This window comes from Leucoraja erinacea, chromosome 5, assembly GCF_028641065.1.
Source record: "Leucoraja erinacea ecotype New England chromosome 5, Leri_hhj_1, whole genome shotgun sequence".
Taxonomy (NCBI): domain Eukaryota; kingdom Metazoa; phylum Chordata; class Chondrichthyes; order Rajiformes; family Rajidae; genus Leucoraja; species Leucoraja erinaceus.
Genome location: NC_073381.1, coordinates 48,668,307 through 48,787,277, shown reverse-complemented (window position 1 = coordinate 48,787,277; position 118,971 = coordinate 48,668,307). Strand labels below are relative to the sequence as shown.

The 118,971-nt window shown below is 41.9% G+C and overlaps 1 protein-coding gene and 1 long non-coding RNA gene across 3 annotated transcripts; both read left to right on the top strand.

Moving 5' to 3' along the window:
- Positions 1 to 4,627: 4,627 nt before the first annotated feature.
- Positions 4,628 to 5,422, top strand: LOC129697214 (uncharacterized). Its single transcript, XR_008723470.1, has 2 exons — positions 4,628 to 4,763; positions 5,145 to 5,422. It is a non-coding gene; the product is annotated as an uncharacterized LOC129697214 (long non-coding RNA).
- A 16,749-nt stretch (positions 5,423 to 22,171) lies between these two features.
- Positions 22,172 to 107,030, top strand: LOC129697213 (macoilin-like). Of its 2 annotated transcripts, XM_055635546.1 has the most exons (12): positions 22,199 to 22,335; positions 23,002 to 23,082; positions 70,378 to 70,519; positions 74,295 to 74,421; positions 83,819 to 83,942; positions 87,564 to 87,742; positions 88,925 to 89,381; positions 94,838 to 94,996; positions 95,124 to 95,306; positions 96,354 to 96,474; positions 100,247 to 100,421; positions 103,324 to 107,030. In XM_055635546.1, exons 2-12 carry the CDS (start codon positions 23,054 to 23,056, stop codon positions 103,521 to 103,523), a joined length of 1,896 nt encoding a protein of 631 aa, XP_055491521.1. In that variant the 5' UTR covers positions 22,199 to 22,335; positions 23,002 to 23,053; the 3' UTR covers positions 103,524 to 107,030. The 2 variants fall into 2 exon arrangements, with proteins under 2 accessions (XP_055491520.1, XP_055491521.1); XM_055635545.1 differs by lacking the exon at positions 23,002 to 23,082 and having other exon boundaries at positions 22,172 to 22,335.
- Positions 107,031 to 118,971: the final 11,941 nt, after the last annotated feature.

The window sequence follows — 118,971 nt, the reverse complement described above, 5'->3', positions numbered from 1 at the left end:
AACTCTCCTGCTGTTGGTGGGTGAAGTGTCAAAAGAAAGGTCTAGAATAAACAGAGGACATAGATAGAGGTGAAAGAACAAGTGTTGTAGATCCTGTGGTTGTGGTAATGTACCATCAGGCCATGAGTGGTTGGTGAGGAGAGATAAGTGGATCAGTAGTCATGAAGGCAGTCATCTCTTTGAAATACTGATAGTGGAGGGAGGGAAAACATGTGTCGGCTGATGGAATCTTGCTGGAGCTGGTGGGATGAAAGGGGAGAATCAAGGGAATTCAACTCTTTTTTTTCACTCTAGTCTTTATTATGCTCAAATAAAATACAAATATAATGACGAAACATACAACAATGCAGTGAAACGTACAACAGTGTAGCGGGGGATTCAGTTTACAATTAATGATGCAGTATACAGAACTATTTTCTTATTAATACATTTTCAAATAACTTACATTATTGTCAATAAAATGATACAGTATTGATGTCATTATTTCTGTACCTAATCCATTTTTCCCATTTTCTGTTAAACTCGTCTTCTTTCACTCTTAGAAAATATGTCATTTTCTCCATGACAAATATTTCCTGTACTATGTCTAACCATTGTGTAAGTCTGGGTGTGTCCGCTGCAAACCAGTTTCTTGTAATGGCCTTTCTGCCAGCTGTGAGTAGGATTTTAACCAAGTAATGATCTTCCTTCATCACCACTGTAGTTATATTACCCAAGTATAAAATGGAACACTTCTTGGAGACTCTATATCCTAATACCTCCTTTAATTCTGAATTCACTTTGTCTCAAAATGGTTCTATTTTTGAGCAACTCCAGAAGATATGTGCATGATTTGCGTCTGTTTGGCCACATTGCCTACAGCATGTTTACTGCCTTAGAATTTGCTTGCTTTTTATGTTAGGCGTAATAAAGAAACAAATTAAATGTTTCCAATTAAATTCTCTCCATTTTTGTGAATTAGTGGATGTCTGTAGTGTTACACACATATAATGCCATTCTTCTTCTGAGATTCTGATGTTCAATTCCTTTTCCCACTTACATTTTACATAAAATGTAGTTTTAGCTTGACATTCCATTAAACTATGGTAAAGTTTAGAAATAATCCTTGATGTTTTTGATGATACGCATCACTTCTACCACTGGATTCTTTTCTTCTACTGCCTCCATTTTAACTTTTTTATTGTAATAATCTCTCAGTTGGAGGTATCTAAACAGGTCTTGGTTCCGAAGTGCAAATCTTTCCTTCAAATCTTGAAAACTTCTTAAGTAGTTACTTTTCAGTAACGGTACAAAATGCAGTAATTCCTTTTTTCATCCACTCTTTAAATGTTGAGTCATACATCCCTGGTTTAAATTCACTATCCAAAGGTATACATCTTAAAACGTTTTGTCCTTTATTCAGTTTAAGTTGTCTGGTAAGAGTGAACCAGGTTTCTAAAGTAAATATCGTTATTGGATCGATTATACTCCTGATATGTCCTGGAAGCGCTTTTTCTCCCAAGAGTTTCTGCATAGAAATATATCATAACATTTGGAAGTGCCATTCCACCTTTGTCCTTTGGCAACTGGAGTGTAGTATATCAAACTCTGGTCTTCTTTCCTCCCCAAATAAATCTAGATATTAATTTATCCCATTCCGTGAATTGTTTTAATGGTACCTCTATTTGCAGAGATTGAAACAAGTACAATAGCCTTGGCAAAATATTCATTTTCAACACATTTATCTTACTACTAAAATCCATTGGGTAGGTGGACCATCTTTCTATATCCTTTCTTATGTTTTGGTTGATGTGATTATAATTGGCCCAATACAACATTGATATATTTTTTGTTATATGTACCCCTAGGTATTTGATTGATTTTGAATCCCATTTAATATTATACTTTTGCTTTTCTTCTAGAGGAGCACAATTAAATAGGAGGGTTTGAGTTTTTGAAATATTCACTTTTTATCCTGCATAAAAATTACATTTTCTATGATCCCCATCATCCTTGGAAAGGTGGTGTTTACTTCCGTGAGATACATCATTAAGTCATCTGCAAAAAGGCCAATTTTATGTTCTCTGTCTTATAGTTACTCCCCTCAGTTCCCTATCTTGACGAATCGCTTGAGCCAATGGTTCAATATATATAGCAAACAGGGTAGGGCTAAGACAACATCCCTGTCTCGTTCCTCTTCCTAACACAACTCTCTCAGTTAAGGACCCATTCACCTTTACTCTTGCAGTAGGTTGCTGGTAAATTGCTTTAATAACTTGAATTGAATCTTCGGTAAAACCAAATCTTTCTAGCGTTTGATATAAGAATTCCCAATTAACCCTATCGAAAGCATTTTCCGCATCTAGGCTTATCAGGGCAGCGCGAGCGTACTTTCCTTTTGAATCGTGTATTATATGTAGGGTTCTTCTAATACTGTCCTGTATTTGTCTGCCTATTTAAAAACCAGTCTGGTCTTCATCAATTAAATCTGGCATGAACTTTTCAAATCGTTTGGAGATAATTGAAGATAATTTATAGTCCACATTTAGAATTGATATCAGTCTGTAGTTGGTACAATTTTCCTTGTCTTTGTTCTCTTTGGGGATTAATATTATAATTGTCTCTTTCCATGATGGGGGTGTCTTGCCTTCTTTGATAATCTAGTTAAAGGTTCTCAGAAGAAGTGGGTTCAGCTCATTCCGAAATATTTTATACCATTCTATAGGGAAACTGTCGCTGCTTGGGGCCTTGTTTGTTTTCATCCTACCAATTGTTTTCTCTATCTCCTCCAGTGATATTTCTGCTGTGATTATTTTATTTTGTGTCTCTCCAATACAGGGCAGATCTATTGTACTTTAAAAATGTCATTGATTCCCCATCTACTGTAGAGGCTTGTGTATATAATTATTTATAATATTCCTGGAAGATATATTCTATTATTTTGGATCATTCTTCAATTTCGGTGTACAGGGGTCCTTAATTTTGTGTATGGTGTTGTCAGCCTGTTGTTTGCGTAGCAAGTATTTTAGTGGATTTAAGGCCTAGCTCATAATGTGCCTGTTTAACAAATCTTGCTTTTTTCTCCACTTCTTGACCCAATATTTCATCCATTTGTCCCCTCAAATCTTCTATTTGTTTATGATCTCTGGTCCTTATTATTTTTGTACTTCTGTTCTAAATCTTTCCGGTCTGATATCAACTTATTATATGTTTTCATTCTGGCCTTTTTAATATGTGATGCCCTAGATATTAACCTACCTCGTATTACAGCCTTCAATGAGTCCCATAGTATGGATGGGTCCACCTCCCCATTGTCATTCTCCTCTAGATAAGTTTTGATTTTCAATTTAATATCATTGTTATTTTATCATTCAATATTCCAACATTTAATCGCCACACGGTGTTTTCCTTCTACTGTCCATTTGAATTGTTAAGTATATGGCATTATGGTCTGATACATCTGCCACACCAATTCTACAATCCCTTACCCTATTACAGTCTTCTTTCTGCATTAAGAAATAGTCTATTCTGGAGTAAAGTGAGTGTGGTATTGAGTAATGTGTATAGTCTCTTTCTAGAGGGTGAAAATGCCTCCAGACATGAAGAAAATCAAATTCTTCACAGGTAGTGTTTAGTAGTTGTGTTAACTGGTTCTTATTCTTTTTACTTGTCGTATCAAGCCTATGATTCAGTGACGTGCAGGGAGGTCAATGGCTGGGGAGGCACTGGCTAGTATCAGTGGCCCGGCCCTCCCTGTGTTGATCACCGTGACTCCCCGAGGGGAGAGAGGTGTGGAGCCATGGCTGGGAGGGAGGGAGAGTGAAGAGAAAGGAGAGTGGGAGAAGGGAGAGAGAGAGAAGGGAGAGAGGAGAGAGAGAGAGAGGGAGAGAGAGAAGGAGAGAGAGAGAGAGGGAGAGAGAGAGAGAGAGAGAGAGAGAGAGAGAGAGAAGGAGAGAGAGAGAGAGGGAGGGAGAGAGAGAGAGAGAGAGAGAGAGAGAGAGAGAGAGAGAGAGAGAGAGAGAGAGGAGAGAGAGAGAGAGAGAGAGAGGGGGAGGGAGAGAGAGAGAGAGAGAGAGAAGGGAGAGAGAGAGAGAGAGGGAGAGAGAGAGAGAGAGAGAGAGAGAGAGAGAGAGAAAGAGAGAGAGAAGAGAGAGAGAGAGAGAGAAGGGAGAGAGAGGGAGAGAAGGGAGAGAGGAACGATGGCGCATTATAACCTTAAGCCGTCCAATTCTGACTGCCGCTGAGCCCCCCATCGCACCATTGCACCCTTCACGGCAGCCCAGTGATGTCTCGGCTCTGAATGATTTCAGCTAACCAGTAACACTAAGAGCAGCCTGGGTCACCGCGCTTCCCGACTTGAATCTGAGCTTGAAAAATCTCGTGATGGGTTGATGTGTCCTGCGGATCATATTTTGGAGACTCCTTACAAGAACAAAAACAAAAATGTACAGAAGTACAAAAATTGATGACTTTATTATTGTGATAAGTGTAGATCTATTTAAAAAAAATCTAATAACTTTCTATTGTACCTTGCCAATGCTTCTCAATGCAGTGCTGCGCCACCGCTGCTAACGTGGAGGGAGAGCGAGGCAGCGTCAATTACATGGGCTGAGACTACATAATTGATGCTCGCTCTTCCTCCACTGGGCTCAAGACAAGCCCCCTTGTGAGACAAATGTGATCGCTGCCTCCCCTGGAGCTTTTTCATTGCAGTTTTATGATGAGACCAGCGAGCGCAAATTTAATATCTTTATATGTGAAATACGTTACCTGGACTATGGAAGGTGAGGATATGTAATGAAGGGGTTTACACACATTACATTTGTGATATACATAGAGATAGTAACAGGCACCCGCTTATTGCCCGTGCTCCATTCAGTTTCTGAGCGGTTGCGCAATTAGAGGGGAGGCTCAGCTCGTTGCTGCCTCCCTTCTCATCTCTCCCTGTATTTGCAGCAGAGCTGCGCTCATTTAGCGATTTTGACTAAAATGGCTGATAGATATGTTGGAAAATAATTTTTTACAGCTGATGGTGTGAGGAAAAGTTCAATTCTGGTGGCACGTGAAAACAAATGAGTGCATGGAGGTCATATGAGACCCAGACGTTGAATTTCACCTCCAATGCATTCAGTTCCTATTTTAACTCTATATGTTTTTGTCTTTAGATCATCAGGATAAGGAAATGAGGGAGAGATCAATAACATGGGACTTTACTTGCTCTTTGCATTCCGTGCACTTCCAACAGGCTTTGGAGGGCAAAGGAAGTTCCCGTTTACAAGAAGAGGGAAGTATATTGTGATCTTGGATCATGGAGGAGCAGATTCCAACACCATTTCCCACCATTGATATGTACACAAAGTAACTAAAACCACCTTCCAGTAAATCTCAGCAGATTGTAAGGTGTTCAGTAGCATGGTTAAATCATTAAACATGATTATATTTATTTGTAGTTTATGGATCATTAGTGGCCTGTTATAATCACTATTTTGTGGAATTTAAAAATTTAAAAAAAGTCTCAGCATTTAAGTTTCTGCAGTGTGTAAATTGTACAATTGGTCAGTGTAGTTTTTGTTGTAGTTTTAGAGATACAGAACGGAAACAGGCACTTTGTCCCATCAAGTCCGCGCCGACCAGCAATCCCTGCACAATAACACGGTCTACACATCAGGGACAATTTACAATTTTACTAAGCCAATTAATTTACAAATCTGTACATCTATGAAGGGAACCGGAGCTCCTGGGAAAACACACACACAGGTAATGGGGAGAATGTATAAACTCTGTACAAACAGCAGGATCGAACCCGTGTCTCTGGCACTGTAAGGCAGCAACTCTACTACTGCACCACCATGCCGCCCCATATAGATCTGTATCTGTGGCCCATATTGGTGCCTGTGAGATTGGTAGAAAACGAGATGAAGTCCTGCAAAGAGATTTCTGGAGTTAAATACTAGGTTAAACAATAGGACCTCTAGGGTTGTAATCTCAGGATTATTACATGCCATGGGCTGGTGAGGCAAGAAATAGAAATATAGTGCAGTTCTTTACCTGACTAAGGAGCTGGTGCAGGAGGGAGGATTTCAGATATAAAGAACTTCGATCTCCTCTCCAGGGCAAGTACCAAAGGAATGGGTGGTATTTGAACTAGAGTGGAACCAGTATGAGAAGTCTGTAAGTTCTACTCAAGAGGGTTTAAACTAGAGTAGCAAGGGGTTGGGAACCAGAGCAGCAGGTCAACAGGTGGAAGGAGTAATGGGATGGTAGAAGTTATGACTATCAGGACAAAAGGAAGATAGACACAAAATGCTGGAGTAACTGAATGGGATAGGCAGCATTTCTGGAGAGAAAGAATGGATGACGTTTTGGGTCAAGACCCTTCCTCAGATTGAGAGTCAGTGGAGAGGGACACATAGAGATATGGAAGGGTAAGGTGTGAAAACAAGAGATCAAAGGGGGACTAAGATCAAGGAAACTGTACAATGGATCATTGTCAGCTGAGAATGGTAGAACAATCTCATGGCAGAAAACTGATGCAACACGTAAATGTTTTAATATCAAGATCAGTGATAAAAATATAGACTTTTAGATATTAAAATCAAGTAAAATTGGGTTAGTGCAGGAAAGTGATGTTGAGGAAAAATATTAAACACAATCTTAATGAATGGTAGAGCAATCACAAGGGTCCAAATGATCTCCTCTGGTTTCTTTTTCTTATCATCTTAGGCTCTTTCTGCAGTCAAACAAGTTTTCTTGTCCTATATGTAGCGTCTCATTCTTTCATAATTTAACTGGTTACACAAATAATAAGACAACCACTTATGTGCTGCATTCTAAATGTACTTTTAATTTCCTGCCACAGGGAGCTAAAGGTCACAGTTTAAGGATACGAGGGAAGTCTTTTAGGACCGAGATGAGAAAATCATTTATTACACAGAGAGTGGTAGTTGAGGCCAGTTCATTGGCTATATTTAAGAGGGAGTTAGATGTAGCCCTTGCGGCTAAAGGGATCAGGGGGTATGGAGAGAAGGCAGGGATGGGATACTGAGTTGGACGATCAGCCATGATCATATCGAATGGCGGTGCAGGCTCGAAGGGCCGAATGGCCTACTCCTGCACCTATTTTCTATGTTTCTATGAATAAGCATGTATTAGATAGCAGTAAGAAAGCTCATGAAAATAACATTTTAAAATATTTCTTTGAACACAAAAAACATGGTTCACGTTGCAGCAACAAAATGCTACACAATTACTATATGCCCCAATACATTTCTAAATAATGCTGAAATATTTAGAATAAAACATGTGGAATAATAAAAAATTGCATATCCTTTGTGTAGCATCAAATTAAATGTTCCTTGTTAGCATTTATGCTCTACGAATATTCAATCTTAAATTGGTGTTTTCAATGTAATTAGATTGGTTTTGTGATATTTAACTTCCCTGGGAATAGACCGAGCCACCCAAATTACAACTTAGGTCAGGGAAAGGGCATCTACATTCCCTATCTTTCGACTTGATTTTATCAGAGATTGCTGTCACCAGTTGTTTCCTAAGGGGGATTATTATCTCCAGTATGGTCTGGTTGTACAATGCGCTGATCATCACAATAATAATTATCTTTACATTAAGTAACCACTGCACCATCTTTGTAAAAGGCTGGGAAATCTTTGTATCTCTGCCTTTTTTTTGGATTATCAACTATTATTGCATTTGCTAGTAATTGCTTAGCAATTAGAGCGTGTTGTGCCACATTTCTATAGAATAGAATAGAATAGAATAGAATAGAATGCTATTTATTGTCATTCAAACCTAGGTTTGAACGAAATGTCATTTCTACAGTTTTTTTACATTACAAAACAATCCAAGACCCACACTTAACACAGTTTACATAAACATCCATCACAGTGAGTCTCCAACATCTCCTCACTGTGATGGAAGGCAAAGTCTTTATCTCTTCCCTTTGTTCCTTCTCCCGTGGTCCAGCAGTCCAGCTGCAGTGTCGAGGCGAACTGGGGCTCTGATGTTAAAGCCCCCGGCGGGCGATGGTAAGTTCTGAGGCTGTTTAAGCCACGCCGGGCGATGTTAGGCCCCGACTCCATGTCCTTAAACCCGCGATACCAGTGGGAGAAGTCGCTGTTGCGGAGCTCGGAAAAGCGGTCTCCCACCAAGGACCTGCGAGCTCCCGATGTTCCCGTCCACCGGGTCTGCGGCCGGTGCCTCCAAACTCCAAAAGTCGGGTCGCAGCCGCACGCCACCACAGCTCTTCCCGCTCCGAAGTTGGCCAGCTCCACGATGTCAGTTCCGCTGGCTCTGCAACTGGAGCCCCCAGGTTAGTCCCGGCCGGAGGTCACCGCCGGCTCCACTATGTTAGGCCCAACGACATCCAAGACCCAACAGGGAATAGTCGGGTCCCCGCACAGGGAAGAGATATCCAAGCTGGAAGTGCCTTGACTCCCATTCTGGCCAGAGTCATAATGTCATACAGCACAGAAACGGGCTCTTCAACCCAACTCACCTTTGCTAACTGTTCCATCTGAAGAATGGTCTTGAAGGATTTGAAGTCCAAAGAAAGGTCTCGATCTGAAATGACACCTATCCATGTTCTTCAGGATTGCTTCCTGATCTGCTGAATTACTCCAGCACTTTGTGTCCTATTGCCCCCATCTGAACGAATCTAATTTGCCTGCATTTTGTCCATACCCCACCAAACTGTTCCTAATTATATACCTGTCATCCACAGCATGGTGGACATGTGTACCAGCCCATGAAAGGAAGGCATCAGTTAGCTGCCTGATACATTTCTGCACAGCCTATTGCAAAATTATTGGTAGATGACTGGTAGGATGGTGGAATAATACTAGTGTGGAAATCAAGGCCAACAGCCACAGATATTGCTGTTCCACGTCCCCCAGATTTGATGGGCGTTATATCCCGTTTAATAGTTTTACCTGCAATGATCTGCCATCACTGAGAGAATTTTCTCAAGCTCCTGAAACATTGAGAGTCCTGCACATTAAAGATTCTAATCTCCTGCTCTGAAGCCAGTGTGTAGGATAGCAGCTTCTACAAACTATTCCTACCACAGGAGCCCCCTTCTCTTATACAACTGCATGCTGGATGTGCAGCAGTTTGATACTGTCCTGGAGATATCCCTCTGCTCCAGGCTTACACCTGCTCTGGAACTTGTCTAATTGCTGCACGTTCAGCACCCATGTCTTGCTGGAAACCTGCCAATTGCATTTATCAGCAAGTACGCAGCTGTAAATTTGAACGGTAATGGTAGTGTTAAACCTCCTGAACTTACCTCCAAAGTTTGCAGGGAGAAACAACAGAATTCCTGTGAAAATAATCTTTCACAGAGCCACACACAGAGAGCAGCCATGAAGCTGCTCTATCTATATATTGTGGGAACATATTGTAAATTCATTGGTCCCTATCGATCTTCTCTCTGATTCATTTACAGAGTACTTGGGAAAACTATAAGCCTTGAGTTAACTCCCACAATTGCAGATGTTCTAAATGGGTGATTACACTTTCAAATTACTAACCTATCTCTCCCATGGAGCTTTCCTATATTTCCTGATTTTCAACTGTGTGTTTATGTTTAGTCTGGGAGTCAGCTAGTTTGCCTCTTTGGCAGGTAACTGACTGGTTTGGCAGGATTATGGCATCACACCTGATTAAAAAAATCCCATTCTCAGGGGTTAAAATCCTCTCCCCATATGTACTTTATGTTGTTGATCCTTTTACGTGCTTTTCGTTGATGTGCTGTTCAATACAGGAGAAGTACAGATCGTGCAGAAAATGTGAGTGGGCTGGGACTGAAAGTCTTTATCACATTAAACAGAGATCTTGTTTCTGTTTCAAAGTAGGAAGTAAAGTCACACCCTCTTATTTGAAGATTAAAAAGGACACATGAGTGTTTTTCAGACTTTGGAGTGAACAAGGAAAGACTAATTTGTGTGTTAACAAATTTATGTAAACTCTTTGTCAAAATATGTCCTGTAGTTCCGCATATCCTTTGATAATGTCAGATAAACAATTAGTTGCAATGTTCATGCTCTCTAAGAGCACCACAAATACACATAAGACGTCTTTGCTCTGGTATTTTATTTCATTCTTCAAATGTTTAAATTATAATGTTTTATTCTTAATTGTTTACTGTATATTGTGTTGTTACTTGCGAGCAAAGCACCAAGGCAAATTCCTTGTATGTATACATACTTGGCTAATAAAATGTATTCAATTCAAATTAATTCTTTTAACATTTAGTTTTCCACTCAATATTTTCAGATCATTTTTTCCCCGCAAATTACTCACTTTAACAAAAAAAAAACACGATAAACAGTAGAATTAAACTTCAGTGGAGAGCTAAAACAGATTTCATAAAGTAAGCAGAAAACCTCAATTTAATAAAATAGAGTACAAGAACAAGAGACTGTAGATGCTGGGATCTTGATCAAAAAACAAACTGCTGGAGCGACATGAACGGGTGAGGCAGCATCCATGACAGAAAATGGACAGACAATGTTTTGGGTTGGAGACCATCCTCAAAGCAGGGCCCCTCAAACCTGCTTTACCTTTCAATTTGATCACGGCTGATCTGTCCCACCTCTTGTCTCCTTTTCAATGCCTGATTCCCAAAGCTCTCAATTCCCTGATCATTTAAAAATGTTTTTGACTTCTTTAAATACCCGCTACAACCCTCTGGGCTTGAGAATTCCAGAAATTTGCCATCTTTTGCAAGAACTTTCTGTCCACATCAGTATAAAAATGATCACTTCCTTATATCAGTAACTATGTTCCTTGTTCAAGATTCTCTCTGTACCTCAGTACATGTGACAATAATAAACTAAACTGTATTATGCACTGGAGACCAGAGATATTTATTTCTTCGGAAGTAACATGGTGTGATAAAGGCATTAGTTATATTATAAATTATTACTAATACTAATTGAACACCACAGCAAAGAGGAGAGTGAACACTTGTTGGTTGCAGTTGATCTGCTCAAAGGAATTGCAAGCAGAAGAAAATAAATGTGGGAAGATATGATATTGGAATTGTGTGATGTGAAAAGCGGCAACCGGTGAAATATTAAAGAAAGAATATTGCTCAGAAATACACAGTAGGTTAGGCTGCATCAGTGAAGAGAAAAAAAACTGAAATAAGATTATAGTTTGCAACCTTCCATTAGAACTGTCCAGCCAGGTAATGGTTGTTGAGCTCATGATTTGGGTTTTTTGGAACAATGTTAAGAGGTTAAAGTCTGTAAAATCGTTGTGAGATCGGATGGAGAATCAAAATGACAGGTAACTGGAAGGTTGGGTGGCTTGAACAAAGCTGTTCTGCAAAGTGATCACCTAATCAGCACTTGCTTTCTTATTGTGGGCATCGTATATAGTAAATACCTTGGAAGAAATAAAAGTGAATATTTGCTTCATGTCCAAGCACTTTTTTGGTCCTTAAATAATGATAAAAGGAAGAGGTAAAAGGACAGGGTTATGTCTGAAGAATGGTCTCAACCCGAAACGTCACCTATTCCTTTTCTCCGGAGATGATGTCTGTCCCGCTGAGTTACTCCACCGTTTTGTGTCTATCTTCTGTGTAATTCAGCATCTGCAGTTCCTTCCAACATTCAGGGTTAGGTATCTGAGTTTGCTGCTGACACTAAAGCAGGTATGCGGGCATGCTGCAAAGAGGTTATTTGGACACTGCAATAGGACAGAGATAGAAAAAAAAGATACAAAGTGCTGGAGTAACTCAGCAGGTCAGGCAACATCCCTGGAGAACATGGATATGTGTCTATGAGTCTGGACCCTTCTTCAGACATATATAGGTTGAGTGAGTGGGCAAAAACTTAGCAAATGGAGTTTAGAGCAGTAAAATATGAATTCATTCACTTCAGTAGAAAGAGTTAAAATGGGATACTCAAATAATCAAACACTTTTTCATCAGATTAATGGGATGTTTGTCATATCAAGAGCTTAGAAACTCACTTGTGTATTCATAAACCTTGTTGCAAAGCAACATGTTGAAACCTGGCAAGAAATGACGAGGGTAGCAATAAACGTATTTTTTCCATGTCTGCCACCCAATCCTAGGGTGCACCAAACTGTCATTCAAATCTCAGAATTTCCCCATTTACTAGCTATGTACTAGCTATGTACATGGCTATTCTATGTACTAGCTATTCTATCATGAAGCTTTTTGAACCTCACTATGATTCAAATGACCACATGAAAGTAGTTAGATTTTGCTGAACACTTTGATGCTCAAATTGTGGAGTGGTGGGATGTTTGACACTTCAACAAAGAAAACCTTTCATTTCAAAGAGCAATTTTAGCAAACGTGTTGAAGTGTATAAGTGCAGCACTGTAATACCACCTGCTGGTGATTCTCTTCTACTGCGAGATGGATGGAACAGAGACTAAATCTTTAATTTGTTTGTGTAGCCCATACGGATGCAGAATGGATGCTAAAAACTGTGCAAGTTTAGATATTCTTTAGATCTAATTTTATCAGTTTTGAATTTTCTGTCAGTTGTATATCATGATATTGGGTCTATTTTGTATTTTTCTGACCACACCAGATCCCTGATTTTACTTTAATTACAATGAATAACATAAATCATAAATATTGTGATATATGGATATATCTTAATTTCTAATGTGCACTCTCAACTTTGAAAAAGCATGACAGATGAAAAGGTAATTTGGTCTGCCGTAGCTTGTCTTGTGGGATGCTCTAACAATGGTGAAGCCAGTATTGTTTCCTCAAGGAAATTATGGCCTTGACCCCACTCACATAGAAACAGCAACATTTTTATAAACTGTTTGGATACCTCCATCACCCTTAGACTGTTAGTTGAAGATTACTTTAAATGATCAAATGTATTCCTTTTCCAAAAAAGGTTGATTTCTTTGCAGTGACGCATAAAGAACTCAGACTTTTAAATGATTGTGGATTCCATCTATTAGAACCAGGATCCTTTTTAATGAAGCCCTACAATAACATGTGAACATTTCATTGCCAAATCTGAAACTCTGTCTGCAGTCCCATTACTCCCGTCTCCATAATGTGCTAACAACTTCAACATATGGGCTGGAGTGCACATGGAAACGTCAATTGATAATGCTATTTGCCAACACTTCCTCCTGATAATGCAGCTTCCAATGATTTGTGTAGGAAAGAACTGCAGATACTGGATTAAATCGAAGATAGACACAAAATACTGGAGTAACTCAGCGGGACAGGCAGCACCTCTGGAGAGAAGGAATGGGTGACGATTTGGGTCGAGACCCTTCTTCGGACCCTGATTTCAGACCAATGATTTGTGTACACAATAAGGCAAGTAACTTGTATTATGTAAAGCAAGAAAATGTACAAGTGCGTCTGGTTCTGTGCATGTGCTATTATCATGCCCACCTTAGACATCACTTGTGAGACATGGACAGTGTACAGCAGACATAGCCAGCAGCTTAACCACATCTCTGTGACTTGTCTGTGCAGAATACTTCACGTCAAGTGGCAAAACAAGATCCAGACACACAGGTGTTGTTCCAAACAAACCTCCCCAGCATTTATACATTGTTGAAAGAATCACAGATCAAGTGGGCAGAACATGTCAGAAAGACGTCTGACGACAGAACACCAAAGGAGCTGTTTTATGGAGAGCTGACTGACAGCAGAGGATCATGTTACGGACAGAAAAAGTGATTCAATCAATCAATCAATCAATCAATCAATCAATCAATCAATCAATCAATCAATCAATCAATCAATCAATCGATCAGTTTTATTCGTCACTTGAACTTTAAGTGCAAGTGAAATTAATTTGCCAGCAGCGGAACAATAAAAAAAGAACACACAAAAACACAATAAAAATTTAACACAAACATCCACCACAGCATTCATCACTGTGGTGGAAGGCACAAAAATTGGCCAGTCTTCCTCCATTTCCCCCGTGGTTGGGATCTCAATCTTCCACAGTCGCCGCTGTGGGCGTCCAGATGTTCAGACAAGGTAAGTCCAGATAAGTCTTGAATTGGTGCCTCCCCACCGGAGACCGCGGCTTTAAGTTGGTGTAGGCCGCAGGCTGGAGGTTGAAGATCTAAAGTCCCCGCTGCGTTGTAGCCAGAAGCACCGCAGACTGCAGGGCCGGCGGTCGGAGCTCCTCTCCAGGGGTCCCCGGCGAGGGACCCCACTCAGGATGGTAAGTCCCCGCCGCGCCTGCAGTAGAAGTTGGCCTCAGGCCGGCGGTCGGAACTCTTCTCCTCCAGGGTCCCCAACGAGGGGTCAGCCGGAGCTCTGCAGACCGCGGCTTCAGGCTGCCACCGGCGAAGGCTCGCACGCTCCGCAACGAGAATCCACGATGCGCCCGCAGCTGAAGCCTCGGGCGCGTCTCCGAAAAAGGCCGCACCGATCCTCGATGTTAGGCCACGGGGGAGGCGACATGGAAAAAGTCGCCTCTCTGTGCAGGAGGCGACTGAAGCAGTTTCCCCCTAACCTCCCCACACCACCCCCCACACAAGACACACCGGGAAACATTAAAAACACACATTAAGACACACTAAAAAAACAAAAAAAGTAGAAAGAACTAACACGCTGCTGGCAGGGCTGCCGGCTTGCAGCGCCCCCACCGACCTGAATTTCTTAGAACATCCACGAAGAGTTTCAACATTGACACATAGCCATGGGACAGAACAAACACTGTATTGCCTTGTCTGCTGCACCTGCATGAAAAGTAGTGTTTGTTCACATGAGGAAGCTAGAATGGAGGAAGCAAAGAGGAAGAGAGAATCACAAATATCAAGAACTACTGATATTACAGCTTCGCTGCACGTCTGTCACCTGTGTGAAAGAAACACTCAAGTGGTCTAATCAGTCACCTCTGTATACACTGTAACATTATAGATATCCTGGTTTTACTCAAAAATAAGTAATGAACAAAAACGAAGTATATATAACAAATCATATCACCTATTTATTTGTCTGAAGAAGGGTTTTGGCTCGAAACGTTGCCTATTTCCTTCGCTCCATAGATGCTGCTGCACCCGCTGAGTTTTTCCAGCTTTTTTGTGTACCTTCACCTATTTATTTAGTTGGTTCTTCTACCCACAATATAATTGGTGGTTAATCCATAATCCATGGTTGCCAGTAAGCATGTCAGTTTGCAGTATTCAGGTACTGAAATATCCTCATTCCTCTATGTATTCTACTTATCAACTGATATTGTTTAATTTATGTTAATGATAATGTGTGAAGCTATTCAGGCAAACATGCCTTACATTTCCAACCGTTTTGGAAAGTAATCTACAACTCAAAGATAATTTGTACTCACACCTATTATACCAGTGCCACGTATTTAACAGCTATAGTCATATGTATTAACGTTACATAACTGCTACTGATCCTTATTAATTACCATGGCACTTCTCCTTGATCATCCTGCGGTGGAGGTTTTTGAGAGGAAAGCTACGATAATTGGAGTTGATAAATGATATTTCCTCTTTATCAGAACATACATTTTTCCATGCACATCCTTTAGACTCCTACGTCTCACTTTACATAAGCTCCAACTTATTCCAAGCTGTACTGTAAGTATCTTACCCTGCACTAAGTCATGCTCACTGATCACTGTGTTCTTAAGGGATCCCATTTTTCAGCACATTCATTTTAGCCACTGTATCGTTATCTTCAAATCTCTTCATCGCACATTGCTACTGTAATTTCCTGCAGGCCCATTTTGTTCTACATATCCTCAAGGTTGGCATAGTCAGCAATAGGAGCAGGCAGAACCTCTTCTAGCTTGAAGACACTACAACATTGAAGGAAGTAATCTTGGGCCATTGAGATTGAACCAGCTCATAAAATAATCCCATCGCTCACTAATTTTCCCTGTAACCTTTACTTCCTAAATAATGCCCCATCCCCCCGCCACCACCCACCATTCTCCCTTCCATCTACATGCAAGGAGCAATTTACACTGGCCTGTTAAGCAACTAAACTGTGCTGGAGTAAATCAGCGGGTCAGGCATAATATCTGGAGCATTCTCCAGAGATGATGCCTGAGCCGCTGAGTTAGTACAGCACTTTGTAGCTTTTTTGTAAACCAGCACCTGCATGGTTTTAGATGTGGGATGAAACCAGAGCACCTGGGTGAACCCCACATGGTCACAGGGAGAACAGACAAATTCCACACAGAGGGCACAGGAGTTTGGGATTGAATCTCGGTAAGTGGAGCTATGAGGCAGCATCTCCATTAGCTGTTCAAGAAGGAACTGCAGATGCTGGAACATCGAAGGTAGACAAAAGTGCTGGAGAAACTCAGAGTGTGCGGCAGCATCTATGGAGCAAAGGAAATAGGCAACGTTTCGGGCCTAAACCCTTCTTCAGACTTTTGTCTATCTCCATTAGCTGGGCCACTCTGCTGCCTGTGATTTTACTGCCAACCACAGATATAGGGTAGCAAAATGAATGTCTATTCCATACAGAGGCCTCGATAGAAAGTGGGAGGGGACAAGTGCATGTCGGTTAATGTGCAGATAGCTATTAATGACTATGATATAGTTGGGATCACGGAGACATGGCTCCAGGGTGACCAAGGCTGGGAGCTGAACATCCAGGGATATTCAATATTCAGGAGGGATAGAGAGAAAGGAAAAGGAGGTGGGTAGAGAGGGGATTAATGCAATGGAAAGGAAGGACATTAGTTTGGAGGATGTGGAATCAGTATGGGTAGAGCTGCGAAACACTAAGGGGCAGAAAACGCTGGTGGGTGTTGTGTACAGGCCACCTAACAGTAGTAGTGAAGTTGGAAATGTATCAAACAGGAAATTAGAAATGCGTGCGACAAAGGCAAAACAGTTATAATGGGTGACTTCAATCTACATATAGATTGGGTGAATCAAATTGGCAGGGGTGCTGAGGAAGAGGATTTCTTGGAATGTATGCGGGATAGTTATCTAAATCAACATGTAGAGGAACCAACGAGAGAGCAGGCTATTTTAGACTGGGTATTGAGTAATGAGGAAGGGTTAGTTAGCAATCTTGTTGTACGTGCCCCCTTGGGCAAGAGTGACCATAATATGGTTGAGTTCTTCATTAGGATGGAGAGTGACATTGTTAATTCAGAAACAATGGTTCTGAACTTAAAGAAAGGTAACTTTGAGGGTATGAGACGTGAATTGGCCAAGATTGACTGGCAATTAATTCTAAAAGGGTTGACGGTGGATATGCAATGGAAGACATTTAAAGACTGCATGGATGAACTACAAAAATTGTTCATCCCAGTTTGGCAAAAGAATAAATCAGGGAAGGTAGTGCATCCGTGGATAACAAGGGAAATCAGGGATAGTATCAAAGCGAAGGATGATGCGTACAAATTAGCCAGACAAAGCAGCATACCGGAGAACTGGGAGAAATTCAAAGACCAGCAGAGGAGGACAAAGGGCTTAATTAGGAAAGGAAAAATAGATTATGAAAGAAAACTGGCAGGGAACATAAAAACTGACTGCAAAAGTTTTTATAGATATGTGAAAAGAAAGAGATTAGTTAAAACAAATGTAGGTCCCTTGCAGTCAGAAACAGGTGAGTTGATCATGGGGAACAAGGATATGGCGGACCAATTGAATAACTACTTTGGTTCCGTCTTCACTAAGGAAGACATAAATAATTTGCCGGAAATAGCAGGGGACCGCGGGTCAAAGGAGTTGGAGGAATTGAATGAAATCCAGGTTAGCCGGGAAGTGGTGTTGGGTAAATTGAATGGATTAAAGGCCGATAAATCCCCAGGGCCAGATAGGCTGCATCCCAGAGTACTTAAGGAAGTAGCTCCAGAAATAGTGGATGCATTAGTAATAATCTTTCAAAACTCTTTAGATTCTGGAGTAGTTCCTGAAGATTGGCGGGTAGCAAACGTAACCCCACTTTTTAAGAAGGGAGGGAGAGAGAAAATGGGGAATTACAGACCAGTTAGTCTAACATCGGTAGTGGGGAAACTGCTAGAGTCAGTTATTAAAGATGGGATAGCAGCACATTTGGAAAGTGGTGAAATCATTGGATAAAGTCAGCATGGATTTACGAAAGGTAAATCATGTCTGACGAATCTTATAGAATTTTTCGAGGATGTAACTAGTAGCGTGGATAGGGGAGAACCAGTGGATGTGGTGTATCTGGACTTCCAGAAGGCTTTCGACAAGGTCCCACACAAGAGATTAGTATACAAACTTAAAGTACACGGCCTTGGGGGTTCAGTATTGATGTGGATAGAGAACTGGCTGGCAAACAGGAAGCAAAGAGTAGGAGTAAACGGGTCCTTTTCACAATGGCAGGCCGTGACTAGTGGGGTACTGCAAGGCTCAGTGCTGGGACCGCAGCAGCTATTTACAATATATATTAATGATCTGGATGAGGGAATTGAAGGCAATATCTCCAAGTTTGCGGATGACACTCTAAGCTGGGGGGCAGTGTTAGCTGTGAGGAGGATGCTAGGAGACTGCAAGGTGACTTGGATAGGCTGGGTGAGTGGGCAAATGTTTGGCAGATGCAGTATAATGTGGATAAATGTGAGGTTATCCATTTTGTTGGCAAAAACAGGAAAGCAGACTATTATCTAAATGGTGGCCGACTAGGAAAAGGGGAGATGCAGCGAGACCTGGGTGTCATGGTACACCAGTCATTGAAAGTAGGCATGCAGGTGCAGCAGGCAGTGAAGAAAGAGAATGGTATGTTAGCTTTCATAGCAAAAGGATTTGAGTATAGGAGCAGGGAGGTTCTACTGCAGTTGTACAGGGTCTTGGTGGGACCACACCTGGAGTATTGCGTACAGTTTTGGTCTCCAAATCTGAGGAAGGACATTATTGCCATAGAGGGAGTGCAGAGAAGGTTCACCAGACTGATTCCTGGGATGTCAGGACTGTCTTATGAAGAAAGACTGGATAGACTAGGTTTATACTCTCTAGAATTTAGGAGATTGAGAGGGGATCTTATAGAAACTTACAAAATTCTTAAGGGGTTGGACAGGCTAGATGCAGGAAGATTGCTCCCGATGTTGGGGAAGTCCAGGACAAGGGGTCACAGCTTAAGGATAAGGGGGAAATCCTTTAAAACCGAGATGAGAAGAACTTTTTTCACACAGAGGGTGGTGAATCTCTGGAACTCTCTGCCGCAGAGGGTAGTCGAGGCCAGTTCATTGGCTATATTTAAGAGGGAGTTAGATGTGGCCCTCATGGCTAAGGGGATCAGAGGGTATGGAGAGAAGGCAGGTATGGGATACTGAGTTGGATGATCAGCCATGATCATATTGAATGGCGGTGCAGGCTCAAAGGGCCGAATGGCCTACTCCTGCACCTAATTTCTATGTTTCTATGTTTCTATGTAAGTCTGTGACTGAATCAGAAATGAAAGTAAGCTGTAAGACACAAGGAACTGAACATGCTAGTTTATAAATAAAAAGACACATAGTCCTGCAGTATCTCAATGGGTCAGGCAGTATCCCTGGAGGATATGACTTTGTGACATTTCTGACCATTCTTCCGACTGCCCACAGATACGGCTTGCCCTGTCAAATTATTCCAGCATTTCCTGTTTATATTCATTGAACTAGTGAGTATCTCATTCATGATTAATCTGCTGACTCCACAAAGGTCGACATCCCTCAATAAAATGTGTACTGATTACAGAGGTCCTTACAAAGTAAAACTATATTTATCCTTCTCAATATACTACTGAACTCAAGCAAAGGAACCTTCCCTTGATTCAAACTCAGTGTCATTTGAAGCAGGGTGAGTGGTTTTGTAGATTCTATGTGAATGAGCAAGCAAATGGTTTATGGAATATGTTGAAAGAAGGCTCAGAACAAACAAAATTGAACAAATTTTAACAAATGATTGCCTCCTTTATACAGGTCCACAGTTAAACTGCATCTTAAATATGGGTATGTCTGCTCTTATTACCGATCCTGTATGCCTGCCTTAGGATTTTTTATGTATTACCTATTCAAATGTCTGTTTGCATTCCTCTTAAACATAGAAATACTATCTGTTTCCACCACCTCATCTGGTAGCATTTTCAAGATATTAACCACCTTTTGTGTGTAAGAAAAACGTACCCCTAAATTCCAAAAGGGATAAGGGGTTACTGCAAAAAAGAGGTGCTTCTTCTTGAATATGGTGTGCACAGCCTAAAGTTGTAAGACAACTTGTTCTGTTTGATCTTCTGTTTGTGCACGCCAGGTTGATTGCATTCGTCGAAACAGGGTGGACCACGTGAAGGTTGCAATCTCCCACCCAAAAGCGGTGCTGAGGTAACGGATCAGTTTCATCTTGCTGAAAGACAGAGCTGGCACAAGCGCCTGAATGGCCCATTCCTGTTACTGTTTCTTATGTTCTTATATCCATTTTTCTCCCATTGCTACAATAACTCTCCATGAGCAGTTACAGAGCTGTCATCCTGTTTACTCGACTGGATATTACAGAATGGAACCTCACTGTGGTTAGCATATTACAGAATACAACTCATGCAGTGAGTAATCCAGAGCTCGTTCAAAATTGTGCCTTCTAAATTTGTTTTGGTTCTCCATTTTTCATTGAGTAGAATCATAGAATCATTTTGATGCGGATGAAGGCCATTTGTACTATAAGTTTCATGCCAATTCTTCTCCATCTGATCATGTCATTCCCATTCCAGGCTCACTCTCCCTCACACTGCAAACTATTTTTTGTTGATGAGAGTCAAAAAACTTCAGAAACTAGACATCTGGAATTAATAAAAAGAGAATATTGGATACGCTCAGCAGCTCAGGCAGCATCTGTAATCAAACACAGTTCTGACAAAGGTTTGTAGTCTTGAAACATTAACTGTTTCTCTTTCCACAGGTGCTGCCTGACCTGCTGAGTTTTATTTTTATTATTTCAGATTTTAGTATTAGCTTTTAAAATAGATTTTCATTTGACATGCTTAAAATTATATTTAGAAACAAGGAATATTTAGAAAAGAGAACACAAAGTGTTAGGGTAACTCAACGGGTCTGGCAGCATCTCCAGAGATGTGTGTTTTCTCAATGATATTAGGTTTGTAAATGTGTAAAAAATTGAAGATTTCAAAACAGAGCAATAATAGACTAATTGTCTAATTTGCGGTGGGGGATAGATCTGAGGCGTTGTCCTAATAAATATAGAGAAATATATAATAGCATTTTACAGTATATAGTGTATGAAAAACAAACCACAATCCTTACAAAATAGAGGAAAGGAGAGGTAGACATATAGACGTGGAGCAGATGAATTGGTCTGATTGCAAGCAAAAGCTTAAAGATGAGAAAGATTCTGTGTTTGGTCTATCTCACAGTTTCAGTCAGCAGGCTTATTTTGGAGGAAATAAGATTAAAGAAAAAGAGAAATAGGAATAGAGCAGTTAGTCTCAGGAACAGTTATGGCATTAGTGCCGACTAAATGGCCTCCCATCCCTAATTCCAATGGCTCTACAAATCTAGACTTAAACTTGTTTGGTATCTGCTCTTCCATTGTTCTTTAACAAACCTTTCAATATCCTAGGATACTGATTTATTCTTTAATACTTGCAGATCAAAATTACTTAGGCTTTCTAAAGCAATGTAGTAGCACAATCCCGGATACAGGTTGTCCTGATGGATCAAATCACTCAATTCATATTTTATCGTTCTTTTCTTTTCATTGGACTTTGACTTTGCATGTTGCAGAAATCGATCATACATCAGCACACAATAATTCCCACTGCTGAGTTTGAAGATGCCCACTATTCATTCCACAATTACAAACACATTACAGCCCACGATGGATTATGCTCGGTATATGCACCGTGCCTATGCTAAAAAAAAAAAAAGGACACATATGGTCCCATTGTCCAACAGTCATTAACGATTGCATCTGTATTGTGGGAATTCGCCTGCGCCGATCACAGTGTACAGCATGCTTGTTTTTTTCTCTCTCCCTACAAACGAACATGAGCTTTAGCTGACTGGGTTTTAAAATTTAAAGAATACGGGTGAATAGAGGGGTCGGAATATAAGATCGGAGCACCTTTTGCACAAACAACTTGAGGTTGGATGCAGCTTAAATCCACACACATGGTGATGCCAGGCTGGGGTAAGTTTGGGGGGGGGGGGGGGGGGGGGGGGGGCTGCGTGTGCGTCGGGGGCATCGGGGCGGGTTTTAGGCATCAATATCTTTGTATCTGAATCCCTTGGCGAGGTTATGTTTTCACTGCTTGTGGCGCGATATTTATTTACAAACGTAGCCAGCACACCGGTCGAGGTTGGTGGGGATGATTCGAGGTTGGAGAGGCAGCAATTTGGCGGCAGCCGGCGTCTGTGCGAGGTAAGGCTTGCGATGGTCGCTCTTTGTGTTGCCGCGCTGTTCGGGCTTATTGTTTAAACGGCAGCAGCGAGAACGCTGGCTCCACATCCAGTCGCCGCGGCAGCCAAGGGAACTCTGACTTTCCCTCTCGCTGCATTAGGGGTGGATGTCGAGCGGCTCCAAAGCATTATTTTATATAGAAACAAATGAATATATTAATCAGTATATTATCCTTGAAATGGTAGGGAGCAGAAGTTCTCTCCACCTGCTTGAGTGGGATACTATCACGACAGGTTCATTCAGCAAGCGGCGCTGTCCCATTCAGACCTTCAAATGCTCTCCTCTTTGTCTGACTGATTCCTTTAGGACGGCCGTTTGGGATGTCTCATGCTGTCTCTGATATTATTAAGACATCAGCTCTGTCTCTTCCGTTTAGCTGCACGTTAGCTGAGACCGAGGGTCCCGGACTGGTCCCTCGGCGCAATGAAGTCTCCAACCTCTTCCTCAGTGAACGGGATGGGGGTCTGGGTTCGACAGCCAGAGCTCCGCCAGATGCAGAGATTTGCATGTTGTCTGCCAAACACCAGCGCAACATCCCAGTCTCCGTACTGTTGTTATTTTCATTAAAACCATGGTCCACTTCGAAACGGCCAATCAGTAACATTGCTCATTCTTAAATGATTCCAGATTTTCTATCCATTGACTATGAACGGTCGATTAACCTGCTGCGTGACAGAGAATGAGTTGGTACACAGAAAAGATGGGAAGGTAGGAGTAAACGCGAGGAACAAAGAGAGTACATTATCCATCAATGCAATGTCGATTGGTAAAGTTTCCCTCCAGTTTGGGGATAGGTACATTGCTAAACCAATGTGCCAGAAACCATATCATGCCATCAACCATTTGAATTGTAATATTATCTCTGAATTTCATTTCATAGGTATATTTTGAGCACGTGATGTTGACAATTACACAACAGGACATATTTGCAATGGAACGTACTAGTTGTCAGGGAAACAGTAAACCAGTAAATGGGAGAAATCGTTTACTGTCATTAAGTATGGGTTTTTATTAGAATTTTTCTGATAAAATCACATCCTAATTATCTCTTACTGATGGGAAAGTATCTAGGATAAACTCAATGTGAAAATCAAAATCAGTGCAGTGTAATTAGAGTTTAATCAAGATATTTGTAATATCTAATGACCGAGCAGCAGTCGAGAGAGATTAATGTTGTCATTAATGGTTGTCACAAATGAATAATGTGCACTGATTATGTACATTTTATGAAAATCCAGGATGCAGAAACATCTTGTAATTTCTCAGAGTGGCGGGATCTTCTGTCCTCGATTTGCAAGGTAGAGAAGTTACAGATAATTAACAATAAAGTGCTTTACGGCCTATGAACTACTTCTGAAATATTTCAATGGCAATAGTGAGATGAATGCAGAATGAGTGGGTTTTAGAGATGTTGGTTAAAGAAATGTTTCATCTGGGCACCAGGAGATCTCTCTTTGGAAATGTCTCTCTGGATCAACTTTCATTGGAAAGTTAATTGAGCTGCAAGACTGCCCATGTCCTATTTCCTACCAGTTCCAGTATGGCTAACAATTCCCGGGGTTCTTGACTGGGTGAAAATTATGCAAGGTTTGTTTTATATTTTCATCTGTGTTCATCTCCTCCATGGACTCTTCCTTCTCTATCTTCCACTCCTCCAAAATAGATGAACTTCTCTGATTCTGGCCACTTGACCAACTCCAAATGTAATCCCTTCACTGCAAAACCCTTAAGGGCCTGTCCCACTTGGGCAACATTTTCGGCGACAGCCTGAAAAGAGGTTGCCGCGGGGTGATGTATGTAATGATGCATGGTGTCTCCTTGCCGCCACTGGATTTTGGAATGTTCAAAATCTTTCCGCGACACCTGCGTGTCTTATCATGTCGTGCGCCCTGTCGCACGCTGATGTAGGCTGTCCTGTGGGTGACGTCCAGTGACACATGGTGATGCAAGGTCATGACCTCGGCTAATTCATTTTGCGACAGCCTGTGTCATCAACGTCATCATGCGTCTTCATGCATCATCATACATCATCATGCGTCAACCTGTTGTCCTCAGATGTCGTAGACAGTGACGCAGCCTGTCGTATCTTGCCGTATCGTGTCACGGGTGGACGTATGTTGACTTCGGCTATCATTGTTTGACGTCTGTGGTCACAGGATGTCGTAGACGCTGTCGTATGCTGTCGCTGTTGAGGTCCTGAAAATGTTGATGTCGGCTGACGCAGATTGTCACAGCTTGACGTCAACTGTGTCGTAGTCTGTCGTAGATTGTCATAAAATTTGACGTTTTTTCGGCGACTGCTGGCGTGAGTCACTGACACCCGCAGTTGCCAAAATAAAATCGCAAAGTGGGACAGGCCCTTTAAACTCTCAAATTTCCTTTCTAAATCTCTTTGCTCCTGGACTTCTCTTTCTTTTTTAAGCCATTACTTCAAGCCTTCTCTTTTAGCTCTGTTTTTTCTCATCCAACCCAATAATTTCTTTAGGGCTCAGATGTCTTGCTCGTTTTGATACGTTAAAATTGCTGAGTTAATAAAAGTCTTGTGAGCGCAAGAAACATGTTTATGTAAAATGTTGATTAAATACATGCCTATGACATTGCTCATTTTTTTGTCAGAGGATGTATTAGGAATAAGGTTATCCGCAAAGAAGTTTGACTGGAAATGCTTGTGTCTGCTCTCGATGTCCACCTCACCTGCCTCATTATTATCTTACATTAATGCTTTCACAGTTGCTTTTAATTTATGGCCCGCAATCAATCATTACCATCTGTATAAAATCAATGGTAATAGTAAATAACATTTGATAATTAATGACAAATTTGAACACGGAATTAAATGCAAATTATTTAAAAGTCAATGTAAAAATACACAGAATACAAATTATATAAATATACGTCATGAATATGTATGCTCCTGCTCTGCACTGAAACATCTTAGTTTACCAGTGTACTGCTCAACAATTTCCTTTTGTTTTAAATTTATAAACTGTAGGATTGTATGGTTTCTCATTCTTAGTAATAAAATTGTAAACACTTTACCATGAATTGCCCTGGGGCATATTACAATGTTAAGGGTGCTTCATTAACAATGATGTAATGGGACTCGATATACCCATCCTTCTCGTTGTTACCATCTGTAGTAATGATTGATTCTGTACATTATTTCACATTTCAGATTCTCTCTGAAATTTAGATGTTATTCTCTTGGGGTTGGCTTTTGACTGGGGCAGCCAGCTGGGTTTTGTTGTAATACAGAATCTGAGCCTGACAAAAGATACCAATCATGATTGAAATTGGGAGTAGGTTTCTTGGCAGATTCCTTGGGTATTATTTTGTGACAACTGGAGGGCAACACATTAGTATTAGAACCGTGGGCCAAACATAAAGGATCTCTGAATCATGTATTCACTTGCCTAGTGCAAGTAATTGAGCCCACAGTGGAAAATGATACTTGTTCGTGATTAAATGACTTTGCCCAAGTTTCTTCTCATAATGATCCATCCTTCAAATTAAATGAAGAGCCAATTTAATCATACAGACTGGTGCATAACTAGATTATCCATTTGGCTTTTGATTCATGCTTGAAAGATAATGGTCAACTATTCTGTGTAGGAAAGAACCGCAAATACTGGAGTAACTCAGCGCATTAGGCGGCATCTCTGGAGAGAAGGAATGGGTGACGTTTCGGGTCGAGAACCTTCTTCAAACTGAAGACCCTTCTTCAGACTGAGATACTGATACTGAGATACTGCCTGACCCACTGAGTCACTCCAGCATTTTGTGTCTGGACAAATATTCTCGTCTTGAAAATATCTTGGCACAGAGTCATACATCATACTGACAAAGCGCCCATCTAAGCTAGTCTCATTTGCCTGTGTTTGACCCATATCCCTCGGAACCTTTCCTGCTGATGTATCTGTCCAAATGTCTTTTAAATATTGTAAAGGAGTTAAGTCTGGCACACTATAACTTTACTGAGTCTTTAATAAAGGCACATGTCAAACACGTCCCAGTACTGACTGCATCTAGTCTTCAGGCGTACTGGAACCAAGGGAGGAGCAAGGGGAAGATATCACAGTTATACTGAGATGACTGGGCATGGTTAGTGGTATTGAGGTAGTTACATTATAGGTTGCATGCATAAACCATCTACATCCTTTCCCTTAGAAATCTAAAATTGAAGTTATAACAGTGGCAGTGTGATTATACAACACATGCAAATTTAAACGAAATCACCGTAGCGGACAGGAGGTTTGACAACCCGACCCGAGCGTGTGCGTATAGCACCATCACCCTCCCCACCAGATAGAAGAGGAGGCGGAGCAGTAGCAGCCGGGAAGGAGAAAGTCGGCGGAGACCCAACCGGGAATGCGGGAGGTGACCCAACCGGCACGGGTGATCCAGGAGGAGGAGACGGGGGAGAAGGAGGAGAAGGAGAGCGGGCAGGGGAGGAGATCATCTGCCCGAAACCAGGAAGCGCAGAGGGAGGAGAACGCGGCAAGCGAACTGACCGGGGCATGCAGGGAGCTGTGGGGTAATTAGTAATGACAGGCTTGAAACACAACGGAGGAGCGTAGGGATCCGCAGGAGGAGGCTGAGGCTCGTTAACGGCCAACAGGTGCTGGCGGCTCCGGCGGTAGACAGTTCCATCAAAGTCCACCAGGTAAGATCTCGGGGAAGTCGTCCACACCAACAACGGTTGCGAGTCGGGAGAATCCGGTGGCTGTCTGCATGCGGACGACTTGGCCAGGCAGTAGTGTTGAGAGCGGGCGGCAGGACTTGTCGTGGGAGCGGCGCTGTACCTCATGATTGTGAGCAATCCGTTGCTGGATGGCGGCGGGCTGGAGGACCTTGGGCACCAGGGATTGTTGGGCAATCGGCATCAGTGGGCGAAGCACGCGGGACATCAGACGCTGGGCAGGGGATCGCATGGTAGGGTCCCGTGAGATGTTGCGAAGGTTGAGTAGACCCAGGTAGAAGTCATCATTGGAGAGACGAGACTGCTCGAGCAAATTCTTGGCACTGCGGACAGCTCGCTCGGCCAGGCCGTTGCTCTGCGGGTATTCAGGGCTGCTGGTATAGTGAGTGAAGTTCCACTTCACAGCGAAAGCCTGGAATTCTGCACTGGTGAATTGACGGCCGTTGTCGGTCTGCAAGCGGACCGGGGACCCAAAGGTAGCAAAGTGTCGGCGCAGCTTACTGATAACCATTTCAGAGGTGATAGCAGGGAGAAGGTCCACTTCGAACCAGTTGGAGTATGAATCAACCAACACCAGGTAGTGCTTGCCTCGCCATTCGAATATGTCAGCAGCCAGCGAGGTCCAGGGCATGGCAGGCGCAGGCTGCTGCAGAAGTGGCTGGCGCTGCTGATGTGGGGCAAGAGTGTTGCAATCAGGACAGGAGGCTACTCGGGCTTTAATGTACTTGGCCATGCCGGGCCAATAGTATTGTTCTTGGGCATGTGAGACGGTGGCATCGGCTCCGGGATGCCCCATGTGGGCAGCGTTGTAGTACAAGTCGTATAGGGAGGCAGGGACGACCACCTTGTGACCCTTGATGATGATGCCGTCCCGGAGCACAAGCTCGTCGCGGACCAGAAAGAAAGGGTGGGCACCCGCAGGCAGCGAGGTGCGTTTGCTGGGCCACCCCCGCTGGATGACAGCTGCGAGCTGTTGCAGGTCGGGGTCGTTGGCGGTGTGCTCAACCAGGCACTGCAGCTGCTTAGAGGGAACAAAGTTGACATTGAGTACCTGCAGATCCTCCTGCTTGTAGGGGTGCCTGTCACAGGAGGAGCGGGGGGCCCGGGACAGCGCGTCGGCCACATGCATCTCGGTGCCCCTCTTGTACACGATCAGAAAGTCGAACCGCTGGAGCTGTAGCATCATGCGCTGGAGTCTGGCTGGAGCGATGTGGATAGGCTTATTGAGGATGGTCACCAAGGGTTGATGATCCGTCTCGACGGTGAACCTGGTACCGAAAAGGAAGTCCTTGAACTTGGAGCAGGCGAATACAACCGCAAGAAGCTCCTTCTCGATTTGTGCATATCGCTGCTCAGTGTCTGTCATGGTACGCGAGGCATAAGAAATGGGCTGCAGCGAGCCGTCATCATGGAGTTGCAGGCAGGCAGCACCGAGTCCGAAGCGGGAAGCATCACACGTAACTACAATCGGACGTTGCAGATCGAAAAACTTGAGAGTCGGTGTGCTGATCAGCTTTGTTTTGAGAAGGTCGAAAGCCTGCTGGTGTTGGGGAAACCAGGACCAGGCAATGTCTTTTTTCGTCAGTTGCCTCAGGGGTGCGCTCAACTCGCTGAGGTCGGGGATGAACTTTCCCAAATAGTTGACCATGCCCAGGAAACGCTGCAGGCTGGTCACGTCGGTCGGGGCAGGCAGCTCGGAGATAGCGTTGGTCTTCTGCGGATCAGGTTTCAGCCCGTGGGCTGTGAAGATGTGGCCAACATAGGGTACCTCAGCTACACGGAACTTGCACTTTGACAGGTTGAGTTTTAAGTTGATCTGGCGAGCGCGGTCTAGAATCCGTCGGAGGTTGTGGTCGTGCTCAGCAGCATCTTTCCCATAAACCAGGATGTCATCCACGATAATGGCACACGGCAGGCCGGCAAAAATTGCTCCATGGAGCATTGAAACACTTCGCTAGCAGAGTTGATGCCGAATGGCATCCGCAAAAATTTGAATCTTCCGAAGGGGGTGCCAAAAGTGGTTAAGTCTGAGGAGTGTTTGTCTAGAGGTATTTGCCAGAATGAGCTCCTGGCATCAAGGACAGAAAACACCGTGGCCTGACCGACCTGGGCAGCAACATCTTCTACAGTCCTCATGGGGTAATGAGGACGTCTTATTGCCAGATTTAAGTCTTTGGGGTTGATACACACCCGTATCTCGTTCTTACCCTTCTTCATGGTGGCGACCATGGTGGAGACCCACTCGGTGGGTTCGCTGACAGCTTCAAGCACTCCCATGTCAACCATGTTCTTCAGCATGGCTTCGACCTTGCCCTTCATGGCAAACGACACCCTGTGTGGAGTACGGACCACTGGTACAACCGACGGGTCAGTTGCGATCTTGTATACAAGGGGCAGCTTACCCAGTTCATCATCGAAGAGGTCAGGGTACTCGGAGAGTGGATTCAACATCACCCGCACTTCGTGGACAGTACGGTCAAAGGACACCAGCCCCAGATCCTGACAGGCCTGATTGCTCAACAGAGTCACACAGTCGCAGTCAAGAATGAAAAACGACAGGTCACGGGAAGATTTCTTCAGCACACAGTGGAAGGTGGCCCTCCCCACAGGTTTTAGCTCCTCTCCCCCATAAGCACGCAATATGGAGCGATCAGCAGTTAACAGCTCATTATTTCTTATCTTCCTGAACAGGGATGTTGACATAACATTCACCTTCGCCCCCGTGTCCAGCTTAGCAGTGAAGGATTTGTTGTTGACAGTGACAAGCACAGAAGGATCGGGGAGGCGAGATTGATTATGAAGGAGAGAATAAACACTGGCATCTCCCATGGAAATACTGGGCTCAGAGTCGAGGGCAGTGTCGACAGAAGACTGGGAACCGAATTCGTTATCAACTTGTTGAAGGTTGTTTAAAACTTGTCTGGGAGCTGGAGGAACGTTCCCACGGGAGCGACAGGCAGCTGAGAAATGGTTCATCTTCTTACAGAAATTACAAGCTTTACCAAATTCTGGGCACTGCGACTGCATAGTGTGGACATAATTACAGTTGGGGCACTTCTTGACAAGCGGGAGCCGAGCGGCATAAGTCAGCCGCGGTGCAGGGCGAACGTTGTCTTGCTTGCGACGGGGCATAGCAACACCAGTCAGATTAATAGCCCGATTGTCAGATCCCCTCTGCCCATGTAGCGGGGCAACCACCTCAGCTATTCGGCATGCATGCATAGCCTCAGTCAGGGTGAGATCCAGTCTTCGCAGTAGCTCCGCTCGTAGCTTCTGATCTAGCATGTCGGTGACCAAAATATCTCTGGTGAGCTGGTCATGCATGTTCTCGAAACGGCACCGCTGAGCAAGGTAGCGCAGGTCAGCGATAAAACATTCAACAGGTTCATCAGGCTGCTGTTTCCTTGTAAAGAATCTAGCCCGCTCCAATATACGGTTGGAGGGCAAGTCACAAATCTCCGCAAACTTGCGTAAGAGACATACCGAGTCGTTGGCAGATTCAGCCGGCTCGACGACCTGGTCGTTGTCATCCAGGACCGCTGGATTGTAAGTGAAAGCCTGAGCACGCTTCATAGCATCGGGACCGACAAGGTTCAGCAGGAGTGAGGCTTTGACCGCATCAGGGTCGTTTCGGTGCACGATGTTGATGAAGTGGTTGTAGTCCATCACGAAAGTAGCCCATTGCTCCGCAATGTCAGCGTCAAAGACAAGGGGAGAGGGCTTGCGGCACGAGAATGCCATGGTGAACGGGGAATTAAACACTAGTAAAACTAGGAGCAAATAAAACCCGATAAACAGGAGGCGCGCGTTTAACTTACTGACACCATGTAAAGGACTTAAGTCTGACACACTGTAACTTTACTGAGTCTTTACTTAATAAAAGCACATGTCAAACACGTCCCAGTACTGACTGCATCTAGTCTTCAGGCGTACTGGAACCAAGGGAGGAGCAAGGGGAAGATATCACAGTGATACTGAGATGACTAAGGCGTGGTTAGTGGTATAGAGGTAGCTACATTATAGGTTGCATGCATAAACCATCTACAAATATTATTATTGTACCTGCCTCATTCTCACTTCTTCTTGCTGTTCATTCCATATGCGTATCACTCTGTGATTAAAAAAATGCCCTTCAGGTTCTTATTAAGTCTTTCTCCTCTCTTCCTTAAACCTAAATCTTCTAATTATTGATTCATTAGGAACACAGGGGGCACGAAACTGTATGCATTCTCCCTATCTATGCCCCTCAGGATTTTATACATATCTATAAGATCACCCCTCTGTTAACTACACTCCAACACATAAAGTCCTTGCCTGCCCAATCTTCAGGATTCAATCTTCAGAATATTTTTCTGCACTCATTCCAACTTAATGGCAACTTTCCCATGGCAGGGTCACTGAAGCTGAACACAAAACTCCAAGTGCAGCTTTTATGTTCTGCGAGGATATAGTGTACCACTATAGAACTTATGTTCTCTGTATTATAAACCTCAGGTCCTTATCTCAAGAAGTTTTATATTGTCACAGTACAAAAAATGAACTCATTTTAGGAGCCTGCATTGGTGCCACCTCCTGCACTAATACAACCACTCACTTCCATCCGGCATTCACCTGGACCATTCCCGACATCTCCCTCCCATTTCTGGACCTCACTATCTCCATCGCAGGTAGCAGACTACTGACCGACATCTACTATAAACCCACTGACTCCCATGGCTATCTGGACTACACTTCTTCCCACCCTGCTTCCTATACGGACTCTATCCCCTACTCCCAAAACCTCCGTCAATGCCGCATCTGCACCCAGGATGAGGTGTCCCAAACCAGGGCATCGGAGATGTCCTCTCTTCGACTATAGATGAGGTTCTCACCAGGATCTCTTCTATACCCCGTAACTCAGCTCTCACTCCCCATTCGCAACAAGGGCAGAGTCCCCCTTGTCCTCACCTTCCACCCTACCAGCCGTCACCTACAACAGATAATCCTCCGACATTTTCGCCACCTCCAATGGAATCCCACCACTGGCCACTATCTTCCCATCTCCTCCCCTGTCTGCTTTCCGCAGAGACAGTTCCCTCCATAACTCCCTGGTCAATTCATCCCTTCCCACCCAAACCACCCCCTCTCCGGGCACTTTCCCTGGCAACCGCAAGAAATGCTACACTTGTCGCTTTACCTCCCCCCCTGACTCCATTCAAGGACCCAAGCAGTCTTTCCAGGTGCGGCAAAGGTTCACTGCACCTCCTCCAACCTCATCTATTGCATCCGCTGCTCTAGGTGCCAGCTGCTCTACATCGGTGAGACCAAGCGTGGGCTTGGTGATCGCTTCGCCAAACACTTCCGCTCGGTTCCCAATAACCACCTTAATCAGCCGGTGGCTCAGCACTTCAACTCCCCCTACCATTCCGAATCGGACCTTTCTGTCCTGGGCTTCCTCCATGACCAGAGTGAGGACGACCGTAAATTGGAGGAGCAGCACCTCATATTTTGCTTGGGCAGTTTGCACCCCAGTGGTATGAACATTGACTTCTCTAATTTCAGGAGGTCCTTACTTTCTCTTCCCCCTCTAAGCTCTCCCTCAGCCCTCTGGCTCCACCTCTTCCTTTCTTCTTCCCGCCCCCACCACCCCCACATCAGTCTGAAGAACAGTCATGTAGATGGCTAGTGCATGTGCCTTTAACATAGTGACCTCACCACCTCTAACCACTCCCCCTATTAGGTGTATAATTGCATGCTCCCACCCTTGTCTCTCTCTCTCTAGCTCCGGTGACAGACCACGTACAGCTAGAGCAGTAGCCCTTGTGAACATAATCCAATATTTGACCTTTCTGTCCTGAGCCTCCTCCATGGCCAGAGTAAGGTCACACCGTAAATTGGAGGAGCAGCACCTCATATTTTGCTTGGGTAGTTTACACCCCAACGGTATGAACATTGACTTCTCCAATTTCAGGTAAGCTCTGCGGATCGCCTATTTTAAATCTGCCCCTCTCCTTCCCAGCTCTCCCACAGCCCACTGTGTCCAGTGCCCAGAGCCAGTTCTTCTTCCCGCCCCCACCACCCCCACAGCAGTCTGAAGAACAGTCACCTATTCCTTTGCTCCATAGATGCTGCTTTACCCACTGAGTTTCTCCAACATTTTTATCTACCTTCGATTTTTCCAGCATTTTCAGTTCCTTCTTAAACATTTTTTGGCTAATATTTTTTATTTGACTGTAAATTATGATTCTTCCTTTCCACGAGAACTATATATTATATATATTATAGGTAATACAGTAATTCCTTGCTAGCAATTATTGGTTTTGTTTACTTTGATTTGCATTGCCCGTCATGATTCTAATAAGGAGTAGTTGTTGCTTAGATTAATTTAACCAGCGGTCTGACATAATGGGATAAACAATGTATACATTGAGATTTCCTGTTTCCCTTTAAAAAAAATTTGATGTAGAACTATTAAAGCAAAGGTATAATGTATAAGGAACACTTCTGTTTTGGGTGCTTATTCAATATGATTTGAGATTACACTGTGGAAAACCATTGTGGAAAAGGTTTTTTTAACAAAAATGTCTCCATTGCCATTTCAGCCAAAGCATAATTGTTTTAACATAAACAAGTTAATCTATTAAAGTTATGGGTAAATGAATTTAATGAGCAACATTAAGTATGTGCTTGATAATAACATATGGAATGATTTTACTTAATTTGTGCTTCTGCTAATTTGTCACTTTTATAGTTCTTAGCTTCTACAACCACATGGGGAAGAGCATAAGGGATGTAGGAATATTCTTAAGAAGGAAATTAGCTGGGCAAAAAGGGGACACGAGATATCCTTAGCAGACTGGATAAAAGAGAATTGCAATAGATTCTACAAGAGTAAGTAAGTAAGTAGGGAGAGACTCCTATTACCTCACTGCACCAGAGACCCAGGTTTGATCCTGTCAAGTCAAGTCAAGTCAAGTTTATTCGTCACATACACATACGAGATGTGCAGTGAAATGAAAAGTGGCAATGCTCGCGGACTTTGTGCAAAAAGACAAACAAACAACCAAACAAACTACAAACAGAATGTAACAGAATCACATATTCTTTTTCATATTAAATATTGTGGGCGGAAGGAAAAATTGAAAAAAAACAGCAATTTTAAGAAAAAGCAGTAGAGTGGTACAGCAAATTTAGTCCCTGGTGAGATAGGAGTTTACAGTCCTAATGCCCTCTGGGAAGAAGCTTCTTCTCAACCTCTCCATTCTCACAGTATGGCAACGGAGGCGTTTGCCTGACTGTAGCAGCTGGAACAGTCCGCTGCACGGGTGGAATGGGTTGCACCTACTGATGTATAGTTCCTGCAGGGGGGGCGAGTGAAGTTCCCATAGTGCGTTCGGCCGAACGCACTACTCTCTGCAGAGTCTGTGTGAAGTTTGCACATTCTCCCTATGACCGCATGGGTTTCCTCCAGGTGTTTCAGTTTCCTCCCACATCTCAAAGACGTGTGGGTTTGCACGTTAATTGGCCTCTGTAAATTGTCCCTGGATTGTAGGGAGTGGATGTGAAAGTGGGTTAGCATAGAACTAGTGCAAATGGGTGATCGATGTTTGGCGTGGATTTGGTGGGCCAAAGTGACTGTTTCCATGGTGTATCTCTAAACTAAACTAAACCCAGCCTATTCAGTCTCACCTCATAACTGAAACATTCCATCCTCAGCAATATTCTGATGAATATCCTTTACATTTTCTCCAGTGCGCTCATGTCCTTCCTCTAGCGTGGAACGAGAACTGCACATCATACTCTAGCTGTGGCCTAACCAAAGTTATCTAAAGTTGTACGATGGTGCCCATGCTCATTCTACGCCCGTCACTAATAAAGCACAGCTCACATCTTTTCTTAGACCAAAGGAAACTAACCAGGGACCTGATGGAGGTACAGTATATAAAATTAAGGGCATAGAAATTCCACATAACACCGATGTCTAGGATCAGAGAGCCTAGGTTTAAGAAGAGGATTAACTTTTTAACAGTATCTGAATAAACACTTGAATGCCAAAGGCACTGTTGGCTATGGACAAAGTCCCAGCAAATGGAATTAGTATAGATGCGTACTCAATGATCAATATGGACATGATGGGCCAAATGACCTGTTTTTGTGCTGTATGACTACATGAGACAATTAGAAAAATGTGACATTATTCAATTCACTAGAAATAACAGTAAATGTGAACTTTAAAATGTTGATATCCTATTAAATGTTGGCATATAGAGATATCTGGGAATATTGGTCCATAAACTGTAGGATGTTAATGTCAAGTCATCAATTGTAGGATGTTATTTCCAAATGCACCAGGCAAATTAGAAGACAACTAGTATACTTGCCTTTATTGTAAGAGATTTGGAATATAAGGGTAAAGGTGTCAGACTCAAATTCTGATGAAATCTCTGCATTTAAGGAAGAATAGAATTGCCTTGGAAGCAGAGCAGTGAAGAGTCACTCGACTTATTGTCCATGAGGGAAGATTTTGCAAAATGTGATCCTGTTGAAACATGATTGTGAGATGGTTTATGAGAGCCTGTTTCCTTTGCCTCGTGATTTGTGGTTTGAGGACCATCGAATAAAAGGTCAATCATTTTGGGCTGAGATAACACAGAGGATAACACATGAATCTTAAAATGTTCTCCCCAGCTGGCTGCGAATGTTTGGCCAGTAAATATATTCAAGGTTAAGATTAATAGATTTTGATGCTATGGAATATGAGTGACAGAGAAAGGGTGAGAAAGAGTACAAGGTCAAGGATAGCAATGATCTTATTGAGTGGTGGTACAGACTCAAGAGGCCATGGCGGCCATATCCTGTTTCATATGTTCTTAGAGTAATGCTTAGAATGCTTAAAAGGTCATCACAGCAAGCCGCAAAGGAATTCACATTAGATATTCTGTGTCCTGAAAGACAAGCAGCAATTCATAGCTGATTAGGATGATTATTGATTAAGTTCAGACATTCTCCACGCAATATCATACCTCATGTATTTACATGCACAGAACACAGGGATGGGTTAGCCATGAGCCCAATCACGTTGAGGATTGAGAAACTTGATTTTGTATCTGAGTAAAGGTACATTTTAACCTACTTCAAATACCGGCGCAAATCACAATTAGTCTTCTTGCTCTTTGCCCATCTTATATTACTGAACCCATTAGGGTTTTGATTGCAGGATTAAATGGAGACAAAAAGAGCAAATCAAATACCAACTGCTTACTGAATGCTAAAACGAGCAGGCTGACCAGTTATCACTTATACACAGTAATGATGACAATTTGAATTATTTAAGAGATAATTCTCTTCGATTCATCACAAAGGGTCAATTTAGTCTCAAGACAATAACAAAGAAAGAGAGAGTCATAGAATCGGTGTGAAAATCTTACCTCTCAGATCTACTTCACTGGTACCCCCTCTCACTTTAAACCTATGCCCTCTATTTTTAGGCTCCCCCACCCTCAGAAAAAGACTTTATTGACCTAATCCATGACCCATATAATGTTGTAGACCAACAGTATCACCTCGCAGGTAGACAACAAATGCTGGAGAAACTCAGCAGGTGAGGCAGCAACTATGGAGAGAAGGAGTTGGCGACGTTTCGAGAAAGGAAGTAGGAGGAGACGGTAGGACTTGTGGGAGAACTGGGAAGGGGAGAGGAAGGAGGGAGAGAGCAAGGGCTATCTGAAATTAGAGAAGTCAATGTTCATACCGCTAGGGTGTAAACTACCCAAGCAAAATATGAGGTGCTGTTCCTCCAATTTACGCTGGGCCTCACTCTGGCAATGGAGCATTTTTTGTCTCTCGACCCGAAACGTCGCCAATTCCTTCCCTCCATAGATGCTGCCTCACCCGCTGAGTTTCTCCAGCATTTTTTGTCTACCTTCGATTTTTCCAGCATCTGCAATTCTTTCTTAAACAGTATCACCTCCTAGCTTCCTAAGCTCTTGTGAGAACAAACCAGCCCATCCAATCTCTCCTTGTAACTAAAGCCCTTTATTCCAGGCAACATCCTGCTAATTTATATTGCACTCTTTCTAAAGCTACACATCCTTCCTGTGGTGTGGCAACCAGAACCATCCACCAACACCGTACACAATACTTCAAGTGTGGCCCATCTACAGTTTTCTGCAGCTGCAACATGACATTCCAACTCTTACGCACAGTGCCTCTGCCTATGAAGGTACGCATTTTGAATCCATTCTCCACTATCTTATCCTCCCCTGTCATCATTTCCAGGGAGCTATGAACTTGCATCCCAAATCTGCCTGTACATTAACACTCCCCACTCATCATCCATCATTCCCATCTCCTCACCTTTGGTTACATGTCCCTTTCCCCACAGCCATGGTGAGGCCAAATGGAAACTGGAAGAACAACACCTAATATTTCACTTGGGTAGCCTGCAACCTAATGGTATTGAATTTTCCAATTTCAAGTAAATCACTTACCCTGTATTCCTTTCCCACTTCCAATAGTGCACACCAGTACTCTCTTGCTTTGTTCTTCCTTCCATTTTTCATTCGCCCATCACCCAAACATATGCACCAGATTTTCTTTGCCCTGGTCCATCCATCCTACGCCTTGCCCCATCTGATGCTGTAGTTTCAAAGTTATAGGGCAGTACAGTGTGGAAACAGGCTCTTTGGCCCACCTTGTCCCTGCTGACCAATTAGATATATTGGGCTCATTTCATCTGCGTGCATTGGCCCCCTAGCTCTCTAAAGCCTTTCTATCCATTTATCAGTCCATCTCTGTATTATCTCTCCCTTATCTGGTACTATCCTATTTCTGTTTCTTCCTCCTTCCCTCCCAGCACCATCTGCTCATTTATTTTTCCTTTTTTTAAAAATCTATTTCAATTCCATATTCCCCGCTCCCCCACCTGGATCCAGCTCACCTGATTCCACTTTGTTGTACCTCTCCCTTTCATCTCTTTATCCTGGTTATCTCCCCTTTACATTCTTCTACAGCACAACACTGCTGCAGGATCACAACCTAAAATGTTGACCATCCCTTTACCTCTACCATTGATGCCTGACCCACTGAGTTCCACTAACGGATTGTTTCTTTCAAGATTCCAGCATCTGCAATCTTGTGTGTAAGAAAGAACTGCAGATGCTGATTTAAACCAAAGATAAACACTGAAAGCTGGAGTAACTCAGCAGGACAGGCAGAATCTCCAGAGTTACTCCAGCTTTTATCTATCTGCAGTCTTTTGTGTGCCAGCACCCCAAGGGCACTGCCATTTACTGAATATGCCCCATTAATGTTTGACGTCCCATAGTGCACCATTAAGAATAAGGGGTAGGCCATTTAGGACTGAGATGAGGACAAACTTTTTCAGCCAGAGGGTTGTGACCTGTGGAATTCTTGCCACAGAGGCAGTGAAGGCCAATTCACCAGATGTATTCAAGAGAGTGTTAGAGAGAGCTCTTAGGGCTAACAGAATCAAGGGATATGGGGAGAAAGCAGGACCAGGGTACTGATTCTGGGTGATCAGCCTTGATCAATTTGAATGGCGGTGCTGGCTCGAAGGGCCGAATGGTCTACTCCTGCATCTACTTTCTATGTTTCTATCTCACACTTTTCTGGATTAAGTTTGACCTTCCACTGCCCCACCCAACCTTCCAACTGTAGATGTTGCTCGCCATCCTTTCGCAGCATTCTTCACTATTTACCTTTGCTGCTCAGCAATTTTTGTGTCATCAGCAAACTTTTTAATTTGTCCAACTACATTCTCATTCAAGTCATTTGTTTATGACAAAAAAACAATGGTCCCAGCTGCCAGGCGTGGTGGTGGAGGCAGAAACTATTTTGGCATTTAAGAGACTTGTAGTTAGTTAGGCAGGAAATGGAGGGATGGATGATGTTCAGGCAGATGAGATTAGTTTATTTTAGCATCTTGTTCAGCACACACATTGTGGGATGAAGAACCTGTTCCTGTGATTTACTGTTCCATGTAATGCAAAGCAGATAAGGATAACATAAAAGCAAAAGTGAAGAATTATCATAATGTGAGTATCAGAAAAATACAGAGAAAAATGAATGAATTAAAAAGGACTGGAAAGGAGGCAATTGGTAAATCATAACAATTCTTCCAGTACTCTGGACATATTGTGCCCTCCATAATGTTTGGGACAAAGACCCATTATTTATTTATATTATTTGCCTCTGTACTCCACAATTTGAGATTTGTAATAGAAAAAAAAATCACATGTGGTTAAAGCACACATTGTCAGATTTTAATAAGGGATATTTTTATACATTTTGGTTTCACCATGTAGAATTTACAGCTGTGTTTATACATAGTCCCCCCATTTTAATGCACCATAACGTTTGGGACACAGGGCTTTACAGGTATTTGTAATTGCTCAGGTGTGTTTAAATGCCTCCTCAATGCAGGTATGAGAGCTCTCAGCACCTTGTATTTCCTCCATTCTTTCCATCACCTTTGGAAACTTTTATTGCTGTTTATTAACATGAGGACCAAAGTTGTGCCAATGAAAGTCAAATAATCCATTATGAGACTGAGAAATAAGAATAAAACCATTAGAGACATCAGCCAAATCTTAGACTTACCAAAATCAACTGTTTGGAACATCATTACGAAAAAACTGCTGGTGAGTTTACTAATCGCAAATGGACTGGCAGGCCAGGGAAAGACCTCCACAGCTGATGACAGAAGAATTCTCTCTATAGTATAGAAAAATCTAAAGTACGATAAAGGAGTCGGGCTTTGGGAAGTCAAGGACAAGCTTTATAAAACAAAAAATAAATCAAAACCAAGAGCAGTGTTGCTGAGCCCAGAGTAAATTCCTTTCTAACCCCTCAGTCACATGCCTCTAGCCCCTCAGTCACGTGCCTCTTATCACATGGTGAACGAGGATTCGATTAACCAGTGGCCCGACCACCAGATGGTGCCACACGACCCCCCCCCCCAGAACCAGAGGAACAAAAACAAGCAGGCGGACGAATGCAACCGCCTGATCTCGCAACCACAGGATCCGCATTCGAACACCCCACAGGCACAGGCGACAGGGGCTGATGCCCCCGACGGCGAGGCTGAGACAACTGTACTGGCTCGTCAATGTCCACATGAGCAGGCTTAAGATACACCACTGATACAATCCCAGGCTTTCTGCCCACATCTAACACAAAAGACGAAATGCCGTGCTGCAACACCCGGAATGGACCTTCATACGGGCGTTGCAACAGCGTATGATGAGCATCCCGATGCTGGAACACATATGGGCAGTCCTAGAGGGCAGACGGAACATAGGAGAAAACAACGCTGTGTCGGGATGTTGGAACAGGAGAAAGCGTGCCCACCTGCTCCTGAAGATGCAACAGCACAGAGGAGGGCGACTCCTGCTGCTCCTGCGCAGCCGGAATGAAATCGCCAGGAATCGTAAGTGGAATACCGTTCACTAATTCAGCAGAGGATGTAGCCAGATCCTCCTTGGGGACAGTATGAATTCCCAACAACACCTACGGTAACTCATCGACCCAATCCGAACCTGTGAGCCGTGCTTTCAAAGCATCCTTGAGACGGCGGTGGAAACGCTCAACCAACCCATTGGATTGCGGATGGAAGGCCATGGTGTGATGCAGCTGAGCCCCCAACAGCCAGGCCATGGCAGACCACAACTCAGAGGTGAACTGTGCACCCCTGTCAGATGAAATGTCCACTGGCACTCCAAAACGACCGATCCAATGAGTGGCGAAGGCACGATTAACCAGTGGCCCGACCACCAGGTGCTACAAATCCCCAAACACCTGTCCGACAGATCAGAAACACTCTTCAGGTGGTGTGGATTTGTCAATGTCCACTGTCCACAGAAGACTTCATGAACATAAATACAGAGGCTACACTGCAAGATATAAACCACTGGTTAGCCGCAAAAATACGATGGCCAGGCTACAGTTTGCCAAGAAATATTTAAAAGAGCAATCACAGTTTTTGAAAAAGGTCTTGTGGCGGATAACAAAGATGAACTTATATCAGAGTGATGGCAAGAGCAAAGTATGGAGTAGAGAAGGAACTGCCCAAGGCCTGGGCATGTATGGCTGTTGAAGGTACTGGCTCACTTCATTGATGAATCAACTGCTGATGATAGTAGCATAATGAATTCTGAAATGTACAGACACATCCTAACTGCTCAAGTTCAAACAAATGCCTTAAAACTCAATGGCCGGTTGTTCATTCTACAGCAAGACACTGATCCCAAACATGCTGCTAAAGCAACAAAGGAGTTTTTCAAAGCTATAAAAATGGGCAATTCTTGAGTGGCCAAGCCATCACCTGATCTGAACCCAATTGAGCATGCCTTTTATATGCTGAAGAGAAAACAGAATGGGACTAGCCCCCAAAACAAGCATAAGCTAAAGATGGCTGCAATACAGGCCTGGCAGAGCATCACCAGAGAAGACACCCAGCAACTGGTGATGTCCATGAATCACAGACTTCAAGCAGTCATTGCATGCCAAGGATATGCAACAAAGTATTAAACATGACTACTTTCATTTATATGACATTGCTGTGTCCCAAACATTATGGTGCCCTGAAATGGGGGGACTATGTATAAACACTGCTGTAATTTCTACATGGTGAAACCAAAATTAACAAAAAATGACCTTTATTAAAATCTGATAATGTGTGCTTTAACCACATGTGATTTTTTTCTATTACAAATCTCAAATTGTGGATTACAGAGGCAAATAAATAAACGATGGGTCTGTCCCAAACATTATGGAGGGCACTTTAGGTTCTGCCGGGGACAGTGGATTTCTCCCCAGTTTCCTAATAGGGTCTGTCTGTCTAGGTGAAGCGCCTTCCACAAGTGGCTGCATTCAATGTTCAACCTCATTGACCCACAGTTCCAGACCGAGTGCTTACCTGGTGGATCGGCAAAACCTTTAACATTTAACCTTGAGAATACATTGAAAACCACAACTCAACAGGTAGCATGTACTGTATAGACCATTGTGCAGTAACTACAAATTACCTGCTGGGTATGATGAATACATTGTCCTGCCTATGATGTAAGGAGATAGATTATTGATTCTTATAGCTAATTTAGTTTCATTTAGTTTAGTGTAGTTTAGTTTAGTTTAGAGATGCAGTGTAGAATCAGGCCCTTCGGCCCAACAGGTCCGTGCCAACCAGCGATCCCCGCACATTAACATTATCATATACCCACTAATGACAATGTTTACATTTACCAAGCCAATTAACCTACAAACCTGTACGTCTTTGGAGTGTGGGAGGAAACTGAAGATCTCGGAGAAAACCCATGCAGGTCACGGGGAAACTCCATACAGACATCACACGTAGTCGGGATCGGACCCGGGTCTCCGGTGCTGCATTATCTGTAATGCAGTTACTCCACCTTTCATGGTGGCGCAGCGGTAGTTAATTGAATACTCCGTAGAATTTTCGATTAAGATTTTGACACCAACATCATTTTAACTTAAAACTTAATTTGAAGTAATTTAGCTTAACATAAGAAAGGTTTGAAACATTTTTACTTTTAAATGGTAATTGATTTCTACTTTCCTATCTGTGAATGAAATGTAGAATCGAAGAACAATAATGAATTTAGGCATGTGTCTGCAGGGTTGTTAATTGCTGCATTCATTTTGTTGCTTGCCTTTGGGTGAACAAAAAATCTCATCAAACATTCACAATGCAACCAGCCGGGTATCAGCAGTTATCAAAATGTTGCTTTTACCGTAGCTTTGAGGTAATTAAAGAGGGCTTTGTGCTCATGTCTGAACGAGTGATTCTCCCGATTAAATGGGCTGCCTGATAATTTAAAGGTTATTGTGAGCATTGCATTCACAAGGAGGTGCATAATAGTTTACACAATGTTTAATCTTAACTGTGCCTTAAAAAAATTATAACATGAATTACAGACCATGAAACATTTTATACAATAATTTCAACACCTGTTTTGCTTCGGCTCAATTCCATTATGTCTATGCCCAGCGAGACAGGTTTATTGCTGTATTAAGGATCAATATGATGATTTTAGATCCTGTTAAAGTCTGCATGTATTACTTAAATATGAAGCAGATTGTGTATGGTGCAGGAACTAAAATTTGTTTCACAGCCAGATCCCTGAAAGTGGCAACAAAGTAGATGGAGTGGCAAAGAAAACATGTGGTATGCTTGCCGTCATTGGTTAGGACATTGAACATAAGGGTCAGGAAGACATATTGTTGTGACTGTACAAAACATTGATTGGGCCACATTTGGAGTATGATGTGCAATTCTGTTTGCTCTATTATAGGAGGGATATGGAAACTTTGGAAAGGGTGCAGAAGTTTCTCAGAATGCTGCCTGGATTAGATATAAGGACAGATTGGACAAACTTGGATTGTTTTCTCTGGAGCATCAGAGGTTGAAAGGAATACTGACAAAAGTATATCAAATTATGAGTGATATTGATTGGGGAAATGGTCAGAACCTTTTTCCCCAGAAGGAAATGTCAAAGATTAGAGGACAGAGCTTTTAGGGCAGAGGGGAAAATTGAAAGGAGATTGGTGGAATAAATCAGAGGGTGGTAGTGAAAGGTTATTGTTTAGATTGGAGGCCTGTGACCAGTGATATGGCACAGGGATCATCTGTATTATTAGGTATGTGGCATATGTTTGAGGTGTACGTATGTTTGTCATCTACATTAATGATTTGGATGATAATGTTCTTTAATACTGCGAGTAAATTTGTGAATGTTATGAAAGCTGATGCTGTCGTGGACATGAGGAGGATTATCTAAAATTATAACAGGATATATATGAATTGGGGAAGAGCCAAGGAATGGAAAATGGAATTTTACTTGGACAAGCATGAGGTGTTACATTTTGATTAGTTAAAGCAGGGTGAGACCTACACTGCAAATGATAGGACACTGGTGAGTGTTGTAGAACAGAAAGACAGGTACATAGTTCCATGAAAGTGGAGACATAGGATGAAGTGGTGTGAAGAAGATGTTTGGCACACTTGCCCTCATCAGTCAGAGCACTGAGTCTAGGTTTGGATGTTATGCTGCAACTGTACAAGTTGTTGGTGTGACTACACTTGGAATACTGTGTGCAGTCCAAGTCGCTCACCTATAGAAAGGATAGATTGTTGCTGGAAAAGGTGCAGAAAAGATTTGTGAGGATGCTCCCAAAATTGGAGGGCTTGAGTTATAGAGATAGGTTTGATAAGCTGGGATTTTTATCCCTGGAGCATAGGAAGTTGTGGAATGAATCTATAGAGGTATATAAAATCAAGAGAAGCATGGATAAGATGGATGGTCACACATTTTCCTCGGCTAGGGGATTCTAAAAATTGAGGCCACTGATTTAGGGTGAGAGCAATGGGTTTAAAAGGGATCTGAAGGGCAACTTGCCCACACAGAGGCCGATAATACATGGAACAAGCTCCTCGAGGAAACTGTAGAGGCAGGTACAATGCAATGTTTAAAAGACATTTGAACAGCTACAATGATAAATATGGTTCAGAGGGATATGGGCCAAATACAGGCAGACGCGACTAGGATAGATAGAGAGAGGATGGAAAGAAGAATAACAATATATAAGGTGAGATATATTTATTTTGAAGAACAGCAAACCAAGAGACCTTTTAAATGGAAATAAACCAGTAAACATTTATGTTTTTGATCTGGAAATATTGTACATAAAATGTGAAAAACTAACTGCAGGTGCAGTAATTAGGAAAGCTGGCTGTAGGTTGGGGTTTTCTTGCAAGGAGTTTAAGGTACGAGAGTGAGGAAATCGTGTTGTACCTTTGGAGGGCTTTGTGCTGTTTTGATCCCTCTCCTTAATGGAAGTTAGGAGACTCATGGGATAATGTGAGAGTCAATGCATGATCCCTGTGCAGTGCATATCCCTATTGAGATAAAGCAGCAAGAACAATACACATTGGATGGCAAGGGAAATAAATATATCATTCCTAATTCCAGAGAGAGCTTACTAGCCTGGGAGGAACAGCAAGAATATGTGTCTCACAATTTAAGATTGTCTAGTAGGCGTCCTAAAGATAGAGAATAGCAATTTTGTGGAAGGGGAATGTGCAGGCGGTGGTTGGCATGTAATGTGGAGCAGTGAGGAACACATCTGCTGGCTCTACAGTAAGGTACACATCTGGCACCAGGGCAGTCACTTCACTCATGTAAAGCAGCTGCAGTATCATAAAACAAATATTTTCTTTTGTCTAATAGCATAGAGGAATTTTGTTTTATTCTTGAGGAACTTCCTTCACACCATTTACTAAATGGAATGTTGTCCAGGTGCTATTGATGGTTTATAAATAATGAAGTTAGTAAAAACTACATGGTGTGACGTAAACTCTGTATTTGTTTTCTTCTTTATAATTAAGTGCTGTCTTTGCTTTTATAGGACTGGATCAGCGTCTATGCCACGTGTAGAGTTAAAAAAAACCTATAAAGGGCCTGTCCCATGAGCATGCGACTCCATGCGGCAAGCGCGACCTAACGTGATCGCTTGAGCCATACGGCCTCGCGGGGCCGGTCCCACTTCGATTGCCGGAGCCGTATAGAGTTGTGCGGAGCTGGTCCCGGCATCTCGCGAGGCTCCGAAAAACTGGCCGTGTTCAAAAATTCTGCGCGGCAACGGCCTTGACGCCGTACGCACCGCCTCGACGGGCATATGCAGCGTCTCGACGCCGGACGCACATCTTGACGCCATACGTCACGCTCGTACTTCCCGCGGACTTCTCTTGAACTTCACGTCACTCACTCAACCTCCGCGCAGCCCCCGCTTCCGGTTTGGTCGCGCTTGCCGCATGCAGGTCGCATGCTCATGGGACAGGCCCTTAAGGCTATCTAAATATTAAATGTGGAAACTTACATTCACATTTGCTATCAGTGCTATCTTGCTAAATGGGTTTCTGGTGCAGTGTCCCTTACATTTGAATGATTAAAGGGACCTGAGGGGCAACCTTTTCACACCTTTCAGATGGTGGTGGGTCTATGGAATTGGTTACCAGATGAAGCTGTCATGGCAGGTATAATTTCAACATTTAAAATCCATTCATCAGGTACAATGGAAAGTTTAGAGCAATAAGGGTCAAGTGCAAGTAAATAGGACTAGCTTAGGTGGACATCTTGGTCAACATTGATGAGTTGGGCCGAAGGGCCTGTTTGCATGCTATACGATTCTATAAACAGTAGCAGGAGTGGGCCACATGGCCCCTCAAATATGTGCCATCGTTGATTAAGGTCATGGCAGACCCGAGTTCAACTCCACTTTGTGCTCTACTCACATAATGCTCGATTCCCTGTAATTCAAAACATCTAATTATCTCAGCCTTGTATATACACTACATAATTACATTTCATATGGATTGTTACGAAATGCTATCTTTGGATAAATGAGCAACTTAATTCAATAATGTCAATGAGAACCTTTTTATATTAATTATGCAGTGCAATATGAATAAGAGCCATTAGGATGAAGGCTATGACGTTGCTGGTGGATTTATTCAGTGAGATATACATAAATGTGCATAAGCTTTAAATGGGTTACCTTTTCCAGAAAATGTTGCTTTCAGCCAGTATAGTCAGAACAACTGTTCATGTTGTATTCCGATCAAGTGTAGGCTTATAATAACAGTTAAAATGCATGAAGCACTCGAGCACTGGAACATGACCTCTAATGTGGAGACTGGCACAAATTAAACCTGGCAAGAAAGGTACTCGGATGTTGGAAAGACTGGTATATTAAGAACGAGAAAAGTAAATCCAGCAAAATGAGAAAAGTTTGGCATTATTGATGACCCCAATCACTAATTGTGGCCAAGTTTAAATGGCTTAATGGAAAGCCTGAGGGAAAGATAAAAAAAAAGGACATGGTGATAAAAAAGATCATACGAATGAAACATGGACAAACACTTCATATATTTTCTGTGTCCTGGAAAGATAATGCGGAAATCTATTGGATGGGATGTTCCATCTCAATGCATTGCAAGGAGTTGAAGGGTTTTTGCCCGAGACTTGAATCCCAGCTTTTCCGTCTCCATTAACCTCAAAGGTGTCAAAGGTCTTTTATTGTCACATGTACCAATTAATATGTGAATTACCATAAGGCCATACGGAAAAAAAAGCAACAAACACACAACTACAAAAAGTTAACACAAACATCCACCACAGCGGATTCCCCACATTTCTCACTGTGATGGAAAGCAAAAAAGTCCAACCTTCTTCCTCTTTATTCTCCCGCAGTCGGGGCAGTCGAACCATCCATAGGGGCGATCGAAGCTTCCGCAGCCAGCAGTCAAAGCTCCTGTGTCAGGGCAATCGAAACTCCCGCGTCGGGGCGAACAAAACTCCCATGTCGGGGTGGTCAAACCTCCCACGGCTTGGAGTTCCCAAAGTCGGTCTTTGACCAGAGACCACGGGCTCCGTGATGTTAAGTCCGCAAGCACCCACGGTTGGAGCTCTGAGGTCGACTCCTGGCAAAGGGATCGCGGGCTCCACGATGTTAATGTCCCATAGGTTCCCCGTGGTGGAGCTCTCAAAATTGGTCTCTACCCAAGGCCGGCAACTCTGTGATGTTAGGCCGTAGTGCGGACGTAGATATGATACGGAAATAAATCGCATCTCCGTCGAAGTAAGAGATTCGAAAAAGTTTCCCCCAATGCCCCCCCCCCCCCCTCAAAACCCCACATGAAACAAGCTAAAGAACACTAAAAACATACATTTAACAAATACAATTAAAACACAAAGAAGGAAAGGACAGACAGACTGTTGGCGAGACAGCCATTGCTGGCGCCACCCGGTGGATCTCCAACCTCCAGTCTTGCATGGAAATGGCATTTCCAAAACTGGGCAAGATACTTTCCAAGCTGTGCTTTTCAGATCTTTCACTGTGCTGTTGGTGGTCTGACTGCTACACTCTGGAATAATGTATTTTTCAAGGAAGCACCTTAGATATTTCTATTGCCATATATTTGTGTTGCTAATTGATGGATATACATCGGGGAGGCTAGTGTGGAAACCTCTCCACTCTTCTTTGAAATAATTTCATACATTACCTGGGTGTAGACAGAGCCTGCAACAGAAGGCACTCCCTTGGTACTGCATTAAAGCATCAGCCTAGATTTCTGTGTTCAAGTCAGAGGACCCAAAGGGTCATTGGACATAGAAACATAGAAACATAGAAATTAGGTGCAGGAGTAGGCCATTCGGCCTTTCGAACCTGCACCGCCATTCAATATGATCATGGCTGATCATCCAACTCAGTATCCCGTACCCGCCTTCTCTCCATACCCTCTGATCCCCTTAGCCACAAGGACCACATCTAACTCCCTCTTAAATATAGCCAATGAACTGGCCTCAACTACTCTGTGGTGGAGAGTTCCAGAGATTCACCACTCTCTGTGTGAAAAAAGTTTTTCTCATCTCGGTTTTAAAGGATTTCCCCCTTATCCTTAAGCTGTGACCCCTTGTTCTGGACTTCCCCAACATCGGGAATAATCTTCCTGCATCTAGCCTGTCCAACCCCTTTAGAATTTTGTAAGTTTCTATAAGATCCCCTCTCAATCTCCTAAATTCTAGATAGTATATAAACCAAGTCTATCCAGTCTTTCTTCATAAGACAGTCCTGACATCACAGGAATCAGTCTGGTGAACCTTCTCTGCACTCCCTCTATGGCAATAATGTCCTTCCTCAGATTTGGAGACCAAAACTGTACGCAATACTCCAGGTGTGGTCTTACCAAGACCCTGTACAACTGCAGTAGAACCTCCCTGCTCCTATACTCAAATCCTTTTGCTATGAACCCAACGCCTTGTGACAGTGGGGGCTGAAGGGCAGGGGGATGAATCTATGGTGAGATGGGGAGAGAATCAATGGCTCATAACTTCTTGCTGACAGAATATAAAAAATGAAAATGATTTGGGTCCAGTTTTAAGCAGCTTCCACTAGTCTCATACAGGACCTCTGCTTTTACTGTTCTCTGAAAAATGTGCCAAGTGTACGCCTGGAACAGTGATTGTTCAACGTACCCTACAAAGAGGCAGGCATAGCTGGGGCCCATAGCTACGCCTTGGATTTGTGAGAAGTACCAGGAGTTGAAGGAGAAGTTGTTAAGGGTAAGGACCATCTCTAGTAGGCGGAGGAGAGTGTTAGTTGATAGAAATTGCTGGTTCTGTGGTCAAGGAAGAAACGGAGGGCTCTAAGACCTTCCTGCTGGGGGATGGAGATGTAGAGAGTCTGAACATCCATAGGAAAGATGAGGGAGTGGGGGCTTGGAAAGGGGAAGTCATTGAAGAGACGACGGGCGTGTGAGGTATTTTGGACATAGGTTAGGGAAGGAATGGGCCGGGGGGGTAGGATGGAGTAGAGGTATGTGGAAATTAATTCAGTGGGACAGGAACAAGCTGAAACAATGGGTCTGCCAGGTCTCAATGGAGAATTGAGATTTACACCAATCGTAAGGTGAATGGCAAGTCGACTCCACTTTCAATGATTTGTTACATGATAAGTCTTGAAATAGTGGGATAATTCTCATTTTCACTGTCTGGGCAGTGGCTATTATCGTACAATCCACCTTGATTTTATCTTATTGATATCAGTTATGACATGGTGGGTAGTTATGCAGTCTTCTTCACAAGGCTTTGGAGCCAGCTCAATCTATACTTGAATACAGGAGTGCTTGCCAAAGATGACAATCTGAGTGTTCCTAAACCGAAAACCTGAGATGAACCATGAGGTACATTCCCAGATGAAGGCCAAGTCTGCTGCATACAAACCAAACTATCCCAAGTGGTACAAGAAAGCTCGCTACGATCTTCACAAAGCCTTCAGGAATGCCAAGAAACAATAACGCAACAAACACGAGTCCCAATATAATCATTTGGACACCTGCAGACTGTGGCAAGGCCTCCATACTATAACTGGCTGCAAAGTGAAGTCAGCAGCATTGCTGTTGATAGTGTGGCCCTCCCTGATGAACAATGCATTTTATGCTCGCTTTGAGTAGAAGGCCGACTGGGTCACACTTGAGTATGCCTTTTCCCAGGGTCACTGCTGCAGCAAATTGGATCAGCCTTCCTAAGGGTGAACCAATATTAAGCAACTGGCCTGGACAGAGTCCATGACTGGTCTTAGGACCTGCAAGGATCAACTAGCGGGAGTGCTCACAAACATCTTTAATCTCTCCCTACTCCATTCCGATGTAGTCAGCTGCTTCAAGGAGACTGCCATCATCCCGGTACCAAAGAAAAGTAAGATTTCGTGCCTTAATGACTACCAGTGGCCTTCACATCCATCATCATGAAGTGCTTTGAGAGGCTGGTTATGGAACATATTAAATCAAGCCGACCAAGCAATCTTGATCCACTGAAGTTTGCCTAACACCACAACAGGTCCACAGCTGATGCCATCTCCCTTGCCCTACACTTATCCCCGGAATACCTAGATAAGAAGCACACGTACGTCATCGACTACAGCCCTGCTTTCAATACCATTATCCCACCTAAGCTCATCTCCAAACTCGTGGAGTTGGAGTCAGCATTCGTCTCTGCAACTGGATACTCAACAATTCTGATCAACAAATCACAATCAATGAGGATAGGTGACAAATATACATTCAACATACACTCATAACTGTGTAGCCAAATACCAATCCAACTCAATTTACAAATTCACAGACGATACCACCCTAATGGGCAAGATATGAAATAATGACGGGACAGAGTACAGGATGGAGATTGAGAACCTCCTGATGCCAAGAGAACAACCTCTCACTCGTTGTCAGCAAAACAAAGGAGATTGTGATCGACTTCAGGAAGAGAACCAGTATACTTCCCAGTATAAATTAATGGCACCGAAGTAGAGATGGTTGAAAGCTTTACGTTCTGAAGAATAAATATCACCAGCAATTTGTCGTGGACCAGCCACAGCAATGTGATGTGCAAGACTGCAAGAAATTACAGAGGATTGTGGACACAGTCCAGACCATCACACAAACCAACCACCCTTCCATTGACTCCATCTACATTTCATGCTGTTTCAGCAAGGCCACCAGCATAATCAAGGATGAGTCTCACTTCCTTTTCTCTCCTCTCGAATCAGGCAAGAGGTACAGAAGTTTGAAAACGCACACCTCCAGATTCAGGGACAGTTCTTCGCAACTGAACCCATCTTGTCACCAGCTAGAGAGCGGTCCTGACCTCCCATCTACCTTATCGGAGGCCTTCAAACTATTTTTCGGCAAATGTTATTGGATTTTACCTTGTACTAAACATTATACCCTTTATCCTCCATCTTATAAACTGTATCTGTGGACGGCTTGATTGTAATCATGTATAGCCTTTTCACTGACTGGATAGCACACAACAAAAAGCCTTTCACTCTACCTCAGTACACGTGACAATAATACACTACATTAATCTAAACTAAACTAGTGCATACTGAGGAAGTGCCATAATAATGGCAAGAACAGCTTTTGTATGAAAATATTTCAAAGTAGAGTGCGGAGTTTACAGCATTGACCATCCCAATCATTATCCCTAAATTAGCATTGGGAAACCATTAAGAAAACAGATGATATAATCATTACCATGTTGGCACTAATGGGATTGTGCAGGTAATTGGCTGCAGTATTTTCTATGTTGCAACTTCAAAAGTACTTCATTAATTGTAAATACATTAAAATATCAGATAAAGTACCATAAAAAAGCAAACTTTCTATAAAATATTTTTACTCTGCAAATCGTGGATAATCCTCTGACAAGTTAATTAAGCTGAAAATGAGCCCCATTGTTCCATATGGCAACGTTTGCCAGGTGCAAGAATGTTGGAACATATCAGAACTAATTTAAATAACTTTAGTTGCTGAATAATAAGACCATGTAAATCATGAACATCAGGGATTATTTGCAGGGTCACATAAAACAACAGAAATTAAAGTTGCTGTGCATTTGAATTGAAATGACATGTCATCCAATGCTGTGACTATAATCACTTATGAACTAACGAAAAAGCAGAAATATAGTCTTATCCTGATTGCAGTTAATTGTTCCTGAAAATAATATTATTTTCTGTTCAATATGCACCTTTAAATGGACAAAATATTGTGGAATGTTAAAGGTGCAAATTACTTTCTCATTGTTAATGGGAATAACAGTGAAGCCATGAAACTGAAGTTGTAATATTCTCAGAATGCATTGAGGGATACATTTATCCAGAGAGGTAATTAACAAGACAAAAACATATTTACATGTTGAGTTTTAATGCTGGAGTAACTCAGCGGGGACAGCCAGCATTTCTGGAGAGAAAGAATGGATGATGTTTTGGGTCGAGACCCAAGTTGTTGCTGTGATACAAATGACTCTGAAATTGTAAAAAACAAATGTAAGAAGAAAGCACACTGTATGCTACATACTTTTGTCCACTACACACATATTCGAAGGCCGATAAGGACCCTTAATTTCAACTTTCTATTTTCAATTTGACAGTCAGTTTTAAATACATGATATCGCACTTCCTCCAGTACCCTAGACTCTTAATTTCTGCACCAGCATCTCATGTGGCTCGTCAAATGCCTTTTTGAAATCTAAATAATACATCTACAGATTTCCCACTATCATATCTTTCTGTAATACCGTCCTTTTCCTTCTTTGTTGTTTTTTAGTGTGTGTTAAATGTATGTTTTAGTATTCTTTAGCTTGTTTTATGTGGCGGGAGGGCGATCCCTTTGCCAGGAATCAACCTCGGAAGCTCCAACAGTGGGGGCCTGCGGACTTAACATCTCAGAGCACGCGGGCCCTGGTTAGGGACAGACTCCAAGCCGCGGGAGCTTCGACTGCCCCGACGCGGGAGCTTCAATCGCCCTGACACGGGAGCTTCGATCGCCAACAGCAGGAGCTTCGATCGCCCCGACTGCAGATGTTTCGACTCCCCCGACAGCGGCAGAATAAAACGGGAAGAAGATTAGATTTTATTGCCTTTCATCACAGAGGAATGTGGGGAATCCGCTGTGGTGGATGTTTATGCTAACTTCTATGTAGTTGTGTGTCTTTTTGCTTTTTTTAGTATGGCTGTATGGTAATTGAGTTTCACTGTACCTTAATTGGTACATGTGACAATAAACTGACCTTGAAACAGTTAATACAAATTTGTCCAACATCAATTATCTCTCATAAAACCATGTTGACAGTTTGATTATATTCAGCTTTCTTCTCTATTTGAGGCCTTGCATTCTAGGACATCCAAGATGTTCTTCTTCAGTGAACATGGTTTCACTCTGCTCTTGTGGATGCAGCCTACTCCTCTGAGTCCCACAGTTCTGCCCTCACACCCACTCACCACAGATGGAACAAGGATAGAGTTATTTTGGTCCTCACATTTCATCCCACCAGCCGGCACATCCTAGACGTTATTCTTCGACATTTCTGCCACCTTCAATGTGATCCCACCACCAATCACTTCTTCCCATCCTCACCGCTTTCCAGTTTCCTTAGAGACCACTCCCCTCCGCACTTTCTTGGTTCACTCATCCCCTATCACCCAACCCATCGCCTCCCCAGGAACTTTCCCCTGTAACAGCGAGAGATGAAGCCCCTGCTCCTACACCTCCTCTCCCACTTCCATCCAGGGACCCCAGCTACTCCTCCAGGCGAGACAGAGGTTCTCATGGCCTTTTTCAAACCTCGTCGACTGCATTTGGTGCTCCTGATGTTGCTTTCTTTACATTGGTGAGACTAATCATAGACAAGTCGACTGCTTTGCCAAACACATGTGCTCCGTTTGCCATGGCCTGCTGGATCTCCCAGTTGCTAATCATTTTAATTCCACTTCCCATTCCCAAACTGACCTTCCTGTCCTTGGCCATCCACCATTGCCAGTGAGGCCATCCTAAGCCTGACGAATATCATCTCATATTGCACTTGGTAGCTTACAATCCAATGCTATGAGCATTGAATTCTCTAATTTGAAGTAATATCCCCCATTATCTCCCCCCTCCCTTTCTTGTTTCCCTCCACCCAAGTGCACATACATTTCTCCCACCATCACCTGGCTCCTTTCCCCTCCCCTTGTACCCTCCCATTCACAAACTGCTTATTTCCCTGGTAACATTTCACTCTTTTTCTCCTCTCCTTATCTGGCAACCTTTTGTCTCCTTTTTACCCCTAGCCTTTGTCACTTACTCTGCCCATTTGCCAATCTAACCTCCCTCACCTGTATCCACCTATCACTTTCCAGACTGCCCCAACCTCACCATTTTTATTCCATATTCCCCCCTTATTGTACCAGTCTCCAGAAGGATCCTGACCCAAGACATTGTTTGTCCATTCCCTTCACAGATGCTGACGGACCTGCGATGTTCCTCCAGCACTTAGTGGTTGTTCAAGATTCTACCATGTACAGTTCCTTATGTCTCCATGTTCTTCCCCCACTAATCTTGCCACATAATGTAAAGTTGACAATAATATAATGATAATTAGTGTTAAGCAAATAATTATTTTTTGTCATTTGTGATGTTAAGCAATCATTCAGTGTAGTTGTAGTTTAAAAAAACAGCTCCAACCATTTATTTTGCAGTGTTATCAATTAATCAGATTAATAGTGGTGACCAAAAAGAAAATTGGCTTTTTGCCATATGCTAATTAGCTGTCTAATTACAGGCTTTCATACTTAACTAATGTTATTACATGAATAATTCAAATATCTGGAAAGGTAATTTTTTTAAGTGTAGTTAGAGTTTTGAGGCATTTTTTGTGTGAAGTCTCAGGAGTGACTGAAGAAGCATCGGCATGCTGTAAATTATGGTGAGTCTCTGTACATCAATGACATTCCCTTCCATTCCATTTAAATGCTGAGCGTTTCCAGGAACTGTCCCATGGAAGTGCACCCGTGGAACTAAAGTGCTTATGATGTGCTTGCAAGCTATGCTGCTATTTGCTGATGTTGCCATAGGTCATGAACAAAATGGTCGCAGAAAAATTGGACATATTGGAACAGTGTAAACCCTGACTCGGCAGATTTGAATAATGTAATTCCATGTTCTTATGCCGCCTTTTGAGAGGCATTCAATTGTGGTTGTTCTGTTTGTGCTGTTTGTAGATGATGTGAAGGTAATAGCCCAAGGTATGGAATGAGATTGGCCTGTAATTAGTGGGGAAAGTAACGACAGAAGAGTAATCAGTCTTTAGATGTAATGTATTGTAAAACAATGCTTATATGGCCATCGCATTTTAATTGACAGGATTTATTGCCCTCTTTGCAGCTGTTGTTATTGTTCTACAGTTGTGTGAATATTAAATTTTCCATTTTTAAGTAATACCCCCATGTTCTTGTGTTCCTGTGACTTTCAAAACTATGAGGCTAGGGCGACACAGTGGCGCAGCTGTAGAGGTGCTGCCTTAAAGCACCAGACACCCAGGTTAGATCCTGACTGTGGGTGCTGAATGTATGGAGTTTGTACCTTTTCCCCCGTGACCACGTGGGTTTTCTCCAGGTGCTCCAGTTTTCCCTGTGACCACGTGGGTTTTCTACGAGTGCTCCGGTTTCCTCCCATACTCCAAAGACGGACAAGTTTGTAGGTTAATTGGTTTATGTAAAAATTGTAAATTGTCCCTAGTGTGTAGGAGAGTACTAGTGTAGGGGTGACCGCTGATTGCCGCGGACTCTGTAGGCCGAAGGGCCTATTTCCACGCTGTATCTCTAAATTCAAAAAGGCTGTGACAATATAATTCTTTATCATTTCACAAAAGCAATATTTTAAGTAATAATATGTTTCTACATTTGTTTTTTTTCGCATATATTTATAAACAAGAGTGGCATTAAACCATATGCCACTTTTTTCTGCTGCAAACATTATTTCCAATAACATTGAGAAAATGAGCTATGTCTTTATCTTTCCAAAATATACATCCAAATAAAAATGCATATTTAACAGAAAAATAAATGTAGTAAAGAACTACAAGAGGACAAGACTTTATTTTTGTTTCACATCCATGAATGTCACTTAAATTCATCAGTGGCATTGACCATATTTTGCCTTCACTGAGAAATTACTAGAGTTTGGAAGTGGTGGCGAGTAATATGAAGATTCTAGTTCTCAATGGTATTTGGAGAAAACCCCTCTTCAACTTCTAAATTCACTGGTGGGGCACAACCAAGGGGAACATCGAGGTGTATCATCCAAGCGGGGCACAGTGTTACTTTGTACAAAAACTGAGATGGGCTAACAGTGCAAATATATAATTCCATTTACACTATTAATGTATAAACTGAGCGACATAATGAATGTAAAGAAAGCCACGCAATGTTTTCATATTTCTTGTACAAGCAGCACCTGGGTTACAACAGGGTTCCATTCCTGTGAATAGTTCCTAGTATTAATTTTTCAGGAATGAACTGAACACAGTATGTGGGAGAGGTTTGCAGAACCAGTCATGATGGAAGAATGTGCAGGGTCAAACTCACCTAAAATATTTTTTCCAGGATGGAAAGGCTTTAAGGCAAAATTCTATTGAATTCTACTGGCTCATGCCAATGCTTCACAATGTCAGATAGCAAAAAATAACATTTTGAAATTAAAAAAAAATGTTTTTTTATTTCAAAAATAAATTATTCATAACAAAAGGACGTGCCCTTTTGAGTCATGAAGAGACTCAAAGAGTCATCAGACCAGTTCACTGGCTCAGTGAATGAGTCTGGTCAGAGCTGCAAACTCTGGGCAGCTCCACCCAGTCCCTGACAGTTGCATCTCGGAAGGATCCCCTCCTTCTCGTCCTCCCCAATCCCCCATTGGGGAGGACGAGGAGGTATGCAGAAATGGTCTTTTCCCACCAGGCAGAAGATGCCTGTAGCATCACAGCAGTTGGCTAATCCATCCTGCAGGTCTCCCACATGCTCGATCACATGCACAGGGTGTCCCGAAGTTGGCCGTTTAAATTGCAAGGAAGGGCACGTCTTTTGTTATGAATAGTTTATTTTTGAAATAAAAATATATATTTTTTTAATTTCAAAATGTTATTTTTTGCTATCTGACATTGCGAAGCATTGGCATGAGCCAGTAGAATTCAGTAGAATTTTGCCATAAAGCCTTTCCATCCTGGAAAAAATATTTTAGGTAAGTACCTTTGACCACAAGTCCATCAGGCAGTGGTCAGCATGGAACATCTTACAGGCATTGTGGGAGAAGCTGGCCAAAGTTGACTGGAAAGATACCCTAATGGGGATGACAACAGAACAACAATGGCAGGTATTTCGGGGAATAATACAGAATTGTCAGTTCATTCCAAAGAGGAAGAAAGATTCCAAAGGGAGTAAGAGGCGACCATGGCTGACAAGGGAAGTCAGGGACAATATAAAAATAAAAGAGAACATAGCAAATATGAGCGGAAAGCCAGAGGATTGGGTAACATTTAAAGAGCAACAGAAGATAACTAAAAAGTCAATACATGGAGAAAAGATGAGGTATGAAGGTAAGCTAGCCAAAAATATAAAGGAGGATAGTAAAAGTTTCTTTAGGTATGTGAAGAGGAAAAAAATAGTTAATACCAAAGTTGGACCCTTGTAGACTGAAAAAGGTGAATTTATTATAGAGAACAAGGAAATGGCAGATGAGCCGAACAGGTACTTTGGATCTGTCTTCACTAAGAAAGACACAAACAATCTTCCTGATGTACTAGTGGCCAGAGGATCTAGGGTGATGGAGGAACTGAAGGAAATTCACATTAGGCAGGAAATGGTATTGGGCAGACTGATGGGACTGAAGGCAGATAAATCCCCAGGGCCTGATGGTCTGCATCCCAGGGTACTTAAGGAAGTGGCTTTAGATATCGTGGACACATTGGTGATCCTTTTCCAATGTTCTATAGATTCAGATCAGTTTCTGTGGATTGGAGGGTAGATAATGTTATCCCAATTTTTATGGCAGGAGAGAGAAAACAGGGAATTATTGACCCGTTAGCCTGACATCGGTGGTGGGGAAGATGCTGGAGTCAATTATAAAAGATGAAATAGCGGCACATTTGGATAGCAGTAACAGGATCGGTCCGAGTCAGCATTTGATTTACGAAGGGGTCATCATGCTTGACTAATCTTCTGGAATTCTTTGAGGATGCAACTAAGAAAATGGACAAGAGAGAGCCATTGGATGTAGTGTATTTGGACTTTCAGAAAGCATTTGATAAGGTCCCACATAGGAGATTAGTGGGCAAAATTAGGGCACATGTTATTGGGGGTAGAGTGCTGACATGGATAGAGAAGTGGTTGGTAGAGAGGAAACAAAGAGTAGGGATAAACGGATCCCTTTCAGAATGGCAGGCAGTGACTAGTGGGGATACCGCAAGGCTCGGTGCTGGGACTGTAGCTATTTACAATATATATTACTGATTTAGATGAAGGGATTAAAAGTAACATTAGCAAATTTGTAGATGACAGGGTGGCAGGGTGAACTGTGAGAAGGATGCTATGAGGATGCAGGGTGACTTGGACAGGTTGGGTGAGTGGGCAGATGCATTGCAGATGCTGTTTAATGTGGATAAATGTGAGGTTATCCACTTTGGTGGCAAAAAGAGGAAGGCAGATTATTATCTGAATGGTGTCAAGTTGAGAAAAGGGGAAGTACAGTGAGATCTGGGGGTCCTTGTTCATCAGTCACTGAAAGTAAGCATGCAGGTACAGCAGGCAGTGAAGAAAGCGAATGGCATGTCGGCATTCAAAACAAGAGGAGTTGAGTATAGGAGCAAAGAGGTCCTTCTGAAGTTGTACAGGGCCCTAGTGAGACCACACCTGGAGTATTTTGTGCAATTTTGGTCTCCAAATTTGAGGAAGGACATTCTTGCTATTGAGGGAGTACAGCGTAGGTTCACGAGGTTAATTCCCAGGATGGCGGGACTGTCATATGTTGATAGAATGGAGCGGCTGGGTTTGTATACTCTGGAATTTAGAAGGATGAGCTTATTGAAACATATAAGATTATTAAGGGTTTGGACACGCTAGAGGCAGGAAACATGTTCCCGATGTTGGGAGAGTCCAGAACCAGGGGCCACAGTTTAAGAATGAGGGCTATGCAATTTAGAACGGAGATGAGGAAAAACTTTTTCACACAGAGAGTTGTGAATCTGTGGAATTCTCTGCCTTAGAAGACAATGGAGGCCAATTCTCTGAAGGTTTTCAAGAGAGAGTTCGATAAATCTCTTAAGGGGCTGTCCCGCTGCGGCGACCTAATTTACGAGTTTAGAAGTTTGCTCTCGACTCAAACTCGCAGCATGGTCGACACGAGGTCCTAGGAGGTCACTGGAACTCTCCTTCATGCTTGAGGGAAGTTCCCGAATACTCGTTAAGTCAAGTCAAGTCAAGTCAAGCCACATTTATTTATATAGCACATTTGAAAAAACAACTCTTGTTGGCCAAAGTGCTTTACATTTGTTTTAAGAATAGCACAACAAAACAAGCTACATACATATATATAGTACGTTGCCCTCACTCAGAGGACATCAGGAATGGCTTGGGAGTATAGATAAGTCTTTAGTCTTGACTTAAAAGAGTCGATGGAGGGGGCAGTTCTGATGGGAAAGGGGATGCTGTTCCACAGTCTAGGGGCTGCAACCGCAAAGGCGCGGTCGCCCCTGAGCTTATGCCTAGACCGTGGGATATTCAGCAACCCCAAGTCGGCCGATCTGAGGGGCCTGGAGGTGGAGTGGTGGGTGAGAAGACTTTTTATGTAGGTGGGGGCAAGCCCATTGAGGGCTTTGTAGACATGGAGGAGAATCTTGAAGTTTATACGGAACCGCACAGGGAGCCAGTGGAGAGGCCAGGATCGGGGTAATGTGGTCCCTTTTTCGGGTGCCCGTCAGGAGTCTCGCTGCGGTGTTTTGGACCAGTTGAGGGCGGGACAGGGAAGATTGTCAGATGCCAGTGTAAAGGGAGTTGCAGTAATCTAGGCGGGAGGAGATGAATGTGTGGATGATCTTTTCCAGGTCATCAAACTGGAGGAATTTTTTTAATTTTAGCTCTCGTCCGAAGCTGAAAGAAGCTAGCTTTTACCACGGCATTGGCTTGTTTGTCAAATTTCAGTGCCGAGTCAAATATCACGCCAAGGTTTTTGACGTGAGGTTTGAGTAGTGGGGTAAGGCTTCCAAGGCTGCCTGCTATCATTTTGATTGAGTCCGAGGGGCCGAGAAGGATGACCTCAGACTTACTCTCGTTTAATTGGAGGAAATTCTGGGCCATCCAACACTTTATATCCTCGAGGCAGTGGGTAAGGTTAAACAGATTTGATTGTTTTTTGGGTTTCAGGGGGAGATAGAGGCCTCAACTAGGTCGCGGAACATTTTTCAGCATGTTGAAAAATTTTCCGCAAGTAAAATTTGGTCGGCATGGTTCTTTTTTACTCGTAGTGCAGTGGAGTGGGGTCGCTATGTAGTTACAGGCAGTCGAGGGCAGCCGTAGGCAATCTCCTTCGCTGAGCAGGCTTTTTGATTGGCGCATTGGAGTTTTCAGGACCAAGGAAAACCGACCGGTAGGTAAAATGCCCACTAAACTCTATTATACTTTATTAAACAGCGTCTCCACTCCTTCTCCCCCCTTCTCTCCCCCTCCCTCCACTTTCTCTAAAGGACTTACCGTACACTGTGGCAGCCGTTTACCTTCCTCTTCATCGCGGGTGTGAATTTCAGGCAGCAGCCATCCCCCGCTTTCCCTGGCTCCCTGCCTTCTATAAGCAGTGGATGTGTGTGGTGTGTGTGTGTGTGTGTGTGTGTGTGTGTTGCCTGTGTGTCTTGTGTGTGTGTTCTTTGTGTGTGAAGCTTTGGAAAAGGATGTGTGTGTGTGTGTTATGTGATGTGTATATCAAGGCGCGGATCACCAACTTGATGATGATGATCCTCATCTTTGACCTGTCTGAAGCTCGCGGCTTCAACCAGGCGGACGTTTTAGTTTAGTGTTTTAGTATTAGAGATACGATCCAGCTCAAGGTTTTCCAGGCGAGTGCCCTCGAGCTTGAAGGTCGAAGACACTCTTCTTAACTCGCGGATTAGGTCGCCGCTGTGGGACAGCCCCTTTAAAGGTAGAGGAGTGAAGGGATATGGGGAGAAGGCTGTAACGGGGTACTGGTTGTGGATGATCAGCCATGATCACAGTGAATGGCGGTGCTGGCTCGAAGGGCCAAATGGCCTACTCCTGCGCCTATTGTCTATAAGTATATGATGGATGTGTTGTGGTGGTTTTCCAAGCAGATCATCAAAACTATTTGGCAGAATGCCTCCTCGCCAGAACTCACCAACAACCATCAAGAGTTTGCTTGGCTGACAGTGAGAGGGACCATCCCCGACAGGTCCTTCCTATACAGTTGTTGCCTTATCCACTGTGCGCACTGTCTTAGGATGGCTGCAGTGAGGATTAGATGATCACCCATTTCTTTGTGGGCCGCGCATTTGCAAAGAAGCTTTGGAAAAGAATGCAAGGATCCTTGCTGAGCATTTGCGTAACAGCAGACACTCTGATCTGCTGGTTATTCCCAATGATGTTCATTGAAACATATATCAAGGACTGTTGGAGGATCACCAACTTGATGATGATGATCCTCATCTTTGACCCGTCTGAAGCTTGGCAGGAATGGTATGCCTCTGACTATATTCCAGGCTACAGGCGCACGTTTTAGTTTAGTGTTTTAGTATTAGAGATGCAGCATGGACACAGGCCCTTCGGCCCACCCAGTCTGCACTGACCAGTGATCCCCACACATTAACACTATCCTACAAACTCTAGCGGCAATTTACACTTATACCAAGTCAATTAACCCACAAATCTGTACGACTTCAGAGAGTGGGAGGAAACCGAAAATCTCGGAGAAAAACTACGCGGTCACGGGGAGAACGTTCAAACTCCGTACAGAGAGCACCCGTAGTCAGGATCGAACACAGGTCTCCGGCGCTACACGCACTGTAAGGCAGCAACTCTACAACTGCACCACCCTCTCATGGTTATGGCTCGAAGGGCCGGAATGCATGACAGAGACAATATTAATGTGGATAAATGTGAGGCATGGCGACGACCGAGTTGGCGGTGTAATCTCCGTATACACCAGTCATTGTTCACCAGACTGATGGCCTACTCCTGCACCTATTTTATACGTTTCTATGTTTCTATGGATATTTAAGGACATTACCATGAAAGCTTGTGTTGGTCTCTCAGACAAGAGGGAGTGAGGCAAATCGTTGTCTTAGTAAAAAGACTTAATGTTGCTCTTCCTGACTTTAAGCGTCAGTGCGAGGTCAGTGAATTTCATATAGAATTGGCCTAGTTTGCTTCTCCCTCTTCTTGTCACAGCAGTGTGAACCTGGAAGGCTCCCTCGGTCACTTCTCATTGAACAAAGTGCCTGGAGCTGCAGTCACATACCAGCTGTAACCTGTGCTCCTGCTGCAGCTTCCATCATACTTACCAAACTGTACTGTGACTTCTGCCAGCATTTGCTGGGAATTACAAATTAATGTTTAAGAGGTGCAAACATATCTTCAAACACACCAATTAGCTCATTCTAATGCTGGTCACATGTGAAACATGATTTACAGGTATGCAGTAAATCAATAAACACTGCAGTAATTGCATTCACACCAACGAAAAACCAGGCATAAATTTGTTGTGTTGCATGAATGTTGGGACGTATTTATCAAGAATCACTGGATTCATTGCTTGTTTTTCAGCACTATTTAGTTGCCTCCAGATTCAATCAGAGACCCATAATTTCTCCAAATGTTCTTATTTAAGCTAAATGTTATGCACAAAGATGTCCACCAAACATCATTAATTTAGTGAATACATCCTTAGTTTGTTAAGGCTTGCATCAGGGGTTGTATAACCCGAATGTACTTTCAAATGTAAAATCCAACTGAGTTAGAATCACAGAAATTCATAAGCACCCAAATTGTTATGATTTGAAGGAAACACAAAACAGAGCCTTAACAGTAAAGAGAAACACATGAACACATTTCAACCATTGAAAGTTCTGCTGTATATCTCTGATTTAGCAATATGTGGAGTTATCAATATCAACAAAACACAGAAACATCTGTTTTCAGGAAGGTTAACTGGCTGGACCACTGACCTATAAATATTTATTTTTCAATAAAGCAGCACATAGTAAAATAGGTCAAATCTTAAACCAAAATGAATGATTCTAGTTGAGGACTCTGGCTAGGTCTGTTCATATGGTTCCTATGTACGACAAAAATATGTAATTTCACAAAAAAAAATATTCCCACACTCGTTGATGTACAACAGACCTCATTTTAAGTCCCTTTGCCTGTTGCGAGCCGAGTATTTAACTTTCCATTGTCACCACTTTGCCATCTCAGTTTCAGATTAATTTATTGTCAATGAAAATTTCTGTTAGCATAAAGCTCATAGAGTAAAAAGTATAATTAATAATGATCGATACAACAATAAATACAATGATGAGGCAAAACAGCAGAACGGAGCAAAAACTGTAATGCAATTTAACGTAGTGCAAATAAAATTAAACTGCATTAACAGAATAAGGGTAGAGTCTGACAGCCATGGGGAAGAAGTTGTTCTTAAGTCTGGACATCCAGGCTTTCAAGGTCCGATATCTTCTCTCAAAAAGAAAAGAGAAAATGATCAGCCATGATCATATTGAATGGCGGTGTTGGCTCAAAGGGCTGAATGGCCTACTCCTGCACTTATTTTCTATGTTTCTATGAAATGGCTAGGGTGGCAGGCATTCTTGATGATACTTCCTGCCTACCGGATTGTAGATGATACATGCATGTGACCCTTAATATAGTTACCTCATCACTACTAACCACTCCCCATATCACAAGTATAATTACAACCTCCCCACCCACATATCGCTCTCTAGTTTCCGTTACAGACCACATACAGCTAGTGCTCTCTGTAATACCACAGTGTGAATAAAAGAAGTAAAGTTCTGTCCTCAAGCCCGCTGCTGTTCAGGAGCGCATTGCCTTTCAGCGCGATGTCCAGAAACGTTCCCATGACAAGTCCTGCCGCCCCCTGCCGCGCCTTTTCCCCGGTCAGGTTGTCCGCATGCAGACCCCCACCGGTCACTCCCGGCTTGCAACCGTAGTCGCCTCTGCTGGGTCGCCTCGGTCCTATCTCGTCGACCATGCAGGAACCATCTACCGCCGGTCCCGCCAACATCTGCGGCTCGTCAACGAGCCGCGACCACCACCCGCAGATCCTTTTGCTCCCCCGCTGCAATTTCAGCCTCCAGGCGATGCTCGGCCCATCGCTCCTCGCATGCCACGGTCTCTACCCTCCCAGCTATCTCCGCCCGATCCTCCTCCGGTTCACCCTCCCTCGCCTGCCCGCGCGCAGTCCACTGTGAGCCCCGCATCCCCTCATGCCCTTCTGCCCTTGTCTTCTCCGTCCCCTCCCGGCTCCCCTGTTCCAGTTCGGCCGTCTGCACCTGTTGCCGTACTGCCTCCACTTGTTCCTGCAGGGAGGGGAGATGGCGAGATGCGAACCCGGTCGGGACGTGTTGTCAAGCCGCCTGTCCGCTATGGCGATTTTGCTTAACCATTTCTAGCGCATGAGACGTGGGCGCCCTGTCACTACTTTGTTTGTCTTTCATTTCCAAGGGGAAGGATGTAGATGATACATGCATGTGACCCTTAATATAGTTACCTCATCACTACTAACCACTCCCCATATCACAAGTATAATTACAACCTCCCCACCCACATATTGCTCTCTAGTTTCCGTGACTGACCACTCTGTAATGCCACGGTATGAATAAAAGAAGTAAAGTCACAGTGTGTTGATAACACTTCTTTACACGGATGCAGTGCTATGCAAAGATGGACAGGATGGAAGGAAGTGATGAGCATGTGATAGACCAGTCTGTGTTCTCCACCCTCTGCAGATTCAGCGAGTCAAGAGTAGAGCAGTTGCCATACCAGGCTCGGATGCATCTGTCAGAATACTTCCTATAGCATGTCTGTTGAAGTTTGAGAGAATTTTTCTACTAAGGAAATAAATATGCCAATGTGCTTTTTATTACCATATTAGTGTGAGAGGACCAGGTTAGATTGCTTGTAATATGGATACCAGAAACTTCAAACTATAGAAAAATACTGACAACTGAAACTGGATGTTATTAAATTTCAAGTAGGTGAGCTGCTTCCGGGAAATTCTTAGATATAGCTTCCTACTGAGAGCCTTTCTACTTTCCTTTCCCTCTGTTCCAGCCTTGTCCGATCACTGGCTTATCCAGCCCAGAATTGGCAGCACAGTGTCGCAGCGGAAGAGTTGCTGCTATACAGCGCCAGAGCCCCGGATTCAATTCTGACCACGAGTGCTGTCTGTACAGTGTTTATACGTATTCCCCATTGGGTTTTTTCTGGGTGCTCCAGTTTCCTCCCACACTCCAAAGAATCTCCAGTATTATTCTATAGTTATTAGCGATATTTAAGAGGGAGTTAGATGTGGCCCTTGTGGCCCAGGGGATCAGAGGGTATGGAGAGAAGGCAGGTACGGGATACTGAGTTGGATGATCAGCCATGATCATATTAAATGGCGGTGCAGGCTCGAAGGGCCGAATGGCCTACTCCTGCACCTAATTTCTATGTTTAGGTTTGTAGGTTAATTGGCTTTGGTAAAAATCATAAATTATCCCTGGTGTGTGGGGATCGCTGGACGGCACGGACTTGCTGGACTGAAGGATCTTATCTCTAAACTAATCTAACTAAACTTCAATTTACATAACTATGGAGTAATGTGCCACTGCAGATCCAGTTATCTCTGAATTATCACGAATTATGACCAGGTTTTGGAATCTTTTCAGTTTAACAGCGCTAAAATATTATATTGTAGCGGCGCCTGCTGGCGTACGCAGAGATCGAACCCGGCGTTCGGAACCCGGCGTTCGGAAGCCGCGGTCAGGTGACTCGGGAGGGGCCGCTTGTTTTGCCCGGTTTTTGCTTGTGAACGTTAGTTCAGCACTGACATGTCTAAAGAACCTGTATACTCGAAATCGATCTTGAAACTTTTGAATGAAGATCTGTTGGAAACCCCAGTTGTCGTTCTTCAGACCACTAAATTGGTGACCCCGACCTGTCTAGCCACCGTTAGACAAGAAGAATTATGCCGGAAGAGAGTGTTCCCGCAGAATCAGCCAGCACGAGGCAGGGCTCACCGCCCTTCAAACTGCCAAACTTTTGGCCTGATCAACCTCAGGTGTGGTTCGCCCACATTGAGGCACAGTTTCACCTCCAAACCATCGTGGCGGACGACACAATGTATTTCCATGTGGTGGGGGCTTTGCCGCAGGACTGTGCCTCGAGGTTGGTGCCCTACATCAGGGACCCGCTGGCCATCGCCAAATACGAAGGGCTGAAGGCCCTGCTGTTCCACGCTTACGGTCTCAGCCGCAGAGACAGGGCAGCAAGGCTGCTGCACATGGACAGTGTCAGCGACCAGCGGCCATCCACCATCATGGTGAAGATGTTAGCCCTGATGGACAGGCATCGCCCAAGTCTGCTTTTTAAACAGGCGTTCCTGGAGCAGATGCCTGACGAAGTCCAACTGATGCTCGCCGGAGTTGATTTCAGCGACCCCCAACACCTCGCGGAGAGAGCTGACGAACTGTGGGCGCACAGACGGCGGGACACTTTTGCTTTCGCCCGCCCCCTGGTCACACAATGGGGGCAGCCGAGCCGACATCGAGGGGAGGGAGAAGAAGCCCAGCCCAGCGCCGAAGAAGAATCGCCGCAGCCAGTGGTCTACAGTCAACGCAGATGGTGATACTACCACCAACGACACGGACCCGAAAGCCCGAAGATGTCGGAGCCCCTGCTCGTATCCGGGAAATGCCACGACCGATCGTCCATAGAGGCGAACGCGATCGGCCCAAACGAACGCCTCTACGTCCCCGATCACCATTCCAGCCACCGTTTCCTGGTGGGCTCCGGCGCCCATGCCAGTATCCTGCCTCCAAGCGCCCAAGATATTCAGGTAAGGTAGGACTCGTCCTCTCGGCTGTTAACGGGAGCGATATTCGCACTTATGGTACGCGGACCGCGAACCTAAATTTCGACTCCCGCCCGTACAGGTGGAAGTTTATCGTAGCTGACTTCACCTAACCGATCCTGGGGGCCGATTTCTTGCGCACGTTATCCCTGTTAGTCGATATGAGAGGTGGACACATGGTCCCTGTTTCGGGCCTGCCCTGCCAAGCCGCGCAATCCGTCGCCCCTACAGCAATTCGGCGAGGTCGACGAGGAACCTTTCGCAGCCCTGCTCGCCGACTTCCCAGGGTTGCTCACGCCCATGCCCGTTATGGCGTGGTCCATCACATTCCCACGGAGGGCCCACTGGTACACGCCCACGCGCGTCGTCTTCCGCCTGATAAACTGCGCATTAATGTACAGAGTTATCTGAGGATCCAGGTCCATATCTCATTAAAAGTGGCAACATAAGTAGATAGTGTGGTAAAGAAGGCATATGGTATGCTTGCCTTCATGGGTTGGGTCATTGAATACAAGAGTCAGGAAGTCGTGACGCAACTTTATAGAACCTTGGTTCGGCAGCATTTGGAGTATTAATTACAGTTTTGGACGCTCCATTATAGAAAAGATGTGGAGACTTTGGAGAGGGTGCAGGAGAGGTTTAACAGAATACTGCCTGGATTTGAGGATATTAGTTATAAGAAGAGATTGGACAAACCATATAACATATAACCATATAAAAATTACAGCATGGAAAACAGGCCATCTCGGCCCTTCAAGTCCGTGCCGAACACTTATTTTCCCCTAGTCCCACAAACTTGGATAGTTTTGTCTGTGAGCATTGAAGACTGTGTGGAGACCTGATAGAAGTATATCAGGTTATGAGAGGATAGGTAGGGTAAATAATCAGAATATTTTTCCTGGGTGGAAAAGACTAGAGGCCATATTGTTAAGGTGAAAGGGGTAATGTTTAAAGTAGGTGTGCAAGTTTTTTTCCCCAAAGATGGTGGTGGAAGCGGGTATGATAGTCATGTTTAAGAGGCTTTTAGATGTGCACATGATTGTGCTGGGAACAGAGAGATATGGATCACGTGCAGGCAGATGAGATTAGTTTAGCTTGCCATTATATTTAGCACAGACATTGTGGGCTGAAGAGCTATTCCCGTGCTGCATATTTCAATGCTATTTGAACTTGTAGTGAAGAGCTTATATAAATCGGGAAATTAGTAACAGATTTAACTATAGTGCTACAATAATCATTGGGGCTTTGTAATCCTGTTATTAACTGGGCAAATCAAATTAGCTGTAGTAAAATGGAGAGTGAATTCATGAAGTGTTTACAAGATCAGTGTACTGAAGAAATGACTCAAGGACATAATAGTTTTGAACTGCTTCGGATTAATTAATAATCTTGTATTTAAGGATCCTAAGGGAAGAATAATAATGGTACCAATGCAAGTTTATCAATCCCATTTGCTTCAAAACCATGAGAGTGTGAGGCATGTGTTGACTCTGGTAGATGAGATTGCATGAGAATGTCAGTTGACAAGCAATGGCCAACATTTACTTTATATTAACACAGAAAGGTGTGTGCTGGTTCCCAGAAAACAATCCTATTAGTCATATTCCCTCCTTATTTATCTGCACCTCCACAATTTGTTCTGTCTCACACATGGCCATCAATTCCTCTTTGATCTTATTTGCTATTAACCTATACTAAGACCTACTTAATTTACCAACAATTGGCATGTAGGGAATAACAGGAGAATCCAGACAGAAACGTACAGGGACATGGAGAGAATATGTAAATTGAAAGGCAGCATCCAAGATCAGGACTGAACTCAGGTCCCGACAGCTGTAATGAAACATACCGACCTGCTGTGCCTACATTTAAAGAATTGGCACATAAAGTTGCAAGGATATGTATCCCCTGAAGGCACAAACACATAATAGGAACAATAAGAGCAATGCGGCATGGTGGTGTAGTGGTAGAGCTTACAGCGCCAGAGACCCGGGTTCGATCCTGACTGCGGGTGCTTGACTGTATGGAGTTTGTACATTCTCCTTGTGACCTTCGTGCGTTTAATCCGAGATTTTTGGTTTCCTCCCACATCCCAAAGACATATAAGTTTGTATGTTAATTGGCTTGGTGTAAATGTAAAATTGTCCCTAGTCAAGTCAAGTCAAGTTTATTTGTCACATACACATACGAGATGTGCAGTGAAATGAAAGTGGCAATGCTCGCGGACTTTTGTGCAAAAGACAAACAACAAAACAACCAAACAAATTATAAACAAAATCATAACACACATATTCTTTTACATAATAAATAATGGAAGGAAAAACGTTCTGTACAGTTAGTCCCTGGTGAGATAGGCGTTTACAGTCAGAATTGCCTCTGGGAAGAAACTCCTTCTCAACCTCTCCGTTCTCACCGCATGGCAACGGAGGCGTTTTGCCTGACCGTAGCAGCTGGAACAGTGCTGTATTTCTAAACTACTAAACTAGAACTAAAAGAGATGGCCAACAATGTTGCCAAGAAAAGCAATAAACCAAGGAAAATTTCAGAATTCAACAAAGGGGGACCAAGACATTGGTAAAGAAAGGGAATGTAAAATATGAAAGTAATCAAGGGAGAAATATAGAATAGTTTCTTTAGATATATAAAATAGATTAGCAAAAAATAAATGCAGATCCCTTACAAAACAGAGATTATGTTAAGTGAACAAAAGTGCTGGAGAAACTCAGCGGGTGCAGCAGCATTTATGGAGCGAAGGAAATAGGGAACATTTTGGGCCGAAACCCTTCTTCAGACTTTATGTTAAGAGATTATGTTAGGGACTGCAGTCCATTTAATCTCAGTAGTGGGTGAATTGTAACCCGTGGTTACAAAGCATAGAGAAAATGGTAGGAAAGCTGGAGTTTGGACAAACAATAAACTTGCCGGGGTGGTAAGATTTCACCAAGATTAATTCCATTCCTGATGCCCTGACATGACCTTCTTCTCCATTGAGATATCCAGTGGTTCTGCAAAAATATTTAATTCAAAATTCATCCTCTCTACCACGACTGTGAAGTATTATACTTTCCTCCAGTGGTTGTGTGGCAAATGGGAGAGATGGACACAGGGTCAAAAATCGTGTCAGATTATTTCAAATAAGCTTTGGGCATGGTTTGCCTAGAACTCAGGATGAAACACAAACTGATTGCTTTAATTATCATCCAGTACGTGGTTGCAAATGGTGTATTACTGCTGGGGCTGCATTTGAATCTTATAAATAATGTATTATCTTGTGATTTTACAGTGTATTCACCTCTCTGAAGTTTCTTATGGTATGGATGCTGATACTTTTGGCAGATTTCATCCTTGAACTTCGATTTGAATATTTATGGCCAGGTTGGCTATTTGTCAAAGGGGTGTATGATTCCTCTCGATGTCAGGGCCTTGTAAGTATAATTTATATTTAGGCTTTTATATATAGAATGAACATGCTAAATTCTCATTTCAGTGCTGTATATAGTACATGATATTAAACTTGCCACTTGGAAAATAATTCAAAATTAAACTATAGATTTTGAATCCAATGCAAAGAGGTAAAATGTTATGGTATGTTATGGTGATCCTAGTGAATAAATCACTGCTTATGGTTACAATATTCATGGGAAATCTAAAATAAAACAACTTCCCTTAGTAGATGATATTTGTTGGTAAATATTTTTTGAAGATGCTATTTGTCAAATTCCAGGAAAGGGGAGGGATAGTTTAGTTTTACAAAATTGCATATTGTTTCCTCTATATGACATTATTAGTTGGAGCATTCTTGTTCCTAGTTTGGTAGTTTATTTCTAGATTTTACCCAAGAAGATTGATAAATTTTATAGTTCATGAAAATCACTAGTGGTTGAATTATTGCAAAAATGTTAAAGTTGTTTCAGAATAAGTTAAGTTACAAATCGTAGTTGTCCAACTTTAATGTGCACCATTCAGAACATGCCAAAGGCACATCCAGACTGAAGAAGGGTCTCGACCCGAAACGTCACCCATTCCTTCTCTCCAGAGATGCTGCCTGTCCCCACTGAGTTACTCCAGCTTTTTATGTCTATCTTTGTTCAAAACTGTGGACGTTAAAAGGAAGCTTTCCTTATTATCCACCTTACTTACCCGTCCTGCCTTCTTCAGCAATTTGGGGACATGCATTCCAAGATCTCTTAGTTTCTCTACACTTGTTGGTATTTACTGTTTATTGGGTGTTCTCCTGCCTTGTTCTTCCCAAACACATCACCTCACACTTCTTCTGACAAAATTTAATGTGCCACTTTTGATCCTGTCTAACCAGTTCATTATTATCTCCTTTTAGTTTGACTTGTTTTCCTCATTATCAATCTCACTGCCATTCTTAGTATCAGCAACCTACTGAATTGCAGCCTTTACATTCAAGTCTAAATTTTGTGCCAGAAAACAAGTGGCGTCATACTAGGCCCCACGCATCAAAGTGACCATCTCGTAGTCCCTGTGGGTTCATAATCTCATAGGTGATAGGAGTAGAATGCAGCCATTCGGCCCATCAAGTCTACTTGGCCATTCAATCATGCCTTATTTATCTCTGCCTCCTAACCCCATTCTCCTGCCTTCTCCCCATAACATCTGACACCCGTATTAATCAAGAAAGAAAACAGGAATAGCAAAGGTTATGTTGTGACGTGTAGCAATAGCAACAAGCAAAATGGGAGAGATTAGTTTAGAGATACAGCGCAGATTAAGAATGCATCTGCAGCCTCAAAACAGGGCATTTGTGTAGGCCATTAACACCAAAAAAATTGTGCTCCTCCATCATTTCCACTCTTCTAGCCTTGTTTCTTCCTTGCTCTACCACTGTCATCAACCTGGCTCAATAAAATCTGTGAAGAACTGTGCCAGGAGCAGCACTGGTGAAAGTATAACAGAGATGCAGGCTCTGCATTGCATTAAGTGATCCCACAGATCAGATCAAAACTTGGGAACTGTGACTTGATGTGGACAATGAAACAAGTAATTCTAGGAGACCTGTTCACAAACATACCTATTCTCAGTGACAGTGAGGTACAGAACATCTAAATAAAATGTAAGGCTATACAATTCTTAATCATCTTCAGCCAGAAATTATGAATGGATGACCCATCTCTGCCACATCCAGTGATTTCCACCACTGCAGAGCCAGTCTTCAGCCAATATAATCCACATATATCTAGAACTGGTTGAGTACATTTGGCCTCATAAAGCACCAGCTATGCTGTTGATGATCCTTTCCAGGACTATACATGCCTTTAGCTTTGCTGTTCTTCTTCACTGAAACCACCCCCTCCCCCTCCCTCGACATTAGAAGGGAAATTTGTCGCTGAGCTCATCCACTAAATCAGCACCAGTTTAAATGAACAGTTACAATCCTCTCTCAGTTCTCCAAATCATCAGAAATACAATCTAAATGATGTCAATTGACACTTAATCATAAATAACTTGCGCACAGATGGATTTTTTTTCCAATTGGTTGCAAAATGCATTACAAGTCTTGGTCAGGCTTGAGGCAAAGGAGATTGATTCAGAAGGTAAGAGGAGAGTAACTACCCTTGACATTAAGATTTCATTTGCCAGAGCGTGATATCAAGGAGCCTTGAATCACACTTTCCCTTGATTGTTATCATATCCAGTACAAAGGAAGACGATTTTGGTTGTTGAAGACCAATCTTTTCAGCCCCGTCGATATCAGTGCAGATCTGCATAGCGTCGTTTCATCAGACAAATCTTCTTTGATCATTTCATCATTAATGAATTTCCCTGCCATTATAACTTTAGAAGTGGAACAGGTTGACTGGATGGTTGATTTGGCTCATATGATAAACTCACATTTTAAATGACCAGATAATGTGACAGATTGTTCCTGCCATCAGAAACATCAAAGCAATGTTGAGTTATGGGCTGATAAATGGCAATTAAATTTTGGGCCACACCAATATCTGGCAATAGCCATCTTTGAGGAGAATGCTTCATCTGTTCCCTTAGACATTCCGTGATGTTTACGATCTTCAACATTTTCATGGTCACCATTAATACCAAACATAGTTGCACCATCAACATAGAAAAATGTGACTATAAGAGCAGATGGCCAAGTTATTTCCTGTTTTTCATAAACATTAAGGCAGAAGCCAGCTGTGTGGTAAAATATTAATCACTTGCTTTCGTTAGTGCCATTTTGAGAAGAGGCAAGAAGTTTGACATCACTGAGAGCAAAGACTGACACGGACCCATCACATTCATTTGCCCCACTACCTGCTTACGATGGCTGCACTGTATACTATTTATAATTGCTCTGCAGAATCTGCCAAGGCACCTTTGATCGTACCTGGCAATGCCATGACTTCTACCACAAGATGATCAATGACCAGAGGTACTGTCAAAATTCTGGAATTCCTTGCTCATTGTAGCAACTTCAACACATAGACTACATTAATATCTTCACCTTTCCTAGGTAACAAATATTGACCTTGTCAGCACAGCGAGGTCCCCCGAGTGAATTAACTACAAACATCAGAGTCACATTAATGATATTGTTGAATTTTATAAATCGAATGCCAATGCTATTTTAATGCATTAATACACTGTATTAACCAGCCAATACTATTGGGTGATGTATGAATGCAATAGCTTATGGAACAAATACATAAATGAGCACACAACCAGTAGACCGATTATTCTCAGCCTTAAGAAGTACATGACTGTAGATGGGATCGATCTGTATGGGTTTTGGGCTCAGACCTAGTTATTTCCACTTTTGCAAGATACAGTACATCTGATGCACAATCCCAGAAGTCTTTCCAGAGTCATGCCACCATTCATGATAGTTAACTCTCTCGCTCCCACCTCCATATAGATGGCCTGTGGCTGTCAAAGTCACAACAACCTGGAATTATTATGTGTTGGTCTCGTTCCAGGTTTCAATATGTGACATCAGTCTCCTAGTGAATTTGCTGAAGTTTGCAGGACAGGAAGCATCCCGCATATTATCTGATATTTGTATGTCACGCTGAATGCTTACCAATGACATATTTTATTGTACACACTCCAGACTGTTCAGCAGTTTTTTTGCTGTCCATCTGTATTTTTACTGCAGTTATTGTGTGAAAATGCTGCAATGGCTATTTTCAGGGCTGACTTGTACTGATAAAATGTTTCTTTGTTTCTTCATAGGCTATTTCCATACTCTTTGTATGTGCAGCATTTACCTCAGATGTGTTCTGTTTTATCTTCATACCACTGCACTGGCTTTTCTTCGTTGCTAGTACATATGTATGGATTCAATACCTCTGGAACTCAGGTAAACAACGCTAAACAAGAAAGATGTCAAGAATCGAGCAATTGTACTTGTCAACAGATACCTAAATTCCCTTGGTTCCACATAAAAATAACTTTATATGACCTTATCTAAATCACTCGGTATGAATTCTCAAAAGAGAGCAATCACTTGTTTTAAACAGTGTTAAGGTAGAAAGTTGGAGTTCAATTAATATCTTGGAAGGCTTTCTATTAGAAATATGAAAAATTTTAATGAGCATTGCATTTAGCTTTTGCCAATATTCCCATTAAATTAGCTGAGATACGAGTGAATCATTCTTTGTAGCCCCACACATAAAATGGAATTTACAAATTCTTCCAAGATAAGTGCATTTTCAATGATATGCCAAAAGAAGTGAGCAAATTAATTGTTATTTGATCTATTAGCAAATGACCTCAATGTACTACCTTAACCATTTTGTTCCTATACCATTTTCCGCCATTCAAGTCTACTCCGTCATTCAATCATGGCTGTTCTATTTCTGGGGTTAGGAGGGAGAGATAGATCAGCCATGTGTAACGGGTATAGCTTGGACCCAATAGCAGCACAGAATCAGGCAGGTATAGTTGGTAATGAACTTTATTACGAAACTGTAACACAGAGTAGTAACACAGGAATGGGTACACCATACTCACACAGAGGCTCAGGATTGAGTGAGGGTTCCGAAGAGGGGCAGGCAGGAGACGTAGTCGGGATAGCGGAAAGTCCAGTAACCAGGAGATCCAACACACAATGCAAACAAACCAACGAGGGACAGACGAAAGGAGAGTCGAAGCCAGGCAGGAAGTCAAGAAGTCGCTGGAGAGTCTTGCATGAATGCTGAGAACAATCTGGCACTGTGTGAATGGTGAGGAGAGTCTATATACCGGGTTAATTGGTGATCAGAGGCAACTGAGTGCAACAGGTGAGGAGAGTTGGGCTGATGAGAGGGGAGTGGCAGGCAGGCAGGTGAGGAGAAGGAGGGACCAGTGGAAAAGTACTGGGAGGTGAAGTGGATGAGAATGAGGAGAGGGCAGACTGTGACACCATGATTGAATTCATAACTTTCAGGGATTCAGGAATATGTTCATATAATAACCATATAACAATTACAGCACAGAAACAGGCCATCTCGACCCTTCTAGTCCGTGCCGAACACATATTCTCCCCTAGTCCCATATACCTGCGCTCAGACCATAACCCTCCATTCCTTTCCCGTCCATATAACTATCCAATTTATTTTTAAATGATAAAAACGAACCTGCCTCCACCACCTTCACTGGAAGCTCATTCCACACAGCCACCACTCTCTGAGTAAAGAAGTTCCCCCTCATGTTACCCCTAAACTTCTGTCCCTTAATTCTCAAGTCATGTCCCCTTGTTTGAATCTTCTCTACTCTCAGTGGGAAAAGCTTATCCATGTCAACTCTGTCTATCCCTCTCATAATTTTAAAGACCTCTATCCCCTTAACCTTCTGCGCTCCAAAGAATAAAGCCCTAACTTGTTCAACCTTTCTCTGTAACTTAGTTGCTGAAACCCAGGCAACATTCTAATAAATCTCCTCTGTACTCTCTCTATTTTGTTGACATCCTTCCTATAATTAGGCGACCAAAATTGTACACCATACTCCAGAATTGGCTTCACCAATGCCTTGTACAATTTTAACATTACATCCCAATTTCTATATTCAATGCTCTGATTTATAAAGGCCAGCACACCAAAAGCTTTCTTTACCACCCTATCTACATGAGATTCCACTTTCAGGGAACTGTGCATAGTTATTCCCAGATCCCTCTGTTCACCTGCATTCTTCAATTCCCTACCATTTACCATGTATGTCCTATTTTGATTTGTCCTGCCAAGATGTAGCACCTCACACTTATCAGCATTAAACTCCATCTGCCATCTTTCAGCCCACTCTTCCAACTGGCATAAATCTCTCTGTAGACTTTGAAAATCTACTTCATTATCCACAACCCCACCTATCTTAGTATCATCTGCATACTTACTAATCCAATTTACCACACCATCATCCAGATCATTGATGTACATGACAAACAACAGTGGACCCAACACAGATCCCTGTGGCACCCCACTAGTCACTGGCCTCCAACCTGACAAACAACCATCCACCATTACACTCTGGCATCTCCCATTCAGCCACTGTTGAATCCATCTTGCTACTCTACCATTAATACCCAACAATTGAACCTTCTTAACCAACCTTCCGTGAGGAACCTTGTCAAAGGCCTTACTGAAGTCCATATATACAACATCCACTGCTTTACCCTCATCAATTTCCCGAGTAACCTCTTCAAAAAATTCAAGAAGATTAGTCAAACATGACCTTCCAGGCACAAATCCATGTTGACTGTTCCTAATCAGACCCTGTTTATCCAGATGCTTATATATATTATCTCTAAGTATCCTTTCCATTAATTTGCCCACCACTGACGTCAAACTAACAGGTCTATAATTATAGGTGATAGGAGCAGAATTAGGCCATTGGCCCATCAATTCTACTCCGCCATTCAATAATGGCTGATCTATCTCTCCCTCCTAACCCCAGAGATAGAACAGCCATGATTGAAAGATGGACGAAATGGCCTAATTCTGCTCCTATCATTTATGAACATGAATACCATGGGCTCCACTATCTTAGTAGACAGGAGGGGTACACCACCAACTGCAAATTCCATGCACATCTCTTCATCTTTATTGGGTCAAATTCACTTGGTGTGGAATATAAACACTGATTTAGAGCTGTTATGCTGCATGGCTTGTCCCTTTACTGTAAGGACCTTGTAATAATAAAATGCAAACTAAGAAAAAGCTGGCACACAGTTTAGTAATCCTTGTTAATTTATGGAATAAATTGCCACCTGGACTGACAAAGCTAAATATAATTAACTTACTCACAATTGAAATAAGCACCTTACTGATTTAAAATAGAATGCAACAGAAAATAAAAGAAGGATAAAATTAATAATGTATCAAACCTTGTATCACATTTATGAAATTAGTGTGACAGCTTGAATATCCTTTACTTATTCTTTTCTCCTCAACAACCAATAAAAAAGGATTAGATAAAATAGCAAATTAAATCGCAACGTTCATTGTTGTTCTGCCAGCAGTCCCGGCCTTTAATCATGATTTTCTTTAACCTTCCTATATATTCTCCTTCACAGAGATACATTGGAGATTCATTAGAATGATACAAGGACTTAAAAGGTTAAATGATGAGGCTACGTTGCATAAATTTAAACTGTATTTTCCTGAGTCTGAAGATATTCCAAATGGGGCATTTAAATTGTTTTTAAAAAACCTGTCCCTTTAGCTGTTTGAGAACCAATTCAAAGAGTGTGGTCTTATAATAAAAATCAATTTCATTGCAATTTAATTATGAAGTACATTTTTCCATTAAGCTTAGTTTAAACATAAAGACTTTAAGACTTTTGCCTTCCATCACAGTAAGGAGGTGCCTGGTGAACTCACTGTGGTGGATGTTAAATTTGTGTTTATTGTGTGTTTTTGTTATTTTAATTATATGTATGACTGCAAGGCAACGAAATTTCGTTCAGACCGAAAGGTCTGAATGACAATAAAGGATACTTTGACTTTGACTTAAACTTTGAAACATGGAACTATTTCCCCTGAAAGGTTGAGATGAATAGATACTTGTTCAGTAAAATTATGGAGGGATGTGGATAAAAAACAGCTAAATGGAATTGAGAAATAATGGGACATTTTCTAACTGAGAGACGAGAGCAAGTGAGAGTTGGCAGACCTGGAGAACAGTGTGGAGTTTGCTGTTGTATGATTGATCTTGCTGAACTATTAAAAAGTGTACTTGAATGAGATTAATCAAAACCTGAAATTTAAAAAAAATGAGTACCTTCCTTAACCAAAGTTTTCCTTTCTCCAGTGCATTGACTCAGGCTAATTTGTTGTGCTATCTTGCAGCATTGGTTATCCTTCTCCTGGGAATTTGACCATGAGGAACTGCAGACTATCAACTTCAGGGACCCTACAACTATCTATTCCAAATGCCCACACATAGACACTTTCCAGAGGAGAATAATGTGGCATGATTTTCAGGGGCATGGAGTGCTACTGTCACAATTTAAGATTTGTTACTTTAGCATTGACCTGCCATTAAACCTGTGGCTCTCCTGGCTTGTACATCCGATTTCTCCATAAACCTCACAGTAGCTCCACAGTGGAGTTATTGGGACATTTATATTAAGATGCTAAACATTCCATTATAGAACAAGGAATTTACCGAGATTACAATATCATGTGATGACTGGCAAGTTTTAAATGATCATCCTAGCATTTAAGAAGATGCTTTCTCTGGTAGAGGTCATTTATTTGGTAATTCGCAAGTATAGTGGCATCAAATAAGTGGCACAGTTGTGTAGCTGGTGGTGCTGCTGCCTCACAGTGCCAGACACCCGGGTTTGATCCAAACTGTGTGGAGTATGCACATTCTCCCTATGATCACGTGGGTTTCCTCTGTGTGCTCCGGTTTCCTCCCACATCCCAAAGAAGTATGGGTTGCCCCTTTTCCGGGGTTACGTCCGTGCCCGGGTGGGATTAGAAAGGGAATACGCCCTGTCTGTGGGCACCCTGAGGGAGTTCAGGGACCGCTGGGCTCCGCAGGGTGTTGAATGTATCCTCAATAAGGATTGTATCATAATTGTATAATAGTTTAGTATGGATATATGTTTGTATTGTATTTATGGTGGTGGGTTCTGGCTTGTTTTATTGTAGTGTAAATATTATTTTTTAATAATTGAATAAATTTTTTGAAAACAAAAAAACAAAAAAAAAGAAGTATGGGTTTGTGGGTTAGTTGGCCTCTGTAAAATTGCCCCTAAAGTGGATGCAACAGTGGGATAACAGTGAACTAGTGTGAACGGGTGGACTCAGTGGGCTGAAGAGCCTGTTTCTTTGCTGTATCTTTCAATCAATTCAATCAATCAACAAAGGACTAATTTTCACCATCCGTGTGAACTCAGCAGGTGCTGATGCTATTTTAAGATCAAAATGATGACAAAGAAAAGCCTCCATACTAACCAGAATAATTACTGATGAGGTCAAAGTGGTGAACTAACTGCATGCACCAATTGAGATGGCCAGTAATGCCTGAGAAAGGAATAAATATTTTATCCCTTTACCTGCTGGGAGATAATCAACATGGAGAGGCTATGATTCATTGATATAATTTTAACGTTCTGGTCTCAAACCACAGTAAGATGTTCGAGTATGAGTGTTCCTGCATTTAATGAGACATCACAGAGATTTGATTGAAATATTTTTACATAATGAAATAATTAGACAGGTTTAATGTTGTTACTGAAGCTAAGGAGTCCAGAATGGATATGTGTTAAATAGACATTAAGCAAGTTTAGATGTCAGTAGGGTTTTTTTTACAGTTAACAACCTTTGGAAAAAGTTGCCGGCGATTGCAGAAAGCATGGCTTTGCTGCAAGCATTCGGGAAGGAACAGGATAAGTTCCTGAGAGTGGCCAACAAGTCCACATGGAGAAGATGTGAGGGTCACTTCGCATCATGTATCTAGTTGGTGTGATTTCCTGAAACGTGTTTGATTGCCTTGAAAGCCGCAGGTTGTTTTCTGAATTGACCAGACGTATTTTGGCGCTCAGAAGGGTTTCGTTAGTTTAGTTGGCCTGAATGACTGTGAAGATAGAATGGAAATGATGGTGTACAGAAGTTATATTCTGTTTACAAAGAATAGATTTTATTGTCCGGCTGGTGTTGTCCTTGACATTCCTTTGGTTTTATAAGTTTCCAGTTTTAATAGAGGTAGAGAAAAGGACTGAAACAGTATGCACAGAAGCTTACTCTATAGGTTGTGCCAATTTACAAGCCATGAGATGTTATGGCAGATGTGTCCACTTTGTGAATATAATCATCACACTCCATTTGTATCTCATCTCTTATTTCAATCAGTTGCAGAAGCTCTATGTAATTTTACCTGGGGGACTGACATGTGGGAACACATCCATTGAGCAGTTGACATACATTAATTTTAAGGAGAATTAAGGAATGACACGCATTTATAAAACCCCTTTAACACTCAAAAGTATTCCAAATATCTTCACAAGGATGTAGTAAAAGAAAATGAGCGTCAAAGCAGGAAAGACTAAAACTTCCTGTGGCACTAAACAGCATTTCTCCCCAGTGCTGCATTGCATTCAATAGTCTCAATTATCAATTCATTAAGAATCTGGGCTCATTTCTGATTCTTTCTTCGGTTGTCATACCTACTCTTCCTTTCCTTCGAGTTCCGCAATATCTTGATGTTTATCTAAGCTGCTGGTACTACCTAGTTAATTCAACTGACCGTTAAATGTTGCAATTACAATTCTCAACAGCAGAAGTTAATGCTTCCCCTCCTGTGCTTTTCTATAACCAGACTGAATGGCAGGCAGACTTGAGGGCCTGCTGGCCTAATCTTGCTCTTATTTTCTTGTATGGCCTCATTAGCATTTATCCTTTTGTCATTACCAACTAGAAAAGGAATCTGGTCCATGTTGGTGCTTTTGCTGTGGGACACTGAGAACTAATGACTTTAAGGTTATCCCATATGTGTTTTCTTACCATCCCCGCTCTTCATTTCCTTCACGTGCCACTCTATCTTGATGGTTTTCCCAGCTATTCCAACCTACACACCTACTTAGTTCATCCAACAGAATTTTAAATTATGCAATTATCATTTGCAATTCCAATATCATTACGCAACATGGGAGTTATTTTTAGCCAAAGATATTTGAATGAACTATCTCAGTTATTTGCAGAATTGCTGGAGTAGGCGTGTGGCAGAATTTTTGAGTCACGAACAGCAATGTGATTCAATGAAATGGATTAATAAAATGCAGGTTCAAAATAATGGGCTGGAATAATCACAGTTTAATTTCTATCAACCAATTGCTTTAAGAAAAGCAGGCATTTTCTTCCAGTCTGTAACATTCCATGAATTATTAATTTGGCCATTTGAATCGTCAAGGTGTCATTTCCATAAACAGACTTACAGAGCAGAGTCTATGGAAGAGTCTATTTGACTTATTTTTATTAACTGATTCATAAGCTTCATGAAGCTTTCACATTGCATTTACTTCCTCAGTATTTACTTGATATTTGCTGATCCCATATGTAAATTGAATTTCCCGTGGGCTGTACCCCTGAGCCATCGAGTGTCAGCTATACTTTCTACAACAGAACCTCTGACTACTTCGGAGCATATTTGCTACTGTTACAGTATTGTCCACTAATGGCAGCAAAACACAAGTAGTCCCCTTGATATTCCGGCAAATGTAGAATGTAGGCTGCATTATCTGTTGTTTGAACATCTATTAGTTCAGGTGAGTGCCTGTGAATTGTGGGTCCAAATACTCTGAAACTCAAGGCTGAATTTTTCCCTTTACTCTGCTTTAGAGATAGCACACGCCGTTGACTCTTACACTTTCCTTGTACTCTGTATATTCCTTAGCAGCACAAGCTAATCCCCCTGGTGAGAATCCCTGAGGCCTGTGCGTGTTTCCTCTCTGATGTCGTGGAAGTCTCCAGTTTGCTACTTCCATCAGGGATTTTCTCAGGTAGACTCAGACAGCTGGTGCAACATTTGGAGTTTCATCCTATGACAGTGAATAAAAGGATTCAGAGGTTCATTGCGCAATGAATTCCTATATTGCGAAATACAGTAGTTCATTATAACATATGCAGTTAATGAACTTCTCAAACATACTCGGTGTGAAGGGTAATTTACATAGCTCTTAATGTTGGAGGATAAATAGTGTTGTTTCTAATGATGCTCATTGTTTAAAATAGGAAGTGGATGGGATGTTACCTTGCTTACTTACTCCTTTCAGTTCTCTGAACATTTCCAGACACTGTTTACAGTTCTAGTGTTACACAGATTCTCGCAGTGTCTGAAAATTCCCTTCACGGTTGTCCCAGATTTCCTCCCTTGGGCACAAAACAACATCTCTCTCCTTTGATGCATTTCATTCAAGAGCCTCCATGATCACTTCATTAACAATCTGTGTTCATTTCTAATTTGTTTTTTTGGTTACCATCCCCACTCTTCGTTTCCTTCATGTGCCACACTATCTTGATGGTTTTCCCAGCAATTCCAACTATACACTGCTACTTAATTCATTCAACAGACTTTTAAATTATGCAATTATCATTGCAATTCCAATATCATAATACAACATGGGAGTTATTTTTAACCAAATAAATTTGAATGAACTATCTCAGTTATTTGCAGAATTGCTGGAGTAGGTGTGTGGCAGAATTTTTGAGTCACGAACAGCAATGTGATTTAATGAAATGGATTAATAAAATGCAGGTTCAAAATAACGGGCTGGAATAATCACAGTTTAATTTCTATCAACCAATTGCTTTAAGAAAAGCAGGCATTTTCTTCCAGTCTGTAACATTCCATGAATTAATAGTAATTTGGCCATTTGGATCGTCTAGGTGTCATTTCCACAAACAGACATGTAGAGTAGAGTCTATGGAGGTAACTAATTCATAAGCTTCCCAAAGCTTTCACATTGTATTTACTTCCTCAGTATTTACTTGATATTTGTTTCCACTATTCCAACTGAGCGTTCCATTACAATGCTCACCTTTAGACTGATCTTCTCAATAAATTTAGAAACATTCTTCAGATTTGCTTGCCTCGCTGTCTACCATACCACATACCTCAATAAGGCAGGTTTTCTAAGGCAGGAAGGCCTCCAGCACCACCATTTGAAGTAATATATTGATCTTTCTATTTCATAAGCCCCATCTAAGTGTTAGCTTCTTCCTATTATTCAGTAGTAAGAGTATTCAGCAATTCAGTAAACAATTATTGGAGGACATAGTTTTGTCAGAGGTGGAAAGTTTAAAGAAAATGTGTGGGGCACGTTTTTTTACAAAGTGAATGGTGGGTGCCTGGAACACACTTGCCAGGGAGGGTGGTAAGGGTGCCAGGGAGGGTGGTAAGGGTGCCAGGGAGGGTGGTAAGGGTGCCAGGGAGGGTGGTAAGGGTGCCAGGGAGGGTGGTAAGGGTGCCAGGGAGGGTGGTAAGAGCTGATAGTAGTAATGGGCCTGTACCTATGTATTACATTGAAATTGCAAAATTTGAAAGAACAATAGATTGACAGAGAAATATGAGTAACAATGGACTTCTGATTCATTTTCTACAAAATTACTTTGGAAATCAAATTTATGCTTGACCCACATTCTGTAAAATATGTCAACATGCTATGGCGAAGCAGACTTCATGATTAATTAAATTATTCGTTTGTAATTGAATTTATGAATGGTAAATGACCAGATCCCTTTATCCATTTTCTAAAACAATTTATTGTTTCCTTGCAGAAAGGGGTGTTTGCTTGTCTACTTTGTCACTTTGGATACTTTTTATTTACATAGAAGCAACATTCAGGTTCAAGGATTTGAGAAATTACAACGCCTATCTTTGCCGGCCATTTGCAGCCCATTGGTAAGTCAGAGAATACGGCAAGTGTTGGACTTTATGAGATGGTGCAAATGTAACCGGATATATGAAGATGACAACTAAATATGCTATTTGTCTTATGATTTCATGCTATTGTGTTGCTGTTCATGGTGTTTCAGAGATTTCAAAAATTGTCCTCAGAGATTTCTCCACTAAGTATCAATGTCGGTACATATTAGATGATGGAACTCAAAATGGATTCAAGGCTTATCTGAGCGTTTTGTGTGCAGCAATTGCTATTGTGTGATTCAATGAATTACCAATGTCCACATTTTCGATTTGCAGATTAAGAATTCAAAAACTCTGTTCCCTAATACAGTGATGCAGCTGGGAAAACTGCTGCCTCACAGCTTCAGAAACCCATATTCCATTCAGACCTCTGGTGCTGTCTCTATAGACTTTGCACGATCTCCCTGAACTATGTGTGTTTCTTCCACATGTTCCAGGTTTCCCCCACATCCCAAAGATAGTGTGGGTTAGAAGGTTAACAGACCACAGCAATGTTGTAATCTGCCCTCCTAATGTGCAGGCTAATGCTGCATGTTAGGAGACCAGCTGACAAGAATGAGGGGAGAATACAATGCAATTGTTGTAAATGGGTGCCCTCCTAATGTGCAGGCTAATGCTGCATGTTAGGAGGGGAGCTAATTATTTATAATGAATAGCCATTGGTTAAAATTGGGAATTTAAAATGGAGCAATAATCACTGCATTTTCATCCAACCACAAAGAAAAGTGCTGGAATCAGTCAGCGGGTCAAGCAGCATCTCTGGAGATCATGGATAGGTGATGTTTCCAGTCGAGATCTGCTTGAGACTCAAGACTTTGTGTCTTTTTTTCTAAACAAGTATCTGCAGTTCCTTGCATTCATAAAAAATGGCCTCCTCTGATAATGGGAGTTAAAACTGCTGCGATCAGTGTCTCCACTCACATTCCATCCCTACTTAAGCCCCTATCGTACTGTACAAGGTAATTCACTAGTTTTCCCGAGTTTTTCCCTGATTCGAACTCGGAGAATGTCCGTAGCGGGTCTGTAGGAGTTTGTGGATGTCTCGTAGAGGCTCGTAATGCTGACGGTAGGTACTCGGGACACCCGTAACATCACTGCAAAAAATGTCCACGAGTAAAAAAATACTTGTGATGAAGAAAAAGGTTACTTTTTATACCTACCGTTAGCATTACGAGCTGCTACGAGATCCAGGGTTGGCGGCGGGGGGGCTGGGTGGGGGCGGAGGGAGGGCATAGTGGGGGAGAGGAGGGAGAGAGGAAGGAGAGGATGGGGGAGAGAGGTGAAGGGTGGGGGGTGGGGTTGAAGCAGGCGTGCATGAGTCGAGCCGCGGGCTGTGAATGCTCATTCTCTGCAAAGATCCTATAGCCGCTTAGCCGCTATGGGATCTTTGGTTATTTCTGCGCAATTTGAACAACGGGGAGGGTTGCAGCGGGGAGGGAGGGCGGAGTGGGGGAGAGGAAGGAGAGGATGGGGGAGAGAGGTAAAGGGGGGGTGGTTGGAGCGGGCGTGCTGTGAAAAATGGGGGCGTCTTTGAGGCAGAGGCAGTCGTCAGCAGCCGTTATGGTCGCTGGCCAGCAGGAGGCGACAAAATAAGTGAGTGGGGGGGGGGGGAGAATTTTATTAAAAAATGGGTACATAAAAAGAAAAAATGTTTTGAGGAGTGCAAAATTGGATGTAAAAGTGAATGAGCTAGCGACATGAAAAAAATGACAGAGTTTAATGACGGAATGCTGGCGTAGCAGGGAATCAAAGGCCGAATGTGGCACCCACAAACGCACACAGCCAGAAATCTGTGGATCACATGCACTTTTATCACAATGCGATGTAAGTCTAGCATTGCTTCTGCCAGAACTGCTAACACTAGGGTACAGGATTGCCAAATTACTAAGATGTTTACTAAGATGCTGACCTCCACTCAGTTCGCAATAACCAACCCGATCTCCCGGTGGCTCAGCACTTCAACTCCCCCTCACATTCCGAATCCGACCTTTCTGTCCTGGGCCTCCTCCATTGCCAGAGTGAGGCCGAGCACAAATTGGAGGAACAACACCTCATATTTCCCCTGGGTAGTCATACTCCAGCGTTGACCATTGAACATTGACTTCTCCAATTTCAGATAGTCCTTGCTTTCTCCCACCTTTCCCTCCCCACTCCCCGCTATCCCACAAGCCTACTGTCTCCATCTCTTCCTTTCTTCCCCCCCCCCCTCCCGACATCAGTCTGAAGAAGGGTCTCGTCCCAAAATGTGGCCTATTCCTTCTCTTCATAGATGCTGCCTCACCCGCTGAGTTTCTCCAGCATTCTTGTCTACCTTCGATTTTTCCAGAATCTGCAGTTCTTTCTTAAACCACTCACTTTTATATTGAAAAAGTCTCAAATGACAAATATGGTAGAAGCGTATAAACATACACGCATTGTTTGTGGGAAAAATGCTAATGATAGGCAAGTGCTTTTACTTCATGAAGGGTAGGAAAGATTGTGATTCACCCCTGATTCACAGCACATCTCTCGCTTTGAACTACACTTGTTCTGTATTTGGGGGGATGGTGTACTAGGGAGACAGGACACAGGTATATGGGGATAATTTAATGATTTTGAAGCCACAGGCATTAAGGCTAACTTAAATAGAATAGAATAGAATATATTTTAATGGTCACATACACCTAGGTGTAGTGAAATGCTTCTTGCCATGCAGCATATAAAGAAAGAATACAGACATAACATTAATAAGAGATTTAAACATAAAGAACGTCCCCCCACAATGGCTCCCATTATGAGGGAAGGCACAATGTCCAGTCCCCATCCCCAGTTCACCCATAGTCGGGCCTATTAAGGCCTCCACAGTTGCCTCCATGGAGACCCGATGTTCCAGGCCGTTCTCGCCGGGTGATGGTGCTCCGGCGTCGGGAGAATCCTCACAGTGGCATGGGACACCTGGAACGGCCGCTTCCGTACTGGAGGCCGCGGCTTCCAAAGCCAACAAGGCCGCGCCGGATGGAGCTCCACTACTGGCGATCTCATCGAGAGATCCCAGGCTCCCGATGTTAAAGTTAACGCCGCCGCCCGCAGCTGGCCGCTCCACAGACCTGCAGCTTCGCGATGTTTTTTATCGGCGGTCCCAGCTCCAGCGCGGCGACCCGGGCAAGGCATCGCCCGCTCCGCTCCGCAATAGGGCTCCAGCGCTGTGCCGCTGCCGAAGCCGTGGTTCTGGGCGGTCCCCGACAGGAAACGCTGCTCCAGGCCCGCTGGTAGGCCGCGAGGACGGGTCGAAACTGCAGCCCAGAGAAAAGCCGCCTCTCCGACCAGGTAGGAACCCTGAAAGATAATTTCCCCTCCCCCCCCCACCCCCCATATAAAAAAGTCTAGACCTCCAGAACAAAAACACTTTAACTAACTGAAATGAGTCAGCATTAGGGAAATTCAGCATATCATTACCTCTGCGTTGGATTTTGTTTGTGATATTTGACGTGTTCGCGAATCCGGTGAATGTCACTGGTGGAAAGGGGCTGCATTACCACATCTTGTTGTCAATATTATCATATAAGGCCATGTTTAGTCTCTTTTCTTAAGTAACATTTTTATTTCTTTTTTTTTAAGCATAGGATATCCAATGGTGTGTTTAGGATTCAAATTTAAAAGTTACATTTACCACAAAATTAAATTAAGGAAACAAAAAGAAGTTCAAAAACAGAACGAGTTTTTCATGCATCTTGTTCAGCAAGCCTTACCCTCAACAGAACAGCAACAAACAAGCCAGGAGCAGACATTGGACAAAGGTATTGGAAATTATTCCCCATTTCCCAATGTAGCTTTTCTTTGAAACAATGATGCATGCAAAAGTACATTTTACATGGAGGATGCATATTGAGATACCAGAAGGTAGTTATCCAATATTTGAATGGAATCCGTTAAGAGTTCTTATATAGACACAAAATCCTGCAGTAACTCAATGGGCCAGGCAACATCTCTGGAGGGATGGAATGGGTGATGTTTTGGGTCAAGACCCTTCTTCAGACTGATGTCTGGGGAGTGGGCGGTACAGTCCCGAGACAGTAAGACTGGGCGGAGAACTGGGAAGGGGAAGGGGATGGAAAGGGAAAGAAAGGGCTACTTGAAGTTAGCGAAGTTAATGTTCATACCGCTGGGGTGTTAGCTACCCAAGCAAAATATGATGTACTGTTGCTCCAAGTTCTATATGTCTTTAATCCACAAGCTATTAAAAATCCTTATGAACCAGCTGCTACAAGTGTCAGATCGTGGATTCTGTCCTTTCATATTTTTGTTAGCTCATGAGCAAATGTGGAAGGGGATCAGAGAGTTGATAGAGTCAGATGAAGTGAGGGACAAATTTCAGAAGAGATCGACAATAAGATTTTAGCACATTGGGTATTTTTTAGGATTTCTGGCCAGCTGAGTTCTGAAAGTATATTGGTCATTCAGATTCTACTATTTAATAAAATCAAGACTCTTCCAATTGTAATCCCAATTCTGGATTCCCATCTGCTTGTTGTCACTTTTGCTTATCAAGGACCGATATACCTTTGTCTTAAAAATAATCCAGGAGACTGTTTTTAAGAAGAAGATGTCAAAGACTAATGGCTCTGTGAAAGAAAATAAATTCACTTCATCAGGGTATAAATGGACAACTAAGTTTAAAACAATGATACCTTATTTCTACCTCAAATTGCGGCCCATTAATCTAATATATCTTTCAACTGTTTCAATGCATTAAAATCCTTCCTTAAATAAAGAAACCAGGACAGCACAGTACTCCAGATGTGGCCACACTAATGCCATGTTTAACTAAACTGTTACCTCCCCCCTTTTGCATTCAATTCCCTTAGCAATATAAAATAAGCCTCACTGAAAATTAGAAAACTTCAGATGCTCGAAATGCAAAATAAAATTGTTTTTCTAACAATCTTGTTCTTATAAAATGTTTATTTTATTTGTTTTAGTATTTAAAGGGCTTTCACTATGGTCTCAGTACCAGCATGAAAATAGAGCCATTGTCATTGGGAAGAAGTACAGTTTAGCCTTACCAGAAATGGACTTTAAAGAAAGAGCTAAAGAGAAGGAGGTCATAAAGCAAACTCTTGCAACCAATAATTGTTTACAAGGAACTGACTCTCGGATGGGTGAAGCAGAAAGTGTGGAAAACCACTTTGTCAAAACAATGGATTATGAGCCACTTGAAAGCGCTGAAAACCTACCCCATGATGACTTGTGTGCCGAAACCACAAAAGTCTGCAAGCACAAATCACCAAAGGCACACGGTGCATCAAATGGTAATGTGACTTTTGCCAAGGTGGAGAAGAAGCAAAAATGCTCAAGCAAAAGCAGCAACACACGCAGAGGGATCTTGGAGAATGGCTCTCTGAATCATCAGAACAGCAAACCAGAGGCCATGCTACGGTAAGAGATCCTCAGGTTGGCCGAACCAAAATGTAGAAGTATACTTGGTTAAATGTTAGTAAGGCAGGTGAGGCAGCATCTATGGAGCAAAGGAATAGGTGACGTTTCGGGTCGAGACCCTTCTTCAGATTGAGTTTACCCGGCATTTTTGTCTACCTCATTATAACTACTCTCTCTGAAGCTGCCATCCTCCCAGACAATCCTGAGGACATCTATCTGCAGCTTCACATGGTCAGCCAGGAGCTACATTTGGACATGATTCCCACAGGTGAAGTCCTCAAGGTTTATGTCCTCTGATTTCAAACATCCTGCAGGAGGAGCATACCAGTGCCCTAACTGTGGCCCAAATGGTACACACAGATTATATAATTTGTTTGACTCCAATTTCCCACCTGCTATTTTGCTATTCTATGTCCTAACCTCTGTCAAATTAGTCTATACCCTTCCCCAACAGCATAATCTAACATCTCTATAACAATAGGTACACAAAAAAGCTGGAGAAACTCAGCGGGTGCAGCAGCATCTATGGAGCGAAGGAAATAGGCAACGTTTCGGGCCAAAACCCTTCTTCAGACCTGTCTGAAGAAGGGTTTCGGCCCGAAACGTTGCCTATCTCCTTCGCTCCATAGATGCTGCTGCACCCGCTGCGTTTCTCCAGCTTTTTTGTGTACCTTTGATTCTCCAGCATCTGCAGTTCCTTCTTAAACATCTCTATAACAATATTGGTCCTCCTTCAATTTCAAGTGCAACCTGTCCTGTTTGTACAAGTCCTTTTCCTAGAAAAGGTCAGAATATCTAAAGTATCTCAAACACTTATTTCTGCACCCTCTCTTTAGTCTCGCATTCATTTGACTTATCCTCCTATTTCTATAGAATGTGGCACAGGTAAAAATCCAGGGATCACTAGCTTGGAATTCCTGCTTTTTAAACGTATACTTACAGGAACTCTCTCAATCCACTTGGTAGTGCCTGATCCCTTTTTCTACCTATGTTATTAATACCATCTGGAAGGCGCTGTCAGAAGACAATTTCAACAGTAGTCTTCCAAATGAAGTTGGATAGATATCAGAAAGGAAAAAACATCCAGGGCAGATAGATAAGGGGAAAGGGATTAAATATTTTTTTCTTACACAACGTGTAAGATGAACCAAAAGGACTCGGTTGTAACTATTCTGTAATTCTGTAAATCAAAATAACATCATATTTGCTTTCTGTTTCTCTGCATTGCTGCAATTCTCGTTGAAATGCTGGAAAATCCCAGCAGAATGAAGCTCTGTTGCTGGACTCCATGTGGAATCCAGCAGCTGAGCATCTTGCAGATACCCTGCCACTACTGCCCAGTAGGTTGAGATTTCTGCATTGGACTATACATGTCCTGAAGACCTGGACTTACGGGTGTTGAAAAAAATTCCATGTAGAACCCTTAGCGTTTACCAGCGAAATCTGGGCCACTGCATTCAAATTAAAAGTATAAATAGCATGTCTGTTGCTCTCAAAGTATAAGTGGGTCATCTTTATTTTTTTGTTTCCCTTTTTTTCAAGCTTTTAGTTATAAATAAAATTAAAAATTTAAAAGGTGCTACTTTGTTACATTGTTACGAATAAATCATACTTTCTAATTTACTTACAATTATTCAATGAAGAGTTCTTTAATATGAAATGAAAATTATATTATGCAGAACTATTTGTAACTGAGCAACATGTTAGAACAATCACTCTCATCTACATGGGACTGCAATTTTTAAGATATATTTGTAAAATATTGCTTATCTGAGGTATTTATTTAAAAAAGCCACAGTTTAAACTCATAATTCAGACTTTTGACACTGGCGGTCAGTATGGCACTTTCCAGGTCATCTAACGGAAAACAGCATTGATATAACCAGGGCTCATTCCTCCTCAATCTTACATTCATCTAGTTTTGGTTTTGTGTTTTATTTTATTATTAACAATGGCTACTATGTAGTGTTAATAAAGTGATATGAGTTCAAAGCTCGGAAATTTATCTTCAAATAATTAAATCTGAAATAAAAAGGTAGTATCAATGTAACAACTGAGTGGTTGTTAAAAACCCATTGCATCAGTAGTACCCTTCAAGGATGGAAATGTGCTACCTGTACCTTGTGTGTTCTATATGCAACTTCAAGATCACAGTAATGTGGTTATAGAAACATAGAAACATAGAAAATAGGTGCAGGAGGAGGCCTTTCAGCCCTTCGAGCCAGCACCGCCATTCATTGTGATCATGGCTGATCGTCCCCCATCAATAACCCATGCCTGCCTTCTCCCCATATCCATTGACTCCACTAGCCCCTAGAGCTCTATCTAACTCTCATCTCATACACCTCATACATGCCATCCCAGTTAAGGGGCAATTGTGGATGGATTACCAATGACAATCTACTCACTAGTAAGGTCTACATCCCATTAATAAATTAGTACTATTGTTAAATGTTTCTTGAGTTTGTTATATACGTGTAGCATTCAATTGGCTAAGGATCCTGGATCTCTTGTAACTTTATTCAAAGCTATTTTGGGGACATTGACGGAGCGTGGGGGCAGTCCTATTTGTCTTTCCATCCATGCCACTTTCTCATCTGCACTACTTTCATCTATCGTTGTTCTCGCACATTTTCTGCAGGAGATTGTCAATGGTTGGTGAAGATCCTGTTAGTACCAGGGAATTGGAAATGATCAACTTGGCAGAAGGCATCTGATGTGTTACTGGGGACCACCCAAAAATGTTTGTACCTTCAACAAGGTGCACATCAGGGGACTGACGTTATACAGATGATTCCCCCCTACTAGCACTGTTTGGATAACTGCAGGTCGCCCATATGAAATTCACCAAATTCTCCACCAAAATATCTGGGATTTGGAATAAAAATGTGCTCATGTAATTTATCTGAAAAATGTAAATAAATAACATTTTTTTTGTCCAACTTGCATTTCTCGACACGTGCAGATGATGTAGTTTCTTTTTATGGAAAATTTTGATAAGACCATTTTTTTGGATCGCAACTCTACTCCTCTGTAACGTGGGGTCCCCTCTACTTCACATGCCTGAATGAGTGCAGCACCAACAATGCTCAAACAATGACCACCCAGAACAAGTAGTCTCCTTGATCAACATCCCACATCCCTAAACATTTACTGTCACCACTGTTGTTCTCTAGGATGGTGTGTATCTCATTTACAAGGCATACTGCAACAATTTATCAAGGCTTCCACAACAGCGCCCCCCCCCTATATTGTACCACCTAAAACACGACATACATGGGAAAACAATCATCTTCAAATTTCCTCTGTGGCACATACCATCCTGACTAGGAAATATATTGCCATTCTTTCATTGTTACTGGGTCTAAGTCTGACAGTGTACTCAACATCACTGTGGGAGTACCTTCACTAGAAGGACTGTAGCGGCTCCAGAAGGTGGCTCACTACCATATTGTCAAGAGCAACAGGGGATGGGCAAAATGAATAAATAAAAAAATCTCCTGACCCATCCAGGATGACTTATCATCTACATACAAGTAGGTAAGGTTTGGAATTTGCTGGTCTTAGGATGTACCTATATATACCAAAGACACCATCAATCCTCTCTGTTTTTGTTAAGATGATTAAATGAGCTGACACTGATTTTGGCAAATTAGATATGACCAGAAAACACACATAATAACTAAAACAATGGATTTAGCTCCATATTCATTGGGATGCAACCAGATGATACTGACAAAAGTGAAGCACTGGCAAGTGTTAATGTGTGCTTTCCACTTCTGGAGCTCTGGTTAAAGTTTCTCTTTGTAATATGGACCATTCAAAACACCATTTATCAAAGTTATATTCCAAATAGTCTCATAGAATCTAATTATCTATTATTAACATTGAACCCATTAAGTCATTTTTAATGCATATCATCAACAACCACATTTTAATTCAAATTTGTTTGATATTACAACCCAGAGAAAAAGATAATCAGGATTACTGATTACAGGATTACTGATTAAAAATACTGAATTCTAGACATCTAACCTGGGAAAGGCTGAATGGTTCTGTGATTGAAAATTACAGATGGGCTAAAGGTGAGACTTTGGTTTGGATCTGGTATGATCAGAGCAAGGTCTCTGTGTCACTGACAAGAACAAAACATTTAATGATGTCATAGTTTACTATCAGGGGATGTATTAAATACTAGCAAAACCTTTATTCACCTTTCATGACATCAAGATTTGCAACACTTTGCTCATAACAAAATACTGATGAAGCTTAGTCGCTGTTGTAATGAGGATAACATATCAGCCCAGTGCAAACACAGCAAGCGCCAACAAGCTCCAGTGAAATATTATTCTACTTCAGGCATTTATTTGAGAAGTGGTTTGTGCCCAGAACCCAGGGAAAACGTTGACACTTTGTTTCACGCAACACTATCAATCCATTACATTTATTTAAAAAAGTAAACAGGCCTTTGATATAGGACATGGGATATAGAACAGTGCAGCACCGGACCAAGCTCACTGTTGCTGCTCTTCACGCACTCCAATGCTGCTTGACCCGCTGAGCTCCTCCAGCTGATTGTTTGTTGCACCGTTGGTGGTCAAAGCCCTGTCTGCTCTCTCTAAGTGAATGATCCAACAGCACTATTTGGAAAATAACAATATTTATCCCTCAATCAGCCTCACTAAAATGGCTTATCTTGTCAATGTAACATTGCTCTTTGTTGGAGCATGTTGTGTGAAAACGTCTTCTCCATCAATAGATATATCATGAATACCTCCTGGGCTGCATGATATTTATGACAATATGGTGTTGTGAGAAGTGCAATATAAATATATGTCTTTATTTGCAAATCTGTCACAAGCTTGATGTCAGAAGATATACGGGTTACAGTTTCAAGATTTCCCCAGTTATCATTTAAGTTGAAATGTGGTCTCCACACCTCACCCAACATGAGAGTGAAGAAAAGCAGATAAGTTTCATTCTCCATTGGAAAAATGCTGTGAAAGTTGCTGTAATATTAAGACGGGAATGCTGACCCACACCACCCTGGCCATGCTCTCATTTCACTCCTACTATCGGGAAGAAGGTATAGGAGTCTGAAAACCATGACTACCAGGTTCAAGAATAACTTCTTCCCAACAACCATCAGGCTTTGAACGTTACAGAACACTAGCCTAAACTATGAACTTTTATGGACCGTCTTTGTTTGCACAAAGAACTTCGGGGCTTTGCACTGGCATTGTGGTTATTAATTTATGGAGTTTTTATGTTTATTATAATATTTATCTATGTGTATTGCATTTCCAGGACTGTTATTCTGCTGCAAATACAAATGTCAATGTTCATTTGTTAGTACATATGACAATTAAATACTTCTGATTCTCTCTTGATTCTAGAATGTTATCTCCATCTTTTTACAAAGTCAGGAAATCTAACCAATTTTGTTGTTTGACTAGACTGGAAAATGATATAAAAAAACTGAAGGCAGACCTACAAGCCTCTCGGCAATGTGAGCAGGAACTCCGCAATCAGATTAATGTACTTACCAATAGCAAACAAAAAGTACGGTCTGAGCTGGTTCAGCTTCGACAAGAAAATGAGCTCCTGCAGACCAGGTAGGGATGGATATGGTGCACGGAACAAATGCAAACTTTATTTCTCAATATATTTCTCAGATTAAATGGACAACTGTAAGCCATGGTCTAACGGAAGTGCATTGGTTGTGTTTTCCACTCCTTTTAGAATGCACTGTGCTTTGCAAACGAAACAGAAGGACAAGCAGAACATTGTGTACCTGGAGAAAAAGCTTCGAGCTGAGCTGGAGGGTCGAGCTCTGCTGGAGAAGCAGGTGATGGATGTAAAACGGAGAAAAACAGAAGAAGCTTCGGTTCTCACCCGAACTGCCTCACTCAGTGCATCTATCAGGTATTGCTGTGCCTGTCCTTTGCAATGAACACAGAGACTTCAGATGCTGGAATCTTGAATAAAGCACAAAGTTCTAGAGGAACTCAGCGAGTCAGGCAGCATCTTTGGAGGGACAGATGACGTTTCAGTTCAGGACTCATCTTCGCACTGATTGTAGCAGAGAGAAAGCTGGAAAAGAGGGGTGGGGACAGGAGAAAGTCTGCCAGGTGATAGATGGATATTTGGCACATGGATGGAGTAAGTGACAAAGGCTCGAGATGAAAATGAGACCAAAGATGTCACATAAACAGAATCGGAGGAATGAAACATAAAGCCTGAGGCCAGGAGAAAGGTGCAAGGATCAGGGGAGGTAAAAGGGAAATGGGGTATAGTGGATGAGTGTTCAAATGAGGAGAGAGGATGTGTGCACTAAGGTCTCCGCAACTCATAGAGTCACAGAGTGATACAGTGTGGAAACAGGCCCTTCGGCCCAAATAGCCCAACACCAACATGGCCAACACCAACAATGCTACACTCGTCCCACCTGCCTGCATTTGGTCAAATCCCTCAAAACCTGTCTTATCCATGTACCTGTCTAACTGTTTCTGAAATGTTGAGATAGTCTCTTTTGGCAGCTTGTTCCATACACACACCACCCTTTGTGTGAAAAAGTTACCCCCCAGATTCCTATTAAATCTTTTCCCCTTCACCTTAAACCAATGTCCTCTGGATCTCGATTCACCGACTCTAGGCAAGAGACTGTGCAACTACCTGATTTATTCCTCATGATCGTATACACCTCTGTAATATCACCACTCATCCTCCTCCACTCCATCTGTAAATAAACTAAACATATTATCCGTGGGAGGGAACTGAAGATGCTGGTTTACACCGAAGATAGACACAAAATGCTGGAGTAAATCAGCGGGTCAGGCTGCCTATCCCGCTGAGTTAAACATATCGCCTCTCCAGCTAGTACCAGAAACTGCCTATTTGGCCCTTTGTTACCTCAGAGTTCTATGCTTTTTCAGTGTGCTCTGCTTTTACCGGTCCAATTTATCATTCCAGGGGAGACTGCACAGACACCTTGAAGAACAGAATGAAAGAAATGGATGCAGAGTATAAACAGCTGCAGGCAGAACTCAAAATGAAAGATGACCATCTAAGGAAAGTAGAGCAGGAAGTGCAGGTAAATATCTTGCATCGAACACTTTTCATGGATTAGAATGAAAGTTAATTGACAGGGTTAATTGACATTGTCACCATTATTTTAGTCCAGCAGTTTTATGGCTTGTATCCCAGATGTGTGAAATTTTAGTAACATACTGGAAGCAAGAGTGCAGATTGAACAGCTCTCATCTTCACTCGCCCCAAAGGAGCCAGTGCTACACCAACAGCTAAATCCTCAAGATAACTAGTCTGCAGCAGGTGATCTTGGATGCATGTAGGCTTCGCTGGTTGGCTCATGTAAAGCTGGTGCCTCAAAACCACATGCTCAAGCCTGTGCTTTGCAGGCAAATAAAAGACTAGACTTGAATATCAAAGCTGTTTTGCTCAGCAAATAAAATGCCCTGCAAAAGATCAATATCCTACTGACAGATGAAATGCACTTTCGCATGAGTATCTGATCGAATGGAGGAGAATCAAAGATAGTGCAACTAGAGATGGAGATCACCAGAGAACACAACCTGGATGTAAGCATTTCTGGAAGAAATCTGTGTCTTTTCCTATTTATTGGGAATAGATATGCCGTCCTTGTTGGATAGCCTGCCACTCTCAATTAACCTTTAATTTCAAGCACGATTGAATGGACTTTGCCTTAATCCCATAATTTGTCAAGCTGTTGTATAGTCATTCAATATTTGCATGGGTGGATGCTGGGTGACATTGTCAAGTCAAGAGTGTTTAATTGTCATATGCACCTGGAATGAAACAATTGTATTTTTACTTGCAGCAGCACAACAGGTATGTAAACACTTTCTCTTTAACCACACTCTACAACCACTACTTCAGTTCAAGGAGGCGTCGGGAGTTTTGGCTGGGTTGTGTGGTTGGATGCAATCGTATTGGGTGAACACTGGCAGCAATATGCCTGAGAACTGTGCGGTGTTGGCTAAACACTGGGTGTCATTGTTGGTAAACAAAAATGCTGGAGAAACTCAGCGGGTGAGGCAGCATCTATGGAGCGAAGGAAATAGGCAACGTTTCCGGCCAAAACCCTTCTTCAGACTGACGAACGTCAGTGTTGGGGCAGGTTAGCTGGGTGCAACAGTACTGGGTGAACACTGGGTGTCAGTGTTGGGGCAGGTTAGCTGGGTGCAACAGTACCACATGAGCACTGTTAAAGAACTGCAGCTGCTGGTTAATACACAAAGTGCTGGATAATTTAGCAGGTCAGGCAGCAGCTCTGGAGAACATGGATAGGTCAAGACTTTTCTTCAGATTGTGGGAGGAGAAGAAAGATGGAAATGGGCAGAGGCATGACAAAGCGTGGCAGGTAAAAGGTTGACACAGAAGAGGGGGATTTTTTTGACAGGCAGATAGTTTAAAAAAGGGCTATAAGAACAATAGGTGTGATAAGGACAATAGGTGTGAGGCAGGTTTGAAGAGTTGCAGAATGTGAAGCCAAGGGGAGGAATGTAGTGGGGGGTGAAGGGGGTGGATGGGAGAAATGGGTCGGTGTCCAGGTGGAGCCTGGAGGGGAGAGGTTCAGTTGGAGGTTATCTAAAAGGTAAGTGGGTGTCACTGTTGTGGTTGGCTGCCTGGGTGCAACAGTATTGGGTGAAGAGTGGGTCAGGCAGCATCTCTAAATAAAGTGGATAGATGACATTTCAGGTCGGGACCCTTCTTCAGACATGATCCTGATGCAAAATGTCACCTATGCATTTCCTCCAGAGATGTTCCTCCCGGTGGCTCAGCACTTCAACTCCCCCTCCCACTCCGCCTCCGACCTCTCTGTCCTGGGTCTCCTCCATGGCCACAGCGAGCAGCACCGGAAGTTGGAGGAACAGCACCTCATATTCCGTTTGGGGAGTCTGCACCCCGGGGGCATGAACATCGAATTCTCCCAATTTTGTTAGTCCTTGCTGTCTCCTCCCCTTCCTCAGCCCCCCTGCTGTCTCCTCCCATCCCCCAGCTTTCTGGCTACTCCTCCTTTTCCCTTTCTTGTCCCCACCCACCCCCGCCCCCGATCAGTCTGAAGAAGGGTTTCGGCCCGAAACGTTGCCTATTTCCTTCGCTCCATAGATGCTGCTGCACCCGCTGAGTTTCTCCAGCTTTTTTGTGTAACCTTCGATTCTCCAGCATCTGCAGTTCCCTCTTAAACATGTTGCTTGACCCACTGAGTTTCCCCAGCATTTTGTATCTATCTTTGGTATAAACCAACATCTGCAGTTCCTTTTTATTAAGTATAATTGGGTGAACACTGGATGTCAGTGTTGGGGCCGGTTAGCTGTGTGCAACAGTAACGGGTGGACACTGGGTGTCACTGTTGTGGCTGGGTCTGAGGGTTGCTTACGTGCCAATAGCTACACATGGACCAGACTCTGCAAGGAAAAATACTGGAGATATGAGTGAAAGGAAATAAGAGATTGGATGGGTGAGTAGAATGTGACACCAGAGTGTGTGGGAATGGAAGTGAATCCTAAACTTGCAAAACTGGATACGCTTTTCATTACAATATCATTTGAACAGTCTAGGTTTATACCCTGGGTCTTGGCAAAAAGTATGTATTTTTCCGCTCTCTAGTTTCATGTTTTAAGATGTTAACACTTCTCTGTAAACGCTAGATTTAGATATTCTGCTGAATAAGCACTGCATAGTCACTTTGTTGAAGACTCTGTTATTAATGACACTGTCTTGGTAAACTGCCTTGAATAAGGTTGTTCTGCTGATACATGTTCACCATGCGGTTACATTACACAACTTTTTATTGAAAAGCAGTTATGGCAATTTGAAATTTTATAAAATTCGAATGAAATCAGTGGATTCACGAGCATGAAAATTGGTCATGATAATTATTTTCTAATTCGTAAATTAAAACAAAATGATTAACTGCTGCTTCAAAGAAGATGTTTAAATTTTCAGTACTGACAGCATAATATTAATTTGTGAAGCCTCCCATTCTGAATTGCTTAGGAACACATATTTTCTGATCTTAAGCATCACGAGTGAATGGAATGGAATACTTTATTGTCACATGTGACAAGTCACAATGAAATTCTTTGCTTGCATACCCAAGGTATGCAAATAGCTGCCACATAAACGGTGGTGACAGTTACAAAGTACCCTGCCGGCTCCTCCTTTGATCTCCCCCCCTTCCCCCCTCCCCCCTCAGGGCGGTTCCACTGCACCCTCATCGACCACCGACCTGTTGGTGGAGGTTCAAGAACTAGTTGGCATTTGCAGCACAGAACAATGAACACCTTTAGAAATGCAGAGTGGGTGCAGCTATGTTGCTGCAGGTGAGGATATCAAGTTGGTCCCTAGCTATGCGTTATCTTCTGAATAATCAACATTACTGTGAAATAGCAAATGCACCCAAGATTATACTATTAATCAGATGAATTATTATGGTAATTATTGTTTATTGGTTTCTTCATAAATATGTTCTTTGGACGGGAGCAGTACTTAATAAGAAAAGAAGTGAATTAAAAACATCAATTAACTTTATAGCTAATAAGAATTCAAGGACATCAAACCTTTTTTATCATTGAAAAGGAATGATACTGCAACAAGTCTATCTTATATGGGCAATCCCTAAGTTCCTGATTCCTTGTGTATCCATAAATCTATTGATCTCAGCCATTTTGGATATAAATTTGCACCCATCTAGATCAATAACTTTCCCCATAGCTTAGTCCCAAGTGGTCAACCCTTTCCCCTAATAGTTATTTATTTCTGGTTACAATAGTAATTTTGAAATATTATCTGAAGACGTTTTGTTTATTATTTCACTGCAGGAACTTTGTAAATATAAAGAAAATGAACAGGACACGGAAATGCTGATGGCAGCACTTTCAGCCATGCAGGATAAAACTCAGCACTTGGAAATCAATCTCAGTGCAGAGACCAGGATAAAACTGGACCTTTTCTCTGCTCTTGGGGATGCCAGGAGACAACTTGAGATTGCACAAGGTAAACAGTGTTTCAAACTGTAGTCATTGTTCATGTTTGTAGATCTGAAGCAAGGAATTTCTGAGACCTTTTTGATACGTAACTGGGGCAAGTATTTTATGTGGCATAGAGATTAGGGAGAGAAATTCCATCGTTCCTCCTGTGGTTTGTGATCTAACTGTAAAGTCTGCTGCCCTTATTGAGGAGCCAAGATGCTGGCTGGTCGGGTTCTCTGTTTTAGCACTTGTAAAATACGTGGCTCAAATTTGAGTAAGAATGACCCTTAAAAGTGAAACCATCATCAAGGGAGAAGACGATGGTTCAAATGGGATAGAAGAGAGTTCGGTAGCATTTAAGGACGATATTACCCCGACTGTCTATTTACCCACCCACTCCCCTCCCACTTATGAAACACATAGACAAAGCAGGTCAGTAAGCACCTTCCAGATAAGTGGGTTTGAGAGCAGTGCAGATTACTGAATAGACTATCTCTGACTGCAGGTGACTGGTGCTAATTTGTTGCCCATGGTGCACCATCCTGATCTAGAGGTGACCCTGTCATCCAGTTTTGTTGCACAGGATTGTTTCAAGCAGGCAATTGTTCAAGGGCCGTGGTTATTAGGTGAATTACGCACTTGGTCAGACGGTCATGGAGGCAGCCAACCCTGGTATCACTGTAAGGCAGCAGTGGAATGGGAGCATCCTGTTTCAACGAGAGGCGGGGGTCACACTAAGGTATGACTAAAAATGCCTGATGACTCTAAGCTTTTTGCAGGATGAGCTTGTGTTCAGAGTGTGTGTGCCACAAATTGCAACATTTCTCATATGATATGCAGGAGATGCAGACAGCTGGTTCAATAGATTCAACGTGACCCTCCTCAGGAAAGAAATTCAAGACAGCAGGTGCCAAAACCTGCCCACTGCTCCTAAGAGCAACATCTTTTTAGAGATACAGCGTGGAAACATGCTCTTCAGCCCACAAATCCAAGCCAGCTGTCGATCATCTGTTCACACAAGTTCATGAGCTAGAGTGCAGTCATGACCCATCTACAGTTCCTCATTTGGAGACCTTGGAACTATCTTAAATCGGACTTTAATGTTATATCTGGCATTGAATGTTGTCCCCTTCGTCCTTTACTTGTGCACATGGGTTGTATTCATGTATAGTTTTTTCTCTGACTGGTAACCACGCAAACAAAACTTGCAAATAAATGGATACTTTGGGGTGAGCGTTATCCACATGCTGGCCTTGTCCATAAGGCCACAAGTTCAAAAGAAGTAGGAATAGAAGGAGGCCATTCAGTCCATCAAGCCTGCTCTGCTATTCTATAGAGCCATATAGTCATAGAGTGATACAGTGTGGAAACAGGCCCTTCGACCCAACTTGCCCACACTGGCCAACATGTCTCAGCTACACTACTCTCACCTGCCTGCATTTGGTCCATATCCCTCCAAACTTATCCTATCCATGTACCTGTTGAACTGTTTCTTAAATGTTGGGATAGTCCCAGCCTCAACTACCTCCTCTGGCAGCTTGTTCCATGCCCACCACCCTTTGTATGAAAAAGTTACCCCTCAGATTCCTTTCTTTTCCCCTTCACCTTAAGCCAATTTCCTCCATTCCCCTACGCTGGGCAAGAGATTCTGTGCATTAACCTGATTTATTCCTCTTATGATTTTACACACCCCTATAAGATCACTCCTTATCCTCCTGGCAACATCCTCGTAAATCTTCTCTGAACCCTTTCAAGCTTGACAATATCTTTCCAATAACATGATGCCCAGAACTGAACACAATACTCTAATGTGTTCACTAACGTCATATACAACTTGCAACATGAGCTCCCAACTTGTATACTCAATACTCTGACTGATGAAGTCCAAATGCCAAAATCCTTTTTGACCACCTTATCAACCTGCAACTTGACCTTCAAGGAACCATGCACCTGTACTCCTACATCCTTCTGCTCCACAACACTACCCAGAGGCCTACCATTCACTGTTTAGGTCGTGCCCTTGTTAGACATCCCAAAATACAATACCTTACATTTCTCTTTATGAATGTCATGAAATGCAGAGATGAGGTTAAATTTGGATCAACCACGATCCTATTAAATGACAAAGCAGGAAAGGTGCTGAGTGGCTCAGTCCTACCCCTTGTTTCCATAATGATGTGAACTCTACGGTATAACACAGCAGATAATTCTACAGTATAATTTGACCTGGTCTGAGAAACAAACTTTTGCCACTACTCTCTGTTACCTGTTACTTTGATTATTTTCAAAGCCAGGCAAGTGATAGGTAGCTACTGGTGAGGGGAGGGAGTTGATTGGCAGATTGGTGAACAAAGGCTAGAGATGAAAAGGCTGTGAGATGAGGAGAGAAAAAGTGCCAAATAAAGAGTTAGAGAAAGGCGACAAGGGGGAAGAGCAAGGGAGCGCAGGATAGTGGGAGAACATGGTGCATAGGGAAAATAAGGGGGGAAGAAAGAGGGAAATCCAGGGGGGTTGTTATAGGTTAGTTATGTAAAATTGGAGCATTTAATGTTCATACCATTGGATTATAAGCTGCCCAACTTGCTCTGTTGCCCCCCCCCCCCCCCCCCCCCCCGTCTTTTTAATGAGAGATATTTATGTGGCCTTGTGACGTAATCCTTTTCAAACATAGAGCTCGTGGAATGTGGAAATTGAAATATATGCTTACATTTCAACAATTAATCTGCATATCAATTGCAAAACATTTACTCTATTTGGACATTTTACATAAAGACAGAAATGTAAAACAATGGTCTTAAACAATTTTGCTCTCTTATCCCTTTCCCCTGTTGTAAAGCAATAGACATTTAAAAATACAAGGGAATCAGAGGATATGTAATCTGCTGTATATTTAACATCAGTTATCATGTGATAATTTGTTTTTTTAGGACACATAATCCAACAAGATCAGGAAATTAAAGAGCTCAAACAGAAGGTGGCTGAAGTTATGGCAGTCATGCCAGGCATCACCTACAGTGTTGCAAGCACACTCAGTCCTGCAACTTCACACTATTCCTCAAAGTTTGTGGAAACTGGGAATTGTGTACTTGATCCTAATACTTTAATGTACCAGTCTCTGAAGAAATAAATGCACTAACCTCCTTAACTAACCTTCAATTGTGATTTTCATCCACCTATGACTAACGTTGGAGGATGAGATGATCTTGTTTTTCTTAGTATTCAGAAGTATTTATTTTTCTTTTTACTGCATTTTGGGGTCTTTGGGTACCATTAAATGGAATTAAGGTGCTTTTTATCATGTAATTGACTAGATTCTCGAAAGAACCTTGGGTATTTGGAAGCATTTAGTCATCATAATGTGCTTCAATCTATCCAAAACATTATAAATTCTGCCTGGAGATCTCGGTAAAGCACCTTACTGTATAATTGGTATTGATACAATATCTGAACAACATCAATGTGGTATGATTTATTTTTAGTGTTAGAAACAACAGTCAAAATTAACGATGGGTGAAACAATAAGTCAACATTAACAAGCACATCATGAAAAGCATAGGGGTTACTGTTGAAAAACAATGTTGTGGAAATATTACAATTAAACTAAAGCAAGCACATGTTTCTAGTAGAGCAGATCCATGATTTACATTCTTGCAGATGTTATTCCTAGGTTCATCAAAAGCAGTACAAACCCAAGATACTAACGGGTAACATATTCACACTTAAAAAAGGGTCATAATTTAAAAGCACCATTGTTTAGATATTAAAACATTTCTAATCTATTAATAATGGAATTGATACTTCATTCTTATAATTATAGTTCTTCTTTCTTAAAATGTTAATAGAGACGTTATGAAATAATGCAGTCATGAAAAAAATGTTTTCCAAATTCCTTTTAGAATGCGAGAGATAATTATCAAGTTCGATTTTGATAGTAGCATCAGTTCGTTTGATTTGTACCTTCGCACAGCATCATGGTATATTGCATTGCAAAATGCACATTTTCCAGATATCGGGATCTTTGATTCATACCCTTACTAGTGAAGGAATATATACCAGTTGGTCAAATTTAAAGATAATTATATTCTACCAGTTAAATCTGCAGTAGGAAAATACAGTTTCAGCAAAACAATCTAAGTACTGTTGCTTAAAGGCACTGAGAGCGGTCATATTGCACAAAATTCCTTTGCATGATTCATGACCTAAAGTATTCTGCTTGAGATACGAGGTAACGGCAACCACGGGCCTAAGGCAGCATAGCCTGATAATGATGGCACCCGGGTGGAAAACAAAATGTCACTTAATGGAGAGATGATATAAAATGACTAACAGTTTGTCAGGATAGCAAATGGAGGAGTACCTTAATACGATTGAGGGATTAATGGAAGAATTCAATAAGATATTGATTTGTTTTAAGAATGGTGAGGAAGGCCTTCAGTCCTGGTGCACAGTTTTACTTTGATTTTCATCAGCTTAGCATGAGGGGGCAGGCTACTATAAATTTTACAGATGCTTAGTCAGTCGGGCACATTATTTCTGAATTTTACGTCAATGATCTGTGTATAAATCCTGAAGATTTACTCGTGGCTTATCAGATGATCATTCTAAATTAACTTTAAAATTATTTATAATAACTTGACGTATGAAATATTTTCTGGCAGCAACAATGCAAATTCTGTAATCAGTTGGGTAAATTGGATTGAAACAAAATTGTACCTAAAATAGCAGGAAACAGATGGCTTCCTGCAGTATTAAGGCAATGTAATGGTCCATTGCAAAATAATAATTACATCACTAGATTCTTGCTTTCTTTACTTACTACTGCAAGTTTTGGATTAACTAGTTTTTAGATTCATTGTCAAATAATATTTATGATGATATTTAAAATATGTTTGATGTACAAAAACATATATTTTTTCCTGGTTCATCTAGGAGCTAATACTTTTACACCAGGTTCTCGATTTTTACCCATCTGATCCACATTTTTGTTTTGATTGATCCAACATCCATAATACATTATTTACTTTTGTTCTGTGATTGAGAAACTCGTCTCTTCATTTTTCAATGGTATTTACATTTGTTCCAGCATTTTCCCCACATCTAAACTATTCACAGGGACATCAGCAGGAGTACAACCAGTACAAAATAATTTATCTGAAATGTGATTTCCAACCACATTGGCTGGAAAAATGCCAGTTCGTGTTTGCTGGCTCCTTTAACTAAATCAGCTTCTTTTGAAATTGTGCAGTTTAAAGGGCCACCATATAAACTGATTTATTTGACCTCGCAATCTCACGTGTGCATTGACTGCTTGTCCATGGAATTCGAGTCCATAGGCACATTCAGCTACCAGATCACAGAAATATTCTGGCTGCTAATTATAATCTCTGTTCCCTGCTGACATAGGGAGGTCACCCAAATTCCAGACACAAGGAGAGATGATTTTTTCCCCCTCTCTATTCCACAGGAGCAACAGAGCAGGTTTAGGAATATGTCCTTGTGCATGTTTTCCAAAGGTGCAGGCATTCATAAATTTCACTCATCTTCTCATGGAGACTTCCTTATCAATCTCCTGCTAAGAATGCATATGTATAACCCTGTAAATTTTGATGGTTTCAAAAATTTGGATACTGTTTTTTATCAGTCTGTCCACAACCCCCTAACACTTTAAGGCATTTTGGCAACCCCTACTGCCATCCATTCATTAATTGACAACTCTCCCTGCAGTCAGAAGAGTACTGCTGGGGTTAACTTTGTCCCTTTATATGTCGCTGCAAAGATTTTGAGTGTGGTGCCACCTACTGAGAACTCCAAGAACTTACAGCACATCAATAAGTGAGTTCAGTATTCCGATAAACGTAAGGAATCATGACATTTGTCAAAGGTCATTTGGGGAAAAAAAGTTAATGCAGCACTGTATAAACTGTGTATAAATTGTTAACTATTCTACCAATGAATTAATCTAGAATTCCGTCAACTCAATAGCTTCCTTTCTTGTTCTACTTTTCACACACTACTTACACAGTCCCAGTTCCAGTTCAGTTCATCAAACTACAATTATGAGATATTCAAAAAGTTAAAGAATTTATTATTTTCATTTAATCCTTAATGTGTTTACTACTGGAATAAGAAAATATTACTTCTGTTTGAAACATTTTCTTATCATTATTCATAATTTATGTATAAAAATATATTTAATCTGAGGCAGGCAACAACTGTATCAGCCTGCTTTACCTACAGGTGGTATGAATGTACAGTTCAGGCAGGGTTTGGCAACCTACGGCCCACGGGCCAGATCCGGCCCATAATCTGAAATCATCTGGCCCGTCGGCATATTTTTTTAGTGACTAGAATGTTGTTTTTGCTTTCAGTGGGACTTTGCCCAGAGTTGTCCCAGTGCTCAGGCATGGCAGCTCTCCGGGATGATTTTGACTGGGATGGTTTTACATTGTGAAGTTCACTGTGCCTGAGTTATTGATCAGAGTGAACACCCATTCCTGTGGACATGCCTCACTGTGGAGTCTGTCACAGACAGATTCCACCGCCTGTTGGTCAATAATTGGATCAATCTCCTGAACCAGTGGCCGGTGTGTGTTCTTTCCAAACTGAACTTACTGTGAAATGGTTAAACGCGGCCTGTCACGGTTAAGTCTGTGAAACCGGCCCCATCAGCCTTGGTTAAACGCAGCCTGTCACGGTTAAGTCTGTAAAACTGGCCCCATCAGAGACTGGCCCCATCCGCCTATTGTAGCGGGTGGCTGTTCATGAGGAGTATGAGAGAGAGAGAGAGTGGAGGTGTGGGGCGAGACTTAATTTCCAGCGGCAGGTAAATGATGAACCCACAAGGGTTGACATTGCAACAGCAGTAGCGAGAGCGAGACCGAGAATCTGTTCCAACAGTTTGTTTATCTTCAGCTGAGTTAACAAAATAAAACAAAAAGCAACCTGAATGATCATCGCACTTACTGCCGATGTCCTACATACTGCCATTGATAAAGTTACATTACTATACAGCAAGGAGTGAACAAATCCAAATATATCACAGAAAATTGTAAAAGTTTGTTTGCAGAAGTTCTTACCAGGCACACCAATAACTACAATGAGTGTATAACTGTTATACCAGTGTCTCAAACTAGCTGCTATATTCAGTAGACATAATATTGCTTAAAACATAGCAGTTAGTTAGAGACACTGGTATAACAGTTATACGCTCTGAAGCATAAAGCAATAAAATACCAAAACATAAAGCAATAAAACCAAAAAAATCATCTCCTGCACTTCAAGAAATAGAGTCCCAGCCTACTAAACCTCTGCCCATAGCTCGGAATATCTAGTCCTGGCAACATCCTTGTAAATCATCTCTGTACCCTTTCCAGCTTGACAACAGCTTTACTGTAACACGGTGCCCAGAACTAAACACAATACTCTAAATATGGCCTCACCAACGTCTATACTCAATACTCTGGCTGGTGAAGTCCAAAATGTCAAAAGCCTTTTTTGACCACCTGATCTACCTGCGACTCCACCTTAACGCAACTATGCACCTCCACTCCTCGATCCCTCTGCTCTACATCACTACTCAGAGCACTGCCATTCACTATGTAGGTCCTGCCCATGTTAGACTTCCAAAATTCTCAGCTCAAATTTTTCAGCATGAAATTCCATCAACCATTCCTCAGCCAACCTAGCCAAATAATAAAGATCCTGCTGCAATTTGTCACAACCATTTTCATAATCTGCAAAACCACCTACTTTTGTACCATCTGCAAACTTACAAATCTTGCCGTGTATGTTCTCATCCAAATCATTGATATAGATGACAAACAGTAACGGGCCCAGCACCAAACCCTGAGGCAGACCACTAGTCACAGACCTCCAGTCTGAGAAGCAACCTTCCATCATCACCTTCTGCTTCCTTCCATGAAGCCGATTTTTTTTAATCCATTCAGCTATCTCTCCTTGTATCCCGTGCGATCTAACCTTTCAGCCTCCCATGAGGAACCTTGTCGTAATGCTTTACTGAAGTCCATATATACACCATCTACAGCTCTGCCCTCATCGACCATTTTGGTTATGTCTTTACAAAACTCAATCAGATTTGTGAAACACGACGTCCCGCGTACAAAACCATGCTGACTATCCCTAATCAGCCCTTCTCCGTCTAAATGCCTCTATATCCTATCCCTCAGAATATCCCCTAGTAACTTTTCAACTACAGATGTTAAGCTCACTGGCCTATGGTTCCCAGCATTTTCCCTGCAGCCTTTCTTGAATAAAGCCACATTTGCCACACTCCAGTCTTCCGGCACTTCTCCTGTATTTAAAGACGACTCGTAAATTTCAGCCAGGGCTCCCGCAATTTCCTCTTTGGTTTCCCACAATGCCCACCATTGTAGCATTAAGTTAAATAAAAACTACTTTGCATTGAACTTACGACTGCAGTGTTAAATTTTAGTTTCCCACACTGGGGAGAATGGAGTGTATGTGCAAGACAAACTTGTTGCTGAATATAGAAGTTTCAAGAACTCAAAAGACAATTCAAATAGTTTCCACTCACTATCTGATGTGGGGATTGACTTTATAAAATAAGTGGGGAAAATCTGCAGAAACAGACAAACCAGGATATGGATTGTTGGACTGGGCTCAGTGAAAGCAACTAAATTGGATGGGTTCACTAGATCGATTTGGAAAGTTTCTGTGGTTAGGCAGGATAGTAAAAGCTCAGTTGTTATACACTGTGTAAGCTAACAGTACTCTAGTTCTTTGTGAAATTAAGATGTCACTTTATTAAGTTCCAATAGACACACAGTAAACAGATACAACAATATTGTTACATGATTTCATGGGATTTTGGAACACCAAACCAAATCTGGCTGTAGTTACTTTTGACTCTACTTGATAAAGCTGATATTCAAAATTGTAACCCAGTTAATAGGGGAGAAATATAGGCCCCAATTGTTTATCTACAAAAAAAATGTAGATAAATACATTTCACATGCTGACTGAATGCTGCAATTTGGTTTTGAAAAAGCAAAATATTTGGTGCTATTAGCTCATGAAATGGTTGCAATTTTCCAGTAAGAATTTCCTAATTAAAAAAAGTTGGCCCTTGACAAGCAGATAACATTTTGTGTTTAATGCTATTTTTAAATGTTTAGTATTATTATTATGACTCAAACAGAGTGAAATTTTGTGTACGTGTGAAACAAAATTCATATTTGTCACTGGTGGATGAGAGGTGATCCTGGGCACAGCCCAAAATAGCTTACCGAGAATATGTGATTTACCCTTTACTGATTCAGATTTTATTGAAGTTGCATGTCGGTGCTACAATGAAAAATAAAAATATGGAAGGAATGTGATCTTTGGAGTTGGATAGAAGGTAGCTAAAATATTAGGACTGGGGACTCGGATTCAGATCAGAAAAAGTATGATCATACTGGGTTGGAGCAATTGGGGTTAAAGGAGGAACATTTGGATGGGAATAGATAAATCGAATTGGAGGGTAATTATCTTGATTGGATTTAGAGTATTTTGAAAGGAGTAAGGCGTTCAGAACTGCAACTGTGTTTCCTTGGCAGATCCAATTTTGCAAAAGAGATTGCAAATAAGTGTAAGACCTTGTTTATCTGATACAACAAAGTATTTTTTCCAGTCATGACCCAAAAATGTTCCCTTCAACATTTTACCAATGTAATCGAGAACTCATTATGTTGGAGATTGGAGGTTCATTTTGTGTTTGAAATCTCATGAGATTTTAGGCCATTCTGTTGGGAATTTTAATTAAAACTTTGATAAAGCTGAAAAGTAGAAGAATTGGAAATAGTATATTTTATTGCATGAATCTAAATACTACCTAAAATTCACTTTATGTTAATTTAATGAAATAAACAATATCTTATTCTTACGTACATTTTGCAGCTAATATCAGATGTAAACTAATTTTTTTTCTAAAATAATGCATTTGTGATTGATTAAACCAGAATCAACACTAGTTAAACCATTTTTTCTCAAACTGGAACAAAAAAAAATCCAGATGTGGAAATATTCTCTTTATCTGTACAGTTTTTATGTTTCTATTTTATTTTAGTGATTGTTTCAACGTTCATATGAAAAAAATATTCCACAGTTAATAGTGGTAGCAATTCTGAGGGCATATATCGATCAACATTTAATTGTGAAACAGGGATTCTTTATATTTAATTCTACAAATCAATATTTGTAAATATCTGAGGGAGCAGGTGAGCTTAGCGCAAGTTATTTTGTTGTGTCAATGCATGGAATCCCTCCTACCCATCCGATATTTATGAGCTTTCTACTATTCATAAATTATTTTTTAAATAGATTGTCTTTATTAATTACTGGAAAAATGAACTTGGCTAAAGAAATATGTAGTAATACAGAATATGAATTGTATGATGTTGTGAACATATTAAATGTATTATGTTATGTTTGAAAAGATAGGTCAAATAATCCATTTGAATAATTTTGCTTATTTAGTATTCCAATCATTTTTACTATTTACAATAAAAATTGAGTAATGTTTTGCACTCTTCGTAAAGAATAATATGATTATAATACATAAGAGCATCAGTGAATTACACGGTGGATTTAACAGTTCAACAGGATGTATGCACTTGACATTTTTAGTGCCAAAGCACAAGTTTAGGAGTGCTGAAAATAAGTTTGTGTAAGCACAGAATCTTTCTCTTAAATTATTGAAAGGAGGAAATTCAAAACTATTTTTAATATTCACTTAATTATTCCATATTAATGGGCATCAAAATAAATATGTGTTGCAGCATTTTTTAAAGTCTACAAGAAAAAGTGAAGAATTATATATGATTTTTGGAAACACAAAAATGTTTCACAATAAGCCAGAAATTCTGCTATTACTGTAGCTGTCATACTAAAAGCTTTCTTACACGATTCTACTTTCTGCTGTTTTAACAGTCACTAATTCATCTTTCTATTAATTTGCCACTAATGTAGTAAGTACAGTACAATTTCAATTCAAATATTTATCCACATCTTTGAGTAAAACCTTTAAACTATTTAACCCCAGCTCCCCATTCACAAATCCCACTACACATTCTTTAATTCAACTTTAACATCTTGGTAATCGTTTTTTTTCCAATGTTTAATGAAGTAGAACCAACCTTAATTTCTAATCTTATAAATTCATTTGGATATTATTTTATATATTCACTGAAGCTTTCTTACACATCAAATTTAAAAAAAACATTTGGATAGATAAACGGATAAGACAGGTTTGGAGAGATATAGGCCAAATGCAGGTGGGACTACTGTTGATGGGGCATGTTAGTTGGCATGGCCAAATTTGGCCGAAGGGCCTGTTTCCCCGCCATGACTATAACTATCAATGTATCACTTGATGTCAAAGCAAGTATGGGAATTCTGTGATAATTAAACTGCTATTCACTTTTAACTATTTAGAATGATGAAGGAGAATCTATGTGCAGTTTGTTTTAGAACTGAAAAAACCTGCATTTCTACTGTTTTTTACTCTGTATTGAATCATTTTTGATGAAATTGTTTTTGTTAATATATTTTACAGAGAAGATTTGTTATTTACTTAAAAATAACTTTTGCTATTTAATAGAAAAGAGAGTCAAACATTTGTATGAGGTAGTAAGCATGTACTCATTTTTGTAATAAGCTATGACAATTTGGACTAATTGATGGAGCTTGTAAAGTTTTAAAATATTTAGAAAATAGTAATGTATTAGACTAGAAGACTTATCTGTGTGTCATCTTTGTGTCAGTGTATAGAAGAAGTAATTGTAGCTGTATAACTATGACATATTATAATGGTCGTTTCGAAAATACTAGGCTACGTAGATCATCTCCACCTGATATAAAAATAAATTTAAAATATTTATGTCTCAGCAATAATTGGGGTCTAATCCAAAAATTGTAATCCTGTAAGAGGGTATGTACAACTCTCCTGCAAATTTATATGTCGTAGAGATTGTACAGCATCATTATTTATAGAAAATCATCTTTTGCATTTTTACTTGCTTATGTGAACATTGTTCATACTATTCCATCAAGTGGCCAAATATTGATTGCATGAGAGAAATTGGACTTAATGGAAACAGGGAGAGGTGGCCACACTCACTGCATTTTACACCTTCATCCAAAGTCAAGTTTAATTCAAATAGCACCATGGTAACAAAGAGTCCCATTAGCACTATGACATTGTGTATTTGGGCTCTGTTTGTAGTAAAACAATGAGTGCACTGTAAATTAAACAATACTCGTGTTTAGTTTTATTTTGAATAGTTCATGCAGTGATTTAAAAATAATGATGATCTTGAAATGTTTAAATGTTGCACGTGGCTACATGGTGGAGAATGTACAAAGCCGATGTGTTTAGTTTTAAAATATGACTTGTTTTTTTAAAGTAAATTTGGCAGCAACGCTGCAGTAAGAACAAACAATGCAAGGAGACAATTCATGTTTGTGACTAATGATAAAGTGTCAATGCTAGTGCCTTTACAGTGGTGGCAGTTTAAAAATAAAGCCATGCACTTTTTTTCTAGTGTGTTTCTTTGTCTTATTCAAAAATGTCAGAATTGTGTTTAAACTTCTCACCATTAGAGTGGGAGACCATTCAAAGGGCAGGCACAAAGGAGGGCAATAAAAGAACTTGCCAATGCCGCCAAACAGAGCAGTCATTGGCTGTGGCTGAAGAGGAAAGATGCTGTATGGGCTGCCACGTGACCATCTAGAGGCTAACAATAAAACACACACCCAGGTCTGATCAACCTGTGGTGGGCCTGCCTCGACTGAGGGTGTCTTGTGATAAAAGGCCGAAACACCCAGTGATGTTGAGGTGCTCAACTGAAGATGTGTCTGATTGTTAGCAAAATCACCCGGTGGTCATCCCCAAGAATGTCAATTGTAGTGAAAAATCTTAGGGATTGTAACATCCAGTCCTACTAAATCCATTTGCTCCCTCTCCAATTGATTTAAAGAGCCTTGAAGCTTAGCTCTTAATATTGTTTTAATTTGACAACTGCAGTTTTGCTAATTATAACTTTCTAAACATCCTGAACCATTGATGACAACAAAATCATTTTCATAAATGCTTTCCTTCTGGTCTTAAGATTCTCACAGGTGAGAGATGTAACTGAGCTCATCTTAGTTGATATGGCAAGGCACGTTAAAGAAAGCCTTAATTATGTCTAAAGCTGGAAGGTTAACTGGCCTTCGAATCCATTGTGTTCATCATTTCATCGGGAAGAATAACAAGGTTACATAAATTAAGTGCATGTGGGGGGAAGGGGTGGGGGGTTAGGAAGAGAATCACATTGAGAATATTGCTAAGAAGGTATTAATATTGATGGATTAATTAAATATGATTTAAATAAAAAGAACAAGGATTAAAATATTGATCAGGCCTCAGTTTAAGTATTGTGTCCAATATTGGCGACTTATTTAAGGACAGAATACCTTGGAGATGATTATTGGAAACGTCCAGGAGATGAGTGACTTTCGTTTTGTGGACTGATCACAGAAGTCCAGAGCAAGAAAACATAACGCTGTCACCTGATATGCCAAGGTAACCTCTACAAAATTAAATATATTCTTGACACTACATCTCTCTCTCACTCTCACAGACAGACACTGTGCATAGATAATTGCCGCTCACAAATTTATCCACAGAATAAATTACTTCCCTACAAAGTTTTCAACATGAGTCTAGTAGGTGTATCAACATTTTTCGCACACAGTGTGGCTGCCTTTTATTTTATGTTTTATTGTCACTGTGTGCCCTGTGTTTACGGATGTTAAAAACTGCAAACTGACTCAAGGTTCAATGTTTTTGTATGATCTTTCTTTAGCTCAAACAAACACAGATGGTTTCAACTTTACTTATTTCCTTTTGAAATGTAAACAGACATTAATGGTCACCCTTTCTCTTTCTTTTTTTTTACACAGAATGTACTTTATAAAATGTATAAGTCAAGATATAAAAGTCCTAAATGGTGTGGAATGTTCTCTAGAAATTAGATTGCTTTTTTTGCTGGGCTAAAACAATATTCTGTGTAGGGCTGGCACCAAATCAACTCTCTCCACAAAGATCAGCAAATTGGCTACAAACCAGAGTGCAACAAATTTAGCACCCAAAGAGAATTGTTAAACTGTGGCCCACATGGTTCCTGATAAAACACTCTTAATTTATTGCTGTTGCTGCTTTTTTGCTTCACAGCAATCAGAGAAGGGTGCCAGTCCTTAAAGGCGCACTCCCCATGGCATCAAGACATAACTACAGACATCATGGCACATATGGAGAAAAGAAAGGGTAGAAAGGACATAAATAAAGCACCACGATTCTCAGAGAAGGCCAATGAACTGCTGGTACATAGGTGAGGTAAATACCAGCAGGGAGAATCAATAGCCAGGGGAGGGGTGCTGGAGAAAAATATGATGTTATCTTCAACTAAATCTTTACAGAATTATAAATACTGCCCTCTAATGCTTACACTCCATCTAATGACACAGAAGTATAAAGTTGCCACCCACCCCCCCCACAACTCGCCAGGATGCAAAGGTGGCTTTCTGACTTCTACATAGAGATGTGTTAAAATGGTGACCACTTGGATTTTGATATGAGCACTTGGATATGAGCATTTAGTGTTGATAAAAGAGTTATATGCTTCATACCCAGCACTGAGACAGAGACTGGCTGGAATAGGGAAGAAAACAATGAATACAAGGTCACGTCAGAGTGGAGCATAGGAATTCTTCCTGTTCAGGACAGTTCAGTTGTCAAATCCTCCAAATAGTACTTTTTACTATTTCGAGCACAGCCTGAGCCCTTTGGGTGGGTGAGTGGTCTCTTGTGGGTTTCAGAGCTGCACTGTGTTGTCTTCCATTGCAAACTGAGTGGCCTTTTACATGGTAGAAACATGGAACTGCAGATGCTGGTTTGCCATGAAAAGACACAAAATACTGGAATATTCAGCTGGTCAGGCAGCATCCCATGCGATCATGGATAAGTGACGTTTCTACTCAGGATCCTCTTCAAGAACCACAACCTGAAATGTTACCTATCCATATTCTCCAGGGATGCTGCCTGATGCACTGTTACTCCAGGATTTTGGACCTCTTCCATGACATCTGAATGGCATGAGCTCCTTGCTTTTTCATGATTATAAAACAGTGGCAATAGTTTTACAGGCACAAGAACAACAATTTATGTCAGGAAGTCTTCAAGCATATGTTTCAAGCTAATTTAGGTTGTTAGGTACATATATCTAAGGCAGGAAAAAACATTAGATACAGGAGTATGAGAATCATTAGATGCAGGAGTGAAACCTGATGACAGCACCCCATCTACTTACATGATTGGGTTGATTTCACCCAGAAATGATCACCAACACGATATCTGAAATAATTACCGATTTCCAGCAAATGGCGCCTGTGGAGAGAATAAGAACCAATGTTTTATGCCAGTAACCCGCTGTCATCTTTCATCCTGTTGCAATGCACATTGATCTGTAGGAATGTTGTTAAGAGCAGATGCTGAAAGCTAATGAAAAATGTCATAAGTGTGACTGAGTGAAAGGTACTAAAGTATTCCGGCAACGTTGAACTACTGTACATGCTCTGACTACACAATTGTAATTCAGCGCACAATCATAGTTCTGGGGCACATTATTATCTCTCGGCCCAAGCTATTGAGAGCCTGTGACCTTGAAGTTAAGATTAATCTAGTCATTATAAATAACAAATGTTCATTCGATGCATACATTTAATTTTGTTTTTATGAATTACATAAAGCAAAATATTTTGGAAAATCTTAGAAATTTGAATTCATGGGGAAAAAAAAATCAGCTGCAAAATAAATTTTAGAAAGCATATGATTGGTTCATAGGAACCCAATAGTCATGTTACTTAAATCTGGAGAATATTACAGGATACTTTGAAACTGTATCAGGCACATAATTCATTACAGCCAATGCTGTTGCACATATTTTAATATTATAAATGCACACTATATTATATACACTGTATATGCACAGTATATACACTATCATAATATCTATCTATCCCCCAGACGGTCCGCCTCTTCCTGTGCCATTGCGTCTTTACTGGAGCTGACAGACGCTGTAAGTGGCCTGGTCCAGCACGGAGTCGGAGACATCACCAAATGGAAAGCAGAGAGTCTGAGTCCTGCGGAGGAGAGCGTCCAGCGCCCGCTGTGGGAACCTTTTGCTCAGGGTTGAAATGTTAAATACTAGAGAGCATACCTTTAAGATGAGAGGGAGAAAGTTTAAATGAGATGTGCGGGGAAAACTTTTGTTTTATGCAGTGGTAGATGCGTGGGACATGATATCAGATGCAATAGAGGCATTTAAGAGGCTTTTAGATGGGTACATGAAAATGTAGGGAATGGAGGGATATGGAACATGTGCAGGCAGAAGGGAATGTTTAATTTGGCACTGTTTAGCATGAATATTATGGGGTAAAGAGCCTGCTCCTGTGTACTGTTCTGCATGGTATGTTCCATGCACACTAAAGATATGGTGAGAGGCAACATTCAACCCTGTACTCAAACCTGGCAAACTGACAAATGATCCAAGAAAATTAAGCACAATGTCATTTCACGGCACACTCACAAATACCTAGAATGCATCAAAATCTGGAGAATTACGCCTCTCGCTGGGTTAATAATTCTCAACAAATAAGCAGGCTACCAGCCTAACCATAGCTTTTGTAACCAGGTCTTTGCACTTACAACTTATGTTAAAACTGACTGTCAAAAGTAGTGCAGGACTGGCGTAGCCTTTCAGTAACTATCCTCAGTCAGGTCGAGACATCAACTCCATTTACCTCATGCTGCCTCAGCAAGGCTACCAGCATAGTATAGGACGAGTTGCACTCTGGCCCATTCCCTCTTCTCCCCTCTCCCATCGGGCAAAAGAACCGTGAAAATGCATACCTCCAGATTCAGGGACAGTTTCATCCCAGATGTTATCAGGCAACTGAACCATCCTACTACAATTAGAGATCTGCCGACTATATTTGGTTTGACTTTACTAGCGTAATCTTGCACTAAACATTATTCACGCTATTCCCTTTGTCTTGTATCTGTACACTGTGAATGGCTCAATTGTAATCATGTATTGTCTTTCCGCTAACTGGTTAGCACACAACAAAAGCTTTTCGCTGTACCTCAGTGCACGTGACAATAAACTAAACTCAACGCAACATCTGATGCCAATTTCTCACCTCCAAACACGTGCCTAATAATAACAAGCAGGATTTCACCTGAGCAATGATGTCAACTTGCCCTGGTTATTCAATATTAGCTTGGTAATGCTCAAGTATCTTGCACCGTGTCATGCTACCAACAGTGAGACAAGCATCTACCATTAATCTCATTGAACCTACCAGGTTTCTGTAAATTATAAAATTAGGTTTTTTTTTAGCCTATCAAGTCTATGCCAGCTCTCAAAACAATTCTCCCTAATCTCTCATTAATTTTCCCTATACCCTAAACCTACCTCCTCCTCCCCTCCCATTCTCATCAATTTCCCCCATATTCTATCACTCATCTGCACAACTGGGGCAATTTACGGTGGCCAATTAATCTACCAATTTGGTAGATTATTCTATTAATTTTGGGGTTGTAGGAGGGGAGAAACATGGAGGAATCCCAAGCAGTCACAGAAAGAACATGCAAACTTCATACAGACGGCACTAGAGATGGGGACTGAACCCAATATAAAGGGGCTGTCCCACTGTGGCGACCTAATTGGCGAGTTTAGGAGAGTTTGAAAAAAAGTCATGTTGAAGATCCCCTTCGACTATGTTGAAGACTAGCTTCGACTAGCATCGGGAAAATTGGACACTGAATAGTGGAGAGTGAAGACGACCTCCTTCGATCTCCTTCGACCTCCCTTCAACTATGTTGAAGACTACCTTCGATTACCCTCGATTACCTATGACTAACATGCCGACCTACTACGACATACTTCGACTAAACCTACGAATAAAAAAGTATCGAATTTTCCATGGCGACTTTTTTTGACTCGTGGGCATATTTCAACATGTTGAAAAATACGCCGCGACCTTGCTGAGGCCTCGAGTACGCTGGACTACTCTCGAGCATGAAGGTGAGCTACAAAGCTCCTAGGACCTCGTGTCGACCATGCTGCGAGTATGAGTTGAGGGCAAACTCGCCAGAACTTGCGGATTAGGCCACCGCAGTGGGACAGCCCCTTAATTGGATTTACAATTTAGCATTTCAACTAGCTGCACTACCAGGGAAGGCACTTAAAAGATCAGAGGTGAATGTTCTAATGGATATTTTGGCTCAAGTAAAATCCCCATAAAGCAACAGTCATTGCTTTTCATCTTGATGATACAAATGCCAACAAAAGCGTGAATGCAAATTTCTCCAGATAAATGAGGCAATCAATACCCCTTCTGAATTTATCTGAGTGATAGAAAACTGTGCACTAACATTTAACTTTCATTAAACAACATGAAGGATTAACTGTCTGGAAATTAACTTGCATGGGAGCATACTGCCCTTGCTT

Bases quoted from the DNA above. Each gene is read 5' to 3' on its own strand.
- LOC129697213 (XM_055635545.1), top strand. From the start codon at position 22,283: ATGATTCGAGGTTGGAGAGGCAGCAATTTGGCGGCAGCCGGCGTCTGT. The intron at 22,336-70,377 runs GTAAGGCTTGCG...GTGATTTTACAG, and splicing joins GCAGCCGGCGTCTGTGCGAG to TGTATTCACCTCTCTGAAGT. The intron at 100,422-103,323 runs GTAAACAGTGTT...TTGTTTTTTTAG, and splicing joins ACAACTTGAGATTGCACAAG to GACACATAATCCAACAAGAT.